Raw genomic sequence first — 108,057 nt, forward strand, 5'->3', positions numbered from 1 at the left:
GTTTTGACATAAGAAGTGGCACCAATGAATGCAACATACAGTTTTTATAGTAGAAACAATTACACTGCTATAACCAGCCCGCTGATTTAGTCCTGGGCTGAACTATATCCAGAACTTCCCATTACTCCTCATTTTTGTCAGTGTCTCTGAGGACACCTGATCACTGTCTTATACTGCTTCAGCAAGGCATAGGCAGCAGGGACAGAGCAACCTATTTATAAGAAGTAGTATATTTCTGGTTTTATTTTCCTGAGAAATGATCTTTCTTCACATTCAGGTTGATATGGTGTGTGGGTGGGCAAGTATTAGTATGAGTGTATGCAAGCACTAACAACACTGTTTTGTAACAAGTACTTAGTTATCACTACTAAGATATATTTATGCATCAACCCAACCAGATACTCTGGTTTTTAGGAAACTCTGAAGGCAGTTTCCTATCAGTCATAAAGTACTTATGGGGTTTAAATCCCTTTCAGTTTGAATTTTCCCATAGCTATTTCTTGGGAGGAAATAGAAATTAAAAACACACTGTTCATTCAAGCCCTGAGAACAAGTGAGTCAGACCTGCACAGATTTTGCCTGAAGCAATGAAAGCCGTGCAGTCTGGTTTAACTTGCTTAACACTGGGGCAAGAAAACTTCCCAAAGAAGCACCTGGCTTGCTTTCCTGGTTTCTGGCTGCTCTCCACACCGTCACCTAAAAACTCAACTACTGAGCCTGTTTCTCAGTGCTGAGCCTGGTCCTGAGTGCTAAACCCTGTCTGACCACCCAGGAGCCACTCCAGCAGTCACATCTGCACTGTTACAAGCCAGGATCAGGGCCACTTCAGAGCTGCGTCCCCCACACCCACAGGCACACCAGATTTCCTTACCATCACAGAGCCTCAGACATCTCAATCCTTGAAATAATTTAATCATGGTGCAATAACAAAATATCAGCTCGAGCTGGTGCCTCCAAGGAGGGACCCCAAAGAAAGGAAACCTTGGGCTTTTATACCCTCACAACCTATGTGTGGGAAAGTCCAAGGTCCTTGGTTCCTGCTGCATCTCCAAGTGTCTGGTTCCCTGGACAGGCCATAGCTCCCTGGGCCCTTTGTTCTGCACTGGTTGGGCATTTCATAGCCCCTTGCCTGGGGCTCCCACCCAGAGCTCAGCCTGCAGCTGCACCCTGGGCTACCTGCACGGAATGGATTCCCCAACACACACCACTGCCACCGACAGGGAGCTGCGGAGCAGGACTGGGCAGATGCTGTTCCCTTTCTTGTGGTGATGGACTGTTCTCTGCAGTCTTATTTTGGGCACTAGGCACAGTTGGAGGAAAAATGTTGTGGAATATAAGAGAGAGTAAGTATACAGGTAGGAGCTACAAGATGTAACAGTTTTAAGTCAGGGTAGCATCCAGGTGTCTCCCAGAACAGAAATTAGAGGGTTTTTGAACAGCAAGACACAACCAAATATTTGTCTTTTAGGAACACTGGGAATTTTTAATCCAAATTAATACAGTGAATGGAAAATTGCAATCCTGAAGCACAATAATTGATGGCCTTTGGGCATGGGGGTACATGCTAAAAGCAACAAGTACCCCTAAAATGCATTCTGTGTAGGAATCTGTTAAAGCAAAGTTCAGGTTATCTAATAAGCTCACAGAGTGAAACACTTTCTTAGCCCCTGCTTAGTTTTCTAATACTTTTAACTGTCTGTCTTAAGTGAACAGGTTTATTCAGGTTTCCTCAACATTGTTTGTTATTTCTCTGGTTTTGTAGGTACTCCTGTTCTTAATTCATTTTGAATTAATCTGAAGGTTAACTATAGCTCCATTTTTCCATTTGGTGGATATTTGTTTCACATGAATAATTTTTTGTTAGCAGTCAAATTACACACAATGTAGTTGGACAGGCCTTCATTCCCAGAAAGGAACATTCTCTGCTGTTTTTCTAGTCTCCTGCTTTGCTATTTTGTTCTCTTCTAGGTTAGTTTAGCATAGGTTGGAGTGTGGCTTAGACAGAGATAGTTTCTTAATGGGAATATCGGAGAAATCCAGGCATTTTTGTTCAAGCAGATTGAAGGATCTCCTGAATTGTAGGTTTTAAGGGGACTCACTATGCAACTGCTTGCTGAGAAAGGCAAAGATACAGCCCATCCTGCTGTTGAACAGAGGGCTGGACTAGGACTTGCACTGCATTTTCCAGATCTGTGACTCCCTTCTTGCTCTTTGAATAATGCAGAGGCTCATTGCAGGCCAGAGAAAAGCTATGAGGATTGAAGATGGTCACAGTAGTCTCAGAATCAGGAGACTCTCTTTATTCCTTTCCGTTGATAACCTTGGTAAAAGGAAAGGATAAATAGCAGGAGGACTTCTTTTAAAGGTCACAGAGAAGCAGTTGCTGAGATGCTGTTGTGTGGAAAGGAAGGTGAAGATGTAAAAGCACTGCAAGTACAAAGGCACTTGACAGAATTTGTTTCAGATAGTTAAACTACTCTGTCAGGAATACAAATTTCTGCCCTTTTAGCTAGTGGTCAGATGCTTGTCATAGTAAAGTAGCTTTAAGTCGCAGAGGAATGGATTGCAGACTGACCTGCTTCCTACACCTAAATTTCCACACATTTAGATAAGGCTGTAAATAGTGCTACATCCTTAGGGATAAGTTTTGCCCAGCACCATTTATCTGTTTGCAGTTATTTTGGCTGAAAGTCTCAAAATTTTACTTCACTTTCCAGCAACATGTTTTAATGTTTCTGATGGCCTTGGAGCCAGGACCAAGGGAATGAAGACTTCTCTACATGATATTTAAACCACGAAGAGTTCTGATTAGATGGATGAGATAAGCGTAGGAAGGCCAAAGCAAGGAACAAAGATCCAGCTGGTGATGTCAATCAGCAGAACACAACCTCACAGCAAGAAGCAATGACTCACTCTGTAGCAGAACAGACCACCAGCATATTCTTTGTGATTATTCTTTGCTTCAAGAGAATGCAAGAAACTTGGATGTCTACAGTTCTCCCTTGGCTTTTTCCTCACTGTTTGCAGCTATATGCTTCCCTTGCTGTCAGTGTCTGCAGGACGTAGCAGGGAAGCAGATTCTTGTCGAAGAACTGATCTCAAGTTTGACAGCAAAGGCTTGTCTTGTCCCTTTCATCTTACAAAATGCACGTTCTGCTACCACCCTGCTCAGGTGGTAATTACAGAGTACCTGATTTGTCTGAGGTTGCCTGTGAGTAAAGGTACCATTAGATAAGTGGAGTTGCTGAATAGTAAGAATAAAACAAGGACTCCTTTGATTTTCACTGGCCAAGAGGGCCCCCCCTCCCTGTTTGTCAGACATCTGCTACAACAAATAACAAGTCTTATACAATATATCAGAGCAATTATGATGATAAAGTATCTGTGCTGATCAACAGAAACTTTAGCATGACAGAAAACATACCTCTTGAATTTGAGGAAGCTGGAGTTACTTCAGATGTTGCTGATGGTCTCAGCTCATTTGGGAAGCATCACATGAGGGGATTCTGATATTCATTTCTGTGATCTTCAGGTTGTATAAGTCAAGAACCAATTGAAACAACTTAAATAAATAGCACTGCTGTCTGCTGATTCTCTAATACTGAATTTACTGGCAACGAGGTACAAGAATTGATGACTGTGAACTTTCAGAGACCTGAGCCACCTCATGCTGGTCATTCAACTTGCCAGGGAAAAGCTGAGCCCAGCACTGCTGTTTTTCCAACTGAACTTCTTTGTGCACCAGAAACTTTTTCATGATTACAATAAACCCATTTACTCCCCAGCGAAATTTAGACATGACATAAAATAGTCTTCATCTTTGTTTCACTTATCAGCATCCAAAAATAGCTCTAGCAATACAGCCAGTTCTGCCTGTTGTACCTTCCCTGCTCATGCCCTTTCTCACTTGTTCACGAGCTTTGACTAACAGGAAATTACATTTGTAGGCAGGAATGTCTGCATGTGTCTTCTTAACAGACTTCCATAGTGTAAGGTGATATGACCAAACAGATAATTATTTCTCCATGATGACCCTGTTTTATAATACTGGTTCAGGCTTTGTGAGTGATCTCATTTATAGTATTTCTGAACATCATTTCTTTGTGGCAATTTAAGTAATTTTATAAGCCAGGTTTCTTTACCTTAATAGCAAGTGCAACATTTTTTAAAGCTGTGAGATACAGAATGTCTATAAGTATTCTCTTTGGTCTGCCTCAGTGCATAATTTTTCTTGTCATTCATCATTGTGGAATGCAGTAGAAAGTAGGAAATTTCCTTTGCATTTTAAAAAGGAGGCTGTTGTTCTATATTGCTTAGACAGTGAAAAAGATAACATAATTTCATGCAATGGAGCTGTTGTTGTTAACTTTGGTTAGAAATTACAGAACTGTGGCTGGAAGGATCTTTGACATTCCTGGTACATCTGCTGCCCTAAGGTGGGATGAAATATCTAGATTACAATTGATAGGTGTTTGTTGAACCTGTTTTTGAGGCTTCTGGACAAAGTGTTTTCAAATCTCTGTCACATTTCTGTTCTTCCTTATTCCTGAAGTTTTAACTCAACTTTGTCCTAAGTTGTCCTGACTGTAAATTAAAACAGTTGCATTCAGTTATATTTAAACTTTGATTTGTGCTACTGGCTAAGTTGTTCAAATACTTATTAGTCAATTTATCCTTTGTACAAGATGTAGTATTTGGGAGTGTCTCCCTGGTCATAAAATGTAATTATTGTAGTTGTACTCATAACCAGGAACTTAACATTACACTAATCACACTACCCAAAACCTATTCGTATTGTTAGCTACTGAGCTACTTTACCAAATTATGGACTTGGAAACCTGAAACACCCTACAGGGCTGCTCAGCCCTGTAGCACATTGTATAATCTTCACCATTCTGAGGAGAAAGGTATTGCTTTTGGCCATCAGTCTGGATGTTAAAAATAATTGCTCTTCCTCATTCCTGTGACAATCTTTGTGGTATGATTTCCATAGCTAGTCAAATTACGCTGTGGCTTAGTAGTCCCATATATTATTTGCATAAATGTTAGTGTGGAAATTATTGCCAATCCTTACAGCTAGTAAAGTCAGATGTATCATAGGTCCAGAAATGGAGCTTGTTTGTCAATATTGTGGACATATTTTTTTAGTGACTGAGTTTTGAAAACAAAATGATATTTGAAAATACCCTTCCTAAGCTGCCAAGCACTGTGAGGAACAGGCAGGTGAATAATTTGAAAACACAGAGTCAAATTTTCAGCCAATGTAAACTGATTCACCTCCAATTGAGGTGTGAAAAGAGAATTTGTTTCCATGGAAAAAGGTTCCTCTTCAGGCCACAGACTAATACAGATGTATAAATGGTATGTTTTCCACATGCTGCCGTGGAATTTGTACAATATATCATTTCTTCATTCTGCAATTCAAATTCTTACATGCCTGGGGTAACCAAGGACTACTGAACTGTCCTGAAAATAAGTTCTCTATATCTCTTCACATTTCTGCTTTCCCTCAGTTCTACTGATTTTTACCATTAAGTGTTTGCTCTCATGTTATCCTGGATAAAATTTGACAGCCCTTTTCTCTTCTGGCCTGCCTGTAACCCAAACAAGTCACCTTATGGTTCCCAGATACTTGGCTGGTTGTAAACCAGTAAATGGGGAACCTGTGACCAGCATCACTTACCAACATCCTTCATAAAACAAGGTACTTTTACTGCACAGAATAAGATATTTAAGAAAACTTGCCTTAAAAGCATTATGCTTCCAAAAACCAGTACTATATGCAAAACGTGTAAAGTAGTTCCTGCTGTTGTGTTCTTGAGTAACCACTGGATGCAAACAAGAATGTTTTGACAGAACATGATGTTCAATATCTTTGGTGTTTGGCCTGGGACACCCAAATGAAATGCACACACACAAGAGCCTCACATTATTCCAGATGAAGGCAGGTATCTAACTACAACATGCTGATGAAGGGACATGGAGAGTGTGTGAGAAATCATGACACAACACTTCCCTTGCAACTCTCTGTGTGCCAGTGGAACAGAGATCCCCAGGTGCCATTTGGCCCTTTCCCTAAATCTCTTTTTTTTTTTTTTTTTTTTTTTTTTTTTGTGCAAAGTAAACATTACCAGTAAGCCATGGGAGGCAAACAGGATCTGGAACACCATCAAATGCCTGTGGGGTTACTTCAAAGCTCTGACCCTGCCAGCAAGCCTTCTCATTTGAGATTTGGGAAAGCCTCCTGCATCTTCATTCACAGAGCTGAAGTTTACTGTATATTTAAGACGTGGTTAATTTTTTCCTCCTGTATTTGCAAACCAGAAACAGGATGTACCCATAAATATATTCTCCCTTTGTCTGCTTTTGTGCTACGTGGAGAAACAAAACTCTGTGTATTCATTTCTAAATTGAGACTTCAAGTTGGCCTTTTTTTCTTCCTGCTCAGCTAGAGAACTGGGACTGAATTCTGTTCTCAGACATGAGTGTAAATCTATCATAACTCCACCAATACGTGTTCACTAATGTTTTAATAGCTTATAAACAAATTTTGTATAATTGCAAAAAATTGTGTAGGCAGAATAAGAACAGAATTAGACCAGAATCAGACCAGAATTGCTTTTGCAGTACAGTTTAGCAGTGGCCAAAATATATCAACACTGTTTTAGCCAGAAATCCCAAAAGGCTACCATACAGGCTGCTATGAACACAGTCAGCTCCATCCCAGTCACACTCAGCGCACCCCAGTGAAGACACGAGACAATGCATTAATATATTCTGAAATTAATATGGTACTTTAGAGGGGCTTTCATCCATTATGGAATTCTGGATTGAGAAATACTTTCCCTTCAGCGGTTGCATCTGTATTGTACAGTAAGATTGTTTCCCACTCATGAGGCAGAGGCTCATAGAACTGGCAGGGTGAGAAATTATAGACTGAGAACAATCTTCCTCCAAGGCCAAACACCTCATGGTCTCCAAGGATCACGGTTTTTCAGGCACATGTCAAACACCAGAGCACTAGAGAAGAATTTTCTTAGAAAATTTCATAGTGATACCATACAAACCCTACCTTTTGCATTCATTATTATTTTCAGAATGACAGGTCAGAGAAATGAAGGTGAAAGACATTCAAGTTCTTGGTAGTGGTAAATTACACCTTGCTGTGCTTGTAGTTCATGGATGAAATACAACAGGCAAGAGACAAGACATGGCAGAGGTTCAAAAGCATTGAGTGCCTAAGGAAACTTTCAAATCAAGGTTCAAAAAGCCGTACAAAGTAAATGCTTTGAATACTTTTATTGCTGCCACACTTTACTACTTCCAAAGGGAGGGCCTGGAGAGAGTATCTGAGGAGAAGAGTGTGGGACAAATCTCTACATATCTCCATGCCCAACATCTGTATGGAGACTCACTCAGGACATGAACACAACCTGTGGGTTTCACTGCCTTCATGGCAGCCAAGAGCCTTCCCTCATGGTGGTGTTTAGGCACTGGAGATGGGGTTACTGGAGATATGTGGCCGTAAAGTGGGGGATTCAGCACTGAGCTGTCTCTGACTTGGGACCTGGTGGCAGGGGACAGAGGCCTGCGACACCTCCTGGAGTGTGGCCCCGCCATCAGCATTCTCATGTGGCTGAGGAGGGAAGGCATCATGCTGGACTTCTGATTTATATAGCACATCATCCAACTCTTTAGACAACCCCACTGCAATGGGAGTTTTCATGGCTAAGAATGAAATAAGTATCAAATAAGCTCCATTAAGTCTGTTCACTTGTTTGAGAAGAGGTCTAAACAGGAAAGGCCCATTATAATTTTTCCAGTTGTCTTGCTGAAGCAATGTGGTGTTTTTTTCTTGGGTTCAAGAATATAGATATCAGGAAATGTCACTGGAACTTGATCGCAACATGTTATTTATGCCTTACCCCTTTCTACCACAGTACTGTGCTCTCTTTGTGCAGAAAGAAGCAGAACCTGCTCTACCCTTAGGGGGAGCAACATTGGCCAAAGGAGAGGACATTCTTCCTTGGAGTATGTTTGATCAACAAGAGGAACAGGTGGTCAGCTCTGAACTCATAAGGAATTGCAGAGGCAAAGCATTCTTTTGGTCACCCCTGTAGCAACAGCTGCCTCAGTTCCTTCTTCATTAACTTCCACAAAGAAAGCTCTTCCCCTGTCTGCTCCAGCTAGCTCCACAGACACTTTAATCTCCTCCATTTTTTTTTCCTAAAGGCTATACTCTGTGTAAACACAGTCATGTAGTCAACATCCTGGGTTCTTTGCAAAAACTGCTACATGGTTTTGAAGCACTGACTAAGCTTCAGACACTGTGGTTCACTGAAGTACATCATACTGGATGTGGATTTTTCCCACAACACCACAGGAAGTTAGACACTGGTATGAGAGCATAGCTGAGGTTCTCAGTTCTGGATATTTGCTGCTGTACTCCAGCTATGGATCTGATTTCCTGTACCCTAGGCCTAGCCCACATGTTTCAGCAGAACAGTGTGGGGAATTTGAGGCATCAATGATTATGGCTTGAAATGTATGTTGGCCTCCTGAGGCTTTTGTTGAGCCCCACAGTCATTGTCAGTCTGCACCTCTGGAAGGTTTGCACCAAGCAACAAGCAAATAAGGCAGCAAGGAGGAGTTGTTCTTGTCTGAGGTACAAGAGATACACCAAAAGCCCCTGGGCATATCTTTCAGGATCCTTCATATTCATCACCATTCATGAGCAAGGAAATAGCTCCATGCTGCCAAAGCACTCATCCTTCAAGCCTGGAAGCTGCTCTGCATCACAAGCAGCAGTCAGTTTTTCCACAGTGTTTCCTCCTGGTGTCTGGAGGGTGGCTGTGGGCTAAGCAATGCCTATATTTTAGGCAAACAGGCACTGTGCTCAGCACTGCTCTGGGCAGAATACTGCATTTCTCACAGAAGACCAGCAGCTAAACCCATCAAGCAAAATGCAGCTAAGTCCCCACTAGATAACATGCAATGATTGCATTAATATAATCTGAAAATATGACTGAGGAGACTTTTCCTGTCATGAAACTCTAGTTTGAGAAAATCTTTCCCCACAGTGGTCGTCCCACTACAATTTAGTAAGATGATTCCTCACTGGGCAAGCTGAAGGCTGTGGAAAAGGCAGGACTGGTCATTGCTGGCCCACTTTTGGGACAGCTTCGTGCTGACAGATTGCAGGGGAGAGAAGTGAGAGGCAGCAGAGTGGGCTGCAGTGGGGGGTCTCCTGGAAAAGGAGCTGTCAGGGTGTGAGTGGAGGCAGAGCTGCAGCTGGTGCTGTGAGGTTGCAGGCTGCAACAAGGGCTGTGCCAAAAGCTACCTGCCTCATGAGGTATTGCACAAGAAAATAAGGCATCCATCAGGATTGGCAAGAGAGGTCCTTTGGGGACGCTTTTCCAGCATTTTTAAAACTGTCAGTAAGTGTGTGGAAAAGCTGGACTCTGTTTCCAAACTGTAGCAGTCAAGTGAGGGAGGATTGCAAAATAATCTTGGAGATGTGTAGGTGGCAGTGCTCTTACACAAAAGCTGTTAATTGCCATCCCATAACTAAGAATATCTAATTTCATGCCTGAGGATTCAGATGAAAAAGCTGCACAGCAGCACTCTCTGAAGAGCTGAGAGGAAGCTCACAGCTGACCTACTTCATTCACTATGTTCTTTTCTAGGCAGATATTAAGAAAGTGAAAAAAAAAATCATGCTATCAGAAAAATACAGACAAAAATTCTTGCATAGCATTCTAGTTAAGATAGACATCCCCATACAGATAATTTTTTCCTTTATTACTGGACTAAAACAGGAATGGCAGCAGACCCTGGAAACCAGAACTCATCTATAATGTAGCTATTGAACTGCAAAATTATCAGTTCTGGAATTCTCTTCTTGTGCCTTTGAGCTGCACTCCTTCATGTAAGGACTTCAAAATGAAGGTGGGCAGTTTTGCCCTGCAGCCTATGCTAAAGCCTAGTGCCTGAGAGCACTTGGTGCATTCTCTTGAGAGCTGCAGGCTTGAATTCCAGCAAGGATATGGGATACAGGCCCTTCACCTCCTGAGCAACATGAATTTCTCCACTGCAGAAGTTAGGTACTATTTTGAATTTTAAAAAACAGAAAAAAAAAAAAATTAAATAGTCATTGTAATGGCATTTTTCAGGAGACCTATTTGAGCAGCTTTCTCAAGGTCTGCTTTGAATCCATTCACTAGATGTTCTCCAGGAATTTACACCTCATCTTACCTTGCTCCTGAATTTCAACATGGGCAAAGCATCTAATTGCTCACATCAAGATAGTTCAGAGCAAGCAAAGGAAAATGCTAGCTGCTAGAAAATTTACAAAAGGAGAAAACAAAATGCATACACATTTTGGATGAGGGAATTTTTCTTTCAGATGGCTTTTTGGATGTACAAGTTTAAAGCCAGCCTATATTCTATTTAGGAGAGACATATCATTTTTTTAACGTGTCTTCTCCTTTCTGAAGCCATATATAATTCTGTGCATTAAACATGTTATTCACTGATTCTCCATTATATATAAATTTTAAAAGCACATTACAAGTGTTAATTTGTTAAACTTCATCCCTCTGAGGAAGATGTCACTTAATGTTAAACCAGGAAATTATCAGTAATGTCTCCCTATCATCTGGAAAGAAATTTAATTTTTCTCCCACAAGCATTCCCAGGTCATGTTTAACTGTGATTTCCATGATTTATACTGCACTTTAAAAAACCTTTCCTCATTCTTCAAAGCATGGAGAGAGCTCTGTCTCTCAGATTTGCATCTCAGAACTTCTAAATTCACCACTCAGTAACATGGGAAAAAGAAAACACATTTTTTGGAAATTCATTGCTACAGTGTTCCACATCGGTAACTTCAGTGGGATGCTTTGGACCATTTTCTTCCCGTTCTTTGAAACCTTGAGATAAATAGTTTGATTTATCCCCATATAAAAGACAGACTTCTATACTATGTAAATAATTAACCATCTTTAGAAATACATGGTTCCTTTAGAAATACATCTGTTCCTGCAGACACCATGCATACAAAATTCTCTTTGGAGCTATTTGAGAACTTAACACAGAGAGTTAACACTTAGGAGAGTTGTCCAGACAGGTGGTGGAGTCTCCATCTTTGGAGATATCCAAAAGGAATCTGGACTCGGTCTTGGGCAACCAGCTATAGATGGCCCTGCTCATACAGGGGAGGGGGACCAGATGACCTACAGAGGTCCCTTCCCACCTCAACCCTACTGTCACCATGAGCACATGTGCACATCAAGGAAACAAAGTGTTATTCATATCCAGTGAGCTTAAGGTCAAATTTACTCGTATTCTGGATTCAGATCAATACTTACAATTCAAGGAGCCTAGTGGCAGAGCATTCAATTCATAGGTTCTAAACAAAACTGGCTGCAGTGATTATTTTGAAGTACAAACTAGCTATCAAAGGATTAAGAAAGCATTTGGGAGAAAAATATGATTTCTGCTTTTCACCCAGGTGTTCTTCACAGTGTTAGAAAATGGCCCTGATTTTAAGGTGAACAGAGTTTGCCAAAGAAAACTATAGTATTGGTAGGATTGTGTCTAATAAAGAACAAGAAAGGGTGATTAGCCATGAACACCTCTGTGAGAGGCAGAGACCTCCTCACAATGGAAGCTCCTGTGCCAGCCGCCGCCACAGTGCCTTCCTCATTGACTTCCACATACGCCTTGTGGACAACATTTGACAGCACCAGAGATTTTGCAAATGTCATTGCAGAAAGGTCAACTTTTGATTCAGTGAAGATGTCGGTCATCCCCATCTCTTGTAAAACCTCGTTGAGGTTAAAGGTGCCTTCCAGCTTGAATCGGGGCAGGTAAACCTCCACTGTTGTCTCAAACATGTTCTCTGAGGAGGCCCACAGCATTAAATTTTCATAGGTGATTGTGCTTTCAATCTATAAGATGGGGGGAAAGGAGATTAAAATAGGTGGGAAGCTTTGAAAAATCAAGATCTTTACCCACTGTTAATTCAGACAACTGGCTTCCAGCCCTAGTCTGTGACATGTACTGCCTTACCTGCTCCAGCCCACTGACAGATCCATCAGCCGCATCCTCTGGCAGCAGGATGATCATGCTCAGTGACTTCTGAGCATAAGGGAGTTCAAGGATCTGAGCACCCACCTCCTCAATGTAGCCCAGTTTAAATTTGCCTTTCTGATACATCATCTGCACAGGTTTCTTTCTGTTCTATTGAAAAGAAAATTACACAGTCAGGCAATACAGCTCTTACCAACACCTCTACCCCACAGGGGAGGCAACTTAAGTTCCCAACACACCCACAGCTTACACACAGGGCAGCTCAGCCCTGGACATTGTTATGCTTGCTGCAATGCTCACAGTATCTAAGGTGAATAGTGTTAAGATTACAGAATGCAGATGTACCTGATTCAGTTTAAAATCCCTCTGAACTGTTTTTTCTTCCTCAAACTTGCGTTCCCAGGATGCTTTAAAGTAGATTACATTCACAAGCACCAGCAATGCACGTCCATCAATCACACCAGGTGCAAAGAGTTCCTTGATTTTACCTAAAGGGAATTTTGAAACACAGAAGTATTTGTTAGCTGTCATTAAGACTCTGGATTGAGACTCTATTATTGGTCTGTGAACCTAGTTTTGGAAAAACTTAGAAACACAGTTCTCGGTTTATTCGAAGGACAAAAACAATATAGGTAAACAAATTTCCTGTTTGTTTAGGAAGATTCCTCTGCCCTGTTACCAGCCAGGGAGAATGGGGGTCACCAAATTATCCCCTGGTATTCTGAATCTGCATTTATGGCTCTTTGCAGGAGCAGTTTGTCTGGTCAAGACTTATAGTTATTACTGCAATTATCAGGCCAGGCATAAGGGTGGGAATAAAAAATATTTTACAGCAAACATATCTTTAACTCATAAGTAATTTAGCTGGTAACTTACTCTAATATTTCAAGAGAGATGGGAAGACAAACTACCCTTAAACAGCATAAAAGTGAACACACAGAAATGTGAACACACAGAAATGTGAACTTTGATTTTCCTACCCTGGAATTTCATTTGTTGAACCCATGTAGGAAGGCAGGGATAGAATGGCTATATGGTTTTGCTTTGTTTTACCTTGTGTCTCACTTTCAACCCAAGCATTAATTTTTCTTCTGGCAGCTTCAACAGCACCATGAAAGTCTACTGTTTGCAGCATTGCCCCATATAGTTCCTTGCTACACATTAGAAATTGCTGTAAAGCAAAATAAAGATTATTAATTGGTCAAATCAATTAAGCACTTACTGCTTATTGAAAGAAATCAATCTCTTGATAGTATTTTAGAAATGGTGAGGGACCTGTTGAATCTGTAAGGCAAAATTTCATTTTGGAAATGTCAAGTATCTGAAGTATATTCTGAGGATCTTTGAAAAAGAGATTCTAATGCATAGGTTAAAAATGTAAATAAGTAAAAAGAAAACCAGAAGAATGAGTCTTGTCATGGAGAAGTGCATAACTGAGGTTGTTTGATGCTAAAGTATTGAAATAATTGACAGAAAAGCAAAGATGTGACTAACAAGTTAGCCATACCAAGTACTCTCAAGACCACTCAGTCATTCTGTAGGAAAGGAGCAAGAAGTTCAGCAGAGCAGTCCTGTGCATGAACCTGTACAACCTTCCTGGAGATAAACCCTCTCCAAGCTTACTGCTGCTTCAGCTGTCCCACTTGTAAGACCTGAAGTAGGTAGTTTACAGACAGCTTGAATAGGCTATTTTTAGCTGTAGGTTTTCCTCTGGCTGAGTGCACACATATGAAAAATGTACCAAAAATGAACACATCCCTGCTTTATTTTTGCTCTATAACATTTGATATCCACAGGGTGGTTTGTTTCTGTTTGGTTTTTGGGTTTTTTTGGTTTTTTTTGGGTTTTTTTTGTTTTGTTTTGTTTGTTTTTTGTTTTTTGTTTTTTGGGTTTTTTTGTGTGTGTGTGTGTGTTTGGGTGGGTTTTTTTGGGTTTTTTTTGTGGGCTTTTTTGGTGGTGATGTGTTTTTGTTTTTTTTTTTTTAAATAAAAGCATGGAAACTTGACAGTCTTGTCTCTTTCCCACCAGCCTCAAGAGTTATACCTCCATGTAGTATATCACACGCTCCAAAACACACACAAGAGGGGCAACAGTGAGGCTCACAGTTACAGGGAAGCTTGAGGTCATGGCCACAGCAGTTAGCAGGTGACTTACCTGCTGGAGCTCAAATCCTTGTTGTATAAAGAGATTGTTGGCCAAGGTTAAAACATATTTTTCACCAAGGTTTTGTAGTTGCAAAAGCAGCTCCTGGAACACTTTATGGTTAAGGTCTCCCTCCTTGTTACACTGGGAGTAACACAAACACAAGAATTAAAATGATTCCTCTGTACAGCTTTGGTTGCTAATTTGCATCTTGATTAGATAACATTATAAGGATAACGCCTGCTGTACTGATTTTTAAATCTGGCTAGTCCAAGCTTCGTAGCCTGATCGTCCTTCAGATGAGATCACTGAAGGCTTTGGCATTGATTTACTGGCCCTTAATAAAATAGAACCTTGCGTCAGCCATTTCCTAGAGGATTAGGCAGACTCTGAGCATGTGATCTTGACTCCCTCCAGTGGCAAACCCTGGAGTTTTACCCGCACTAACCTGCCACGCAGTGGAGGCAGGGCTCCCCACCCAAGGACACACCTCTGAGAAGGAAGGCTGACTCTCCAGGCTTCCTTCTGGCTCCATTTCTGGGGCTGCGCTCTCGTGATCAGATCCAAGACTCATTCTTCCTGCAGCCTTCCTGACATGGAGCACCTGCAGGTGAAGTTATGTCAGTTGTAACTGGGATAAAACCGCGTTCCTTGTTTAAAAGCTTTGCTGTGCCCTATTGGATAAGTGGTGTAGATTCATGAAAGATATTTTATCAGCTTCACTCATCAGCTGAAATGACAGTCTTGAACTTGTTCATACATTCATGTTCAGACTCACTTTTCTATATTAACAAACCAAGAAGAACTTGCACTTAATCCCTCAAAATGTTACATTTCACTACCTCAAAATGTTTATATTTGATTTGTGTTTTCATTGTTACAGTTATCTTAAATTTCAAATCAAAGAGTTGCCCCAAGTAAAGAGATGAAAATTAATTTTCTTTAAAAACATCAAAACTGGCTTCTTGCAATCATTCCTGACATTAGCATCAGTTTAAGAAATAGATCAAAACCACAGTGCTCTTAATGGAAACCAGTCCTTGTTTCTGCTGTGCAAATACATCACTGAAAAATTTTGAGCAGTTTTTCTATTATAATTATCTTGCATCATACATAGACTTACTATCATTTTTTAGAGGATACTGATATTGAGCAATTCCCATTGCTTTCCTAAAATAAGCAGGAGTCCCTGTCTAAAGTATTGATGTGGCAGGGTTATGGTAGCCAGGGGGGCTGTAGGGGTGGTCTCTGTGCAAAGAGAACAGACTCAGAGTGTCTGGGTGGACACCTGGCAGCCACAGCAAAGGTCAACCCACCACACCCTGGTGAAAAGCTCTGCCTTAGGATTAGTGGTCTTCTACCACTCATGGTAGAGAGGAGAAAGAAAAAAAGAAAAGAGAAGAAAGATTGTAGAAAGCAGAACTTGCACTGCAGGAGTGAAAGACACAGTGACTGGAGGGGTGGCCTTCTTCACTTCCTCCTTGCCCACCCGGGTCTCTGTGGGGTGAGACATTTTGACTCTTGAATGTCATAAGGGACAAGTGAGCTAATGCTTTCAGCCACCCAGGTGTAACCCCTTCAGGTGTCTGCAGCTCTCCCCACTGCCCACCCAGACTCCCACTCTCAGGATTCTCGTAGCAACCACAAGAGGAAATGCCTGCCCATAATTCTGAAATAAAGCCTGATATTCTGCCACAGGCTTGGGGAAAACCAGAGCACTCCACTGTGCTGTATCACCTCCCCTCAGTCAGCCCTTGCTCTGTGCTCTTGCAGAGGGTATGATGGGATTCACACCAGCAGATGGCAGGGATCATAGTGCTCCAAGAACAGCTGTGAAGGCAGCACCTGTGCCTGCCCTTGTGCAGGTTTCTTGTTTGCAGGTTTCCCACATGTGTGCCATGCTGGGATGCCAGACATTTCCTTTGAGGGAACAGCAAGTGATGTGGCAGCACCTCACCATGGTTCATTCATACTCACTTTTTCTATCTGAGCAGCAGTGTTGTTTTTTGCACCAAGATGGATCAGAGCCAGGGCAACAGAGATGCTCATAGGAGAGAAGACAATATTTGTGTCCTCTGCACTTCTGTTGAGCTTTTTGTAAAGATCAAGGCAGAACTCAGTAACTGGTCTAGAAATGGAGTCCATCACGAAGCAGCTGCTGAGTGGGAGCACAAAAGAATTAAAAAATTTAGTGCAGCTGGCCTAGCTAGACCACACTGTGAAGCATCTGTCTGCCCTGAGACTTTCCCATAGCTGGTTGTTGAACATAGTAGATGTTTTCTAAATCCTGAAAGTTTTAATCAGCCTTCCACAGATCAGTCTATGATGCACAGCAGGAGCACAAAGGGTCTGCAAAAGGGACCCATGCTCACAACATATGGACATTCCTCAGAAAGGACCCTTTTTCTGCCTTATCCCATGCTGTGTCTTACTTCAACTTATGGTATTGAAATTAGACAGGTATGGATTAACATTTTCCTTCTTCACACTGGTTTGATGCATACACCTGCATCAACTCTTAACAACATACATTAGTGATAGAGACCTGGTGACAGAAAGCCTGCATATAACTGTCTGTGGTAATCAGAACTGTGGCAAGGGGGTTTCAAACAACAGGTTTCTAAAAATAAAATCACTATTAATCAAATGTCTTCATAGATGAAAAACACGCATTAACAGCTATGGAGACTGTCTGTCTACATATGGAAACACTAACAGTTTGAAATACATTTTTGACTTCTAATAAGTTTTCCAGGAGTCAGAGATTGAGGCAGGATGCACAATTAAAAATTCCAAACAAAGTAATAGCCCAAGAGCCCTGAAGTCTCTAAGTTTCTGCTCAGTGATATGACAAAATATGTGTCACTCTCTGCTTTTGTACTAGAAACATTACAGTCTGATACCTCTCCCATAGGTCATTTACATTCAATCCACTCCACTAAGAACAAGTTAGCACCAAGTTCAGCTCTGTCCTTGCAAGGAGGAGGCCATCTAAAAAACCAGGTGATTAGAAACTCCTTTTCTGAATTTTAGGAGAATTGTAAAGTTGTTTTGTAGATATCTGTGGGATCACACAAAATTTTCTGGAATCATAATACCAAAAAAACAAAAAAAAAAACAAACAAACAAACAAAAAAAAAAACCACAACCAAATCCCACATCACTTTCAGTATCAAACAAAGATTTTGGACAAATAGCACTGGTCTGTGTTCCAGAAGGATTATTTATTTAGGGCAAAATACACAGCCACAGTATGGAGACAAGTCTTTCATGTCTTGTTTGTCACAGATCTTGCTGTCTCTACCTTTCAGCCTGCACTGGGACCAGCATGGGTCAGGCCCAGAGAAAGCTGCCAGAGTTCCTCTCTTTTGGAAAAAGAAGTGAGTGCACAGCTAAGTGGTTCTCCCCAGTGCCCACAGATGGCCACAGCACAGCAGGCACTCTTCCTCAGCCCTGTCGGCCCTGAAGCTGCAGCCTGCAAGGTGAGGTTACATGAGGAGCTCCAGTCTGTGTCACTAGAGGTTAAAGGTGGGAAGAGGCTGGTGCAAAGCTGAACTTCAGGGTCTTTTATCAGCAGGGCACTTGTACAGCCTGTCCTGGGCTGTTGGTGTCCCTTTGAGACTTGTCTTGAGCTCTCTGGGGAAGGGGTTCCCTGGTGCTGGGGACCTGCAACCCATTCCAGCCAAAATTCTCCTGTCAGCCTCCCACTGAGGCCCCAATTCTTCTACCACAGCCACAGCTCCCTCCCTTCACAGACCTTCACAGAGTTCTCTTTATGCAAAGAGCTGCTCAAAATGCCTTGCACTATTCTCAAGATGCAGCATGCACACTACCTCCAGCTCAGCCATGAGCCAGGCATGACTTTGCATGGAAAGCTGGAACTCAGGTGCCAGAAGTTACTAGGACATTAGGAGTTGATATGGCTCAGCCAAGATACAACATTTATCTGTGAAACCACCTTCACCTGCACCAAGTTCCAGACAATGGGAATGAACTCAGCCCACGGGAAAACAGACTGAGCCTAAAACAAACTGCTGCTTGGAAGAGATGAAAAAGTAAAGTTTTATGAAGGTACATATATGAAGGTACAACATGTGGCAGATGCAGACATTTCTTTCCATTTGACTAACAACAGCAACAATCAATGTTTCATCCTGTTTCTGAGTGATGCTCTGTGGAAAGAACCTGTGATGCTGAAAGAAAAGTTCACAGATATTTCATACTGAGACTTTTGTTTTCCTCTGGAGTCCAGAAGTACTTCACATAAAGACCTAATGCAAATGGACAAAACAGATGAGAAATACCAAAGGGTTCTTTGCACAGACAAATTAAAGGTGAGTTTTATCTCATTTATTCTGAACACAGCTCTTTTAGCTCTGCTATTAGTGTATTTTTATGTAATATGGTTTTAATTTTCCTTTTACTAATGCAGTAATCTTACAGCAAGACATTGCACTAAACAATTTCTCTTTTTTTCCACCTTCATATCCTACTATCCACAACCTTCTGAAAACAAAACAGTGCATCTTCAGTGCTGAAGTTTGTAGTGCTATACTTCCACATCTCTTGAAAGATCTGAAATGGAGCTGTGAAATCGGACACGGTGAATGTAGGGCATGAGGCACTTTCTAGGTGTGTCCCACCTTCAGACCGAGTCAAGGAGAAAAAAAAAATGAGTTAATAATCTTACTCAGTAGGAAGAAGGCAGTTCCACCCCACCCTGCAGGGAAAAGGCTGAATGCCAAGAAAGGAGGGAGAGCCCAGGATCTGGGAACAGGTTTTAATGTGTCTGGCACACTGATGTGGCCACTCCTTCAGCAAAAGCAGCTGGCTGTCACCAGGGAGTCATCCAGGTGCAAACACTATAGCCAACTCCATGGTTTTGTGAGTGGGAACTACTTAGAGAGCTGCCCTAGAAATCCAGAGGAAGGGAGGGCAGGTATAGGCTAGTGAAGGAACTTTCTTACTGCACAATGAAAGGATTTAGTGAAGTTCCTTAATCTAAAATGGGGTGAGAACAAGTGCATGAATGATTCCTCACCCCAAAGCCTTCTATGTAATTTGTGCAATAATTCAATCAGACTTTTGGAGCTACTGCAAGGACCACAGCATTTGGAGAGCATCTACACAATGGACAGCAAATGGTAATGTCACTTTTAAATCATCTTGGAGTGGTAAGGAGGGATGACACAGGATCAAAAGAAGTGTTCCAGGAAGTTCCTAGCTGCTGTTCTGCACTAGCCAAAGCACCTGTGCTGAGCATTATTAGTAGTGCAGAGCCCCTGATGACAGGAGATCCTTTGCATGATGGTTCAGCAGCTTTTAACATAGTCTGGCAAATGAAATTACTGGCACTGCAGTATGTGAGCAAGAAGCTACCCAGGAAAATAGCTTCCTTCAGAAGAAACCACTGCATACTATAGACCTCATAAAAATTACAAACTTCCTCCATGGTTGTGTGAAATTATGAACACTCCTATAACTATTCATGATCTGTTCTCTCTTTATAGTTTGTTTTTGGCTAAGGTTAGATGAAATCAAAATAAAAACTATCAAAGAATAAAGAAACCTGTGCTGAAAGCTGTCATAATTAATGGTTGTATTAGATTATATTATTCAGCCAACAGGAGGAGGCAGTAAATATGGTGGAGAAGGTAAGAGACCTGTAGCCTTGCTGTTAAGGTGAATCTGTATTTCATACAAGTAAGAAGGAACCTGTTTTACTGATGCACATGATAATTCCTATTGCATGTTTTACGTATTCAATCTGCATCCCATTAAAGTGCTTTAATATACATTCATTTCTCATACACAGAGGGAGATAGAATTGGCAGAAATTACATGGTCTATTCTACAAAAAGACAACGTGACAGATAGTGCTGTCCCCTGACATGAAAATTGGTAGAAGTGAATTTCTTATTTTTCATGACAATTCATAAAAGAATACAAGTTTCTGTGCTGATTTGGAGTGAAAGGGACAAACAGCACATTTAAAAAATTACATTTCCTACAACACAGCAATTCTGATCATCCCTAAGTAGCACAACACATGCTTTAAATTAAAAACCAATACATTTCAGTACAAAGCAGCTTTTCAAGCTAAATGGTGCCAAGTTCATTTTCCAAACAACCTAGCTTCTCAGGATGCTAACTTTATGCCAGAAAGCTTTTTTCTGACTGCTTTTGTTAGTTTGCATCAGCCCCTCTGGTGTCTTCTACACCTCCTTCTAGGCCAGTTATTTCTGCATAAACAGGCATGGATGTGCATTGGCCTGTTACAAGCTCTACGGTGGCAAGTAATTTGCTGTGCCTCTGTGCAGCTGTACAGACTTCTCTGCAAGCTTCTAAACAGCATTGCCAAACCCAGGAGCTCATATTTTAATAGCAAAGACTATCACCCCCACTAACACAACAAAATCTGAATGCCACTCCACCCTTTCTCTTTTATAGCGTCATTGTTTAAGAGCATAAACAACTTCCCTGGTAGTGGGGATCAGTGTAAAGGGGAAATGCCTTAGAATCCAGTCAAAGAATTGCCTGCCCTCTCTCTCATGTAGAAAACATTTCAAGGCTTTTTCTTGTGCTATGGAAATGTGAGTAAAGAAGGAAAATTAACCTGCATTTCTCATGCAGTGGGTCAGGTTGCCCAGGTCACCAGCACCATCACTTTATATGAAGCCTGTTTCTACCAGAGTGAGTAGAGGTACTCTGAAAGTGCCTGTACTTCAGCCCTTCTGGAGAGACAGGCAAAAAAGAATATACTTTCTCATACAATCCACTGAACTCATCAGTCTTGTGGCAATTAGACTTTACTGGGTGGACAGAGAGGTTTTGGGGAAATTTCAGATGCAGAAGCCTGTGAAATTTAGGCAGGAATTTTTAGATGTATCCCTAAAATCCTCATTCATGTCCCACTGAAGACCAGCTCCCTTTGTGTGAGCTCTTGAGCCACCTGAATTTTAGCAGTGTGTTTTCCTGCCTGCAGCCTGTAAGGTTATCTCTCTTTCTGGCCAATATGTAAAAATTATGTTTACTTTACCAGCCTGTAGAGTACTTTGGATCAGGAAAAAAAAAAAAAAAAAGAAAAAAGGAAAAAAAAATCACAGTTATTTTGGGAAAAAAAAAACCAACAAAACAACATAGAATTTTTACCTTCTTGCCTGAAGAGGTTAAATGAAGAAGACAACAGCTGAGTTCTGGAGCACGTTCCTGTGAATGCTGTGTTTAAAAAAATCTCCCACTCTCTTGTGGGAAAGTTCAGCCTCTAACCAATAATTGCTGATAGCAGCATCTTGCTGTTTAATGCAAATGCCATTACCATGAAGTTTCCCCACAGAAGAATGGGAAACCTGTATCTAGCAATATGCTATTAGCATTTCTCTCAAGCTGCCCAACAAGTCTGGCAGGCAATATCTGCTGGCAACATTTCCTGATTGCAATGCCAAGCCACTCTCAGCTGGAAAACTGGTCATTAACCCTAAGAAGATCCATGACTGCACTGCTGTGCTTAGTCCCTTTCAAATTTTGATGGGGTCTGGCCTGGACAAAGGTGTGTGCAGGGTTCATGCCAAGATTGTTTGGAGCTGAGCTTGTTTTAGAGACAGAGCAAATGAATGGGAAATGAAAGCATGAGCTTTATGTTGCCTACAGCCATCTCTCCCTCTCAGGTAAGGAGCTGGCTTTATGTGCGTGGAAGAATTAATTAGAGAAGGGAAGAAATATTTCCTTGAACTGTAACAGGAATCCCCAGCCAGGGGGTATTCTTTTAAATCTTAAATCACTAGAGATAACAATAAAAGAAGGCCAGGAGTGGTTGATCACTGAGGTTAAGTCTCCAGCATAAAGTGAGAAGGAAGTAAAGAGATGGGAAGCACGGAGCTGCACTAGCACAGTGTTTGATCTCTAATTAGTACCACTGAACTCAGCTGCAACACTGGGTTTTGGCAGCTGGACTCAGAGATCAGAGCTAAACTAGAGTTGTATGTGGCTTTGCAGCACCAAAAATTTTATGTCTTTTCTCTTCTTTCTTCCTACAAATCATAAAACTGGCTTTGGATTCATAGGATACTTATGGGATCAAACATGGTAAGAGGAAGGAGGCCCTCAGCACCATCTTGCCCTACCCATGCTTTCCTCCCAGTGCAGAAGCTGGATGATCCTCTTCTTTAGGCACAGCAGTGTCCAGCTTTGCTGTTCCCCACTCCTCTGCCAAGGTCTCAGCCCAACTGGCCAAGCTCCAGTGCTCCAATACCCATCTGAAAACAAGAATCCATAAGCAGTGGAAGATACAAAGATAAAATGACCATTCTCATTACCTCAGTTATTTTCCTTCCTTTTTTTGCTTCCATTTGCCATTCACTTTCTTGTTTCTGTTTTTTCTTCCTGCATGTTTCTGTAGTGCTCCTTAGTCTTCTTTATCAGCTCTTTCTCTATTTTTAAATTTATTTATTTATAAACATTGCCATGTATCTTCTGATGCTTTTCTAGTCCATGCATCTTTTCAGTGACAACCTAAGTATTTTGAGTATCTTGCAAGATTTTCCTTCTTCCAATTTCTATATTGACATCATTCCTCCACTGATTTATTTTGCTTGCTCTGTCATGTATGCCCTCAGAGCTTTGCCTCAAGAAATGTCAATGTAGGTGCAAATTCTGTCTTTTCTAGGCCCTTAGGACAGCATATTCACAAAAATGTACTGCTTTTCCAGTGGGGCCAATTTGCCCCAAAGTTGCATTTTTCAAGGTTCAGAACTTCCCCACAAACCACTTTTGCTACTGCAAGCCATTAAGACGTGCCCCTTCTCAACCAAATGCTGGGGGCGAGGAGCAGACAGTGACTGTGCAGGTGGGCAAGTGCTGAGGTGAGCAGGCACACAGCCCTGCTGCTTGCAACCGCCTGCCAGAGCCAGCCACAGCTCGCTGTTTTCCATCGGGGCATCATCCATCACTGGATGGTAATGCCCTGTTGAAAGGTGAGGTGGAGCACCCTGTCAATCTGAGCAAGTCCTCAGCTATGCTCCCTCTCTCTGTTGTGACCAACACCTTCCAGCATGTAAGAGTTCCTGCACACAGACTCCCACACGCGTTTTCCCACGTCCGCCTCGGCAATTTCTTGGCCGGGGCCCAGAGGCCAGCAAAGGGTAGAATGAAAACAGTAGACTGTAACATGGTTTCTCACAGCAGCAGGAGTCTCATGGATACTTGTCCCTCACATGCTGCAAGGTGGAAAAAGCTTCACCCTGGGACTGGCAGAAAGAAGAAGCAGAAGTGAAAAATGAACCTGAGGTTTTCATGAGCAAGCCACCCTCTTCATAAATAACCAATAAGTGGGTTTGCTTTATTTGGGCCAAGACAGCTTTGTATCTCTAACATCTGCTTGCCTTGCACAGGCTGGGATACCTTGGAATTAGTCAGGAGATGGAGAAAGACGGGCCCCACCCTGAAGCAGTGTTTCTCTCTGCTTTCATGGGATAACCCTTCCTGGCCAAGCTATCACAAGGAGAATTTCTCCTTGTCATAAATTTCTGGGGATATGCCAAAAGCTCTGATCAGCGTTTAAACAGAATACAGCTTCCATTAAATGAAGACTGCCTCCTGAACTGGAATGTTTTCATAACCTGAAAAAATTGAGAAAGCAATGTCTGAGCTTTTCTCCTTTAGGGAAGCTCATCCAGGGAGGAAAAGAGGGTAGGGACAATCTGCCAGAGGTTTTCATGGGTCTAGCAGACCAGCAGAGCTGTAGCAGTGTGAAATGGCCTGCTGGACAACTGGAACCACCTGACAAAGAGTCAGTGCCCAAGCACAAACTGTACAGTCCCTCTTCTCTATGCATGGACTGCCTGTGCAGCTGTTTAGTCACCAACCCCATGCACAATGTCCTGATCCACCTCCTACAGAACCAGTGGAAGCCACAGTGACAACAGCCCTGGATACATCTGACCCCAGCCTCCAGAGCAGATCAGACAATGATGGGGTGTATCAATCATTACCAGTCTTTCAGGTATCACTGAAGTTGAGCCAGTAAAGATCTTTGCAGCTAAGTCCTTCTCAGACAGGATGGGCTCACCTTAATTGTTGTATTTTTCATTTTTCTGACCAGTATCCTTGTGTCAAAACATCTGATGGATATGAGCAAAGACCCCCATAAATCTGCAGGGTCTCACTTCCCATTGTTTTTGATCCAAGTTAGTCTCCTCAGCACCCTCAAAGATGTGTGCCAAAGACCCCAGTTAACCCTCTGGCACTGAAATGCCTTAGAAATCATTAAAGGTCCTCCAAGGGAACTACTGAATTATTGTGACTAAAGGCTTCTCATGGGTTGTTAAGCTCAAAAATCAAAACAGAACTCCCATCTCTAAATTCACAATACCCAGTGCTCTGATGTTGAAAGTATGCATACCAGGGGTTGTTGCGTGTTCTCATTCAGAGATCTCTTTCCAGTTTCTTTCAGACCTGAGGCACCAAGAGGATTTCTCAAGTAAAAATGCTTCCATCATTTGAGGATACATAATAGAATTCTGCATGTATCCTTACCACCTAGTAACATAGTCCTGACTGGGAACTATCATCATGTGGCTCAGAAGGGCAATCCAGACATTCACTTAGCTGCTTTTTTTGTTATTTTGACTTTGTGGCCTAAGTGAATCTGCTTATTTTCATTCCTGTAATTTATTGGAAGTCAGGCGTGAACACTGACACTGTCAATGAACACACAGACTGACACTAGAGGTATTGTACATTTGACACAGGTTTTATAGTGCTTTATTCTGAACAGTATTTAGGTAAACGAGTACTGAACATATGCAGCAGGCCGTCTTTAGATAGAAATGAAATCTGATTACCATAATCTCATGTGGAATTTGAAGACTAGTAATTACAATGTTAATTTCACTCAAGTTGAAGTCCTTATTTCTTTCTCATGTTTTAGACATTAAGTAACTGTAAGGAGTTTCCTTAATGCTGATTCCAGAGCTAGAAATGGCAGATAATCTGTGCATGAAAAGTGTGGCACTTCCAGTATTAATCCAGCTGTGTTCTATCCTTGATTTGCATAATGTTCTTTTCCTTAGGACATATACAACAGGATTCCTCTTGTCCCATCTTCCATGTCTGAAGGGAATGAGTCAAAAAAGGCCACACAGCAGAGTTCAACCTCACCAGTCTGGGAACTTCATGCTGAAGAGTCTTCTGGGGACACATACTATCTCCATGATTTTTGCCTCTGGTGTCTGTAGGCCTCGGTGTGGCTGCTGTTTCACAGATGCAGATCCTGATGCCAGCTTGAACTGTTGTAGCTATGCTGCAGAACTTGTCCACTTCCTCAGTGGACGCTGGCAGGGTCTGCTAGAGCACCCTGGGCCACCAGAGTGTGGCCAGGTACAGGGGGAGAGCGATCATACCACATGGCCACATTTCCCCTTTTAGGCATTAGGAATCCAGAGAGTGTGAGTCACGAGAGAGAGAGGTTTCACTAGGGAGCAGGAATGCAGCTCTTTCTCCTAGAGCCCTTTCCAGCTCCTGAGCTATCTTACGTCAGGCTCTCACTTCATTTGGGGAAAAAAGTGCCGCAGAGGAACAAAGTGTTTTTGTTGCTGAAGCTGGGATACTTCTAAATAAAATATGGTGTGTTCTTCACAGTGGAAATTATTCCGCTAAAGGGAAGGAAACAAAAGGAGAGAAACTACTTCTGCTGCATATGTAGAGTACAATGTATTACTCAGCCAATATATGAACCTCTTAGATTTCCTTTCAAAGATGATAGTCGGGAAGAAAAGCTTTACAGGAGTGTGCACCTGTAACACAATGTAATTGTGCTTTTTTTTTGTAATGAACATGCCCAGCTTAAGGAGAACAGAATCGGCCTGAAAGAATCACGTTGCGAGTTTTGTTGTGTCTGAACAAAAAGATAAATGGATGGTCAGCTTTAAATTCATCTTTGTGTTGCAGAATCCGATATCCAGGTACCTCTCGGGAGTCACCACCTTGTTCATTTACTTCCAAGGAGACTTTATGGATGATCTTTGACATAACAACACCTTTTGTCTCACACATCTCAGAGAAATCTGATGCGCTTTCATTGAAGATATTTGTCATTCCCAGGCTTTCCAGAAGTGGCTTCAGGTCATAGTCACCTTCCACACTAAACTTTGGAAGAAATACATTCACTTTGGTGTTGGCCATCATGCTGGGATTTGTCCACTGTAATAATGTCTCTGGGGTCAGTGCCTTTTCCAGCTGAAAACATAAAAGAACAATGAAAATTACTGAGCTGGCTGAGGAAAGTGAAAGGAGGAAAAAAAGACCCTTCCTGAAGTTCTCACTCCTATCAAGCCTTCAAAAAATAAAGTCAAAAGGCAATTTTTGTTTCTGAATTCACAGCAATAGCATTCAGTCTTAACATAGTCCCAATTATATTGATTTAAGTATGATTTAATCCACAGGACAGGCCTCTGGAGCAACTCTTCTGCATGTGCATGCTCTGGCAAGATTTTGATAAGCAATCACCTCAACAGCCATATGAAGGAACCTGAGGAAGACAGTCCCTGCCCAGGTTACACCTGGCCAACTGGCAAATATCCAAAAGTCTTTATTCCTGACCCTACAGAGTAATGAAATTGCTGGTATTTGGGACACAAAATCCAAATTCAGAGCCTGATCTCAATCAAACATGCAGCTGTTCAAACAATTTTTTTTTTAATCTGGAAAGGGAGAAGGCAGAATGTGGGGCCACAACAAACTGGTATCAGGAAAGGCCTCATTTGCATTTTATGATAGGTGTGTTCTGTAATTTACTCCAACATATAAAAGCATCTTACAGCTGCAAAGACAGATTCTTCCTGCCTTTAAAATTTGTGGCCAATTGCAGCAAATGACAAAGGAGACTTGAGTAATCGTCAGTCTTTTAATCCTCAAATAACTTTACTATTAAGTAATATTATTAATTACTTAGTCTTTAACAAACTTTGAATAGGGGTGAAAATATGTCATAAAATTTTCACAGAGAAAAAACATAAGAAATTATTGATCTTGAAAAAATGCCTTATTAATTTTCACATTTATGTGCAATTGGTAATAAAAAATGGCTCATTTGCCGGCACCTCTGCTCAGAATTAAAACTTAGACATGTAAGACCTTAGTAAAATAAATCCTGGACACGTGTCAATTGAAAAAAAAATAAGGATACCAGAAATAAGGGCACCTTCTGCACTTAAAACTGTTTTCTCTGTGCTCCCTATTCTAGAGCAAAGCCTTATGTACAACCTCACGCTGGACACAGTGAAAACGAAGATGCCACAAATATGAGAGGAGGAACAGAGAAGGAGAATGAGATGGTAAATTCACAGGAAAGTTACTTTTTGTTTCCTTATGCATTGCTTCGAAATAACAAAAACCTTCCATAAACATATGGCATTATATGGGCTATTTCCAAGGGAAGTATCATAACAATTCTATTTTTTCTCTCACCTTCTCCAAGCCAGTGGTCTCGTCTTCAATCTCTTTGGGCAGGAGAATGAGCATGCTTATATGTTTGTTAAGGCATGGGAGCTCAAGGATGGCAATATTTAAATCTTTTACATAGCCCAGGCAAAAAGTAGCTTCCAGATTCATCATCTGCACTGGTTTAGTTTCAGTCTGCAAACATAGAGGAAACAATCTATCATTCTTTTTGATTCCCAGATAAGATGGTGACAGAGGAAAGTCTGTAAGCTTGCATGGAAGCGATACATTGAGTTACCACCAGAGAATTTGTTGGCTTTCACAGGTAATGAAAGCAGCAGCAAGAGTTGGCTTCTTACAGTAGGCAGCTTTCCAAACAAAAGTGGAACAGACTTCTACTTAATACAATAGCAACATAGGGGGGATGTGCCTTAAAAGAGCAATTTATCTAATATTGGTGGTCCTTCATGCCTTTTCACTGAGTGCTACCAACTACACTGTCAACAGGGTAACTGTCTACAGGTTGTAATGCTAGCAAGTGTCAAGCACTGAGCACAGCTCAACGGTGGAGGTCGAGCTGTTCGTTCAAATAATTGATATTTTGGTTCAGGAGTTGAAACAGAATCAGAAGAAATTTCAGGCCTACCTAAATCTCTAAGTCTTTGCTCTTGAATGAAAATAAACAGAACAAAACAAAACACTTTATTTCATAGGGAAGACTTTAAAAGTATTCTGTCCACATGAAAATGTTCAACATTCAAATTCAGTAAAAAAATGTTACTTTAGGGGAAAAAAATCTTGAGATGCTTCACTTAAAAATTTTAGTGTTGATTGTGTGACTTTAAAAACACATTTAGCTGGAACTATTGGCTGATGAGGTAATTTATGAATATTTTCAGTGAACCTGAAACTCCAACTGTGCTTATGCATCTCTATATGTATGTCTGTGTATATTTGGAATATAATTTCTTTATCTCACAAATATTGTGCAGCTTTGTATTTTGGCTGTAAGTTTTCTGATTACAATATTCATCACTGGTCACAGACTCCTGGATGCACCAGCCACAGGTGCTGCTCCCACATGGACCTCATGGCTCAGCAGGACTGACGTGCAGGGAGCTGCAGTCCTGAGCCTGACTGGAAAGAAGGAGACTGATGGGATGACATCTCTGAAGAGGAAAACACAGGGCCAGGCACCTAAGGGATGTAGTTAAAGAGGTGACACAACTGTACACATTTCACCAGCTCAAGAAATGCAACCAACTATGCTGGTTTTTGGATTCAGCTTCTGGTACCTGCAACCTTCCAATCCATGAGAATTCGCATCTCCTTGCAGACAACAGCTGCTTCTGACCACCAGTACCCAGCTCATGTTGTCTAAACATACTCATAGGACAGTCTGGGACCCTTGCAACCTTGCAACACTGTATAAGATTAGACAGAGTCTAAGAATGCCATGGTAATACATATTTCTCATTTTCTCTTATTGGGATTTCTTTGGCTTTTTTTTTTTTTTTTTTTTTTTTTTGGAACATACCTTGTTGACTTTAAAAGGACATTCTTTGATCTCTGCCTCTGGGAACTTCTTCATCCAGTTTGTGACAAAATAAGCTGCATTAACTAGAAGAATCTGAGTCTGGTCACTTACACTATCCTCATTCAAAACGTTCTCCATTTTTCCTGTGAACAGATTTACAATGGTTGTTAATACAACAATACATTAGCAGTATATCAATTGCTTTAAGTGAATATGGCAACATTTCACTGAACTAAACACATTTGTGTCCTGCATCTCACAGATAAAAGATTTTCTTTCTAATGGAAAATTACAAAAAGGAGCACTTAATTAAACTTGCAGCTTAATTTTTGATGTAGGGTTTCGGATCAAGGCAGATCTTCTAAATGACATGTTTTGTTGGTTTATATCACATGTGATCAAAACTACATCTCCTGCTTTTGTTCAGTACCTTAAAGAAGGTGCTGAGTGAAATTCAACAAATTTAAGTGAAAAAACACTGTCATTTGAAGAGCAAGACTTGAAGGGAAGTTTCAAATTAGCAGCTACTCTTTTCTAGACAGATACACAAGAATAAAACAACCAGGATAACAAAAAATTGCTGCTCTGATTACAGTTAATATCCAAATACTTTTACAGACTTCAAAAGAGGATGTAAATGTCATGACCCACTCTCTCTGTTTTAGAGCTGTTCAAGCACTGCCAAAAATGACCCTGAATTCAGAGCACTGGGATGGCAAGTCCTGTCTTGGAGCTGCACAGGCAGGTGCTTCCAAGTGCTTCCCCATGGGCATCTGTGCCAGCCTGGGAAGGACCAGACTCGTGCATGGTGTTTCCATATTTGCACCACATGAGGACAACAGGTGGCATCCAACCCCAGGGCCATCTCTGCCGGGGCTTCCACAAGGTGGCAAATGAGAAACCCACATCTGCTTGTGCCACCTTGTGGCACCAAAAAGCAGCTGAGATATTAATTAACAGCCTGAAACTCAGAGTCCAACGAGTACTTCCCATTACAATGAAGCTTTTAAAGGAATTAGAGGGTTCAATATTTTGATTTTACATGTTGTGATGCTCCACAGCCAGGACCTGTCATTCTCCTAGACCATCCTGCTGCAGTCAAATGTGAGCAGCTTTCCCCAAGGCTAATGCAAGGTCAATCTCACATTTCCACCTTCAGAAGTGCTGCAGCAGTGAAGTCAGTGCTGCTAATCCTCATGAATCCAAATAGCAGGCCTAGTCTTCTTTCACTATGTATTTACTCCTAAAGAGGTGTCACAAGGATAAAGATCTTTCTCCAAAGAGGCAAACAGCATTCCCAAGGTTAAGCTGTACCCACCATCAGTCAGCTCTGAAAGAGATTTGTTGATCTTTTCTCGGGTTTCCTCAGTTTTTTCTTTGAACTCCACTAATTCCAGTTCAGATGGAAAAGGTCTCTTTGTGGAGTTGACAAAGTCCTGAAAGACACAAGTAACCAGTCATTCTTGGTTAAGTGCCATTGGGTAGTTGAGGAGTTGATTATTATTCGAGGAAAGGTATTAAATAACTGCAGGAGACAACAAGGACATACACCTGCATCCAGCACATCACTCCCAAGGTTGTCTTCCGACCAGTGGTGCCACATCAGCAGTTAAGTAACTTTGGATATTGCAGAAGTGACCATGTTGCCAGAGTTTACAGGATAGAACCTCAGTCCAGACCTGAGCAAGACTGAGATAGAGGCCACAGTCTGCTCACATCATGTCTGTCCTCACCAGGGAAGACACTTACTGCTCTGGGTCCTGGCCTTGCTGTAGCAGAGGCTGAACAGCAGGTGATCTGATCACAGCATCAAAAGCATGTTGAGTTTTCTGAAACACCTCTTTTAGGCTGATGTTGTCCTTGCTTGGGACTCTACTCAGAGACAACTTTGGGGGGAAAAATCCCAACACACGCAGCATTCTTCTCAGTTTTTTTCAAAGTTCATAAGTAAAAAGGCCAAACCACCTTCTTCGCTTGTGTTGCTTCAATAGTCAGGCTTCTGCCTTCTCAGGCAGATTAAGAAAACTGAAGCTTATGCAGTAATTACTTGGGTGTGTGAACTGGACATACACTTGCACCACCAATTTTGTTTTATACTCATTTTCACTCATACTTGCAATGCAAAGACTTTGATGTGGCATAGAAGTCATGTTGCATTCAAAACCAAACTTGCTACTGAGCTAAAGCATATTAATGAAAGAATTAAAAGTATTGTAAGAGTTGCACAGCTTGGGGTCAAGCAGCAGACTCATCTATCCTCCTACAAACCTTTATGGCAGCAGACAATATTATGCTGTTTATCATTTGAGTCCAGTCAGCCAACAACCAAAAGCACAAGAATTAATTTTAAATAACATTGCAGTCTGACATCTTAATAATCCATCCACAAGATGGTCAAGTAATTCCTAACACCAGGGTTTTCCTGCAGTACTTACTGTGGTAGGATTGAGAGACTTGTCTACAAAGAGCCGTTTAACCATTTTCAATGCAAAGAAAGAGCTGAGTTTGGAAACATCTGAAGTTATTGTTTGAAACCCAAAAGAAACATCTTTGACATCTTGTAAATGGAGCACCTGTTAAATGAACATGATAAAACACTAAGCATATTTTTATTATTATTCTCTAAACATTCCTAACAGCTAAGCAAAAAATGTTAGTTAGTGACCAGAGCTGTTGCTTTTTGTGTTTAAGCTAATGACAGAGCCTCTCCATGTTGTTACTCAAAAATCATTTATGTATTTGACATGCTCACATAAATCTAAAAACCTGATCCTACCAGAACTTTCACCAAATGCATTTCTTTCCTATGAGCAATCCAAAGAAACCAATAGAGATGTTCATGTTGCTGATGTGACTTAGTCAACTATACTCCATAGTATGGAGTCATAATGTTTTTGTCAAACTTACATTCCCACCCAAAATCCTGAAGCTTTTAAGACAGATAGGTGAGGGTCCCAGATAATCTCCTTTCTAGAACTGGGCTATACCTTTAAAAATGCTTGACAGATCATCAAGTTTTCTGACTGCTGTGACTAATACATGACATCACATGATATTTCAGCAAAAACTGATCAGATAAAGATAACTGTGTTTGGTTTTGTAGACAGACTATAACCATGGGTAGGGCTGCTGACCCACACATGGCTACCTCCCAGCTCCTGGGAAAGACAAGTCCAGGTCTAGGAAATACTGGGATGATGATGCCTTTGTTTGAAAATAACCCTATAAATACGAATTCAACTTTTAATGCCTAGTTATTACAGGCTCTTTGATGGTGGCTGTTTCATTAAAGGAAGCCTGTCCACCCTCCTCACCTGCCTCAAATTGCCTTATGAAGCACAGCAGGCACTTGTGACCTTCTTTTTCTTTTGTACCTCACTACTGCTCTTTCTCCCAGAGCACATCACATCTTCACAGACAAAATTGCTGCTCTGCCTTAGTCACCCTTCCATGTCCTCCCCTCTCCTTGCTCAGTGAGAGTAGAAGGAAATAAACTCCCATTACAGCAGCAGCACAGCTGTCATAGCGAACTCCATCTCCTTAGAAACAACTTTCTCAACTTATTTCCTTTTCCTCCAACAGTTTTATTTCTTTGCATGTTAAGTGTGGAAAGCTTCTGTGCCTGGGATCTAGGTTGGAGGAGAAAGCTATTGCAGCTTCTCTACCTGGAAGAATTTTTGGCACAAGTTTGTTGACAGATGTTCCAGAGTACAGCTGCCAATCTGGCTCCTTTTGTATCTAGTATTTAAAACCCAAGCACAAACTCAGGGGAAGGCAGAAGCTAGAACAGACATGGAAAATAGGAGATATTACACTTAAAAGCATACCAAGCTCTCCTTAGCATCTGTCGTCAGCACTATTTAAATACCACTAGAGAAATATGAAACACAAGTGCGCTTGTGTAACAGAGCTCAACTTGTGGAGGTGCAGGTTAACTTGTTATTATGGAATGGTTCAAAGCAAATTGCAGACACAAGTGAAAGCAAAATAAGGGCAGGGTGATATTTTTAACTTTCCCACCAGAAAGACAACGCTTGAATTTTGAAATGGTAAGGGAGCTTCAGGGTACCATTTAAATTTAAATTTTAATTCTTTTTTTTTTTTTTAATACTGTTTGGAAAAATGTGCAGTGCTTACAAGATCCATCCCTGAAAGTCTTTAAAGCCAAGTTGGGTAGGGTCTGGAGCAACCTGGTCTAGTGGAAGACGTCCCTGCCTGTGGCAAGGGGATTTAAGGTCCCTTCCCACAGAAGCCATTCTATGATTCCATGACTTCCATGGACATATTGCTGTGCAGCTTGGTGAACAGCACAAGACTCCTGTAATCTGTGGCATAAGTAGGGGCACAGAAGGCTGTGCTCAGGGGTACTTTCAGTGAATGAGAAACTACATGGAGGAATTTCCAAAGGAGGGAAAATAAATTCAAATATATAGATGGTCTTTCAGAGCCAGGTGATAATCAGCATACAAATGCGTACTTAATTTACATTTCATGCACCTTTAGGTAACTGCAGAAACTGTGGGGACCCTCACTGGGATTAAAAGGATCCAGCTCAATCTCTGCTTACACAGAGGCATCAGACAAGGCTGGAGGGCTGACTCCCTGCACCACAGGGTGAGCTCCATAAACTGATTGAATCATGACTACCATGCTGGATCATGATGCTGGAAACCCCTTGAATATTATGAGCTGCTTGAAAGGAGAAACATGGATGAAATTGTGCCTCTTCTACTTTATCCATCTCCTCTTTACAGTATTGTGGGAGAAAGGGGAAAAGTCAGTGCTGCTACACATACTTGCTGCTGACAGCAATGGCAAAATAATTTTTGATTCTCTAAAGCTTAAGCATTCTTGAATAATGAAGAAACAGTTATCTAGAAAATGCAGTGATCAGGACAGTGACTACACTAAAAGGAGACAAGGCTTTAATGCATCTGTAAGGACCCTGCTATGTCCACTTCCACCTTATACGTGCCTGAAAAGATTTGTCTTTAAGACAGAGTTTCACCCTTTTGTTGTGCAGGGCCTTGGAGTGTAGAACTATTCAAGAAATTTGGATGGATGATTTGAAGTCTCTCTTACAAGGGAGGCAGACAACCAGGAGAACATTAACAAGAGTTAATAAGAAAGACACCTACAACAGCCCTATAGTTTTGCAGCCACAGAACAGGTTGCTGGCAGCTTACCTGTTTCATCTGCTCTGCAGTATCACCTTTTGTAGCTTTATATGCCAGAGCCAGAGACGTTGAGGTACACAGTGGGGAAAAAATAATGTTGGCTGTTTTGTCCTCCTCACATAGCTTTTTGAACATATCAACTGCAAAGGCAGTGTTTGCTAGTTGCAGAGCGTCCATTGTCATCCTGAAAAGTAAAAGGGAAAAGAGAGATGACTCAGGCTGTAATTCTAGTTCCTGCTGTGGTGGGGCTGAAAGCAGAGCACTGAAAGAGGCTGGCACCAGTATCTGGAATGGGTATCTTGAATTTTCAGGATGAAGGAGAGGAGAGGAGAGGAGAGGAGAGGAGAGGAGAGGAGAGGAGAGGAGAGGAGAGGAGAGGAGAGGAGAGGAGAGGAGAGGAGAGGAGAGGAGAGGAGAGGAGAGGAGAGGAGAGGAGAGGAGAGGAGAGGAGAGGAGAGGAGAGGAGAGGAGAGGAGAGGAGAGGAGAGGAGAGGAGAGGAGAGGAGAGGTTCAGTAACAGCCATTATCTTCAAGTGTCAGCGGGCAATGCCACATGTTATGTAGAGCCAGTATTATCAGAAGCACTTGAGAAAATCTGTGTGGGTCAGGGTGACCCACACACACTGAGTCAAATTGGATTACATATGAATTTAATCTGTTTTTAATTGATACTCTTAAAATCTGCCAACTCAGAAGGTAATTCACCTATGCTTTAGGATCTCCTGGCTCCCAGACAGGTCTTTAATGGTCTCATAACTTCTCTCTCCTGCTTCATGGCTAATTGTCCATTAAAACTTTAGCTTTGGTACATGTCCATCCTCTCAGGGTTGATTATCCCTGGCCTTGCTAGAAGTCTCCAGAAAGCTGTTTGGTCCTGTATGTTGAGATTATTTTAGAAACTTAAAGGAGGCCTTCTAAAAAGTAGGCTGTGTGCCCACCTATCACTTACACTGTTTTAACTCAAAGGTTTTCCTAGCCACTCTCAGTAACTGCAGTTGCCACAGGGCTATTACATGACCTGTGCAGTCAGGAAAGCCAAGGCACAGTTGCTGCTGTCCGTGCTCTGGGAAAGCAGAGACTATTCCCATCTTCCAGGCTGCTTTCACATTCCCAAAGTTGCACTTTTGTTTGAGCACATCTGTGTAGATTCAAGCCAAGAAGGGTGACGCCCAGAATTTCAGTCTGGCTTTAGGCCAGCAATCACACAGAAGATGACCCCTTTGGCATAGTGAATCTGACAGTACCATGCCCCCAGTACCATGTATCCCTAAAAAAAAGGAAACTGTTAAAACTGGTGCTAAACTGCTCCATCAAAGCTATTGACAGAAACAGAAAGGAAATGGAAATTTTTGCATGTGTTATGCTGCCCAAATGTAGCTGAACATCTGACACTATTGTACAGAGACACTCTAGAGCAGCTGTGGTACTTGACAAGTAATGACTTCCAAATAATTTGTGGTAGTTATAAATTTTTATAACTATTTTTTTGTGGGAGTAACAGATTGGGCATGTAATTTGCCTGCAACACAGTAGAGAAAGAACTTTGATTTACTCGTAAGACCTGTTTGACTACAGAAGGCCTTTTACAAAATAAATGTCTTTATTTTTATTTTAATTAACTTATATATGTTCTTGGATCTATTACGTAAGGCAATTGTTTTACTTGACAACTAGTTTGTTTGGGCTAAAACATGCAGTATAAAAGGTTAGTGAAATGCACTGCATTGAATCAAGTTTAAAAAATTATATAGTGGCATTAAACCAAGGCTTTTTAAGTCAGAATTTGAAAAGCACACCTTACCAGCCCTGCACTCTTGCAAAATGTTCTGACTGTTGGTATTAGCAACAAACTGTTTGCTAACAAATCCCCTCCCACTGGAGGAACAAAAACAAAACAAAACAAAACAAAACAAAAAAAAAAAAAAAAAAAAAAAAAAAACCAAGAAAAATAACTTGTCGCAAAGACAGCAAACATTGAACGTATTTTATTGGAGAAACTTATCCCCACATGAAAATACAGAGGAGTATGCTTTGCAACATCCAGATGTTTTGTCAGGCTCAGAATTCAGAATGGGTCTGGTTGGCTCATCTCTCTTCCCGTACTCTGGCAGTCTCTGGCAGCTGCTTGGTAAAGAGGAATTTTCCATGAGCGATTCCATTTTACAGCATCAGCAGGCATTGAGCTGATGTCACAATGAGGTTCAGGAAACATCTCAGAGATTTTATGGGTGTAAAGAGAGGCCCAAGTGCCAGCCTAGCACTGCAACCACCCACCTCACTTACGTAGACACAATTTCTCAGGCATGAAAGCAACTAATTAACAGAAAAGTCGAGCTTGCCAGCAACCATGGGCTCATCACACACCTTAAGGGAGAAGAGCTTTAGGCAGGACAGTGGCAAAAGACAGAACAAGTTTGAAGGACTGAGAATGCTGATGAGGGAGTAAATTGGAACAACGGGGCAACGAATCAAACATAAACTCATTCCTTTTAATGCCTCCTTGCAATTGCTCATCACAAGTGTGCTCTTTTGTGCCTATGCATATCTTAAATAAATTCCCCTGCATAGGCTACCTACCTTGTCTTTGCCATTAACTCAACCATTCTCACAGGAACAGACAATACACTCCTATACTGTGTCTGCTTCCCAATCTCTCTCTCTCTCTGCCCCACCCCACTCCACCCCCCAATACTGAAGATTAGGGGCAAGTACTAACTTCACAGGTATTTCTTACTGAGGAACTGGTGGAAAATTACCCAGGGAACCAAGAATGCGTCATTCAGTACACATCTACCACCCTCAAAAAGACAAATAATACAAAAAGTCTCATGAGTCATGCAGTACACCTGAAAAACATTTAATTTGGAGTTTAATTTTAATGGAATATTTTATTTAGTATTAGCCTGCATGATATTATCCTATTCAGGCCTCTGGATCTTTCTTACAGGGTAAAAATAAATATGAAATCATACCCAATTAAAAATTCCCCTTGTTCCTTTCTGGCTTAATGTAGACTTCGAGATGTAGATGCACTACCTGTGTTTCATTCCTTGGGTTGCAAGACATTCAGAGTAAGAAAATAAAATAGGAAATTTTACATAATTTAATTAAATTCTTCTTCCTTATGCCAGTTAAAAGCTGTACCATGCTTTAAAAACTCCTCTGGCCTCATGAGTAACTCTCATATTACTCATGTTGGATGATTTTTTATAAAGTTTCAGTGTTTCTTTTCAGTGAGAAAACCAGGAGGTATTTCATGGTGAACCTTTTATGTACCTTTGTTCATCCAGTAACTGCTGATACTCTCAAAGCTTCTTTGGAGGAGAGTGAAATTGTTTCTGGTAGTGGCAAAGCTCTCATTCTAATTTCTTCCTTTTAATGCTACTATTGAAATAGGGACCATTCAGGGCATTTTGTTGGGGAAAAAAGCTCAGTTGCACCCTTGACCTTGAATTATTGGCTGGATAGCAAAGAATAATCTCTATTCCACCATCTTTTTCAACTTGTCAGCCTGCTTTTTATTCTCAATCTATTAATGACTATTATACTATATTACACTATATTTTCATATTATATTTATTATATTACATTTAAGAGCTTACAACATTCATATTACAGAAAAGAATTGACAGTATTAAATATTAAAAAATCCTAAATCTCTTTAAAGCCTTGAGCACCCCAAGCCTTGCAAGTCCAGTAAAGCCAGTTCCAGCAAGGTGAGAAGGGTTGAGGCTCCCAGTGAGAGGAAAGCCCATTAGCTGCCCATTAACAGCCTCAGAAATCAGACATAGCTCCTGAGTCAGTAATCACAGGGAACCCTCAAACAGGGAGGAGTCAAAAAACTGAAAATGAAATTTTACAAAGGCCTGCTGCATGGATTCTTATTGGGTCCCTCCTTTCCCAGGAAAGCAGACTATCAGCATTTCCAGAAAGACCCGCAGCACTGGGGCATCTTCTAAGCACTTGGAGCTTGCAATCCACCCAACTTTATTTAAAACTCTGACTGTCACAGCGTGAAAGAAACATTTTCAGATACAGAAGGGAGCTGAAAGGCTACAGAACCAGTTCAGAAAAACCTGATTTAAACTTGTTTATTGGTATAAAACACCATTTTTGCTTAGTCACTCTTGCATTCAACAACTACAACAACCCCTCCCCCCCCCCCCAAAAAAAAAAAAACCAACAACAGGGAGGCTTTTTTGACTATCTGCTTACTAAGGGAAAATCTAAATATAACTTACATTTAAAAATATAATCATAAGAATATCAAAATCTGTGTGCAAATGTCTGACAAGTCAAGTTAGTTGTATGTCAGGAATAATCCAATAAAGCAGACCCAAGTATTTATTTTATTCTTGTCTCGGTTAAGCAGTCTTTCCAGGAGAAGACACCTGTGGCAGATAAAGCATAGACAATGCTGGCCATCCAGTCCTGGGGGGTATATTTGGTTTACATCTCAGGAGCTGTGAGTGCCAGTGCTGTAGTTTTTCCAGTCCAAACAAAATTCCAAGAGGATGAATTACATAAAACAACCCACATGCAAATTTCACAAGTGAGGCATTAATATTGAAACTAGATCAAGAGTTTAACATGACCCTACTTCAGTTCTTACTCAGCATATACGATACAAAGGAAATAAAATATTTCTGTGAGCCTTTTCTTCTTCTACACAAATGACAACTCTCCACCTGGCAAATTACCTAAAAAGCCAAGGACAAAATTTTGCCTGAACAGACATCAAGGAATGCAAGACATCAGACTGATATGGGACCAGAGCATCTCATATGGTTGAGGAAAAAGCACTGTCAGCAACAGAGAGGGGAAAGTCACTCCAGGAAAGAAAGAGAAACAAGCTACTGCAATATGCTTTGTTGTACTTCAATAGCCAATGAACTGTTCAAACTAAATGGTCACACTGAAAATAAATTTGTAATTACTAGGCCTAAGCTCCTGTCCTTCACTTTAAACAAGTTCAGATTAGTCACTTGGTTAGTAACTCGGAGCAAACAGAGCAGAGCATACACACCTCTTCAGAAAACAAGAGGAATATTCCTTTCTAACAGGAGCTTACAAACCAACCTAAATCCTACTTTGGTACATGGAGGATTTTCATGGCATCATACACAACCTGCTTTTTCTGATATGGGAATAGCCATTTGCAATAAACCACCATATTTTAATAATTCCTAATGCCCTTGCTGTCTCACCTGTCAGATCTTATTCGCTGCTTCCAATTAATCTTTCCAAAAAGAAAGAAATCTAGCAGAGCAATTGCAGCAGTTCTAAAATGAAACCAAAACAGTGTCATTTGGGAAGGCAAAAAAGCTTCTTTGATTCCACATGTACATTTTTGGCACAAATTTCCTTATCCCACTCCCTCCATGCAATTATGTTTCACAGCCAAGATTTGTTAACTATTAGCTCAGCATAAATTAAAGTATCAGAGAAAGAAAAAAAGCCATACTTACTTTGCAAGGCTATAATCCTGGTAAACGAATCAATGAAGTGAGCACAGCACGAAGAACCAGCTGCCCGTGCTGAAACCTTGCTGAGCAGAAGACTCTGTTACTTGCCTACTCATTGACACCACTCCCACTTTCCCAACCTCAATTTGTCCACACACACACTCCCTCTCACTCTCGCTTTTTTTTCCCCTCCCTTAGTCATTCTTCATGGCAACTCCTACATTGGAGGAGCAAAATTATTCACACCACAGTTGTCTTTGCCTGCCCAGCCACTGGAGACAACAACAAGCTCTGGCAGGAAAGAGCAGCCCTGTGTGCTGCCTTCAGCAAGCGCAGTACAAAAGGCACCAGACAAGAACGAATGAAGGAGCGAAAGCAGGAGTTGATGAGCAATTTAAAGATCTTCTCAGCAAAACCAGCACTCCAAGAAACTCCAATTGGAATTACAGCTATTTGCAGAAAAATTGTAACCATGAAAAAGAGACCCAGAAGAAAACCAAAACACATAGAAGTGTGTGGCTGGGCACTTTGCATCTGTATATACATTAAGACAGTATCTTAACTCTGCCTACGAGGCATATGTGTGTGTTTGGCTGCCTAAAAAGCCCAAGGTCAAACTGGAGTTAATGCTCAAAGGAAAACATTGCTGCAAAGCAAAGTTCCCTCCCATAAGCAGCCAGGTGCTCTGCAGGGGAGCAGCTTTCCCTGCTCCAGTTGTCCCAAGAGGTGGTAAGGGAACAGAAAATTCCACCTCTTCACTTCCAGAATGGGCACCACTGGGTTCATGTAACTACAGCCCACATTAGTACCAATGAACATGACAAGGTAGGAAAAGAAAGGGACAGGGAGAGGTGCCAGTGCAGCCCACCAGTTCTGTTTCCTTTAATTTGAAAGACATATGCATCCTTACCATGTCCTGTCCCTGCTCCACACAATTCCTTGGCTGGGCAGCCGAGCTGCCCACAGTGGACAACACCAGCAAGTACCCCCAGGGAGGCCATGGCTGCCCCTCAGTCCCCATGAGGAAATGGCCCCACACCACAGGCACAGCTTGAGTTCACACCTCAGTAACCCCAGGTGGCCCTGCATACATTTAGACTACAAAAAGCACAAGCAAGATAATTGAATCTGCTTTCAGGTTTGAAGTGCTGGTGTGCCCAGCTGCCCAAATGCAAGGGGTAGAAAACCAAAGGATGCATTTTCACCAGCATGGTACTCCCTTGGTGACAGTGGGAACTGGGGAGATGGTATCTCCTTCTGGAACGACATGTTTCTGCAATGCTTTGAGCATAAATCAGGCCACACCACAGCATCCTGATAGGGTCCTACCCATGTTTCCTTCCAAGAGGCTCTTAAGCTCTTATTACCCAAATGATTTTTTTTTTTTATTTTGCTGTGATGCAGATGGAGTTCACCTTCCATCACTGCCAGACAGCAAATTTAAAATTCATATCCTTTTCCATAACTGAATTCATAACAAAGACAGGGTGTGGATATGTTTAGGCAATTAAAATAAGATACAGGCCAGCTGGCTAAACTGTGCCATCTGGGACATCATTGTTATGTATCTAATTAAGCTTTCTGTAAGAGAAATGTTTATGAAAATACACAATAATTTTGGCTGCCAGACTCTTCTCAGATGTCCGCAGGTAATCAAAAGCCAAGTGTTGCCATCTCTGCAGAAGCAAACCTTTTTTCAGACCCAGGTCTAACAAGTATAGTCACTGTGAAGTGGCTCAGGAGCTTCTGAATAAGCTGCGGGGAGGTGGACGACAGACAGACTGCCTTCATAGAGACAGCACAACTCAGCAGATCCACTTCCTTCTTACTGATAGGCAGGAAATACAGATATAAGTATGTGCCTCAAAGTGGAAAAGGGAAAGGGCTCTGCATTGCCAAGTAAACATCACTTACACTTCAGTGGGTAACTGCTCTGCGATGGCTGAGATCTGGCACCACGTAGCAGTACAGAATCCTTCAGTCTGACCTAGTTAGTGCTGAGAAAGTAATTAATTCTGATCATGGTGCCATGAAACTAGTAATTACTGCTGCATTTGTTATGCTTCAAGTGAAGAAGTACACTGGCTCTGGTAACTGAGTGACTCACAGGGCAGTTTTGCTTCCCCTAAGAATAGACAGTTTGGGCTCACTTACTCTTGAAGGCAGTGTTAAAATAGCTGTGACTTCCTGCTAGCTACTTATTCAGATTTATGGGAATTGCTGGTATTATAACTGGGTGTTACTTACAGACCAACAAGGAAGATGTGTGAAAACAGAAGATGCTAACTTGAAAAGTAAGAAGATGCTGAATCTCAGGTAATTAAAGTTTGCACAGTACAAGCGAAGCAGCTGTCCCGGTGTCCACAAACACTCTTCCTCAGTCTGAGTGAATAACAACTACTTCTATCAGTATCCCCATGTCCTTCATTTACTTTTCACTAAATTAGTTCTGTTCAGTTTAATCTCAAAGTATTTTCAACTCACACCTATCATGACCTATTATTCTACCACCACAACAAAAAAACAAAACGAACAAACAAAAAAAAAAAAAAAAACACCCAAAAAAAAAAAAAACCCACAACACCAATAACAGGATTTTTCCTTATGAAAAAATAAAAACTATTTCTTTTTAAGCCTCCTGTGAATTGGACACTTCCTATCAAAAAAGAGGTAAAAAGAATAGGGTAGAAACAATGGGGATGTCACATGGAACGCTTTGAGTCTTAGTGTGAAGCCTTTAACACAGACAAGTTACAGTCTACTGGCAAAGTAATAAATGAGCTACTGTCCTCACTCTTCCAGGTCTCAAGGAAAAATCCAAAGATGTTGCTGGATCTAGCAGTTACATTTGTGTGCCTGCATCTCTGAAATGGCATGCCAGACACACTCCATTGCAGAAGGGATGCAACTCACCAGGTGACTCTCCTGTTACTCAGCCTGCTCTCAGTCCTCACTCCCCTGGCTCTCCCTGCCACTCCCTCCTAGGAACACTGTTCCTACATGCTGCTGGAAAGGAAAAAACACCAGCTGCTTTCTCCCCACTCTTGCTGCTGAGAGGGAATGCTCTTGCTGCTCAATACAGCATGAAGAACTATTTCAATTATTTCAGAGGCTCAAAGCATCCACTGTAGTCCTTATTTTTCCTTCCCCCTAATCACTAATTCTTAGTGCATGTCTGATTGCAATTAATGCCCGCATATTTAGAAGACCACAGGGGAATTCATCTACAAGTGGGACTGAATAATGAATAGAACAAAACTGGTGCACTCTTTCTATGCTTTCAGTCATGAAAGATCTTCTAATCAAGTTACAGCTTTCACAATAAGCTTTGGATCTTGCAAGAAAACCAACGGTAGGAGGTTATTTGTACACTTTTGATTTAGTGGCTACAGCTTTAATATAATTAGAAATATTCAAAAGGTAAGAAAGACTGCAGTGTCTGTAAACAAGCATACACAGCAGAGCTTTTCATAGTTTTCACATAGCATGGGTCTATATTACTATTTAATAACAGGAATAAGCCATACCCAAAGTATTTTTCATTTAATAAGAAATGCAAGTAAAAGATCACATCGACCACAAGTTAATTTGAAAATAAAATAACATTACAATAACAATAAAGCATTACTCTATACTTCCATTGAGAGAGACGTAAAGTGAACAGCAAGAAACAGCCTATTTTTTTTCCCTCCCAAAACATCTTCACCAACACATGTAAAAGGTGGTGTCACATAGCAACACAATGAACCAACACACATGGTAGCAAAATAGTTTTCTTTAGACATCTCTGCTAACGTAGAAGTATTACTCATCAGTGGTTACTTCTAATAACAGACAGGAAATTCATTTCTCATACTTCAATGCTTTCACTTTTGTGTTGGGTTTTTTGGTTTGCTTTTTATTTGGTGAGGCTCTTCTGAACAGGTATGTGTTTCATTGAGGAAAAAAAAATGGAAATAGGCAACCAAACAGCTGACAGATTTCAGTGAGAGTAAGGCCTTTAATCTGCTCAGTAGGAAATGAATGATTCTGTGTGCTAAGGTTGTTGAAGATTTGACTACTTTCCCTAAAGGTGTTGCTCCCAAGACTTAGCACCAGGCATAATGCTTTGTGTAAATCAACTTAATAAAGATACAGATTTGACTGACTACTTGGAATAACCTCACAATATAACTAGGAGTTTGAAACACAAGGGGAAAATAATATATGTAAACCAGACTAAAAACTCTGACACATTATTCTGAAACTGTACCAAGATCAATTTCCGTGAAACAAAAGCAGAGACACAATGCTTTTGATTAATAAATTCTCACTAAAACACCTGTGATCCATTCCTTACATGAAAAAAACCCAAGTTTGAACCCATTCCTGTCTGCACTGCTGGTTCAGGGTGCCATCTCACGGGGACAAAGATAATAGTCTTTTTCCTTTGTCACCAGTGCCCATTGTTACTGCATCAGCTTCCTTCACCAGGCTGAATCTATGATTCAAAATCACCTGCCCTATTTTCATCCCAGAAAAAATGCAAACACACTCACATTCGTTATGTTTTCTCAGTATTTTTTTCAATTTAGTGATATTTTCAAATGTTTGAAGTATCACTCTCTAGTATTGTTTAGTTGAAATCACTTAACCACAGGTGTGCTGCTATTAGGAATGCTTTCCCTACATGTCCACAATTTCTTGTGCTTGATTATAGATTTGTGGAAGACCTTGCTAGTGAATTATTGGCAGCATAATAATCCATCAGTAAATTCCAAACTGAGCATATGAGCAATTTTAGAATTATCTGCCTTCAAATAGCAAAATAAAATCCGTATGTGGATAAGATTACTCTTGTCAATGTGGAAACTAGAGAGGGAGGAGATCACATTGACATAAGGTAAATTAGCAGAAGTATCTTTCCCAAAAGAAATAAACAGACCAAGCAGCTTCCTCCCTCAGAAACCAAACCAGTTTTAACTCAAGATTCAGCAGATTCTGGAAGGGATTATATGACCTTCATTGCTCATTGTAGAAGACCTGGACTCTGACACACAGTTTCTATTCCACCTCTGTGTTTTTTGTACTACTCCCTTAAGTTCTCCTTATCAGGATAGAGGAAGGGGGAATGAGACTTAGGGAATTTCCTCCCCCTTTTTTATTATCCATTGCCATCTGTAGATGAGTCACTTTCTTCTGTAATCCAAGTAGTTAACTCTGTGTGATTAATCTTGGTGGAGGCACATATTTTCCCAGGCTTGCTTAGTGCAGGTTCACAGTCTGATTTTATGCACATTAAAGGAATATAAAAGCTTAGAATTAATATTTGCTGAATATTTCATTGGAAATGGGCAACTTCACATGTGAATTTACTTCTCTTGTACATTTTCAGGGTAGGATGAAGGTCTTTGTTTATCCCTGCATGCAGCTAAGATAAGGGGTGAACATGTTAATTCTTGCTTCTCCAGGTGAAAGGCAACCAATTCACTGTGTGGATTCTTATGCACAACTTGGAGAAACACACCCTGCACTTTGTCTGTGCAATCAGTAAATTACAGAAGTTATACCTGCAAACCTATCTTGACTCCTGGTTTTAAACTTTACCAATAATAGTCAAAGACTCTTGCTAATGCAAAATGCAAACCTAGTGTCCATGAAAGTGAGACAGATATTCCCATCGTCAGTTCATTCAGCTCCTATGACCACTGACCCAGGACTGCAAGACTTGCACCCCAAAACATGTAGAAAATAATATTTTATTAGCCCATGATAGGAAAAGTATATAAATGCTGTAAATTGTGAGACTCAGTTATATATTTTACAAAAGAAAGTTCTAGGACTTGACAATAGAATTCTTCCTTCTTACTTTCCCACTTAAATTTACCCAGGCAACAGGTAGTCCACTGAAAACTAGTTTTCCTCAGTCCTTCTGAGATCTAATTGTCCCATTAAGCTCTATGGAAAAACTTCAGAGGATACTGCATGTGTATTACAAGTTAATGAACTTATTAGCACAATAATATTAACATTTATATAACAGGAGTAGGGCATTACATTTAATAACACAAAAATGTACTAAGGAAAGATGTCATTACTTGTGGTAATGCAAATACTTCCCTACTTGTCTATCTAAGGCCAACATTCAAAGTCCACTGCAAATGTGGCTACTGACTTCAGTGGGTTTTGGGTAAAAAAGGGGCAACAGACTTCCTAGAGACAATTGTATTGAAAGGTGGGGAAGCACTGTACATGTGGAAGCACTATAGACAGGTTATGGTAGAATAATAGCCTGGTTCCAAGAACTTCCTGCTTAAAATGAAAATTATTCTGTTAAGAGTGGCTTGGATCAAGAGAAAGTTAAATGACCTCTCTATCCAGTTTTTCCTCCTTTCCATACCTAATTAAAAGGCTTGGGGATTAATAAACAGGGTTCCAGTAGGGCAATTCTAGCCCAGGAATCTAGTGCAGACTACACTGCAGTAGCTCACAGCTAGTCTAGTCCCAGACCAGCTCTCTTTCCCTTTATCACCTTAATCATTCAGACCACAAGCCATTCAGTTATGTTGGAAACACTGCTCTCTACAGTCACACAGGCAAAAGCCACTCTGAATTTAGCATGAAAAGTAAGTCTGGAAGCATCAGAAGCAGCCCATCAATCTTAAAACTTACTCATGCAGATGAATCTCTTGTTTTGCAACAGCCAAGTTCAGTTATTCTGCTGTATATTGGAATGGCAAAAGTTATTCCCCTGTCATCTGGTTAGAGGAGTCTGGTAATACTTTAAAAAGGACCTACTGGAATAGAACTGCTTTTATGCTTCTCCCTGCCTAATACAATTCAGATTTCTGGTACTCTGGCAACAGTAAACACTACAGACTTTCTATTGCATAGGAAATTCATGGAAAGAAAATCTGGGTCAACTCACAGATCTGTGTCTTTTTTAAGACAGTGAGACACATGCTGTGACAACCAGCTGGCTTGAACCCTTTCATAACACAGGTTGTAGAATTTTATACCAATTTTATGAGACCCATGATTCCTCTTTGGGTTAGAGCATATATTTTTGAAAAATCTGGCAGTGATCAAAACAGACCCCCAGCTGATGAGAGCATCTAGAATATCCTTAGGAGTTGTTCCAGTGATTCCACAGGTCATCAAAATTTTAAATTAAGGCAGTATGAAGCAATCTGAAGTGCACAGTCCAAACTTGTACATTTCTACACTCAAAGAAGCGTTGGCTGGGGAGCACTTTTTAAACTTTTAACAATAAAATCTCTGAGGTGAATGGGGCTATATAAGGCTGTTAAGTCCTGTGACTATGAAAACGCTTCAAAAAGAAATGCTGCTACACCAAACTCAACAATGCATAGCACAAAATCCCTGAACTCATATATGTGTAAAAGGGCTGGCAGTTTCCAGCTGGCAAAATTGTGTATTTTAAATGAAAATGAGTCAACCAATACAGCCCTGAGGCCACATCTGCTCAACTGTACAAAAAGCCATCATCGAAGAGATTTTATTCCATTCAATCTCAACAAGTTATCAAGACGTAACAAATTAAATGCTATGCATAAAAGACCTAGGTGAATTGTTTGCCCTTGGTCTCTATACAGAATTCCCATGAGTGTCCCCGTCAGTTGAGTTCAAGATGAGAAAAACCTCAGAAATCTCCAGACTTATGCTTATAGAGGGCAAATACTGCCCTTGAAAAATAACACATGTGAAGTTAAGAAAAATACTGTTTCAGATTTCATTTTTATTCATGACAATTTCTGCTGGTACTCATGTAACAGTAGGAAAAAAAGTCCTGAAATTCACTATGCTAAATGTCGTTCAAAAAACACAGTAGAAGCAGTGGACTGTATATTTCACAACTTAAGAAAATAAGCTACATTTTTATTTCTATACTCTGTCAAAAGATCAAATGAACATTTTCAAAGTGTGGCCTGAGTTATACCTGCAATCATTTTCTTAGGCTATTTTCAAGTTGTGCTGGATTAATCTCACTATAAATTGCAGGGATATACATCCTAAGTTATTCCATTGGCTGGAATAAACAAACTTAGTCCAGAAGACAACACATTTTGTATACATGCACACCTGATTTGAAATCTGTGTGCCTTCAAGCACTTATATATTTTGAATTTCCAAGTTTAAAAACTAAACCAGAAGTAGAGTGAAAATTAACATAACTAAAAAATATGAAGATTTAGCTCAAAAGTGACAAATTTAAGTTTTCTTTTCAAGGTAGGCACAGACACACCCATTACTGCACTATGGCAGGAAATATTGTCACCATCCACCTCAGACCCATGAGATGGGGCAGAGTTGGAGGACCACAAACTCCTCAAAACCCAGTGCTTCAAGTCTTGCCCCAAAGTTCATTCTTGTCTCTAATGCCATAAATGTAACACAGCTTTATTTTGTTGTCAGTCTTTCTGGTCCTGAATACAGCTTTAATTCTTTCCCTCCTAGGTTCTATAGCTGCACAATACCTTCTCTGCACCCAAAGCACCAAGTGCTTTAGGAATAAGAGCTCTTAGGACACAGCTCTCCTCCATGAGGCTGCTGTGGTTTCAGTGCTATTAAAGGGGTTATGTATGGCAGCCATCCACCTGAAATACCACAGCAGCAGGACTCCCACAGGCCAGGCACTACGTAACAGGTAGAAAGGTTCCCAAACACAGCTGGTGGCTTGAAGTGCTCCAGCTTTTCAGCCCAGCATGGTTCAAAGAAGGGACCCAGCTGCACCACAAGTGCATTGCAGGTCCTGTCCCAAGCGCATGAGCTCATTATTTGTACACCAAACTGGATCGAGGTGCCACAATGGAATTTGGACAACTTGAATTTTACTTCTTAGTGTTACTACTGACAGTCAGATTGATCTGACCAGATTCAGCATCATTTCATCAGCTAGAGAAATTCAGGAAAACAAGGCTATATATTCCTGTCTTCTCTGCCTTGTCTGTCTGCACTGTAAAGGTCTCTAAGGCAGTGACTTCCCTTACCTGCATGGCTCTCACGTCATTTAGCTGATGCCAATCTCACTCTGATGGTAACCTTAGTCATCTCTAGCCACTCCTCAGCTGCCACGGCGGAGGAGAATCATAGATACGACACCTGTTTGTGCTGCAGGCATGACTTGTTTTGTTGATGTATCCATCTACTCTTAGCCCAAGGTGTCCAGGCAGCATGCAGTGTGGGCCCCTTCCCTCCAAACCAAGGCATGGCAGCAGGAAGCATTCTCCACAACAGCTTACTCAGCCTTAGGAAACACAGATCATCAGTACCTGTGCCACGTAATGCCATAGCAATGTGAGCAATAATGCCCCAGGCAGTTATGGGATGGACTTAGTTGAGGCCAGTAGGTACCTATATTAACACCTTTAATATGTTTTATTTTCATTACACTTGGTTGTACACAATCATTCTTAGAATATGGTAACACAGGAACTTCAGCGCTGGGAAGTATTAGATAATGCGACAGTACTTGTCCCTCAAAATGAAGTAATGCCCTTAACATGACACTTCGTGTGCTTCTCAAGAAATAATCTTGATGTCATTACTCAGCATTCATCTAGTCTTTCCTCAGGCAAAACTAGCTGCAAAGTCAAATTAAAGCAGGAATATTATATGAGTTAGACTTAAGTAAGGACTGCAAGGTTTAGCCTATTATCTGTAAATTACAGAGGTGCCTTTACTGATTTACTTTCTTTAATCACATTTGCAGAAACCAGTCATTTTTTCTGGAAGCCAGTTCAGTGTGACTGGAGAGGCATACTTACACTCTTGTGAGGCATGTATTGTTTTAGACCTCGGTCTAAAACCTAAATATAACATTAAAGAATTAAAAATCATAGGTACAGATGACACATAATTACTAGCATCAGGAACATTTCTGAGAATACTCTATTACACCAATCAGAATGAGAAGGTAAAGCCAAAAAGGAAATTATACCCCAAGGAAGTAGCCTGTTTTAAATAAAAAGGTTAAAAGTAACCCAAAGGCTTCATGATGGCATAATCAACCATGAAAGAGTGAAAAGGATGGTTTTGCCTCATGCTTTGAAGATGGAATAAGAAAGAAATGGATATACAATATTTAACCCAGTTTTCTTGAGCCCCTCCCACCATTGATGCTATGCTTGAATCCTGATGACCACACAGCTATAAGGTTCCTTTAGAAATCATCATCTCTCCTTTCACTTTGGCCAATTTCAGTTGTGTTTAGTAGCAAACTCTCTTTACCATCTCATTTCCCAAAGCCTGATTACATGACTTAGTCTTTCCTACATCATGTCTTTACACATTTGCAGTCGATCCAAGGAGAACAGCTGTTATTGACCACGTCTAAAAATCAACCAAAGCATCCTCAACTTGTGAGGACACTTACCAAAATAAACTGCCAGCCAGACAACGTAATGAAGAGATTCACCACGACCTTCCCTGGTACAGGGGGAACTGTGGATGTGCCTTTTTCCCTTGTGCCCAGAGTACACAGCCTACTGACCATATCAAAAAGGTTCAGAGGACTTTTATTACAAAATAAAATCAAAAAAGTTACACTGGAATTATTAAGTCCAAGCTGCACTGTGATGACTTGGAGGTACTTGGAAGAACGGGTTTTATTGCAGTTGAGTTTGCCAGATACTTTTTTTGCCCTAAAGGAATTAATGTACCAGAGGGAAAGATATGGCACTTATTTAGCAGACATCCCTACATCCATACAGCAAGTTGGCTTTCCAGAACTGGTTTGTAATTGCTTGTGTGTTGAGTCACTTCCTCCTCTCCACTCCGTAAGCATCACACGTCACCTGATCTTCGCTACTAACCCACGGGGGAGTGACACTTGCCCATGACACTGTCATGACTGATTAGACAGGATTGGGCCTGTTTAATCCGGAGAAAGGAGGACTGAGAGGAGATCTTATTTAATGCATATAAATATCCCCAAGGCAGGTGCCAAGACGACGGTGCCAGACTCCTCTTGGTGGTGCCCAGCGACAGGACGGGGAGCAGTGGCCACAAACTAAAGCACAAGCAGCCCCACCTCAACCTGAGGAAGAACTTCTTTACGTTGAGGGTAGCCGAGCACCGGGACCGGCTGCCCAGGGAGGCCGTGGACTCTCCTGTGGAGAGATTCCAAACCCCAACAAGGTGCGTTCCTGTGTCACCTGCTCCAGGTGACTCTGCCTTGCCAGGGGGATTGCACCGGATGCTCCCCAGAGTCCCCTTCCAAGCCCAAACGCCCCGAGGTGAGCGCGGGCCGGGGGCACACCTGCGGCCGGGGCGGGCCGGGCGCTCGGGGCGTGCCCGGAAGCGGAGGCGGAAGCGGCGCTCGGCGCTCGGTGCGGAAGCGGCGGCGGAGGCCGCGGTTTGGGTTCCGCCCGGCAGCCGGGCCCGCTCCCCGCGCCACTCTCCTCCCGCTCCCCCCCCTCGCCGCTCCGCCATGGCGGCCAACACCGGCAACCTGCAGGTACAGCGACGCCGGCCCTGCCCGGCGCGGGGCGGACCCGGCCAGCGGCGGCGGGCGGGGGGCGGCGCCAGGAAGGAGCGGGGCCGGGAGTGTCCCGGGCCGGGGCTGCGGGCGGAGCCGGGGCACAGGGAGCGCGAACGCCCCCTGCTCAGCGGGCCGGGGGCACCGCAGCCAAGGGGGCGTGGGGGGGACTGGGCTTGGGCTCGGGGTGGCGGAGCCCACGGGGTCAGCCCTCATCGCCCTGAGCCGTGAGACCCTGGGGAGGGGGTCCGGGGAGGGGGTCCCTGGGGGCACCAGCCCTGCGGGACGCGGGCAGCGAGGCCCAGTGCCCGCCCGGGAAGCGCTGTTGCCTCTTGTGCTCTGGACGCGTGGTTTGGCTTGTGTTGCCGTAAGGCTCCTGGTGGCTGTAGGAAGCCCTTGCCTGCTCTGCTGTTCCGCTTGTGTTAACTCTCGGCTGCGGGGCTGTAATCGGTGCTGCGGCTGGCCGGCAAAACAGACCCCGAAGTGAAATAAGTGCGTTCCAAACACCCCTTTTTTCTCTTCGGCTGTTTGAACCGTGATCATTTTTGTGTGCAGTGTTTACACTGGCAGTGTGATGTTTGCATTGGCAAAGCTAGAGGAGATGCTATAGGGTTTAAAATAAGCAGGAGAAGAATGACATCTCTTTAAGCTGACATTCTTTCCTTGGGTGATGTTCATCAAACTGTAAACCCATGGCCTGATAAAACATAGTTTGTGCCTTAGGCATAGTTAGAGCTGGTCATCTATGCCCTAGTTCATACAACTTTCTAATAATGATTTTCTGTTTGATAGCAGTGATGTTCTTCACAGTAACAGGCTAAGATGCAGCTGATGTAATGAAGTGTTAGAGCTGAGAATCTATTAGCCAGGTAATAGTCTTTGCCTGTTTACAAAAAGAGTGTAGCAAAACCAGGCAGTACGTGATGCAGGCTTTTGCCTATTTCAGATGAGCAGGTCTGTGACATGCCCTGTTTTCTCACAGTTCTGTTTTAGCAGGTGATCTTTGACATTTATTCTTTGGAATTAATGTCACCTGTCTTTCTTGTACTGGATCCAGGAATTACTGGGCTGCCCCATGGTAATTAAAGTCACTGATGAGACTTAAGAACTTTAATATGAAAATAACTTTTGGGGGCGTTAATTTTTGCTCTGTTGCTAGGTTTGAATGGTGCACAGAGATGTGTAAGGGAGTCGGCATAAAATGGGCAGCAAGGAGGCAACTGTCCATTCATACCTGGGAAACTGCTCTTGAGCTCCCAGCCTCTTCAAAAAGGAAAGACTTAGGTTCTGTTCCAAAGAAACAGATACTTGCAGTGCTCCAGCACTTGATAAAACAGAGTCATAGTCTGTTTAATTGGTTCATTGTTTTTAAATACCTTTGATTTCAAGTAGATCTGTTGAGATGATCTTTCCTTCCAAGACAGCAGCACAAAGCAATAGAATGCAATATTTTGCTGTTCCTTTCATGGCTGTTGTTTACTAGCTTTGTTCTGCCTGAAACAGCAGAGTGTAGGTAGTGGCAAGAATATCTGTACTGGAATGTCTAATGGAAACTCCTTGCTGCAGTTCAAACTCTCAACCTTGCTCCCTGACATTACATAATCATCCTGAGCATACTAGCAATGCTTACGAAAGGGAAAAATACATGAGGAACTATAGAATATTTAGTTGGTGTTGGTTAACTCTGGCTGACTGCTTATTTTCAGCTTACATGAACTGGTGGTCAAAATGACAGTTTTAATTGTCTGGAAGTGGTATGGGCATTCCAAGGAGGAAAGTGTAATAAAAAGTAATAAGCGCTTATGAGTGAGCAACGGAATGGTGGTGATAACAATAAATCCACTGGGCAGTGTGTGCAATATAGTGGCTTAGATCTCAGTCAGATTTACTTGAAAATAGCTGAACAAATAAAGTAAAAATCCATTCATAGCTTCTCATAGAACTCTTTGATGCTTGAGGTTTGGGTATGTTCTCTGTCTGTTTTGGGCTTTTTTTTCTCCTCTCCCACCGGATAATTAGAATTTCTCACGAGGATATCAAGAATCTAAATCCTTCTAGAGAAGCCAAGCAACTGGTCTTTGAAGTTGTCTCCCAGCATAATGATTGAAGAGTGACAGTGCTAGTTTCAGTGATTGTAATCAAGTACTTCCTGTATTGACTTTGCTGTTTAGAGGGTTTACTGATGTCATCAGTCATAGAATCATAGAATTGTTTAGGCTGGAAAAAATTGAGTCCAACCATTAACCCAGCACTGTCAAGTGTGCCCCTAAACTGCACCTTAAACAGCATATCTGTATAATAGTTCAAAGTTTCTATGTCTGTGATAAAAAAACCCCAAGCCTTATAATGGATTTCCAAATCTTTCCATAATAAATGCAAGAGTTTGGTAAGACAGACTGTATAGTAGTGGTAGTAGTTCCAACTTAATACACAGAAACTTGTTCTTCTCACGTGTGCTTTTTTGTGTGCTAGTAAATTTCAGCACGTTGTAAGTCCTGCTGTTCATAAAAGGATGGAAATATTGTGTCTTGTACAAAACACCACCTAGGACAATCAATTGCCTTCAACTTGATGGGGGTAAATGTTGAGGAGCAGAAAAACTGGCCATCAAAGAACAGTAACAGCTTAAATGGTCTCTGATCATGGAAAATGCTCTTGTACAGCAATTAATTATTTGTTTGTGTTACAGAAAGCAATAGACCTTGCTAGCAAGGCAGCACAAGAAGATAAAGCAGGAAACTATGAGGAAGCCTTCCGCTTATACCAACATGCCGTGCAGTATTTTATCCATGTTGTTAAATGTAAGTGTGATGTGTTGGATGATTAAGTAGAGTTTAGTCGTCAGATTGCACAAGAGTAATCTCTTATGTTGACATCAGTATTTAAATTTTTGCTCTCATCAACAGTTGATACTTGCTAATTGTAGTTTGACTGAGGTCATATATTTTGCACCTTTTACCTTTACTGTGTTGTGTGCTTGCTCCATTCTTGTAAGAAATTAGATTCTTTTTTACTTGTGTTTTGTTTTAGGTTTTTTTAAGACAGGAGGCAGGTGTTTGCTGTCTCTCCTCTGGACTTTTGTAGCAGTGTTTCAAGCTGGCCACTGCACGAGGAAATATGACAATAAGTACAGGGATCCCTGTATTTCTGTTGTGCTGAAAACCATGTTACACATGAAGTCTTTGCTGTATCTGCAGAGTGCTTTTTGCTCCTTTAATTCATGCTGCTTGCTCTTCTAAAGCCTCTCTGCTGACATGTTTTGCTCCTTAATGTCAGTCTTGCTGTTTATCTTGGCCGAGAAAATGTATGAGATGGACTTGTATGTAATAAATTTTCTTCAGTTTCCATATTCTCATTACTTTATGCCTTTTCACACTGCTGTGTACCTTTTGTGCCACATTCAGTGTTTGTATGCAAGGAGTGGGCTTTCTTAATATGGGTACAGCCCTAGTGTAAGTGGGCTAGAGTTGCTTGCCTGACAAAAGTATACTTAGAGATCTTCGTGATTTGAAAAAAATAGTTTTCTTTATAGTCTTTTATTATTAGGGATAATGTGTTTATCACTTCCTGTCCATTTAAATCTTAGAGACTTTCTCAGAATATCACTTTCTATGCTTTTAACAATACTGATGTACTTTTGGAAACTTAGCTCAAAAACCTAACATGTTAAATTTCGATTGTTGGTTTGAAATACTGTAATAGTGATGATGAGAACAGCGTGGCTGTTGAAACACACTTAGTTCTTTCAAATGTTTTATGTAATGTTTCTTTATCTTTTCAAATTAGCAGGCTATGGAAGAATCAAGTATGGTTCTAAATAAAAATTGCCTAGCACAAGCAGCTTCTTGATTAGCTATTTTAGAAAAGTAGTTATTAAGGCAATGTCTAGCAGCTTGAAAGGCTGACAGAAAAGCTTCCAGTGCTGATGTCCTTAATCCTTTAGAGTCAAATTTTAAGCTAAGGCAATGTTCAGGTGAATATTTGATTTCTGTTACATGATGACATCCTTCTGGTCAGTTCTTTCAAGTTACAATGGAAAAATAAGTAGTTGAGATGTTTGGTTATATCGTGAGCCCTGAGAGAGGTATCTTGATAAGAGACAAAGAAGACAGATCTTTAGTCTTGTTTTTTGATTGATGCACATGTGTTTTGCTGATAACAAAGAATTGTTTCTCTTCACACTCTTAGATGAAGCACAGGGTGATAAAGCAAAACAAAGCATTAGAGCAAAATGTACAGAATACTTGGACCGAGCAGAAAAGCTGAAAGAATATCTGAAAAAGAGAGAAAAAACTGCACCAAAACCAGTTAAAGAGTCTGGTCCTGCTGAAGGAAAAGGGTATGTTTTTGGAGAAGGTAAAGCAAAATAATTCCTGAATTCAGCTTATTCTAAACTTCAGCTATTCAAAGGTCATTTTAACTTGTGTTTCTGGAATGCTTCAGATGACTACTAATGCTGAAGTACAGTGGGCTAATAAAAATAACTTGAATTACATTCACAAGCATTTCTGTGCTTGTTTCCTAAAATGTGAACATTTGCATACTAAATTCACTGAAGAATGAAAGCTGCTTCAGACTAACAGCTGAATCCAATGATTATTGGGTTTAATGGCAAGGAGACTGATGACCTTTAAAGGCTTTCTGCATTTAAATACTTAGTAACTAGAAAATAATTTCAGACTGGTAATTATTGGGGTTACTGAGTATGATCTGTCTCATGCTTGATAAGAGATGAAAAGCCCTATGTAAAGCTGTGTAAGGTGGACTGAATCCTTCCAGTGTGTTGCTGCTGCCTGGTCTCTCCACTGCTTCACTTCTCGTAGATTTGTTTCTCACTTTGCATAGCAGAGTTGAACAAGCAGAGCCACCCAAACAAGCCCAGCCTCTTTTGCATTTGCTACTCCCTTTATGGGGATAGGAGAGAGGAAGGATTTGGGATTATACCTTCTGGTGGGACTGCCCTTTCTAGGAGTCCTGAACAGCTAAAGTTGCTCAGTTGTCTCTTAAAACTTCACCTGATTTTCAGTCTTTTTCAGTGTCTGCTCATCTCATCAGCCTTATTTTTGATCTGTACCATCTTCTGCTTATTTATAATAGAAGGAAATGGTAATACCACGAAAGCTATATGTATTTTCATGACCTCCACTCCAAGTGTCTTCCCTCTCTAGTCTCTTCTCCTTTAACTTCCAGTTTCCTTTGCTCTGATGAGAGTTTCATAGTACTTGACGGAACTGGCCAAATCCTGTTGCATGTCCAGATAGAGGAGAAGTGCCAATGTCTACAGACAAACCATTCCAGCACCTCTGCGTTGGTGGATATAAGGGCTGTTTCCTAAAAGCTGGCTCAAAGCACATAGAAGTGTGTTAAGAGGGCTCAGACTCATAAGAGGAAGTTGAAATGGCAAAGGAGGGTGAATTTGAAAGAAATCACAGAAAAGTGTACTTCTGCTTTTCTACAATCATATAAACCTGTAGGGGTCTGAAAGCTTCTCAATGTTTCTTTCATTCCTCAGCCTGATGGGTTTTCTGCTTTTTGCATTCTGATTTTTATGCTAAGACAGAAGTCTCTCTTATTGTATTTCAACATTTTGTTTCCTAATCAGGAATGACAGTGATGGGGAAGGGGAATCAGAGGACCCTGAAAAAAAGAAGCTACAGAATCAACTTCAAGGTAATTTAAAACATCCTTTTCATTATATAGGAACCACTTCATTCAAGCAAGTTCCTATATTTTTACCATCAAAATTTTATGGATTAACTTAATGTCTGTAAGTGGCTCAGCTAGTATGTAATCTTCATGCGCAAAAGCCTAGTCTTTATGGTAGTAAAAGGACTTGCGTGCCGTGAACTTACACAGTGACTATATTTAAAGGTATCTCCTGCACCCTATGCACATGTTAAAATTGTATCACCTATCAAGCTAGCATGTTCCAACAGAAGTTGCAAAATCCCAGGTAGCTGTTGGCTAAACTGATTTAGTATTTTTTACTCTGAAGTGCAATAGCATGTCTCCTAGAGGCTAAGGAAATGATGATACAAACACTTAGTGTAAGCAGGACTGTTTTCACAAAAAGACTGGTATTCGTGTTTAGGAGTAAGAAACATAGATTCTTGCCCATTTATAATAACAGGCATCATTTTCTTATATGGAGTGATGATGCTGCCCCAGTTCAGTAGCATAGTTTGGGTTTTTGAACTCAAATACAGAACGCAGTCAGTGAAGCAGTGTATAGCAGCTACCAACAGTTTGGTGTGCAGTAAAAAGGGGGCTTTTTGATATTTATTTACCTTTAACAATGAAGAACTATTCAGAACTTCCCTACTAGAAGGTGCTTATGGATCTGAAGAAACCTCATTGTTCTCCTGTTTTTGACTGTAACAAAGATCAAATGCATTTACCAGATCTTGTGCCTGTGTAATTTCAGGAGCTGTTGTATCACCATTGGAAACTGTACTGTGCTTTTTCTACTTCTCTGCATGTTATTTAATCCTATGCACAGTTGTAAGAGACAGTTTTATGGTTTTTTAAAAGTGACAGAAAATTGATGAGCATTGAACTCCTATCCTGTCTCTCACTATACAGACTTCATTTCTTCCCACGTGAATCTGACCTCAAATAGTAGAAGTAGTGGCTAGGATTGCAAAATCTAATATTGTAGATCTAATAATCTATTACTACCTGAGTTCCAAGTCTTCCAATCTAGAAGTAGTTGAGAAAAAAAAATTAGCATGTCAGACTAACCAATCTGAAGAAAAGGCTGAATTTTATCTCAGTTGGCTGAACTCATTGACTGAGGAAGATGAGACTTAGTGCAAAACTTTGACTGTGCCTTGACTAAGAAAATGCTTCTAAAGCTAAGCAGGATTCATGTAACCTTTCTGATGCTTTTAGCCCTAGCTCTCAAACCTCTTTTCCATTAGATGATCCATTTGTTTGCTGCATGTCTGGAGATACCAATAAATTACTTCATCTGCTGAAGAATTTTAAACAATCCTGAGCTAGTGTAGCTACATTGTTTAAAATGAAATTTCAAATTTTTTGGGAAGTGCAGTGGTGGTTTAGTTATGAGATGGTGCCAGGACTTCAACTAACTCACAAATGTTCTTATTTTCCATGGTTTATTTTGATGAAAAATGTGACGGATTTCTGTGAAAATAACATCCATTTCACTAATGGAATTCAGTGTTCCTATCATCTTAGAAATGCCTTGTTTTTATTCTCTATAGACATGGGCATGGAATTCTTTTTTCACCAAATGGAATTTATTGTAATTGTGAGAAGATACATACATCACTAACTTAGACAATCTTTTCTTACAGGAGCAATTGTTATGGAGCGACCAAATGTCAAATGGAGTGATGTTGCTGGCCTCGAAGGTGCCAAAGAGGCACTTAAAGAAGCAGTCATCCTTCCCATTAAATTTCCACACCTGTTTACAGGTCAGGATTACAGCATTTATTTACTATTGGCCAGTCAGGACTGGCACTGGGGCCTGTGAAGTGTGTTGTACCGATGTATCACAGACTCAAGCCGATCTCTTAACAAAGAGATTGTGATTCGTCTGACAGAAGTCTCATGGGTAGATGCAGAAAACCTCCAAGCACCCTAAAGAAGCATAATCAGAAAAAAGTCTTTTGAAAACTGCTGGTTTCTCTCTTGCAGGCAAGAGAACACCCTGGAGAGGAATTCTCCTATTTGGACCACCAGGAACAGGAAAGTCTTATTTAGCAAAAGCTGTGGCAACAGAAGCAAACAACTCTACCTTCTTCTCAGTGTCTTCATCTGACCTTGTTTCAAAATGGTTAGGTGAAAGTGAAAAGTAAGTTGGAGTTGCCAGAGGTCCAGGAAAATATTGTCAAGAAGAAATTATTATAGAGTGAGATAAGTTGCCATAAAGAATTTAGGAGAATGGTCTTGTCTTTTTAAAAACATGCTATAGGTGTTCCTGTGCTTCATGCTACTGTGCCATGTAATGTAAAGATACCATTATATGCTGCATTTTGAGAAACTCTCTTCAGTGCTCAGAAAGATTTTGGGAGCACCACAGAGCTCATGATAAGTCTTCATTTGTTACTGTGTGATGTATGAAGAAGACCAGGAAGCCAGAAGACCATGAGTGACATGTTGGCTGCAGTCTAGAAGTCCAGGAATTTGTCCATCTAGTCTTCCAGAAGAGATTTCCTGAATTAATAAAAAGCTCTGGGTTTATAGGGAAAGGATTTTCATATAACAATAAGCATACTTGTCATAACCATGATTTAATAGTTTGAAGTGTAGGACAACTGAGCAACACTATTTAAAGCTGATAGAATGAGAAAGAAGGCCTATTAGATAAAGTGTTTGAAGTGAGTTATTTCTTTCCCAGAAAGCTGGAAAGCTTAAGCTGCTTTTCTTCTGTTGCAAAAGGAGTACAGAACTGGAGACTAGCTTGGCATTAGATTTTATGCTTGACTTCATTTGAGACTATTGCCTGAGATTTAGTGCTGTAATATGAAGAATTTTCCAGCGTGGTCCTATTTCTTTTTTAAACTAGTAAAGTGTGTTCATGAGAGATGGCTAGGAGTATATGGGGGTTTGGTTTAGGTTGTTTTGTTTATTTGATTTGAAACCAATATGTCTTGTAATACAAAAATTATTTAGTTAGTGAAGTTGTAAAAAGTAAAGATACATGTTATTTCTTACAAAATCTCTAGAATTAAGTTAGAAATGTTTAGAGAAAGCTTTTTTCTTTTGAATCTTTCTAAATTGGTGGTTTTGTATAGTCCAGGCTGTCATGTATAAGTGTAAACTGAAAAAGGGCTTTATCTTGCAAAATCATGCCTGGAGCACTCTTAATTTATTTTTTTTTTCGTTATCCTGGGCTCTATTATTCAGTGTATTTCTAAGTCATGGAGCTGGGAGAATGTTGTGTCTTTGAGTACCTTTATGTTAATGCTTTTTTCCCCTTGCTTTCTCTAAAGGAAAATACTGTATCACAATCTGAAGTTATGTGTTTCTGCTGTTGTAATTATTAATATAGCTGAAGCTGTTTCCTTCTTTAAGATTAGTGAAAAACTTGTTCCAGCTTGCCAGAGAAAACAAACCTTCTATCATCTTCATTGATGAGATAGATTCCCTCTGTGGGTCAAGAAGTGAAAATGAAAGCGAGGCTGCTAGACGGATAAAAACGGAATTTCTAGTCCAGATGCAAGGTAAGTTTATTTGGTTTTCAAAATCAGACAGAGAAATTAAGACATGTATTTTTAAGTGTAACTTGCATTAAAATACTAAAAATATCTGCAATTCCACCCCATTAAATTTTGATGGCTTTTTAAAACAATCTCTGTTTATCATCTAAACTGTGAAATTATTTCTGCCCTGATACAGGGGTTGGTGCTGACAATGAAGGAATCTTGGTCTTAGGAGCAACAAACATACCCTGGGTTTTGGATTCTGCTATCAGGAGAAGGTATGATGGCACTTTTTTCCATGGAGTGCAATTCACAATTGTGAGCCTTCAGCCAGAGAGTGCTTAGGGTGTTCATCCAGCTCATGTTTGCAGACACAGTTAATGTTCTGCAACTAAATTCCATGAAGTAGACTTAGCTAAACTGATAGTCACTTGCCCCTTTAGAGAGACGTAGGTTGTTCAGTCCTGTAGTTTATCTGATTTCTTGGTTTGATGATTATGCTTGAAGAAACAGGAGTTTTCTGCTTGCTTTTTAGTTTTCTGGGGGACTTAGGGGACAAGTTAGAAAATACACACCTTAGAAGGGCAAGAGAGGGTAAAGCTTTCCTTTTCAGCTGTTACCAAACTGGTGAGTAGCTTGAGGTTTTTCATGGAAGTGTAACCTTACGGAGAAATGCCATGTTTTTCTACTGGTCAGGCATAACTTGTGATTTTTAACTGCTGTTTTGCAGATAAAGGACTTTTGCAGATACAGGACTGCCTGTACCTGATTATTTGGATCTTTCTCTGAGCTGCAGAGCAGAGGACAAATACAGTTATGTGACAAATAGGATTATGTTGTGATGAGGACACAGCTTGGATAATGGCCATTTTTGTTGGCTAAAGAATATTTTTTTTTGCGACTGACACTGATTTTATTTATGTACTGAATTCAAGGTGGCCATACTTCAGTTTGATTTGGGGTTGGACCAGGTCACCTCCAGATGTCACTTCTCATCTGCATGACTCTAGAGTTGTATGAGCCAGATTTAGAAGTGAAGGTATTGCTGAGAATTTCAAGTCATTCTTGAAATTCCAGCTTTGCTTGGGATCCACAGTAAAAGACCCACATGGACCTGATAGAGTGTGTTTAGGAGGGGGGCATGAAAATGATCAGGACACCTTTCTTCTGAAGGCAAGTTATAAGAGTGGGGCTGTTCAGCCTGAAGAAGAGGAGGATACAGAGAGACCTAATTGTGGCCTTTCAGTATATAAAGGGAACTTATTAGAAGAGTGGAGAGATGTTCCTTGTTTTTTTTTCCCAGGCTTGTAATGCCAGGACAAGAGGCAGTTGTTCAAACTGAAAGAGGATGGGTTTAGATTGGGCATAAGGAAGAAATTTTTATGATGAGGGTGGTGAGACACTGGCACAGGTTGTCCAGAGAAGCTGTGGCTCATTGGAAGTGTTCAACGCCAGGTTGGATGGCGTTTTGAGAAAGCTGGTCTAGGGGAAGATCTCCCTGTCTGTGGCAGGGGGGTTGGAACTAGATGATCTTCAAGGTCTCTCTCAACCCAAACCATTTTCTCATTCTCAGCAATATGAAAGAGAAATTCCCTAACTCTTGCCCACAAGACTTAAAGGAACTTGTGCAACAGTGGCTGTAATAAAATTAATTTTTCATGGATTTGAGCCACTTTGTTATGTATATCAGGTTTATTGTGTTCAGCAGAATTGGGAGTTGCTCTTACTTTGTTAGTGGGAGGTAATCTCCACTCTGAGAACAGATGCTGCTTCAAAGGAGGAACTGCTGTTACCAATATTTTTCTTGAGAATGACTTCAAATTCCATCTATGGTGTTTTCTTAATTTAGTTGGAGACTGTAGAAAGTTGTTGCATAAACTTGTTATCAGGCAGTTCTTTCTTTATGTGTGAAATCTGTTCAAATACACTTTAACACTTAAAGACTTCTTCCTCTCAGTTTTTTTCTTTTAAGACTCAAACTCTGCTGGAAAAACGTCAGTCTGGAGAGAAGGATTTTGTAATTGAAAGGAAGCAGTTGTTATATTCTGGATATTAGCTTATACTAACTAAAATATTATTTATGAGAACAGGTTGCTGAATATTTGCCTCAGATTTTTTTTTTAAAGATTTGTTGTACTGAAACTGCTTTCTAATATTGCTAGAAGCAAGCTCGTTTGCATGAGCTCTTTCCATTTGCACCTGCATGAGTTGGCATCTTGGGAATGCTTTGTTTTTGTCTTTTTTAAACCAGGTTTGAGAAGCGTATTTATATTCCTTTACCTGAAGACCATGCCAGGGCTGCAATGTTCAAACTTCATCTTGGGTCAACTCCACATGACCTAAAAGACTCAGATTATCGAGAACTTGGGAAGAGAACTGATGGCTATTCTGGTGCAGATATAAGCATCATTGTCCGTGATGCACTGATGCAGCCTGTTAGAAAAGTGCAATCGGCGACTCACTTTAAAAAAGTAAGTAGGGATCAAAATTTTTCAAGTTATTTAATCTGTGAGAACAGTCTTAATTTGAAAATTCCTTACAAATAAGCTGCATTTGGTTTTGGGTAATACTGCATGCTTATGATGTCCCATTTATTGACTGGGGAGAACTGTTCTTCCTTTTCCTATACCCCTCCCTAGTCCTGCCATAAGTCTGGTGGAGCTAATTTCTGAATATTCATGCTCTGACTCTTAATGTCTCTAGAGTGTTAAAAGCATTCAGTTTGCCGTTTAAATGGCAATGTTACAGAAGTGGTTTTTTTCTATTTCAAGTTAAGTGATTCCTAACATGCTAAAAAAAAAAAAGTATCCCTCATCCACTTGAGAACAGATGGATTGTACTTAAGCACATTCTGTTTACTTGGCATATTTTTCAAACTGAAAAATTAAGGTTCTTGTAGAGTTCTAGTAGAAACATTGAATCAATTACAGTAGAAAAGATGCAACACAACTGAGCAAGGTCTGTGTTTCATTTACGCTGCTGTAATGTAAAAACCAGTTTTACTTTTACATAGGTACACACCCAATAGCCTATTCAAACTATATTGTTTGGCTTATCTTCCAGTTACCTCTACATGCTGTGTATTGACTTAAGTAACATTTCTTCACAATATTTGAATCTCAGAAACTTTATATGTACAAAAACCGACTGGCATTCTTTACCACCAGTCTAAATCCATTACATCTGGGAATGTCTTTCCCTTGGAGAATTTGCACAGATGGGCCTTGTTCAGTCAAATTTATTGTTCCCTGAAAACTATTAAACTCTTAAATGGAAAAAAAGGAGTGATAGTATCAATGGTTATAAACAGGAATATAAAATATATACAGTGTAAGAGTTGAATAAAATTTTATTTTGCAGTGTATCAGTTGAATAAAATTTTATTTTGCTGTGTAGCATATTTTAAAGTAGACCCAGACTAAAGGTACTTTTTGTTAATAATTTTTGTGCAAAGTTTGATATTTACAGAAATTCATGTTTTTTGGGTGAAGGTGGGTCAGGGTATTCTGCAGAGGTGCTAATTGCTGTAAAAGGAAGCTTAATTTGTTGCTTTTTAAAAGAACAGGTGTGGTAGGAAAAACTTTAGATCCTAAGGTGTTTGGTAGCATGTATGGTGTGTTGGCAGCAGTTCTTTGTCATCACAGTTACAATTACAGTTTTTTTACCAGTAACTCAACCTGACATAAAAGGGTTAAGGGCCCTGAACTGAACAGCTACACTCATTTTGAAGACAGACTCCTTTTTTTTTTAATGTGTTTTTTTTCCAATGAACTCATTCAGCTTAAGATTCAGAGAGAAAGGCATACTTAAATCCAGTATGGTCCACAATATGAGAGGGCAGGAAATTTAACTTCTGGGGACAGCTCACAGTAACAATGTAATGTAAGTTGTATTTGTTGATAAATAACCAGTGACTTTGATATATCAAGGATTTTCTAGATGTTTCCTTCCCTTAAGCAGTGATGTCTGAAGTATTTATCTGTTGTTAACTTTACATGACAATGGCATTTCTGGCTAAAGGGCTGTTAGCTTTTAGTGTTTAGTTCAAATTTGGAACAATCTGAGGTATGTTTCAGCTTGCCATGGAGCAGTGAAATAACCTCAGTTGTCACAGTTTGTGGAACAACTTCAAAAGCACTTCTTGCATCTTAACTATTTTTGCCCAAGAAAATAAAAAAATGGAAGGAAAAAACCCACTACTGCGATACTTTGAATGCTCTGACATGAGCCAAATTGATTCCACTTGTATTGTTAATGCTTTAATTGGATGTGATTTTGTGTTTTTGTATGCAAAATCTTAGCATTATTATTTGCGTTATAACAGACTACTTGCCTCAGTTCAGCAGAGCTTTCCTCAGTTGTCAGTAATTAACTTGCTGTGTGTGATAATGCAGATTTGCCAGAGTGCATTTTGAATATTACAATCTGCTCCACAGCATCTTGCTCTAAATACAACTTGGAACAGCAAATCCAGTTCTGTCCATAGCCAATTAGTGTGTTGTCCTTTAACCTCTGGGTATGCTCCGAGTTCCCGTGGGTGTGCGGTGCTGCGGGTAACAGCGAGGGAAGGCAAAGGCTTGGTACCGGACAGGGTACCGCACAAAGGGAACAGATGCACGGGGCAGCTGGGTTGCGTCTGTCCGTCTGTCTTTGGGGGGGGAAAAGGGGTGTTTTGTTCTCCCGCTAGGTGGCGCTGTTTTCTACGGAGCGCTGCTCAGGTGGTGCCGGGAAAGATGCTGAGAGCCTTGGAACGCGGGATGTCAGAGCGAAAAGCATTGGGAAGCTTTTAGAGAGCTGTTAGCTAGCGATGAATGAACTCCTAAAGTGACCAGGGACCAGGAAGGGTGGTCTTCACCAAGCAGATTTCCTGGCATGTCAGTTTTCCGCAGAAATCCTCAGCCTTAAGAGGATGTGGCTTCTGGGATTTGGCCTGATGTGAATTTAAGTATCTGGCTACAGCTGCATGTTTTCAAAGTGAATAATACCAGTACACTTGTACAATTTCTCTTTCACAGGACATGTGTTCCCAATGGGTAGGGCATCTGCATAAAATCAAGGAATGGTTTTTGCTTGGGATGCTGTTCAGCTTCTGGTTTCTGTCTTAAAAATAATAACTCCCATAAACTGAGTGTTTTCTTATTTTTAGGTAAAAGGACCATCAGTGTCTAATCCGAATATGATGGTAGATTTATTCACCCCTTGCTCTCCAGGTGATCCTGAAGCCCTAGAAATGACATGGATGGAGGTCCCAGGTGATAAATTACTGGAGCCTAGAGTTTCCATGGTAGGTATTCCTTGTAGCATTTCTTTCTTATTTTGCAGAACTCTGAAAAGACTTCAAGATAAAGAGTCTTTTTCAGGACAATTGGATGAGATGTTTGTTTTCAGAAATGCTGGGCATACCAGATAACATTTGAATTCTCAACATAAATCGCTACAGTATGGCATACTATGAAAAAGACAGCTGTCTATCCCTGATAAGCATTTCTTATTCTTGTCTGCTGGCATGCAGCTGCCATCCTTTCATCCATAGAGAGTATCTGCCTCTTGCATTGTTCTTCCACTTGGCTTTTGTTCATTCAAAACCTTAAGGGTTTCTGCACCATGATACACTTGCTTCTCATCACTGTGGCATTAATACTGGGAAATGGAAAATTACATTCACTGTAAATTAGGAAGTGGTGTGCTATAGGTAAATATTGCCCTTGTATTGCCCAAATACAAGTATAAAACCAAAATGTTAAGAAATTTTTTGATATAATGGTAGTTTAGGTTTAAATTCATCATAGGTGATACAGCTCTTTCTGCTGTTTTCTTTGTGCATATGAAAATACTTGCTTTGGCCTAGGGAATAAAATATGTAAGACAGTTTTCAATTTAAGATCACTGTAAAAGAAAAAAATAATTGCTGGACTCTCATTCTGTATTTTTCCCCAAGAGCAGCAGAAGAAAATTTTGTATTTAAGTACAAAGTTTGTGGGAAGCACTTAATAACAAATCTGTGTTGCTGTAGTTTCATGTGTGCGAAGAGTCCTGTAAGGAATAAAAGAAATCAATGTGATCATGGGGATCACATGCAGTGCTTGGAACATAGAACCATCACTGTATTTCAGAAAAGAATTTCCTGTGTGTATTTGCATACTGAGGAAGCAGAAGAGGATTTATGCAGGTGCAGGCCTGCCCTAAAACGTCTCCCTCCATGGTCTAATTGGATTATTTAATCAGTCTTTCCTGGAATTAAAGACAGCAGTTCCTTGTGTGCTCCTAATGGTACCTGGGCTCTGATGCATTACAGGCAGATGTTTCAGTGTCCAAAATCAGTTCTTGTCCTTAAAACATAAGGCTTTAATTCTTTTTGAGCAGGGTGCCTCTGGTCTGATGAGAGAAATATCATTTGTGGAAAACCATTATACTAATTTCTGGATTTTACCCATATATATGAGGTGTTGGGCATTTACTTTTTTCAGTTGCCCTTGGCTGGGAATTGATTTGTTTTCTTTACCCTTTTTATTCATACTGTATTTTAAATGCTGCTTTCAACTTCATAGACCTATGAATTTTTTTCTAAACTCCATTTCCTAGCATCTAAATATTTATCTAGGAAATTTACTGAGTTGAAGAGACAGAAATTACCAATCAGGAGCAGTAAAACTTTGCTAGAGATGAATCACAAACTGCTGTTCTACATTGGTGGACTGTGAAGAGTACATGGGAACATCTGATTATTTTCCACTTAATCTGCTGTAGTGAATCATGGGTTGAAAATAGTAACTGACCAAAAAAAAGTTCAGTTCTTTTAAAAAAAGAGATGAATAAAACTTGAATGGATGAGTGGCTTAAAACCTAAACCTGAGGTTGTGATTTTGTTGCTGGAAAACTCATTGACTGTTGTCTGTATTCAAAGGGTTTAAAGGCTGCCTCTGTGCAGAAGTATTCAGGCTTAAAGTTTTGTGTTAATAGGAACTTTTTAATGTTTTTTTAAATGCATATTTGTCCTGGCAGCAAAATTATTAGCAGTGGTACTATGCTTGTTTCTGAAAACATGTTTGTTTTTTTTCTGACAGGCTGATATGCTCAGGTCGCTTGCTAGCACAAAACCAACAGTTAATGAACAGGACTTGGAGAAGTTAAAGAAGTTTACAGAAGACTTTGGTCAGGAAGGCTAAACCAAAGATATGTGTGAAGCATTAGAACCTTTTTTTTTTTTTTTTTTTCTTTTTAAAGTATTCTCGTGTCTTTATTAATGGCACTTCAAATAAATACCAATAAAATCACCCCTTTCATACTTTGCGGAAGGAATAGAAGGTACCTTTGCAAAGACCCTTAAGCTTTTGTATTGTATTGTTTTCCTCAGATGTCTATTAAATGTCTTCTATTGAAAAATAATACAAAAATGCAATTTTAGGGTGAGACAGCAAAGTGATGTGGTAATGTCTAATAAATACTAGAAAGCTTTAAATTACTAGTTCCATATTAGGTAGTATATTAGACCTGGATACCAGTGAGTTTTACCTTACCTCCCAGTAAGGTCAAAAACCTTTTTAAAGGGTAGGAGAGAACATGTTTGTCAGGTGTTTTCAATATCAGTCAATCAGCTTATGTATTAATTGCTGTCATTTCATTTAGGAAAATGCAACAGAATTTTCTAATCAAGCATACTGCAAGTGTGGGTTTGCTGTTAAAGTAAGAAAGAAGACACTGTGAGGATAAGACTACATAGGCCAGTACTTTAAGTATTGATGGACCTGTTATTTGGCTTTTTTTCTGCTATGCTGTGTTAAAATTTTGCCTTAAACAGCAAGCTTTTGTTTTTAAGTCTTTACTAGCTGGTACACACTGTCACTATGCAGTTTAACACAAGTTTGTTAAATGCAAGTAACTCAGAAGGTGTTTTGCTGGCTCTTCTTGGGGGGGTTGTTTGGATTTGTTTTATTTGTTGTTTTGGTTTTTAAAACCTGGATTCTCTTCCTGGTGAAGTTTTGACTGAAGTTAGAAAAAAGCATTGGTAATGTCCTCTAAGATCCCATGTGTTGAGGCTGGCAAGGTATATGTAGTCTTTGGAGAATGTCTGGGAGGTATTTTGGGAAATAGCATACTTCACATGCAAGGAGATTAGAACAGATGTTTTAGCCACGGCCTTTCCAGTGATAAATTAACCCAGAACCCCACTGCTAACTGTAGCATATAGGTTACATCAGTTTAGTGCTTAAACTGGGAGGGAAGGCTGGCAGTTTAGTATAGAAGTAGCACTTCCATTGGTCTTTTTCTGCAGAACTGCAAATGGAGATGTGCCTGAATGTAACTTAAAACACTACAACATCAGCATTGAGTTTGTGCCTTGTAAGTTTGCACTGGCTGTAGATATGAAACACCATTAGAATATCTAGAATCCTCTATCTTCCATTATCATTGTTCAACTCTATCCTGCAAATGTTTTGTTTAACTTGCATTAAAAGAAATTTGCACATTTTAGGTGTGTATGTTCTATGTACATATGCACAAATATGATCATCTTTTGATGGGGTTTGGTTTCTTCTATGTACATATTTTGTGTACTTTATAAATCATAGGATGGGTGACATTTTCTGTACTTAAATGAAGTAAAATGTTGTAGTACAACATCAGCTATGTTATTTGAGTATTTCTTCAATGTTATGTTCAAGTTTTTACTGCTTTATTGTCTTCTTAGACTTTTGTTTCTGTGTTTAATAGCCAAACAAAATAGGTAAATATTCTTTGATCTGCAAGGTGCTGAGCTTTTTTTTACTAACATGATGAAACAATTTTCCAAAATCCTTCAGTTACACAGCTTTACCTTTGTCTTATATCAGAATGTGTAAATGTGAATCATTGGGCTGCAGATCTTTCTGACATTTTTTGGGGGGATGGCAGGAGAGAGAGTGGGTGAGGGCAGGAATTCCAGTGTAGGTATGGGCAACTATGGTTAGTAAACTTAATCCTTATTGCAACAAGATCTCATTTGTAGTTTTCTCTTGTGAACACTTCAGAAGTGAGCCACGTACTAATGTGGCTGTCCTTCAGAGGTTTGAAGCCACTGTCTGAAGTATTTATCTCTTGACCTTTTGAAAAATGAGAGTCCTTACTGCAATCCTGCAATCTTAAAATTCTCAGGAACGTCTTGTTTTTTGGTTTATTTTTTCCTTTTTGTGGTAAGCTGATTTGTCTTATGGGCTTCCATATGCTTAACTGTGTAATCTTGTATCTTTAATGCAAAAGAAAAATATACTGTATGTTTTACATTTACATCTTGCTGCTTGCTCAGATGACATCTGTAACAGAACCTTTACTATTTGATGTTGAAAGTTGTTTTTAGAAATATATTCCAAATAAACTTTGCTGCTTAGAATTGCAGCTACAAGGGCAACTTTTTGGTTTGCTGTGTTTGTAAAATTATGGTAAATTAATATACGTATCACCGAGCTTCTTAGTCAAGTTATCCATAGCAGATGATAGCCTAACAAGGGAGTGTGCAAAATCACTTGTAGTTTTCAGTGTTAATTGAAAATCTAAATCAAAGAATTCATTAAAGGCTGTATTTGCTTTGAATAATCAAAACCTCTGTAAATACTGGACAAATTAGTTGTACATTTTTAACAAGGTCTGATCTTTGGCTGGTTAGCTTACAAATCTTTTTCATACCTTCTGGTGTTACTGCTTACTCTGACTGCAATATGAAAAAATACAATTTTCCTTCCTGTGTGTAAAATAATTTTTTCAATTAAATCACTTCTGTATGTGCTTATGTCCTTCACAGATGGTTTCTTCACAGTTTTGGATTAAGTTTTGGATTTTCTACCATTTGTGGTCTGTCTCTTGATGTACATACTTGCAGGGTTAGAATAGCTCAGTAAATCAACTTATATTTTTCCTGTATTCCCTGACTAAAGTCAAGTTCAAGAGTAGTTTGATTTATGTGTTGCCTTTTTGTTCTTGTCTAGCATAACAAAAGCATACAAATCTTTTCAGGCTTCCATAAATCTCTTAAGTTTTTCATTTGGTTTGATTTTTCAAGTCTGCTGGTCTTTGAATATACTCAATACCCTTTTGTTTTAACTAGTGGAGCAGAACGAATGTAGCTGAGGGAGATACTCTGGAATTGGCTTTTTTCATGTTTCTGCCTGTCAGAATTTGCTCTTTTTGTCAACTGAAGCAAAGAGGCTGCTGAATATTCTCTGGTCAGGTGTTTTGATCTACTTTTGTTGTTTATTTAGTGTACTTAATAAGAATATTCCACATTTTTTTGTTGTTCTTCAGAGGATTATCTTGACAGGAAGCTATTTAATAGTTCTGAATATGTTGAAATATGCAGGAACATCTTCATTTTGCTGTTTACTCTTTCCTTCCTCCAGAATGACAAGCTTGTTTCAAGATTGGCTTCCATACATGTTTTTGGTCTTAACCAGATTCACCCTAGTAATCATGGTTGACTTGAAGCCATTCCTGTAACTTACGTAAACTATTGCAAGAACTCAGTGGACTGTTTGTTTCATACTGTGCTGCTATTCCAGCACATAATTAATTCTTATCAAAACATTTTCTTTTATTCTTGAGCAGTCAGCTTTTGTTGTAGCTCTTGTGGCATAGCTTCAGTGCTTATCCCTTCAATTTTTCTTTAGCTTTTTATTAACATACTAGTCTAGGGATTTTTTCCCACAAATCCTCTGTCATCATAATTAGCTGCGTAAAAACTCTTTTAATTGGTCGTTCATCCTCTGTCCTGGCATTTGTGTAGTGACAGCCCAGGTATTAGATAAGATTGTCCTGTTTTTATCTTTTGGTCCCTGTGACCTAATTAGAATCCTTCCTCTCCCTCCCTACTTCTACATGCACACACACCCTTCTGATGGGAGCTTTTTGATTAGGTTGCTGGTTTGTGACATTTTCTGTTTACTCACCTTTGCAGCCTTCCTACCTGAGAGACTCCAGCTTGATGAATAAACAAAGATAATTCTTTCCTTTTCATATCCCGAGTTCAGGGACACTGGATTTCCATCCATCCATGCCACATGTGCGTGGTACCTGCCACATGTACAATCTGCTAGTCTTTTGCAGAAATGCTTGACATTTTTGGGCTCATTCAGCTGAACTTCTCAACCATTAGTCATGGAAACACAATAGAATGTCCTATCTGCATCATAGCAGGAGCTAGGTTCCCTTCTAAATAGGATTTGGTTGTGTTTTGAGACATCTCCAGGAAATAAGTCACTGACGCCTGACACAGGCCTGATGTTGATAATGCAGCCAGAATTTTCTTTCCTGCTTGGTGACCTATTATCAAGCACTGTAACATGAATTGGCAGGACTTGCTTTTGCTTGCCCTCACTCCTCCTCTGCTGCCTCAACTCATTTAAATCCAAGCTATTCGAGGCAGGGACTTTGCTTTCAAACATGCTCAGTGTCACATGCATTCTGTCAACTATAAACAGTAATTTACTCTGACTCACTCTGTTGTTGGCCTGATGACCATCCACAGGTAATTTGTTACAAAAATCTCAGCTGGAGTAGTTGCCTTCTGCCGCTTCTCTATCTATGTCTCAGCAGTAGCAAGTCAGCTAGGCAAGGGGCTGGCAAAGTGGCTATAAATATCACCATCTCATTCAGGAAATACAGCTGCAAATGGGGACTGTTATTTGCAGCTGTGACTTAGGCTCTGGCAGAGCCAGGTGAATTGTTTGCCCAGTAGAAAGTTAGGAAAATATTAAAAGCATATGAATGCAAATTATCATTTCTTCTTCCTCTCCTCCTTGAAGGCTAGAGCATGGGCTCTAAGCAGGGAGGCTCTATCAAGACTATCAAGACTATCTATCTACCTATCAAGACTTTTGCTTTATGCAAGATTTTAGAAAATCTGGGAAAAATTAGCTGATTACTGTTTTCAAATGTCCCATTTAAGTTGCCAGTTGAAATGCTTATGCTCTTGCCTGACTGAGCATGAGCTCACTTGAAGTTTTAATGATGTTTTAATTAATTAATCACAGCTATTAGTTGCTCCATAGACAACTGAACAGCAAAGAAATTATTACTGTTTTAATCTTTATAACTGCTCTTCTTTTGCTGTGGACTGGTATGTTTGTGTCCTGTCTTGCCCTGTCACTATAATTTTAAAATGTTTTCTTTTTTGTTGTTGTTTACCTGCTCAAAAAGCTCATGCCCACAATGCACGTGTCTCCTTTCAGTGTGGGAGCAAACAGGGCACTGTGCCTGCCTGACAGCAAAGCTGGTTTAGCTGCAGCATAGCCAAAGTTTCCACAGGAGCCACAGGACCTGCTGACAGAGCCTAAACCTTTCTGTCCACCCTTCATCTTCACTGCCCCTTCAGCTTCAAGACAGAAGGGGTGCCCCTATAAAGACACCGCCATGGCTCAAACTCACACATAGGGCACACCTGCACACCCATACATAGGAACACTGGTGACAAACACCTCACAAACACGCAGGGTCCTGTGTGACCACCCACCCAAATGCACACCAGGGAGGTCCTGCAAAGTTACTTCCATTCAGAACCTGGAGCACTGCGAGGTTCCTGCCCATTCCAGGTTTAGATGGGCTCAGTCCAGCTGGGAACAAATGTGCTGGAGCATTTATGGGGTTCCTGTGGGGCAGTGGGACACAGTGTTGTTCTTTGTCCTGGGCAACCTGAGGCTCTACATGGGGTAAATGAATGCACAGAAACACGTGTAGGGTTTGTGCTTCAGATCCCCTGGAGCTGGCACAGGCTGGAAGTTGACTGGTGAACAAGGGCAGCGATGCTGACACTCAGGGCTCCTATGGGGTTTTGTCCTAGTTGTCAGCTGCGTAAAATGGTTTTCACAAGCTTTGAGGCTATTTGGCTTATTCTCTTGGGCCTTCTTTTGTGTAAAGTGTGCTCGCATCACTGCAGTATATACTGGAAATGCATGATGCTTCTTACAGGAAGAAAAAGGTTTTGATGAGAATTTTCCTTTGATGTGAATGTTAATTGGCAATTTTTGCCTGCCTCTTTCCTGTTGCTTTTGACTAATTTTCTGGGGTTTTTGCTTTTTTTTTTTTTTTTTTTTTTACTTTGGTGTCTTTCTTTTTTTGTCTGACTTACCCTCTGTCCTTCACACCATTTTTTTCCTTTCTCAAAAAGAAGATAGAGCACCGATTTCTTTTTAAATCCTATTTCAAAGCTCTTTATGTTCCAATATTTCTCCAGTGTTTATAGCAAAGCAAGTTTATATCCAACAAAGCAAAGCTGACAGAGTGTCTCTGATTTCTGTTTTTCCCTTCAAAGCGACAGGCCCATCTGTACATGCTGTCCTTTCCCAGGCTGACAGCAGGAAGGCAATGGGCTGTGCTGTTGTTAGAGGATGGAGACGGACGTGGAGGAGCACAAGCAACTCTAATGTACTTGGTAGCAGTGCAAGGGGGAGGAATGGCTGAATTGCTTGTATTCAGCAACCTGTTTTGTACCTGTTTCTTGGGTTAGAGGGGGGAAACAGAGCTATGTACAAGACATCTTCTAAATTTCCATTGTGTAGCAGCAGCTTCTCTGCAGTGCGTGCCAAAGATAAATTAGCAGGGACTGATGGCAAGGGCAGAGGTTGCGTAATTTCATTCAAGAAATAAACATCAGCCTCTTGCCAGTGCTGTCAATATCATGTGTGTTACCTGGAACTGGAAACAGATTTAATTCATGTTAAAAGATTGAGCAAACAAAGTTGTCTGAATTACTTTGACAGAGAACCTGGCATGAACCTGGAGGAGGTAATTTCAGTTCTTCTGGTATTGTTAAGAGTGCAGCTGTAAAGCAAAGAGCGATGGGAGACTACGATGCTGTCCCACGCAGCAATGTGGGGTAGAGCAAGCAGCTCTAGAAACAAGAGTTGTCAGTGAGAGGCACAAAGAACAGCTGGGGAGCAATGTGGTGGTTTGCAAGCATAGCAACTACCTAAGATCACCTACAAAAGGTAAGTTCTTGAGAAAACCAGAGGCCTACAAAGACTACAAATCATTCATTCGGCCTTTTGTAACAAGATCGAGTCTCATCAACACAAATCTAATAGATGTGGCTTAACTGGGGTGGTATAACTGGTAGCTTAGTTTTGAAGCAGAGAAGACTCACAAACGTGTAGGACCTGTCAATCTTTAAAGATTACGTAGAGGTGTTTCCAAAAGCACAATACAAAGCAGAAAATTACTGCTATTTTTGAAAAACACATTAGAAGCCTGGGTGGAGCAACTTAATCACCAAGTTGCTGAGTAGATATAGGCCAGAAGTTGCTGCAAGTTTAACTACAAAAATGTTCCCTATCTGGCTAAAAAGTGAAAGCATTCATGAAAATACATATCCAGGAAAATAATGATGACAGTAATAGGTAAAGACTGTGTCTGAGGGAATGCAAAACATGATACAAACATTGAGCAAGCAATGCAGTGGCTTCAATGGTAATTCCTAAGAGACATAGTTGAAAACAGCCAGAAACACTTCCTTTAGCTGTCTGCCTAGAATTTCTACCTGAAAACCTAGAAAAGTATAGTGATCAAGGAACTCATTTCCCCACAGATGAAATTCTGTATTAAAGCTCTCTCTGTCACAGTATCATAATAGGAGCTTAGAAACCATAACAGCAGCAGCTGTGGATTTTCTAGACACGTAGGGGCCAAGGGAAGGTGAAGCCATGGCAAACCTTCACATTACTCTTACCTGAGTTTGTTAAACAAAGGGGGAGGGGGGCTCTCAAGCCTGTGAACCTCTTCCCTTTCTCTCATTATCCAGTTTTCAGCAGGAGGTATGTGTCATCCCACAGTACACACAGCACTGGCATCTTCTCCTCTTCCATCCCCCTGAAGCACAGATTCCCAGGCAATGCATATTTTTGATCCCTCTGGTCAGAAGATCCTTGGTTTATGCACTCAGCCATTCAGCTCTTCCTTAGGACACTGGGGAAAGGGGGCAGCTGCAACCAGCTGGAGAGCTGTTAGGCAGGATAGGAGTTGCAACTGATTTTGCTGGAAAAGGAGGAAAGGCTGTATGACAGTGCTGACAAGTGGAAGGCTGCAGGGGAAGGTGTGGAAAGCCAGAGCAACTCCAGAAAAGGCTGACATGTGTCACATCTTGAAACACTTGATTGTAAGAATGGCTCTACATTTGATTTTATGACTAAGACCTTCAGAACACAAGCTCTAAGCTTTCTCTAATAAAGACTACGGCATGTCTGTGTATTAGAAAAAGGACTGCCTTTCATTAGGAATAAAAGAACCCCCTTACCCAGCACTCAAGGTATAATAAGTAGTGGAGAAAATCGTACTACACCTGAAAGGAAGGTGATTTTGGTAGAACTGCATCTTCAAGCTCCCCAGTGTATCATTTTAATCCTATAGTGCATTTTCCTGTACATGCTCAACGATTGTGGCCCAGTAGAGTGTTCCCAGGGGATATGTGCAATAAGGTAGGAGGGGCAGTGAGGCACTGAGGGTATTGTTACAGTGACAGGTGAACACACAGTTGGTGTCTCTGGAGCTTCATCTAGTCAAACAACTGCTGTTATGTGTAATATCAGCTGTGCTATCTTGTAACATGAACTTGCATTGTAATCATCTGCTTAAATATAATTTTTAAGGTGATAAGACCAGTTGAGAGTGGGTGCTCATGTCAAGAGACAAAGTGGATGTCCCTGTGTAAAAGGCCTGCATTCACTTAAGTATGTTTTAGCTCTGAACCTTTAAGTGCAGGGACTAGCCACAGCCTCTTCCCTCCTGTGCCCGTGCCTGCTCGCTTTCAGCAGTACTTTTCCATGCCACCTGAGGAGAAGGTAGGCTGCTCAGCCTTCTCTTCCAACCCACAATCCACAGCATCCCTAGGAATATTTAGCAAGCCAAAGGAGTCTCATGTCCAAGTGTGAACTGCAAATTGTTCCCGTGTGAGGTCTGGTATAAGTAGGTGTACCAAATGAAAAGAAACACATACTAAATGAAGTTCAAGATCATCTTGGGCCCAAGTTTAATTTATATATTTTCAAATTAGAGAGTAAAGATTTGCTTTTACTACTGGGTTGTCATTAATTTTATATCAATAGATCTAGTGCTCAACATACAAAATATCAAGAAGTACAGTTACTTCTTCAGCATAAAATAAAAATTATAACATATAATGGTTCATCATTTACAAGTAGTTAATTCTGAATATTGTTTTCCTTTTCTTTTTCTTTCTAACACCTATGCCAAACATATTAAGCAGTTAAATAAGTTTTGAAGTACAGTGTGAAGACAAAATTCTGATTCAAACAGTGCTTTGAGCACTTTTGTTTCCAGAGCATTCCTCCCAAAGCAGCTGCAGCAGCCCCTGGGGAAGCAGGCTGGTGCCTGGGCTATATATGTACATGTCACCTGCTTTTGCAGCACACAATCAGGCACCAACACCTCCTCTGCTCCCAGCAGGCAGCCCCTCTTCGACCTGAGCCCCAGCTGCCTACAAGCACCACCTGCCTGTGTGCACACAACCCCGGGGGTGATTCTGCAGCAGCCCCTGGGCCATCAGCCCTGCTCATGTTCATTGTTGGCGAGGGCTGGTGGCTGTGAGAGCACTGGGACTGGGCCCTGCTGCAAGCAAGCACCTCCTGGAGATACACAGAGTGCAGCGGCACAGGAAATTTCCTTCCAGGGAGACCCACAGGATTAGGCTGACATTTTTCCAGCAGAGAGGGTACCTGGATAGGGTGCTATGGCCTGAGCACTGCTCTTTGAGCTGTGTGGCCCTGTAAGACAAAGACAATTCTCTGATCTCTGCCAGCACGACCACCAGCACATGAGTTGTTGTACAGCTACAGCGGGGCCAGTTTTTTGTTTGGAAAAGTGCAGCCAAGCAGACAACTGGGTGTGATACACATTTCAGTCACCCTACATTTGTCACCACCATATACTGGCCATCATTTCATTCCCCTTTCCCAAGTATCCTCTATAGACAATGGACAGGGGCAGACAGTATGTTAGATCCCTTTCTGATGGAGTACAGCAGCTCTTGAGTTCCTATTAACTATTCTTCTTCAAGAGATAAGGGATCATGAAAGCTGGTTGACAGGAACCACCTATTTGCACTGCCATTATTCTAAAACCTTGAGTTTTCCAGGAATCCCAGAATTACTAACAGAGGCTTTTATCTCATGTAACCATTAGTGCTAATTTCTTAAGAGGGCTGTTAGATGCCACGTCTATGCTTGCTACAAGAAAAAAGGGGGGAAAAAGGGTTGGGGAAGCCTAGAAAAAAAAGCAAGTTGTTTTACTTGGGCATGGAAATTACTCTCTCAGTGCTATTTCTTTTTCTAAATGCAGTAGGAGAGTTTCAATGGAAATCACACCAAGGTGTCTCCAGCTTTATCACAGTGTAGCCTATGGGATCCTGGTCTTCCCCTGCCCTTCCCCTTGTGGCAGAAAACACAACCAGAAAAGATGATTAGTCAGGCACAAGTTCAGTAGATGATTAGTCAGGCACAAGTGATTTCAGAGGCTGGAGGCTGCAACCACGCTACCTGCTCTTCCAAAACTTCATCCCTTCTCCCAAAGGCCTCTGGAAGTGTGACATGTTTCTTTTACATGTTGATGTGTTTTAAGAACACGTCAACATGTTGTATCTTTTAAGATCAAAAGGACATTTCTAATATCAGCCATTTGTCCTGCAGTATTACCAATTCAAAAACTTGATTCCACGTTTAAATGATAACTTTGATTCTACAGTTGCCACACTTTGGTTCAACCCACAAAACTCTGTTGAAAGATTTAAATTAACAAATGTGAAGAAGCAGAAAACCACAGCTGCAACAGCTCTTATACTTTGCTTTCATCTACTTGTATTGTGTTCCCTGTCCTTCTCTAAACACAGTTGTATTGAAGCTTCTTCTGCAGATTAATTAGCAAAATAATGAGTATGTTTTATCCATTCTTTCTCCCTCCCCATCCTCAGGGTACATACAGATATTGGCCGGCTCACTCTTGAAAATTATACACTTTGTGATGTTATTTATGAAGGTCAGATTAATTAAGTATTGCTTTATATATAACTGCAGTTTGGAGTGGTGTTATGATGTTTATGTTAGCATTCAATTTCCAGCTCCAGAGTCATTGAGAAAACAGTTCTATTGTAAACAATTCCCTCGTGCCAGGAATGCATTTCCTCCATGAATGAGGTCATGTGAGATGAATACAAACCAGGTAACTTGGGGAGGGCAGACTTCAGTTTCCATTGGCATTATTTAAAAGAATCAAAAAGCTTTGCTGGGGAATTCATTGGTTACTTGCATGGAGTTCATAAAGTCTTCCCCTTTGATTGCCTTTCTCACACAGAAATCAACGTCACTTTACAATGCAGAGAGCAAAACAAGAGCAAACATTATCACAGCTGCATTGTCAATCCCAAGGTTACTAAAGTGGCCAGAAGAAAAAAGTAGTATTTTTTTTCCAAATCTACCACAAGAGAACTTCCTCATTAGCAAGCTGTGAACATTTAACTGTGACTGAACAGGGCAATATCACAAGTTCAAGGATTCTAAAGGTCCCCTACCAATGCTTAACCTTCATTTTACTGGGAGCTTAGTGCGGATGATTTTTTGCACTCATGTCCTCACCTCACCTTGATCGTGAGAGTTTTATGGTGAAAGACAGATTTACTTCTGTCTGCTTGACTGCTGACATTTGAGCTTTGAAAGCCTCAATGTCCCTTGTAGTGGAAGTCTAGAAATAGGCTATAGTTATTATCTGATTAATCTCCTCTTTTGTGTGAATTTGATGTTGTTGGAAAGACAGCACATATAGACTGTCCCATACATAAAAGAGGAAATGAACATATTTGGTTGCTGCTTTTTCCTGTCCACATCATATTTTGACTTCTGCTAACAATATAATTGACATACTTTTCTTAGATGGATCACTAATCAACTCCCATGGATGTAACCCTAGCAGCTAACATTTTTTTATTATGCAGTGTCTTCCTCTCACTTCCTTGTGCCTCCACCTCTGAAGCACTGGATTCAAAATGCCACCAAAGACATATTTCAGATCAATCCCACTTCAAGACTAATCCTTGGTTTTCTCATCCTTTTACTGCATCAAATTCAGGTCCTTTGTTCTCACCCTAATAACTGCATAATCCCTGCCCACAACTCTGCTTCCATTTCCACCTACTCACTACTTCTAATCTCCTCCTCTACAATATTACTTTCAACACCCTTCTGCACACCCTCTTGCCTAGGGGATTTTAGTTTTTCCTTTGTTTTATTTTGTTGTTTTTTTTTTTTTTTTTTGGGGGGGGGGAACTATTTTGTACAAGCTAATGACTGCATATTAATTAACTAGTGAGAAAAAGTATTCTGAGTGAGTTTTTAAGTTACAAATAATTATAACTTAAATGAAGATACCCTAAATAAATATCTAAATGTCTAAGTCAAATATTTTACTCAAACTGCTCTAGGTTTTTTGTTTTGTTTGTTTGAATATTTTTCCAATATTCTGCCTTAAAGCTGAAAACTGTGCTTTTATCTTCTTTTAATGCCAATAACATGAAAAACCTGTAGTTTCGCTCAGCAGGGAACACCACGCTGAAAAAAAATTTGGATTTAGAAGAAGAGAGCTGCATGAGCTTCAACTGCAGCCAGCAGAACCCAGTAGAGCTCAACCACTGTGCAAACCAAGTCTCACAGAATCTGCATCTGTTTTTACTGGGGCGATGATGTAAAACAGGCTTTAAAACACGTTGTGATAAAGTCTGTTAATTATCTTGCATAAAGGGTTTATGCTTTCTACCTCACTGGCACACGGTATTTCCCATACAAGGGAGAGCTCTCTGCTCACATCCCATTCCGAGTGCACGTTGCAGGAATGCTCCGACACATCTCCACAATTTTCGTCACGTCAATTGGTAACCTCAGGCAATGTATTAACAAGTTGGTGTACAAAGGTGTTTCATACTCTATACGAGAAGTCTGTGTAAAGACCTCGGAGCAACCTCCCAGTATCTGGAGGGAACCCACAGGGAAGACAGAGAGGGATTCTTTGTCAAGAACTGTAGTGATAGGACAAAGGGGAATAGGTACAAACGGAAAGAATGGAAATTTAGGTTGGATATGCAGAACTGCGTTACTGTGAGGGTGATGAGGCACTGGAATAGGTTGCCCAGAGAAGCTATGGATGACCCATGACTGGCAGCATTCAGGCTGGACGGGGCTTTGAGCAACCTGTTCTAGTGGAAGGTGTTCCTTCCCACGGCAGGAGGCTGTGTCGAGGCGATCTTTAAGGTCCCTTGGAACCCAAACCATTCTACGACTTTATGATTAACCAACGTCAAGGGCTTTTTCTCCTTTCCATCCCGAGGCCGGCAGTTCGCTCCTCACGGACAGGGCGTTCAGGGCGAGCTCCGCGCCCACGCCTCCGCGGCGAGCCGGCGCGCACCGCCCATCTCGGGGCGGGCTGCAGCAGCGAGCCCACGGGCCGGGCCGGGACGGGCCCGCCCTCACGCTGCCCTGCCGCCGGTTCCGCCGCCAAGGCCGGGCTCCCCTGACCGGGGCCGCTTCTCGTGCCCTCCGGAGAAGCCGCCGCGGGCAGGGACCCGGGGGGGCGGCGGCGCAGCACCGCCACTGTCCCTTAGGGGGCGCCCGCCGCGCCGGGAGCGGCTCCCGCTTCCCGCCGCCCTTTGCCTCCGTCCCTGACCCCGGGAGCGCCGCGGGCTCCAATGCGCGGGCCCGGCCCCGCCGCGCCGCCAACCCGCGCGCGCCCGCCCCCCGCCCGCCGGCCAATGGCGGCGCGCGGGCCCGCGCCCCGCCCCGGCAGCCAATCGGGTGGCGGAGCGGCGGCCGGGCCCGGCCCCTCCTCCCGCGCCCGCCTCCTCCGCGCCGCGCTCGCTCCCGCCGCGGCAGCGCCGTCCCCGCCGGTCCCGCCGCGGCACGGGCAGCGGACGGGCGGCCCCGCGACCCCCCGCGCCGCAACACCCGCCCGAGGGGCTCGGCATCCCGCTCGCCCGCTGCCTCTCCTCCGCCGGCGCAGCCCAAGCCATGCTGCTCCTGGCCGCCGCCTTCATCGTGGCCTTCGTCCTCCTCCTCTACATGGTGTCGCCGCTCATCAGCCCCAAGTGCCTGAAGCTGCCCGGCGCGCACGTCGTGGTGAGTGCGGCGCCCCTCGGGAAGGGCACGGCGCGGGGGTCCATGGTCGCCGTCCCGGTCCGCTGCGGGAGGAGGCAGCGGGCGGGCGCTGCCGCTCGGCCTCGGCGCCGGGGGAGGCGGCGGGATGGCTCCCGAGCCGCCCGCCCTGCTCCGGGAAAGGGAGGGAAGGAAGCCGCTTTCTCCGAGGTGGGGGCGCAGGCTGGGGGCAGTGTCCCGCTGGCAGCCGGGGGTATGGCTGCGGGGATCCCGCGGCAGGAGCGGGGAGAGCGGAGAAGGCTCTCGGCGGGGAAGGGAGGTTCGGGGGCACCCGGAGCGGGGCTGGCGGCCGGGCAGTGCCAGCCTTGGGAGTGCCCGCGGGCCCGAGAAGAATCGCGGAAATTTGGCGGTGGCACCCCGAGCTACCAAAATACCGGGAGCCACAAGTCCCGGGTGATAAGGAAATGACTTGTCCCGATGGCTCTGACAACCGCTGCGTGTCCCGGTTGGCTTAAGGCGATGGTCTGAGTCACCATCTTCCAATCTCAGCGCCGGCTTTTTGAGACATTCCTTTTGTACTCTCCAAGCCACCGGTTACCTCGAGTTTTCTTTTCTATTAGCATCTCCCGGGGTAGTGACGTGGTGTGTGTACACACGCATAAAACAAAGGCCAAATCTATTATCTCCTTGGTCTAAAAAACCAAGTCAGGTATGAGGAAATGGAAAAACCAATACAAAGGAAGTGGTCAGATGACACTTGGGCGCCCTTTCATCTTTAAACACATAGATATGAATGTCTTTGAGCAATATTTTGACAAGATGGTAGAACGAAGTCTTTGGAAGAGCATACTGTTGAAAGAGTCCATGAGTAGTACATCACTGGAAGTTTTATGAGTGTGTGGCTTGGGAAGAGGGGAACAGAAAAAAGGGGAATACCAGCCAGGTGCTTTCAGAGGCATCACAAAATAGTGAATTTGGGTACATGACAGCAAATAAGTTAAGCAGTTCAAAAAGATTCAGGGTCCTAGAATTAGCTTTTTAAGTTTACCTCCAGATCTCCAGGGTATGTTCTGTGCAGAGAAGCTGCAGTTTACTTGTTTAAATTTACTGTGAGTAGTTTTGCTTTGTTTTTTTCATTATTATTTTTGGAGTTCCTCTTTGGAGGATGCAGCTGTCCCCAGAATGATTAAGATGTTTCCAAGTTGCAACAGTGCTCCCCAGTTGCCTTATGCAGTAGGTGTTAACTTGGGTGCTGTAACTGGCTTTACAGCATCATATTCTGCATGAGGTGTGTTCAAGGTTGCATTAACGTTCTTGGGTTATGGCTCTTTCCCTGCAGGAGTAATGATTCTTGAGGCAAAGGTGAAGGAGGGAGACTTACGCACTTTCTGTGACTTTTGTGAAGAAATAGAATAGCAAACATAAAAAGTGAAATGGATTTTGGTTGGTTGGTTTTATTTATTTATATATGCAGTGATTACACGGAGTTTTGTTCATTCTGTTTAGTGATTAAAAAGCTACTGTGCTGGCTCTTCCAATCAGAAGGGTTCATTTAAACAAATTCACATTGAAAATGCTGAGACTGTTTTTGTTGGAGAAGCCTCCCTGTAACCATTGCTGCTAATTAGCAGTTTAAGCTCAATTTGGTAGTAATAGAAGTCTGAAAAACAGTATTCCTGCGAGTCCTGTAAAATTAGGAGTTCAACTGGAAAACTAACTATATTAATTTATTGATGAAGAGAAAGGCTGTAAGATATATCCAACTTGATGATACAAATACAAATCTGCAGGCAAACAGTTTTATTGATGTCACCACTTGTAGAACTGTTTGCTTTATTTTGACTTTGGTTATGCTCCTAAAGTGCTTATGCAAACTAATGAAATATGGAACAGTTGGTTTGAAGGTCACTAGTTCTTAGATGTGTAGATGCTGTTAATAATGCTGGACACTTGTACTTGTGGTTTTCAGATTCCCTAATGTCATGCATGGATGATGGTAATGTAAATCAGAAATACTATTCAAGAAGACTTCCCATGTTATGTGTGTAAAGTGAATTCTTTAATAATGTGGTGTAACATTCTTTGCTACTGAAATGACTGAGAGACTTAATGAAAATATTTAAGGACCGTAACATTATGTAAGGGCTTCTTTGAAGTCTTCTCACAGAAAAAAAAATCAAGATCTGTTTAAGTATCAGGCCTAAGTTAAACCCACTATTGAAATAAATAAAAGAATAATGACCTGCAAATTGTGTATATAGCTAGTTGAGACCTTTCAAGAGGGCAAGTGATTGTCATTGCACACGATAATTTTTCAAAATATACCTGAATAAATTGCTTTACTGAAGCAGAAAAAGTCAGTCTTCCCTAGAAACATTTCTTTCTAGGGGGTCTGTTGAAAGTGTAATGAAATGTGTTACATTTCTGAAGGAAGGTCATTGAGCATTTTCAGAGGCTGTTACATACCAGTTATGGAATTTTCAACTTAAGTCAGCATTCTTTTCTCTTTAAATCCTTCTGAAAAATTATTTCTCTTTACTTCTAGCAGTTATAGTTAGGAGATGTCTGAGTTATGGCTAAGTAACTTACTCTGGCTGCCATTTGGGATAGGAATTTGAAGCAGAAAACTTGAGGTTTTTTTTTGTTTTGTTTTCCTCTCTTTGTGCAGTCATTTGTGCATTTGCATGATGGAAGCCCTTGCTGTGTTAGGTGAGACATGGTTTCTGGAGAAATCGTAGAATTATAAGAGTCCCTTTTTCTTAGAAAAGAAGTGCTCTTCAGAGTGAGAGTCTAGAGAACTCCAAATTACTCATCACCTAATCTTGTGGGTTCCTCACCCCCTCTCTCCCCTACTGCCATCCTTATCGGCTGTGTGTTTTCTTTACTCCAGCTAGCGCCATTAAATGATAAGGGCCTTCTCTGCTCTTAAATTGGCTCAGGCATTAGGTTTAGCTTATTTTAAACAAAATGCTTCTTAGATGATTAATACTTTTTTACTTCTTGCATGACTAGGAAAACATTCTCAAAGAAAGAGTGTAAGAGTTACTTTTGTGCTATAGACAGTTCAGCTTCATGTGCTGAACTTCTTTGTGCTTTGTGGTTCAGAAGGTAGTTTAATACATTTCTTATTTTGCCACTGGCTTTATCTCCTTTGGTCTCGGGCTACAAACTAGTACATGTCACAGATTCTGTGAGAATAAGCTAGTATTTTGGTAACTGGCTGTAAAAGTAGACAGGAATGTGAAAATAGGCTAAGGCAGTCACCACTGCTGCATTTGCATTAGGCTCATTCGGACCACATTTAATTGCCCTTTGTCAGGGATGTTACACCTGCTCTCTGTACATGTTCTCTCTTAAGTTTCTCTACAAAAGTTCTTGAGTGATGTTTAAAAACTCCTTGCTGAAATGTGAACGCTGAGCTTCTCCCCTTGTTTCAGCCTTAATCTTTCTAAAACCAAGTTGAATTTCTGAGAAGAACCCAGACCCCTGAGGTCTCAGTGTTATGAATGCAGTTATCAAAGTCCGGATTAGCGATGGCAGGAAATGAAAAGGCATTACCTGCTTGGGACTGTCTCCCATTCAGTTTGACAAGGGCCCTTTTACACATGGATGTAGTTCAGGATGATCGTGCCGAACCCTCCTACACGTGGGTCATCTCTAGTCCAGTAATTTCCCCACTTCTGTGCAGAACCCAGCCTGGTAACTGTGGTCAGCTTTAAGGAAGGCCCATCTTGGTGTCTCAGCACCGTCGTTCCTGTGTTGGGAGTGACAAGATCTGTGGTTTGGACACATCCAAGTAGTTCAACAAGAGGTCATTCTGAGTCTAGTCAGGCGTGCTAACCACTTAGAGCAGATTGAAGACACGTTCCATTTCAGTAGAACCTTCTATCAGAGAACCTTCTATCAGTCTAAAAGCATGAAGCCAGCTTGCGTTCAGTTCTGAGTGAAAGTTATTAAGTTCTATTGGAGATGCCATATCAACTCTTGGATCATTCCTGATGACAGTTCAGTTAATTTGGATTTGGACTGTCTCATCAAATGAAATGAATTTCCAGTATCTCAGATTTGAAGATCTAATAGATCAATTTTCTGTACATCACACCACTGTTTCCACTTATAACGGGGAAATAAATCCTGTGACTGTTAAAAATTTAACTCTGTTTTCAAGGATCATAGCTCAACAAGTTGGAGCCAGGCACTTTTTGTCATACCTGGTTTGGTACCTGTTCTTTTTAAGCATAGAAACAGCTCAGTAACACTGTTCAAGTGCTGCATTCTGAAGATCTGAATTGATGCTAAGTTTTTATTGTGCCTTCTTGTCAAAATACTAATCTGTGAGTTGAGTTGCAGCAGCCAGATTTTTATTTTTGGTAACTCCTCTGAGGCTGAGTTACAGTAAAATTTAAAAATGGGATTAGTGGCAATTCAAATGTCCAGGATTAATGAAATGCAGCAGCAGTGTAGAACCATTGGCCACAAGGTTGTGTTATTGTAATAATGTTGTCTTTAACAGAGTAGGTGTGTGCTCTTCTGTTAGTTCTGAGCATGTGTTAGGAACGTACATAACTAACAGACCTCAAAGATTTGTTTAGGTTAACTTCATTATAGCACAAAGCAAACTTTTCACTGGTGCTGGGGATTTTTTTTTTTTTTTTGCAATTACATTAGCACTCATGGTGAATGCTCCTTAAAGATGGATTAGTAACAACCTCCCACGTGCTTGTAGCAGCCTCCCACCTAAATGCTAAAGTTCCCAGCTAATTGATATTGCACTTTATCATTGACCAATCTGACATGAGCTCTATCCGGTGTTCTTGGGTGTGACTGTAAATAAAAACTTCCTTTTTCTGTTCCTTGCATGACTTCAGACATTTTCTTTCTGAAGTGAACGTTAGCGCTGTTTGACAAGCTGGAGGCTTGGTGCCAGTACCTTCACCTGCAGAGAATTCCTCAAGCACTGGTGTAGTTGACCCATTCCTGATAGCTGCCAGTTTGTGCTGGTAGTCAGCTGGTGAATCAGCTGTCTCACCAAAAATTGGAATTGGAGCAGTCTTCCATTGATTAGTGCTGGTGTACCTGCTGCTGATCTGTAGAAGCATCTCACACATAATGTGTGAGGGCTGCCTGAATGTATCGAACTATTTTAACCTTTCCAGATATGTATTGAAATATTGCAATCTATTTTAAGAATTTCAGTGTATTTGTTGCTTCTTTCCATAATTAATCATTAAATTAATTCTGTGGTTCTGCTGAAGTCACAAATCAATAATTGACACTCATACTCTTTGGAACTTATTTACTCTGAAATCCATTGTTGTTGGTTCATAATACTACAGACACAGTTTTGCATTTCCAGAACAGGACACACATCTTGGAGTTATCCTCAAAGGTTTGGGTAGTGTGAAGCTGATCTTGCAGTCAGAAGTTAATCTGAAGCAGTTCTCTCTAATAACAGAGGAAGCCTTAAGTGCCAAAATTAATCTTTGTGAGTGCTATGCCCATTCTTCGCCCATTTACGGCTCAAGATGAACCAGTCAGAAACTGTGGATTGTGTCGTAAATCTTTGCTGGGATTATTTTATTTGCACTAAGCTGTTTTTGAAGGCTAGTGGTAAAATACTCAAATGAAAGAAGAGTTTAGTGACTCATGAGAATGTACTTCTGACTCTTCTGACTTCACTGCCTCCAGGAATGGAAAGAATTTGGAGGATAATGCATCTCTGAAAACAAAACTGAGACATTACCTAATGAGGAGACAACACAAGGCTTTTGATAGGATTTGTAGTTAGAGATTGGGATCTTCGCTGGTACACTAATTAATTCAATGGCTCCATTTTCTTAAAATGGAGGAGGTAACCTTTCACTGGAGTCTTTGGAAAGGTTTTGATAAAGAGCAAAAGGTGCTGATTTCCAAAGAAATCTGAATTTAATCTTCTTCCAGTTCTTCTGAACTCATTTCATCAATGTGTTTTTCTTTAAAATAACTGCTGCTATGTATTTTGTTCCAATGTTTTCTCAATATGAGTTTTAATATGCTGTTTAAGGAAAATCCAAATAACTTGGGTATGTAAGAAAGATACCAGTGTCCTAGAACCAAAGACACATGCAGATTTAGACTGATCCAAGTCACCTAAAGATGTCAGGCAGACATTTTTATTTTAGTCAAAAAGGGAGGTCAGTATTGTCACCTACATCTTGTTCCACGTGCAGTTCATAAATAGGTTTATTGAGGGTAGTGAGAGAGGTGGTAAGGTGACCTTCACCTGTATGTTGGTATGATTTGTCAGGGTACATTCCTGCAGCATATGATGCAGGACTGTAGCAATCAACCCATATTTGCCTAATATTAACGAAATATTAACTTCCTTTTTGTGTATAAAGCACGTGTTACAGCTTGGAGGAAGAAGAAGAGATTGTGGAAGTTTAGATGCTGGCATCCCCACTAAACTGAAATAGCAGGATGGAATGGGGGCAGTTCAGGGTTCTGACTGAGGGACTGAAAATATATACTACAAAGGGCCAATTGTTGAATTAATGGGATTTTTCCTCTAATAAGAAAGAAGGCGTTTTCTTTTTATGTTTACATTATATCTTCAGAAAACAATCTGCAATAGCTGATTTTACAAGTAATTTCTACTGTGGCCACTATCTTGGCATTCATAGTGATTTCAAACTTCTAACAACATGCTTTTAGAAATAGCCTATGGAACATATGGGCACCCACGTGGGAGTGGTCTAAGTATGCCTGACAACAGTAATGACCAAAAATTACCACTGAGGTAAAACTGGTTTTAGGGTAGAAACAAAGGCTCATTGATCTGCTCAGGTCTTATGTTTCATTCATACTCCATAATAAGCTAGCTTTAGTGCATCTCCTGTATTTGTATCTCATCGGGGATATTTTAACCTCAGTATCTTTTTAGAATTTTCATGTGATTTGACTCGTGTATATGTGAGAAGGGATGAGAACAGTGGACTAACACTGGTATTTTCAAACAACTTTTAGGTAACTGGAGGCTCCAGTGGAATTGGAAAATGTATTGCTATTGAATGTTATAAGCAAGGTGCTTTCATAACACTGATTGCAAGGGATGAGGTAAGTGTACATGTAATTTTACCAGCTAAACTGTTCACAAAATCTGTATAGGTGGGGAATAATTTTGGAATTGGTAATTATTCATACTTCTTCAGTGTATATTTTAAGGGGACCCTAAGCATTCCAAATTAATGCATTTGAATAGCAGAGGTGGCTGCCTTTTTAAGAAGCATAGCCCAATATGGAATTTGTGATTAGCTTGCCTTAAAACTTTTCCAGTGCTATTGCTTTTGTTCTTGGCATTTGTTATATCATTGTATAGATTTGTGCCAGAGCACAAAATCAGAAAACCCCTATATTGGTTAAAACTGTGGAATTTCCCTACAGTAAGTGACATGTGGGAGTTTAATCATCTCTAAAATTCACAAACTGTACTGGTGTCTAATCAGCATTATATCATATTTTTCACTAGTGGAAAACTCTTCATCAAGACAGTTTTGGAAGAAAAAGCATTGCTTTGTTGGGGTTGGTTTTTTTTTTGTTGCTGTTTTTTAAATAAGAGGTATTCAGAATTTAGTTGAAATTACTCTGTTTTCATAACAGGCTGTTGTTTTATTTGTTGCAAAAAACCTAATTATTCTGGAAACAAAAGCACTTAATTTTTTTGGGGCACTCAGTCCCAGCTGATTTGATAATTTACTTACACTTGAGAGCTTACTTGACATAACCTTGAATGTAGTCAGAATTAAGAGAATTTTTCCTGAAAGGATTATTACACTTTGAATTTACCAGATTTTTGGGATTTGATGATTTCATGCCAGTAATTATTCTGCAGGAATGTTTATGTAATATCACATAAATATAAAATAGAGCCAAAATAAAGGAGAAGAATCAATACTTAGAGTGTTAGGTGCCCTCTGTAGCATGAAACAAAAGCATTAAATCTACTGAAGTCATTACTGGCTTTAGAATACAAAGTGAAAAACAAAGAAGTGAGTTCTTGATAAATTTCATGTTTTCATATTTTTGTAAGTCTTCAAAATGACAGTAAAATGCTGTAACTATTTGAGGATAACTTTGGGGGGCTTTTGGGTTTAAGCCTTATTGAAGTACTGAGGACTAATACTGCTCTCAGAACTATGTTTCAGTTGTCTTTGTGTCCATTTCAGAATAAGCTGTTGCAGACGAAGAAGGAAATAGAAAAGTACTCTGTTAATGACAAGCAGGTAAGATCACTGCCAAGAGGGGCTGTTGTGTGTTTTGTTTAAGACAGTGACTACAACACGGTTCACTGGTCCTGTATTTAAAACAAAGCTGTTTGGCAAAACTGAGCGAGGACTCAGTATTTGGATTCAGGAATACTAGTCTGTTTACATGAGATGTTCTGAGCTCTTGCTATATTTGATGTTGCTTAGCTAGTGCATTAGCCTGCTTTTCTTAGGAATAGATGTCTTCATCTGTAGGTGTAGAATGCTTTTTTGGATAGCTGCAATTTACTGTCATTTGATAAGCATTTTATTCTTTTAAATGAAGTGGAAGAACCAATTTTTTTCCCTCAAATACCATGTTTTTTGCAATTCATAAATACAGCATCTATCTTGGGAAAGAAGTTTAGTTGCTTGTTCCTAGGTTTATTTCACTAAGTCATACTTTTGTTCCTTTTCCTGACTAATTACTGTACCAGTTACACAAGTTAAATTTGTGAAGTTCAGAGACTTCTAAACACAGAAGCTGCTTTGCTGAATAGGTAACGCACTTATGCATGAAGGCAATGGTTTAGAGTTTGCAGAAGTACTAGCTTGGAATAGCTAGGCTTGCTGTGTTCAAAACATGCAACGTTGAGGTGAAATAGTAAAATAATTTTTTCTTACTACTAATAATGAAGAAGAGAGGGGAAATAGTACTGAAACTATTAACATCTTTGATTTCTTGTGTTCCAGAACTTTGTTGATCATAAAAGTAACTTAGTAATTAAGTTCCTTTCATGATCACAAATAAAAGTAATTTATTTGTCCATAATTTTTAGGGGGCCCTCAGTCCCAGATGATTTGATAATTTACTTACACTTGAGAACTTAGTTTAAAGTTCTCAAGAACTTTAGAGATTTGAATTGATAAACTAGATATTCTGTTGAAAAGAAGCAATGAAAAAAGCTGAATATTTGCAGGCAAAAATGTTAGTATAGTAGCTGATACAAATTTTTTTAATACCTCCATTTATAAGATAAGATTCTGTCTTTGCTTTCTTACATGTTTGTCAAATGGCTGAAGCTGGTTTGTTTTTTTTTCTGTGCATGCTGCCTTACTCAGATCAACTTTGTTTGAAAATCTAAGCCATTTGAGGTGAGGAGAAGCTGTATTTTGTCCATTAAAAAAAAAAAACAAATCCTGATAACCATTTTCTTTTAGCTTCTCTAGCAGTTTTCCAAGCTTATCATTATAGTTAATCCCTTGTCAAACACTGTGTCAGGATGTTCTTGTTAAAATCTGTCCTAGCTTGATAGATGCTGACTTCTAAAAAGTCTATTATTTGGTGGTGCATGTCCCTAGGAGTTTCAGTGAAAATCTCCAAAAGCACATTCAAGGCTGAGCAAGCTCCATTGTGGACTGACTAGGACTTATTTTGCAGAAGCAGTTTCAGGCTTGCAGCCAGGTTAAGCAATTGGCAGCGGAGGTGGTGGGCAGGTTGGCCCCTCTGTAGCTGTTGTTGGGTTGCGGACATGGTCTCAGGGCAGCCTGACTGATCTGAATGGAAAGAACAGAACTGGAGAAGGCAGGGAGTCTGGGGCAGAGCTGGTGCTGGAACAACAGATCAAAAGCTGTAAAGTGACAGTAGATGAACAGAGATTGTACAAAAGGATTACTGAAAGGCTGTAGAGAAGGGTGATGCCTGGTATAGGTAACATACACTGGCTGTTACCTTTAGTAGATCACAGAACTGTGGAATGGTTTGGGCTCGAAGACACTCTGAAGATTGTCTCGTTCCAGTTCCCCTGCTCTTGGCAGGGACACTTTCCATTAGACCAAATTGCTTAGAGCCCCATCCAGCCTGGTCTTGAACACTTCAAGGGATGAGGCATCCACAACTTCTCTGGGCAACCTGTGCCAGTGCCTCCCAGTAAAGAATTTCTACCTAATATGTAATCTAAACCTACTGTTTTTCAGTTTTAAGCCATTTCCCCTTATCCTATCATCACATGCCCCTCTTCAGCTTTCTTGTAGGCCCCCTTTTGATACTGAAAGGCAGCTGTAAGGTTTGCCTGAAGTCTCTTCCATGCTACACAACCCCTTTCTAAGCCTGTCTTCCTAAGAGGGGTACTCCAGCCCTCTGGTCATTTCTGCGGCCTCCAGCAGGTTCGTGTGCTTCCTGGGGCTCCAGAGCTGGATGCAGCACTCCAGGTGGGGTTCACCAGAGCAGAGCAGAGGGACAGAATCCCCTCCCTGGCCCTGCTGGCCACGCTGCTTTGGATGCAGCCCAGGACATGTTTGGCTTTCTGGGCTGGGAGTGCCTATGGCAGGGTCATGTCCAACCTCTCAGCCACCAGCACCCCCAAGCAGCTCTGACCTTCTTGTCAGAGCTGCTCTCAATCAGTTCATCACACAGCCTGCATCAGTTGGGGGGGGTGGGCAGGGGAATTGCCCCAATCCAGGTGCAGTACCTTGAAATGGTCTTGTTGAACTTAATGAGATTCCCAAGTGCCCACTTCTCAAGCTTTTCCAGGTTCCTCTGGATGGCAATCCTGTCTTTCGTGTGTGTCAGTTGCACCACCAAGCTTGGTGTCATCTGCAAGCTTCCTGCAGATCTCATTGTCTGTGGCATTGAAGACACTGAATGGTCCCATGTCAAGAGGCAGAGATCCTCAGGAAAGATTACTGTTTTTTTGGGCTATGTTGTCACTGTTCAGCTCTTGGATACATACTTGAAACCAAGTTGCATTGACAACCAGAGCCTGGCGTATCTGTACCTTTAATGTTTCAGGGTTGCTTGGGATTTAGAGTACTGATGGTGCAACCTCTATGGATGTAGGTGTGCACTGCAGCAAAATCCTTACCCTTTGAGGTTTTTTTCCAGTATTTTTAAAATCCTTTTTCTAATCTAGAATATTCTCACTTACTTTACTGGCAGTTGAGTTGATCTTTTATTGGGAAAAGCTTTATTAATGATCCAACACCACGCAATATTTAGAATAAAATGTTAAGAGCAGGACTGGGCATAAGGCTACTTCTAGTGTCCTAGATGTGGGTCTATGGTCCATATTTTGGAGTAAAGGTAATTAGTATATGGTAGCAGAAAGAATGTATAATAATAGAAGCAAAGATGTGAATTGTAAAGCATGATAGTAGTCAGTAAAAGCCGTGGTAGTTCCCGAGTGTGTTGTTCACAGTGTAATTAATCTATGCAATCTGTTAAATTAACAAATTGCTCCAATTTTTATAGAGAACTGTGATTTACTTCATCTCCTCACTGATCTTGGCAAAGACATCCAAATGATAATTCCATGTTGTTTGCATTCAGCTGCTGTTTTGTTCTTAAACTTATGAAAAAGATAAATGTTTCCAAAATGTAATAAATGCCTTAAGGGGATTCCTGCCAATAACTTGTGCCACAAGTTTACTCTGCTGTCCAACTACACACAATGCTGGGAGGCAGGAATAGCCAACCTGCTGCACAGGAATGGCAGGCAGATTCTGTTTATGCAGCTAAGAAGTGTCACAGTCTGACCAGGGGCAGGACTGACGAATCACTGGCTGCCAAAGCAGTTAGTGACACTGTGGTGAGCCTTTTTTTGTGTGTGTGTTTGTGTTTGCCCACGTGCTCCATGGTAAGTGGTCAGGAGCATACTTATTAATGGCTGCTCATGACTTTGTTTTATTTAATCTCTGACTTTTAAATTAAAGTAACAGAAAGAATAGAAGTTGGAATAAGAATACAGGAATCCCTCCTATTATTGCAATAGGAGATGGCGTTTCTGTTCAAGATGAGGAATTGCCCCAGAGCTCTGTTGATGGCTTAGCAGAGAGAGTAGCTTATTTGTCAGTGCCTGGTGTTTGCAGCAATCTTACAGTTTGGAAGTGGTAACCCAAAAGAAGCAGTGCTTTCTTTGGCCAGAAGTTGATTTGAAGGTGTTTAAAAACCTAGATTCTGAGACCATCTTGCTGAAAGTAGTCAGTAACTTTCAAGGAAAACAGGACCTAACTTTTAGCTGCAAAAAACCCATCTCAGTATAATCTGTTTTACTTCATCCTGCCTGCCCACCCTTCCCCTCTGCTTCTTTCTTCCCTGGTTATTTTAATTTTTCTGTGTCTTTCAAACTAAACCCTTTAATGTCTGATATTCAGACAAGATGTAAATATGTACACATGCCTTCACTTTTTTAGATATTTATGACACTGTGCAATGAGTCAGTTTCTCATAGAATTTTTATTTTCATTTTGTCCTTGAGGTGTCCCAATTAAATATTATGCACCTAGGTTTACTACTATTCTTAAAAAAAATATATATCATGAAATATAGAGGTAGTATGCATTGTGAGTACTAAAATTAGCAGGGTTTTAACACTTGCTTTCTAAATTTTGGAACAGATTTTTTTTGTAGTGCTGGTGCTGCCGTTTCAGGGTAACACTGCAACCATGCCTTGCTATAAGGTGGAAAAAAACATTTTTTCTTTGAAGATGAGCCTAAGCCATACAAATGGTTTGACTTAGGTTTAGCTGCTGACAATTAAACATATCACTGGGGAATTTTGATTGTCTTAGTTAAAATAGCTTTTACTAAACTTTGTGTAAATAACTTGGTTAATAGTTACTGTGTCTTAGTACAGTAAATTAGAAATTGTACTTTGCACATGAGTCACTGCTTTGAAGATCATGAGGTGCTTGTTTGTTTTTAATGCAATCTTTATTATACTAGAACCTGCGTGTGATGGGGAGGAGCTTGGAGGTAGCAGAAAATACTTTCTCCAATGTGCCAGAAGGCAGAATATCTTGTCAAAAAGACTTTTTTTTTTTTTTTTTTTTTGTAAAAGATATGTCATTGGGCTTGTTTAATTTTGAAAGGCTCTAAGTCAACAATTACTGGACTTAGTGTGTTGTGAAAATGTGTTTTCACTTTCCTTTTCTAGGTTGTACTCTGTATTTCTGTTGATGTGTCTAAAGACTACGAACAGGTGGAGAATGTTCTAAAACAGGTGAGAAAATAACTGATTCACCTACATACCTTAAGAAACTTATCTCTGTGTGTTATATTTCTGTTGGAAATAGTTCCTTGTTTGGTACGGTGATATAGGAAGGTTTTTTCCTCATAAAGAATATATTAACCTCTGTCCCCTCTTCCAGGCTCAGGAGAAGTTGGGGCCAGTTGACATGCTTGTAAACTGTGCAGGAACATCAGTTACAGGAAAATTTGAGGATATTGAAGTGAATTCTTTTGAAGTGAGTGAGCATACTTTTTTATTTCATCATATGATAATTTCTTATTTAACCATTCTAACAATTAGATTGCATTCCCATGTCTGCAGACTTGAACAGTGCTATACTTGACTTGTGCTAGCTTGTGCAGAATCTCTTCAGATTTGCAAAGGTTGCCTCTAACTTCTCCCCTAAGGATTTCACATAGCTTCATTTTTTTCTGTTGAAGATTTTTAAAAAATATTTTTAAACTGTTCAAGGAAAATGCAGCTGTTATCAGTGTTCAGTTCTGAGATGCATGAATTGTTTCAGCTTGAGAAGCTGCTGCTCTAATGAAAAGACAAAAAAGCCACCCCAAAGCACCTGTATTTTGGTTACTTTTTGCCCACAGCCCTCAGGCCTCCATTCATCTACAGACAATGCTGAATCATTTGAAAATACTAAATGGGCATAATTTTATAATAAATTTGAATCATCCATTTTATTGCTTGTATGGGCTATCAGTTGCGTTTTATGCCTTGTAGAGAATGAAATTAAAGACTTCCCTTTATCCTGGCAAAGAATAAAATCTCTGAAATGTGTAAATACATAGCATTTTTCCTGTTTCCTGTTTTAGAAAGCTCTTTAAACTTTCAGTATGTTTTCATGCATCATGTATAAGTGGATTGCTTCCTGGAGGCTGTTCAGGTTAGATTTTCCCTGAAATATTATTCTTTTTTCCTTCAAGGCCATATGGTTCACAGTATTATCAGTATCCTGGATGCTATTAAGACTTATAGGATTTCTTTTGGCTTGGAGTGAGATTTTTAGCTATAAAACAGTTAGTTTATGAAGCTGTAGAATAGAAAACAGTTGTTTCTTTTGCTAGAACAGATCTGGAGAACTTGATTGTTAAAGCAGACTGAAGTAGGTTTTTTTGATAAATAAGACCAAACAGCTGAAGAATTCAGGATCTGAGGCTCAAATACTCCAATATTAATATTGTTTGTACAGAGATTAATGGCAGTCAATTACCTGGGTAGTGTTTACCCAAGCCGAGCAGTAATCGCTACCATGAAGGAACGCAGAATGGGAAGGATTGTCTTTGTATCATCTCAGGCTGGGCAGTTAGGCCTGTTTGGATATACAGCTTATTCTCCCACGAAATTTGCTCTTCGAGGGTTGGCTGAAGCCCTGCAAATGGAGGTATGTGTGCAATGATTTTAAGTAATTCTGGTTATAAACAATTTTGTTTTAACTGTTCTGTTTAGCACAGGACATTTTCATTTAAATAGGGTGAGGGGGTTTTGTATTGTGCAGCATTGCTAATAACTGTGTGTTATTTACCCTCATTTGCTCATCAGCAGTACAATCCTACTGCTCTGCATGGGTTGCAGAAACTAACCTGATTTCAGTTGCATAAGAGGGAATAGATTGAATCTGTTCCTAAAACCGAGTATGACCACATGTGCAGATGTTTTTTAAATCTTTTATTTTAATTAAAAGGATAGATTTTTAAGACTTTTGATTTAAAGCCTTCTTCAAGGTTCTAAGTGCAAAATGGTATTGAAGATCTCACATGGATGCATGAGATTGCCAGTTTGTTTGAGTGTCCATGGTAAGTGGTATGTGAACCATATAAACTGTAAAACTCCTAAGCTAGAATTTGAGGATTGTCCACCAAAACAAAAATCGGGTTTGCAGTCACTTACCCTTCTATATTTTAATATATATGAGCTTTTTATCCTGCAGTGATCTAAGCTTATGTTTAAGACCAAAATGAAACAAACACTGTTTTCATTGTAAAGTGGAACAAGGTGGGTAAGTACATTGTAGTAAGAGAGATAAAACTAATTTGAAGATTACTTTTGTCATTTTCCTGTGAAGAATATATATTTGAGTAATTATGTGTTTATATATGAAATGCCTTTGTTTGGTTCCAGACCCTTGCATAGTCCCTGTCAAATGCCTTGATCAGGATAAGAATATGGGATAAAACTGCCTTTAATCACTTCTGGTCTGCCAAATAGAACAGTGTGAATGCAAGGGTCTTTCTTCTGACTGGTGACAGATACTTTTGTGAAGACTGAATTATCCAAGACTAAAAATAGGGTGTTTATGGGTGTGTGGTGTGGTATTTCAGGATGTGTTTTCAATATAGAATGTTTCATAATATAAATAAAAATATCCAGTGTTTTACAACATTTTGCTTTATGGTAGCCCTCTGAATATTTTCATTAAGAGGTTTTTTTTTAATTTTTATTGTGGTACAGATTTGCATTGTAGCAGTTTGAATAGGGTTGCACTAAGTAATGTAATTCTATGACACAAATTCTATGTACATACAAATACATAAATAAACACAATCCTTGATGTAAAACCTTCAATTTTCCCTCACATTTTCAATTAGTTTTTGTCTCCTTAGACTTTGACCTCTTGCAAGTTTATACCATGGGTTGAAAAACCTTGAGACCTGAGTATACCTCTTAAAGATAACAAATTTGAATTTTACATTTTTGTTGGTTTTTTTCCTCGGTGAAAACCTTTTTGGCCTTGTGTTTATAAATGTTTGGTATTGGTATTTGACAGTGGTTTAGTCTTCTTTTAGAAATTTAAATTGGTAAAATTATAGACCTAAACTACTTTAATATTCTTCCTAAGTGTCTTGAAAACCACCACGATTCATCAAATAATTTGCAAAGTTTTTAGGGAATTTTATTAGAAAAAGCACCCCAACCACCTTTTTAAAATCTTTGCTGTTTTGTTTCTCAGTTGACAAAGCTGCAAGTCTTGAAATTGCTGAGTACTTAAATCTAGAAGCAATTTGAATTGTTTCTTGCTGAACTTATTAATTACAAGAGAAATTGATGAAATTATAAGGGACATGTAAAAGCTGTCAGTATTAAGATAACACTTAATGCTTTTGTAAAACACAGGTAAAACCTTACAATGTCTACGTAACAGTGGCTTATCCTCCAGATACTGATACTCCTGGCTTTGCAGAAGAAAGTAAAACAAAGGTAAATTGTCCTTCAGTTTTTGAAATCAGTGTTTTTAAACATATTAGGATTTTAAGAAGTACTCTTAAACACTTCAATTTTACCAGTTTTTAACTATTCAGAGTTATATAGCTTGTAGGATAATTTTGTGTAGTTTCTTGTTCTGAGGCTTTAATACTTGCCTTTGAGATCTGAAACATTCCAGAGTGTTCTTGCGTGCTATCAGAATATTGCTGTGGGGTGGTAAACTGTAAAATCACTATTTGCTTTGATACTAAAGCTTATGATATTCCTATTTTGCATCTTCGATAATGTATGGTTGTTGTGATAGATGTGACAGATCGAAGTAAACATCAGTTCCTTCAGTGGAGCCTGAAATCAGATCATACTGTATGAATGCATGTAATGACCCAGTTCAGTAATGGCTGTTCTCTAGTATTACAGTAGAAAGTAAACTCTCTGGCACTGTGTTCATAGTGAAAATGACAGTATCACTTTTCAAAAGGATGTGTCAGCAGCAGGAGGCCCTTTTTTATTTAGATTACTTTAAAAGTGAAAGTTTTGACCTTTAGTCACCTCTTGTCATTTGCCATGTCCATACATGTGAAATATAATTCTAAAAATCACATTCAGGTTACCCTGTTTTCAGGTAACCAGAAAAAAAATCTCTTTATTTTCTATTTGCATACTGTGAACTAGAAATCTGGTATCTAAGGCTGTCTTTTCAACATGCGCCATCACGTACAATTGGAAATTGAGTTTGAATTCCATTTTGTCTTCACCCTTTGAATAGGAATCAGTAGGGATTGTATAACACAATTCTTACTTCATCATTTCTTGATACAGATATTCTGTATTAAATGTATACTCCCACACATCCACATAAAGTGCCAGAATTAGACATCTGCAGATACTTGTATAGCTTGCATATTCTCTAGGATTTTTAGCCTATTTCAGGGCACCAGCAGGCACCAGGAGAATGTACTGTTCATCTAAGATTTCTCTTTGAAAGAGATTCAGACAGATTTATCTTATTTGTCAAAAAGATATTCTGTCTTTTAGGAGAGATTTCTGCTTTGTTTTAGCCTACATGACCTCTTCGGATGACTTGCTCCTAGCATGATAGTGTACCTTAAATCTCTGCAATATTGCATTGCTCTGACATTTCAGATACTCATTTATTGTTGCTGTTATTTAATACTACTGAATTAATGTTAATATTTAATACTATTTAGAACATATGCCTTCATCTTGCATCTCCTTATTTTTGTCTGTAGTTATTGAATATAGTAAAAGAAGATGTCAGGAGCTAGGATACAGCTTTCCTGTGTTTATTCAGTAAGCTTTTTTTTTGAGGTAGCTGCCTCACAAATGACAGCTGTGCCTTGGCCAGCTGAGTAGCCAGATCAAGCATTTAATGGTTGATTTCTGCCTGCCTTATTCCCAACATGTCATTAACTTTAGCTGTTGCTCCTGAACAGCTGCTATTTTTTTTCCCAGATTTAAAGTATTTGAATAACTATTGATATTACTGTATCTCATTCTGATTCGTTTGACACTGGCCAGTAAGCTCAAAAGTAAATAAGGGGCTGTGAAATGGAGATCTGATGACATGAGCCGTATCACTGTAGGAATGCATGTAGAAGGTTTTTTGCATGTGATTTGTACTGGCAATCCTTTAAAATACGCATATTAAAAAAAATAAAATTCAGTGAGCTTGGTTGATGAAATCAGAACTCATAATTCTACAAATATTGGGAAATAGGCTCTTTTCTATGAAATTTAATTACTGTAGTACTTAAATTGATGATGAGAAACCTGTAGTTGCTGGAAGTAATGAGGAAAAATAGTTGAAGTGTTTTGATAGCTTCTCTGAAAATAAAATACTTGAGGGAAAAAAACCTCTCTTTCATGGTAGTAATAAACTATATGCAAAAAAGTACTACTCAAGGATAAGTTGTCATTTCCCTTGGTAAAATTGGACTATTATTTATGAACATGCTTATACCTTTGTTTAAATGGGTGTTTTAGGTGACGCTTGCTAGCAGCGATGTCACCCGTGACAAAAGACCCAAACCCAAAATTTGACCATGTTTTCCCCTTCTGTGTATTGTTAGTCAAACTTAAACTGGTGTTTTTCTATTAAAGCCCTTAGAGACGAAGCTGATTTCTGAAACCTCATCTGTTTGCCAAGCAGAACAAGTTGCCAGAGTTATAGTGAAAGATGCCATAGTAAGTAAATTGTGTTTTTTGAGCATGTTCTGTGTTGAAGAGACTAGGACTGTAACTGTAAGATAATGGCTATGCTAAATGTAAAACAAATGAACACAGAACAGTCCTTGTAGGTTAGTTTGAACAAGAGCTGTTTTCTTTATTCTTCTTTTGCCACTGTGCCCACAAACAATTTTATAGTCTCTCCAGAAGTAAAAGGTATCTGAAGTTGTATATAGACAGAATAAAATGATGCATCAGTATGATGCAATGTCTCAAAGATGGATTATGACTGACTTGAAAGCACTAGACTCTGTTGACTTTTTAAATATCAAATACCATTTGTCTTACCTCAAAAGCTTGTTGTACTCTTATTTTTCTTGATGAGTTAATATAAAAATAATTTTACAGTAAAGGAAGGCAGTTGACCCTTTTTGGCTTTTAATATCTGAAGTATGTGATTTATGAGTGATTAAGTGTATTGCCTTTCTGAGGATTTTTTTTCAATGTTTTGTGCTAGGGAATGCCTGCCTGCTTAATAAAGCACCTCAGAATAGAAACAAACATGAAATTTCATTATCATAAAGCACAGAGATTGAATCCTAAAATGTGCAATTACTTTGCAGTTCCAAATACTCTTGATCTTCAACATGGTTTACATCTACAGCAGGTGTTCAGTTGTGGAGTTTTTACAGTGTTTTCACAAATATAGCACATAAACACAAAATTATGTCTGATTTTGTTATAAAAGAGAGTATTACCTCAACAGAGTATTGTTCTCTGGTGATTAAGGAAAAGTAATCTCCTCTCTCATCTTAAGCATCTGTTATATTTATACCATACTTTCTACATTTTGGATCATATGTTAGTTCAGACGTGGTCTTTATGCACTCTGGCCATCAGCAGAGAGATAGAAAACAAGAAAGTGTTTGTGTACTCTCAGGCATGTGTTGGGAAATAATCAGATCTAATAACCTCTACTACTTTGCATAGATTTACCCCTAACCCTGAATCAGGAACTCCACCTTTTCCTTTCACTTCCACATTCCATAGATTTAGTCCCACAATGTTTCAGAAAGTCTGTTTTCTGGCATAAAGTCAAATGAAAACAGATGAGAGAAGCTTGGGAGTAAGAGCTATAGAACTGCAATTTTACTGTTAAGTAATTAAAGTTGTTTGGTGTTTGGGGTTTCTTCCTGGTGTCTTCCCCACCCCCCCGCTTTCTCTCCTCTGAATTGCTTAGCTAGCTGTGTCTTGCAGTTAAAAATCCTTGATGTAGGTGAAAGAGAACCTGCTACCTTGCATTTGAAATACACCCCCTTGCAAATCTCATCTGATAAGAAAGCTAATTTTAACAAAAGGCAAGCTGTATTTGTCATACAATTACAGTAGTGGTTGGTGATCTGATAGATTAGGGTGTCATTCTGTTTCTGAAATACACTTATAGCTGTGAAGACTGTCGTGTATTTTCTATAGAAGTAAGCATGCCTGAAGAAGAAATTTACAGCCTTTATATCTTGTAAAAATCTGCAGTTATTTAGCACACTTTCTCTAAAGAGAAGCTAGCTTCCTTTTCCATTTTTAAATGAATGGCTTTTGGAATGTTGCTGTATAGCCCAAAATATTCTGGAGTATTTTGCTTCTTAATTGTGGCAATATTTTTTTACAATAAAATATTTGTTGTTAGTGATATTAGTTATCTGTTTCCATCAAGAGTAACTGTTGAAATAAGACACATCATGATTTGCCACAACTGGGAAAATTACTTTTTGTTTTCTTAATCCTTCCATCCAGCAAGGGAACTTCAACAGCTCAGTTGGATCAGATGGTTACATGCTGTCAATATTGACAAGTGGAATGTCACCAGTCACTTCTATTACTGAAGGTCTTCAGCAGGTAGGATTTGGGAAGTACCTGTTGTCATAATTTCTGGTAGTATAAAATAATATCAGAATGTAGAACATGATGCAAAAATGGATTATCTTTTCATCAAAGGGCTGTTAATACTGTGGCACTTGGGTTTAGGAAACTGCAGTAGTATTTTCAAGCTGAAGCAGCAAGTTGGTGACTGAGCTGAGAGTATTAGCTGCTATTCAGTCCTGAACTGTTACATAGTTAGCTTGGTTTGGTAAGTTTGTTTTCTGAAGATTATATAACATGCCTTCCTAGAACTTGGGGTTTTTTTATATTTTACGACTCAATAATACGATGCAATCCGGGATCCAAAATGAATTGAAAGCTGTTTCTCTCTGTTTCCAGGTTGTTTGCATGGGCATTTTTCGCATCATTGGCCTATTTTACCTAGGAAGTTTTGACAGCATAGTTCGTCGCTGCATGATGCAAAGGGAAAAATCTGAAAGTGCAGATAAAACTGAATAATCTTTACTTTGAGTGGAAAGAAGAATGTCAAGCGGTCCTGGACAGCTTGCTGCTTAAGTGGGACTCAGTTTTGCTCCTGAAGGATTTAGGCTGGAAGTACTTGCATGTGTGACAGAGGAGTCCCCTCAAAAGCTATGAAAGAAAAAACAAAAGTACAAATCCAGAAAATGCCAGACTATGCAAAAGTGTGAATGAGGATTAGATACCTTTTTTTTTTTGGTGATTTGAGTTGGAAAGAATTTGGAGAGCTTGTTAAGTGATCTGCAGAGTAGAATTTGAGAATGGACGATGTGTGGTAATTCTGGACAAATACTTAAGTTTCCTCACTTTGGTGCTTATGGATGAAATAAGTACCAGGACAGACTGGGCTGAAGTAGATTGAAGTCCCCTGAACAAGTTGGTACTTTTTGCTAACATTTTGGGACTGCTTTTGATTTAGAATGTTAACTTCTCCTTTGGCCAATCTACAGATCCTTCTGTCAATGACAGCTTTCCTTATTCTGTCCAACATACGACTGTGGAAACCTGAAGATCACAAATATGTTTGTATAATCCATGCTTTCTCAGTGTGGGAGTAATTAAAAAGTATGGTTTAATATATGCATATTTTCTAAAGGGAGATGAAGAACCCGTTCCCACAGAGAAATGCAAGGAGATGTGATCGGGTCTGTAGCTCTTCTGGCCTTTGAAATATGTTGAGAACAACAACAACAAAAAAAATCAAACCAGTATCAAGTGTGTCAGTTATAACTCAGCATTTTAAGCCATTGAAACAATGTACAATTTTTACAGATATTTAATCTGCCAGTTTTTGCTCTGGAAAGGAAAGTGGCTTAATGCTACTGTTATGCACATTAATTTCAAAGCTGCAAACAATGAGCCAAACCAGTAGTTGATGATAGAATCAATTGTAATTAAAATGCCGGGCTCTTCCAGTAGCAGGAATGTAGCTTTTTAGGGCAGAAGGGTCAGGAGTGGGGAGAGGTGTGTGTCAGAATGGCCTTCCACACTGTATTTTATCACTGCACGGAAAAGCTTTCACATGAGAAATTACATAAAATACTCTCCTTATATGACCCACTTCTAATTTGTTTCATTTACATTATATGAAACAAGGCTGCTCAATAACTGCTTCAGAATACACAGAACCCAGTGGTTGTTTCTAATAAATCTTGTTTAACACTGAAAAGGCTTGATGCATAATGATGTTTTAAGGGTGCACTATGTATACAGTTTATTTAATGGACCACTATAGTATAAGTGCCTTGTGAGCTGCTTTTTTTTTCAAAAGCTGCATATTTTGTATTTGTTAGCAATGCTGTGTTTTCAATGTCATATTTCCATTTTCATTCAGTACTCTGAATCTAAAATTATGTGTAAAACTGGGCACTTTCACTTCTTTGACAGTAATATTTAACAACCAAAATAGGCAAAATTGATTGCTTTTGTTAAGAGATTCTCTGTATCTATTTAAGAAGAGTTATTCAATTAAACTGAGATAAAAATTCTTAGATGGTTAACTGGAAAACCTTAGAATGTAATTTATTGAGGCTATTTTTCCCCTCTCTGAATTAGGTTGATCACTTTTCAAATTTTCTTCACATAGACTAAACTTGTTTTAATACCTGGTTATAAATATGTTTTTTCTAGAGAAAAAATCATTTTAAATGGTGAAGATTCATTAGATTGCAAATGTTGAGACACTGTAGAATTCTTCACAAAGCCTGTGTTTTAGGTCCTGCCTCCTGATTTTGTTTAGATATGTGAGGTTGTGCATGCCTATAATATAATACTGATTTTGAGAATATAGTGTATTCCTGCATTTTAAAACGGCTTGGCTTCAGTGCAAAGAAATCTAGTGTGCATTTGTATTTCCTGTGCTGCTTAATGTGAATGACATAAAGGAGCATTTATCATTCATCCATTGTCAACATTACTGTGTTTCTTAAAGCAACATAACAATGCTATTCATAGAATCATGGAATGGTCTGGGTTGGAAGAGACCTTAAAGATCATCTCCTTCCAGCCCCCCTACCATGAGCAGGGACAACTTCTACTAGACCAGGTTGCTCAAAGTTCCATCCAACCTGGCCTTGGAACACTTCTTCAGACCCTATGATCTATGTTATTCTTGTTTTGATGCAAATCAAATATTCTTTTGACCACGTGGAAAAGATACCACAATGGGTGAATTGATTGTGTTGTAGTTTGAAAGAAATGCTTATTTAAGTGACTTGATACTAGCACAAGCTTGAAGGTCAGGACTTAAAACCAGTAAGCCTTTGGATACTTGAATTTTTGGATCTTCAGCTTGGAACGTTAAAGGGTTTGCGTTTAAGAAACATGACCCAGAAGGTCAGAGCACACACAACACTATGGCAGCTGGGCCTCAAAGCTTTCAGGTTGGACATCTTGGATTGCCGCTCACCTCCCAGTCATAACTGATAGAATTCAGTGCAAGTATCTGGAGAAGTAAAACTACCAGATGAAAGTTATGGCCCTGATCTACAGACGCTTCAGTTTTGCAGACCTGATTTTGCATAGTGTAAGTAGTTGTATTGACAGTGAAACAGTAGGTTGAACCCCTCAGCAACTGTGGAGATTGGAACAAGGTATGTTTTTTAAAGCAAGGAGAATAATCTTTTTCATTGTTCTAGTTTCTGCTGTTGCAAGTTAATGATGTTAATTTTAGCTGATAAACTTCTCCACTGTTTTACTGTCAAAACAAGGTAAATTGTCAACTACAGCAACCTTTGGTGTAAATTTTGTTTTCTTATGCACATTCTCTATCTACCAATGTACTCATTTTAAGGTCCAATATAAAGTGAAGGAGATGCCTTGTAATCTTGTGGAAAAATGTTTAGCAGTTGAAAAACTCTTGCCAGTTTAAATGTTAAAAAACCTCTGCATCGAAATGTTTTAGCAGTGTATTAGATCCTCAAAGATCTTCAAATAGGCTTTACTTTCTACTTACTGTCTAATTGTCAATAATTTAATCACTTGTGCCATATCAGTTGCTGTCTTGTCTCTTGTTTTCTTGGTCAACCTTTAAGATTCAATTTAGGCTTTGATAGTCTTTTCCATTCCATGTAGTTTCTAATGACTGTTTGCTTTATATACAGATTTATTATAATTTACTTCTAGTTTATTTCACCAAGGTGTTCATGTGCAATTTTAATAGATTTAATATTTTAATAAGGAAGAAATATATAGGTGAATAAAGTTTATTTGCTGTGAAAAACTCTAGGCACTTTTAAATGGTAAAGATATAAAGCGTTATTTGTAAAAACAAACCTTGTGCTTATTGCAACATCATTTTTTGTGCCAGAACTGTAAAGTAGTTTTCATATTTTATATTTCTCAAAATAAATGGAGAATCAACAAAGCTTGTAACTTTTAACTTCTTTGAGAGGATAAAGAGCGATGGATAAATTCATTTGCAGGGCTTTGGTGTGGTGGGGTTTTGCGGTTTGGGTTTTTCTTTTTTTAAACCTGAGATTAGCTCAGCAGGAGTCTCTTAATTTTTAGGACAGCAGAGGGGCAACATGTCCTTCCATTTTAGCAGCTTAGGGCAGAGGTAAAAAAGGATGTAAAAAATTTGACTGAGCATTGTCCGTAGACCCAGTATCCTCAAACTATAATGAAAGTGAGATTAAATTGACAAAACCTGCCTTTGTTGCTGAAGGTACTGCCAGTATGTAACCAGTGCTTGTGCACTCTGGAAGTGCTTGAGAATCCTGAGGAGCAAAGCGATGCTCATTCTTTCTAGTGGAAAACAATAGAAGTAATAGTTAGGGCAGATGTCTTTCTGTACCAGCACTGAGCACGCAGCTGCGTAGAAAATCACTGTATGATGTTGGAGTTCTGTGGTAGGAAGGGCTTGAGTGTATAGCTTGCCCCAAGCATAATAGTGAGGGAAAAACAGTGCCAAGATAATTATTCTCAAAGTAAATTCAAAATCTCAAATGCTCAATCTTTTAAAGAGACATTTGTATTAAATTATCAGAGAGACAAAAATCAAAGATGGATTGAGGAAAGCATATGCTGTCTAAAATGTGTTGCTGATGTTAATCTTTTAATTCCCCATCATTCTAAGTTTTTAAATGGGAGAAGGCCATTTTGCAACTGGAGCTCCTATTTTTTTTCAGTAGCAAGGCCAAAGCCAAAGCAGATTGCTCCTCAATCTTTTTCATAATTGTGAAATAATAATAGTGAAATAAGATAATAATAGTGAAATAAGATTATCTTGTAGTTCCGTTTAATTGGGTTTTTTCCTGTGCAACCAGTACCAGGCATGCTATAGAATAGGTGTGTGCATTATTATCTGTCAAAAGCTGGTAGTAAAAGCCTCATGAAGTAATTTCCTTTCCTCTGTCACTGGAGGGAGACTTCAAAAGGTGTCTGTCTTGCCATGCCTCTCATCCTCTCTTTTACTACTTTCAACCTGAGTTGCTCTAATTGGTGGGAAAGGTTGACCATGGGTGATGGTCTGCGGTGGGGGGAAATAATGCTGGTAAGCTTTTGGATTAAACTTGCAGTGAAGGAAGTGGAAAGTGCAAAATTTTTTTTTTTTTTAAATCCAAAAGATGCATATCTAATTTTTGGAGGGGGGTGGGGCAGAATCTAATTTGATGTGGGAGATTAATTTCATAGAATTTATTTGGAAGGTTTGCTGTTTGGGGAAACCATGATAAATATAATACTAAGTCTCCTCTGTGGTAGAATACCGCCAATCCAGTCTGAAATTCTTTTAAGTTGAAAACAAGTTTGTTTTCAGCTTGAAGGGGAATCCCCATGTTAATTTTAAACCTTTCCAGTTCTAACTCTGAAGTTGATTCTGTAGTAGTGCTGCTAGAGCAATGTAAATAAACATAAGGGGCAAGAGCAAAACATACGTGATTAACACAATCATGCTACCAAGTACGAAGAATCAACTCCCTTGACCAAAAAAAAGGGGTTCAGTCTATAAGATAACAACTGTAAATAATGTATATAAAATTAAGTCTAAAATGAAATGTTTAATGACATAGGTTACTTCCAGCTGAGGGAAACACTCTTTTCAAAACTAACAGGTGCTTCAAAGAAAGTTGTTAAAATGAAGTGTGTTGGTCTTTATTTCAAAGCATTTACTCAAAAAAGTGCTTTCCCCCCTTTTTACTTTAAGAAATTTTAACAGGTGTAATAAAAGTCCATGAATCAGATATGGATGTTCCTGTTTGTCTAGAAGACAGTTTCGATTTCCTGTTCCTTCGCACAGAAGCTGCCTGCTCTGCTCCTCTGCAGTTTCATCTGGGAAATTGGTGTCCAATCCTTTTCCACAGAGCAGAAAGACAGGGCATGGGCGGCACTGCCTCAGTCACAAGCACAGGTTGGTGTCTTGCGAAAGGTGGCGAGACAGCTCAGCTCTTGTGAAGGCAAGACCCTATTGCCACATAGAGAAGTA

General features: G+C 40.2%; 4 protein-coding genes across 8 annotated transcripts; 2 read left to right on the forward strand and 2 right to left on the reverse strand.

Moving 5' to 3' along the window:
- Window positions 1-11,289: 11,289 nt before the first annotated feature.
- On the reverse strand, window positions 11,290-22,607 carry LOC128808745 (serpin B12-like). 3 transcript variants are annotated; one of them, XM_053980240.1, is made up of 8 exons: window positions 22,551-22,607; window positions 16,213-16,393; window positions 14,726-14,839; window positions 14,248-14,379; window positions 13,147-13,264; window positions 12,439-12,581; window positions 12,073-12,243; window positions 11,290-11,951 (listed from the first exon to the last, which is right to left on the reverse strand). In XM_053980240.1, the coding sequence occupies exons 2-8, from the start codon at window positions 16,378-16,380 to the stop codon at window positions 11,547-11,549; spliced, it is 1,251 nt and encodes a 416-aa protein (XP_053836215.1). In that variant the 5' UTR covers window positions 16,381-16,393; window positions 22,551-22,607; the 3' UTR covers window positions 11,290-11,546. The 3 variants fall into 3 exon arrangements, with proteins under 3 accessions (XP_053836215.1, XP_053836196.1, XP_053836204.1); XM_053980221.1 differs by lacking the exon at window positions 22,551-22,607 and adding an exon at window positions 21,388-21,456; XM_053980229.1 differs by lacking the exon at window positions 22,551-22,607 and adding an exon at window positions 21,388-21,448 and having other exon boundaries at window positions 16,213-16,390.
- A 2,359-nt stretch (window positions 22,608-24,966) lies between these two features.
- SERPINB5 (serpin family B member 5) lies at window positions 24,967-39,939 on the reverse strand. 2 transcript variants are annotated; one of them, XM_053997914.1, is made up of 7 exons: window positions 39,855-39,939; window positions 34,396-34,570; window positions 31,645-31,782; window positions 30,528-30,645; window positions 29,210-29,352; window positions 27,700-27,867; window positions 24,967-26,469 (listed from the first exon to the last, which is right to left on the reverse strand). In XM_053997914.1, the coding sequence occupies exons 2-7, from the start codon at window positions 34,567-34,569 to the stop codon at window positions 26,077-26,079; spliced, it is 1,134 nt and encodes a 377-aa protein (XP_053853889.1). In that variant the 5' UTR covers window position 34,570; window positions 39,855-39,939; the 3' UTR covers window positions 24,967-26,076. The 2 variants fall into 2 exon arrangements, with proteins under 2 accessions (XP_053853889.1, XP_053853898.1); XM_053997923.1 differs by lacking the exon at window positions 39,855-39,939 and adding an exon at window positions 35,092-35,110.
- An 11,214-nt stretch (window positions 39,940-51,153) lies between these two features.
- VPS4B (vacuolar protein sorting 4 homolog B) lies at window positions 51,154-69,885 on the forward strand. 2 transcript variants are annotated; one of them, XM_053986054.1, is made up of 11 exons: window positions 51,154-51,309; window positions 54,020-54,131; window positions 55,519-55,669; window positions 56,933-57,000; window positions 58,650-58,769; window positions 58,993-59,149; window positions 60,373-60,521; window positions 60,697-60,778; window positions 62,752-62,971; window positions 65,647-65,784; window positions 67,565-69,885. In XM_053986054.1, the coding sequence occupies exons 1-11, from the start codon at window positions 51,283-51,285 to the stop codon at window positions 67,664-67,666; spliced, it is 1,326 nt and encodes a 441-aa protein (XP_053842029.1). In that variant the 5' UTR covers window positions 51,154-51,282; the 3' UTR covers window positions 67,667-69,885. The 2 variants fall into 2 exon arrangements, with proteins under 2 accessions (XP_053842029.1, XP_053842022.1); XM_053986047.1 differs by lacking the exon at window positions 51,154-51,309 and having other exon boundaries at window positions 53,960-54,131.
- Window positions 69,886-81,431: 11,546 nt separating this feature from the next.
- Window positions 81,432-106,000, forward strand: KDSR (3-ketodihydrosphingosine reductase). The gene is made up of 10 exons (XM_053988882.1): window positions 81,432-81,628; window positions 88,610-88,699; window positions 89,809-89,865; window positions 94,761-94,826; window positions 94,975-95,070; window positions 96,040-96,231; window positions 97,962-98,045; window positions 100,173-100,256; window positions 102,030-102,131; window positions 102,495-106,000. The coding sequence occupies exons 1-10, from the start codon at window positions 81,521-81,523 to the stop codon at window positions 102,612-102,614; spliced, it is 999 nt and encodes a 332-aa protein (XP_053844857.1). The 5' UTR covers window positions 81,432-81,520; the 3' UTR covers window positions 102,615-106,000.
- The last annotated feature ends 2,057 nt before the right edge of the window (window positions 106,001-108,057 follow it).

This window comes from Vidua macroura, chromosome 1 (genome assembly GCF_024509145.1).
Source record: "Vidua macroura isolate BioBank_ID:100142 chromosome 1, ASM2450914v1, whole genome shotgun sequence".
Taxonomy (NCBI): Eukaryota; Metazoa; Chordata; class Aves; order Passeriformes; family Viduidae; genus Vidua; species Vidua macroura.

Excerpts from the sequence above, each read along its gene's own strand:
- VPS4B (XM_053986047.1), top strand. The coding sequence starts at position 53,960 with ATGGTCTCTGATCATGGAAAATGCTCTTGTACAGCAATTAATTATTTG. Across the intron at positions 54,132-55,518 it reads TTTTATCCATGTTGTTAAAT|ATGAAGCACAGGGTGATAAA; the intron begins GTAAGTGTGATG and ends TCACACTCTTAG. Across the intron at positions 65,785-67,564 it reads TGGAGCCTAGAGTTTCCATG|GCTGATATGCTCAGGTCGCT; the intron begins GTAGGTATTCCT and ends TTTTTCTGACAG.
- SERPINB5 (XM_053997914.1), bottom strand. The coding sequence starts at position 34,569 with ATGACAATGGACGCTCTGCAACTAGCAAACACTGCCTTTGCAGTTGAT. Across the intron at positions 31,783-34,395 it reads CTGCAGAGCAGATGAAACAG|GTGCTCCATTTACAAGATGT; the intron begins GTAAGCTGCCAG and ends TTCATTTAACAG. Across the intron at positions 27,868-29,209 it reads GTCCTTTTAAAGTCAACAAG|ACTGAAACTAAACCAGTGCA; the intron begins GTATGTTCCAAA and ends CTATGTTTGCAG.
- LOC128808745 (XM_053980240.1), bottom strand. The coding sequence starts at position 16,380 with ATGGACTCCATTTCTAGACCAGTTACTGAGTTCTGCCTTGATCTTTAC. Across the intron at positions 12,582-13,146 it reads GGTTGAAAGTGAGACACAAG|GTAAAATCAAGGAACTCTTT; the intron begins GTAAAACAAAGC and ends AATTCCCTTTAG. Across the intron at positions 11,952-12,072 it reads CTGTCAGTGGGCTGGAGCAG|ATTGAAAGCACAATCACCTA; the intron begins GTAAGGCAGTAC and ends CCCATCTTATAG.
- KDSR (XM_053988882.1), top strand. The coding sequence starts at position 81,521 with ATGCTGCTCCTGGCCGCCGCCTTCATCGTGGCCTTCGTCCTCCTCCTC. Across the intron at positions 88,700-89,808 it reads CACTGATTGCAAGGGATGAG|AATAAGCTGTTGCAGACGAA; the intron begins GTAAGTGTACAT and ends TGTCCATTTCAG. Across the intron at positions 102,132-102,494 it reads TTACTGAAGGTCTTCAGCAG|GTTGTTTGCATGGGCATTTT; the intron begins GTAGGATTTGGG and ends CTCTGTTTCCAG.